The sequence below is a fragment of the Podarcis vaucheri genome (assembly GCF_965113315.1).
Source record: "Podarcis vaucheri genome assembly, chromosome: 17".
In the NCBI taxonomy this organism is placed as follows: domain Eukaryota; kingdom Metazoa; phylum Chordata; class Lepidosauria; order Squamata; family Lacertidae; genus Podarcis; species Podarcis vaucheri.
Window position 1 is genome coordinate 8813219 of NC_138755.1, and position 123156 is coordinate 8936374.

General features: G+C 46.5%; 2 protein-coding genes across 2 annotated transcripts; both read right to left on the reverse strand.

Annotated features, from left to right (window-relative positions):
• Positions 1-19751: 19751 nt before the first annotated feature.
• TNFSF14 (TNF superfamily member 14) lies at positions 19752-36876 on the reverse strand. Its single transcript, XM_082205563.1, has 4 exons — positions 36614-36876; positions 34304-34340; positions 24058-24102; positions 19752-22972 (listed from the first exon to the last, which is right to left on the reverse strand). The coding sequence occupies exons 1-4, from the start codon at positions 36824-36826 to the stop codon at positions 22551-22553; spliced, it is 717 nt and encodes a 238-aa protein (XP_082061689.1). The 5' UTR covers positions 36827-36876; the 3' UTR covers positions 19752-22550.
• An 8485-nt stretch (positions 36877-45361) lies between these two features.
• LOC309522327 (venom factor-like) lies at positions 45362-114415 on the reverse strand. The gene is made up of 40 exons (XM_082205591.1): positions 114269-114415; positions 109840-110032; positions 106760-106922; positions 105940-106010; positions 104829-104914; positions 102510-102592; positions 102036-102126; positions 100055-100157; positions 99847-99967; positions 98795-98910; positions 98466-98612; positions 96370-96582; positions 94905-95099; positions 91133-91294; positions 90884-91013; positions 89735-89806; positions 87166-87366; positions 86052-86163; positions 83464-83549; positions 83179-83318; positions 75376-75588; positions 73096-73159; positions 71754-71840; positions 70959-71162; positions 69674-69749; positions 67854-68016; positions 67250-67345; positions 64785-64935; positions 63700-63863; positions 61952-62110; positions 61610-61760; positions 60034-60088; positions 58146-58233; positions 56535-56624; positions 55474-55579; positions 53889-53978; positions 52144-52230; positions 50804-50887; positions 47973-48108; positions 45362-45660 (listed from the first exon to the last, which is right to left on the reverse strand). Exons 1-40 carry the CDS (start codon positions 114337-114339, stop codon positions 45519-45521), a joined length of 4962 nt encoding a protein of 1653 aa, XP_082061717.1. The 5' UTR covers positions 114340-114415; the 3' UTR covers positions 45362-45518.
• Positions 114416-123156: the final 8741 nt, after the last annotated feature.

A 123156-nucleotide genomic window follows, 5' to 3' on the forward strand; every position in this document is an offset into this window, starting at 1 on the left:
ATATCCTTGAGACAGGATTTGTGAGACAATGGGGAGGCTTTTCCAGTTTAACCTTGCAGAGAAAGGATTTGGTCAGTTTAGGAATCAAAATGGTTCCAGGTTTGTCTTCCTGTGTTGATCTATGTATGTGCGGTTATGAACATTACCATATATCTAAAACCATAAAATTCCTATCACACACCCCATACCCGAGGTCTCAGGGCGGTTCACAGAAAAGATCACAATATACAAAATCAAAACAGTAACGCAACAACACAACAACAACAGCTTTTGTGTTCATCATTTGGCAGTGTGTATGTGTATCAGACTGGTCTGACTTGCCGCTTCTTTCTGCTGCTCTGGTTTCCACCAGCAGGCAATATACTTAGTCTCTGGTCGTGTCAAAGAATAGAAAGAGGATGTGGAGAGGCCAGCGACTTTCAGCCAGTCCCTTCTTACCATTAGACACCCACTGAGTTTAGGAAAAGAAAAAGCACTGAGGTTTTTCTTTCCCAGCACGTGGTGTGGTGCAAAAATATTATTATTGCATCACAGGTCCACAGACTGGGGGAAAGAAAAAACGCCTACTGTAATAATTATAAAGTTGTTTGGGAGGAGGGGAGAACAATAGTCTCTGAGAGAGATGAATTATTCTCCCGTAAAATTTCCTTAGCATTCAGTGACAAAGAGAACAATATGGATATCAAACATTTGGGCATTTGAAGACCCTCATATATATTTTACAGAGTGCTAGCCATGCCAGTCTCTTAAATAAGCATGCATACCAGTGATGGCCAAACTTGGCCCTCCAGCTGTTTTGGGATTATAACTCCCATCATCCCTAGCTAACAGGACCAGTGGTCAGGGATGATAGGAATTGTAGTCCCAAAACAGCTGGAGGGCCAAGTTTGGCCGTCACTGTGCATACACTCACAAAGACAAGCATATTTATTGTAGCATGCGCTTTTGCGAACTAGTACCCACTTCATCGGGTGCATGAACTGCTCTCCCCAGGTAGCAGACGTGTGTGTGTGTGTGTGTGTGTGTGTGTGTGTCTTTGAAACACCACAAGATTCTTTTATGAATATTTGTATTTCAGCATTCAGGAGGAGTGATTTGTGAAATGAAAATTTCCTGTTTTTGTAGGAATTCTAAGATCTTGTATATAAAAAATAAATGTTCATAAATGTACAAGGCAAACACATACGTAAGTATATAAACCACGTGTCTGAAACAGTACAGGAGAACAATCCTGAAGCCATTTAGACTCTCTCAAATCAACCTCAAATATTTCTCTGCAAGAAGGAAGTAAATGGGAAAAGCTTTCCAGTTGTCTTTGGACTGTAGGGGCTTACACTTCTCTGTAAATACAGTCTGGCAAGTATCTGTTAAGCTGGGCACACTATCAATATGCACAAGAGATTCAGGAGCTATTTACCATCTCAAAGGAATGGCCAGGCTACCCAGAAAAGGCAATCAAATATGGCATTATCAGGTATCCTGGCAGACAGGAGAGAACTCAAATTTCTGCTGGGGACCACCTCTTTCTGTGATGTATGTATGATGTTTTGGGGGGTGGTCTTGAGCTACAGGGTAGGCAATTTCAAAAGTCTATATAGGAGCTTGCACACCAATGTTCTGGGCTCCTTTCCTCCTTCCCTGCGTGGGGGGAGTGGGAGCCTTGTTGCAACAGTTTAATAAAGATCAGGCTTTTGCGTGTTCAGACCCTGAAATCTCCCCCCTAAATAAATTGACACATGACTCAAAATTTTGGTTTGGTTTTTGGCAGAATTTAGGCCACAACTTTATTGATTACAGAAAGTGACTGGTTGCATAGGTTCTGGTTCAACTAGTTTCCTGCCATGCAGATAGCGCTGACCCAGGGTTCCAGCATAGGTCAGCCAAGGGTGAACACCTGGATAAGAAGAAAGCCGGGAACGGGCTAACTCCGCCAACCAAATGTCCCCCGGGACTCAGGCACGGGCACAACCCCCTCTCACGGGTTGACCAAACCATTGAGTCCCTGGATTCCTTTAACGGAATACCCTTCACATAGGGATGGCGAGAGCGTTCTCCCATCCCTATCACCTGAACCAGAGTCTATCCGCAACCTTACAAGTTGTGATGATTTGCTACGTTGCAGGCGAAACCCAAATGGCAGCAGCCAATCAGCCAGTTGGGGAAAATTCCTGCCATGCCCCTGTCCCAATGACAGCAAGGTCAAGAGCAAAGCCCTAAAAGTAGGGAGAGGTGGGTGGGTGTTCTGAATGCAAGCGCCGAAAGAGGAAGCTCTGGGTCACGTGCGTGGGCATAAATAGGTCCCTTGAACCATTTGGACTGCGTCCCATTGGCCAGATTGTACCCAGCTTCGAGGGACCTACCAATCGGGTGTTGTGGCTGACCAATCGTACCCACCCACAACACAGGGTGTCGGTTTGCCAGGTCTCACCGCAATATGTGCCCTCTTTAAGGGATTTGTTGTTTAGCTGTTTAGTCATGTCCGACTCTTTGTGACCCCATGGACCAGAGCACGCCAGGCACTCCTGTCTTCCACTGCCTCCCGCAGTTTGGTCAAACCCATGTTAGTAGCTTCGAGAACACTGTCCAACCATCTCGTCCTCTGTCGTCCCCTTCTCCTTGTGCCCTCAATCTTTCCCAACATCAGGGTCTTTTCCAGGGAGCCTTCTCTTCTCATGAGGTGGCCAAAGATTAGGCTTGCTAGCTGCTTTGCTTCTCAATATTTTCTGGTTGGCCTCTGTTGTTTCCTCCTACCGATAGCAAACCTACATAAAGAATCTATGAGGGCTCTTGGATACCTCATAAGGGATAAAGGAGCAGTTTTTTTTTTCTTATAACACTGTTCTCCCATAACTGTTTAGATAGGGTTTTGGACCCAGTAAATGCAATTGCAGCCCAAGGGGAGATCTGTTTGCACTGGAAGGGGGGCGGGGGAACATACCACCCCCAGCTGCCCCCCCCCCGTGCTGGGTGCCACGCCCCGGGACACGCGCCAGCCATGCCCCCGCCTGCTCTCTCCCCCCCCCCCCGGTGCCAGAGCATGAAGCTCCAGCCCTGTCCATTTGGAGTGGATTTCTTAGTGCCAAACTCCTATGGCTGCTGTGCAGTTAAGAGCCCCTCTAGTGTCTCGTTGCAGAATTGCACTTAAAATAAACTGCTGGTTTCATATGAATCCTACCACAAACTATCAGTGTGCACGTTGTACTTACCTCTTATGATTTAGCACTTGGGCAAGGCATGTTAGCCACAAGGAAAGGAGGAATTGGTCCCAATAGTGTTGCTCACAATACATTGCACTAAACCTGCAAACACATCCGTGCCACAATGTAAAAGTGAATCACTTTATGGCGGCTGTGCTACTTTTGTTTTGCAAATTCAATACAGTGGTACCTTGGTTCTCAAACGCCTTGGTACTCAAATGCCTTGGTTTTCAAACGCCAAAAACCTAGAAGTAAGTGTTCTGGTTTTCGAATGTTTTTCAGAAGCCGAATGTCCGATGCGGCTGTCATCGATTGTTTCCGGGGCGCCTGCACCAATCAGAAGCTGCGCCTTGGTTTTCAAACATTTCAGAAGTCAAAAGGACTTCTGGAATGGATTAAGTTTGGCACTTTTGTTTTTGCTATTTATTTTACTTTTCTGTTTTTGAGGCTTTTTCGGTTCATTCGTTTTTGTGACTGTGTGGAGCCCAGTTCAGCTACTGATTGATTGACTGTGTGACTGTGGAAATGGATAAAAGCCCCCCAATCAAACATTGACTATCATCAGCGCTGGTAAGGAAAAATAATAATTTTCATTTTTATCATCTACAATACTGTCTTATTTATTTTATAGTACAGTAAATTGATTATTGCTTTCATTTTATCAATCAGTTGTCTTGTTAGATAGTAAAATTCATGTTAAATTGCTGTTTTAAGGGTTGTTTTTAAAAGTCTGGAATAGATTAATCTGTTTTGTACTTTCTATGGGAAAGCATGCCTTGGTTTTGGAATGCTTTGGTTTTGGAACGGACTTCTGGAACAGATTAAATTTGAGAGCCAAGGTACCACTGTATTTAGCTTCGAGTTGGAGAAAACCCAAACCCACCTGGCTCATTTTGTGGAGACCACAGTATACCAAGCTACCACCTAAAGGGTTAAAACCACCTAACTGCCACTTTGCCCCACCCATTTCAGGGACTGAGTTGTTGTTGTTTTTAATGGTTTTGGGGCTCCAGCACCCGTGAACCTCTGGCATCTTTTGCTTCAGAAAACCCTAGCCTTGAATTTGGTGGAATAAGTGGCATGTCTCAGACTGGCCCTATGTGAGGGGTGGTATAATGGGGACAGGGTGGGTTAGCTGACCCCACCTGCCCCAAATGCTGATGTTGACCATGGCATGCCTGAGGACACAGCCTTTGGTCATAATGTGTTAAACGTGGGGCTGCCTTTAAAAAGTGACCAGGAACTCCAGCAGACCCTCCAAATGTCCTGATTTTCCAGGGATAGTCTCAGATTTACAGAAGCAGCCCCAGTTTCTGACTTGATCCCAGAATGCCCCGCTTTTCCTTAGGTAAAGGTAAAGGGACCCCTGACCATTAGGTCCAGTTGTGACTGACTCTGGGGTTGCGGTGCTCATCTCGCTCTATAGGCTGAGGGAGCCGGTGTTTGTCCGCAGACAGCTTCCGGATCATGTGGCCAGCATGACTAAGCCACTTCTGGCAAACCAGAGCAGCACACGGAAACGCCGTTTACCTTCCCGCTGGAGCGGTACCTATTAATCTACTTGCACTTTGATGAGCTTTCGAACTGCTAGGTTGGCAGGAGCTGGGACTGAGCAACGGGAGCTCACCCCGTCGTGAGGATTCGAACCGCCGACCTTTTAATCAGCAAGCCCAAGGCTCAGTGGTTTAGACCACAGTGCCACCAGCGTCCCTATTTTTATCAGAGAAATGTTGGAGGGTATGGAGTTATCCAACCCTCATGCCATCTGAAGGCAGCCCTGTATAGGGAAGTTTTCTAATGTTTAATGTTTTATTATTTTCTTTATAATATGTTGAGATCCACCCAGAGTGGCTGGGGCAACCCAGTTAGATGAGCAGGGTATAAATAGTAAAATAATAATAATAATAATAATAATAATAATAATAATAATAATAATAACAACAACAACAACAACAACAACAACAACAACTTTTGAATAGGACACCCCTATTTTCATCAGAGAAATGTTGGAGGGTATGCTCCAGTACGTTCAAAATGCAGTGGCCAGACTGCTAAGCAATAAGGTAAAAGGTTAAAAAAAAAAAAAAGTAAAAGCAATAAAACTTCTGGGTCAATTCCATGTTGTTCAGCCTCCTCTTGTCCACAGTTCCCAAGCGGATGCTTCCAATAAGTCCTCAAATAGAGCATTAAGGCAATATAGCAGCCACCCGCAGTTACTTCTCCCCAACAGATGTTATTTAGTGGCTTACTGCCATTGATGCTGGAGATTTCATATAGCCCTCGTGACACTTAGCCATGAGTCATGGATCCACAAATCTGTCTAATCAGCTTGTAAAGGCATCTAAGCTGATGACCATCACTATATCATGCAGGAGTGAACACCACAAGTTATCTGCTATTCGAAGAAACACTTTTGTTTGTCTGTGGTGAGTCAGTTGCCTGTCACTGATGTCGATGGCCATGTGTTCTGCTCTCAGTACTGAAGACCTTTTTGGGGGGTTGTTGTTCCAGGAGACATTTCAATCAAATACAGTCGTACCTTGGAAGTCGAACGTATGCAACGACAGCAACAAAAATGTTGTATGCCCAGGGATGGAAAGAAGAAAGAACCCCATCAAAAGAAGAATGGGTATTGAAACTGATGGATTATGCTGAAATGGCAAAATTGACCGGGAAGATTAAATGCCAAGAGGACAATAAATTTAAAAAAGAATGGATTAACTTTATAGAATATATGAAGGAGCACTACAAACATCTAAAAACGTTAGCAGGATTGGACTGGCACTTGTAATATAATATGACAAAGGATATTCAAAAGGAAATTTAATAAACTGGGGAGACAGGTGGGGGGAAGTCCGGGGGTTGGAAGAACCCCCATAAAGATACAGTGGTACCTCGGGTTGCAGACACTTCCGGTTACAGACTCCGCAAACCCAGAATTAGTACCTCGGGTTAAGAACTTTGCTTCAGGATGAGAACAGAAATCGTGTGGTGGCAGCGCAGCGGGAGGCCCCATTAGCTAAAGTGGTACCTCAGGTTAAGAACAGTTTCAGGTTAAGAACGGACCTCCAGAATGAATTAAGTTCTTAACCCAATGTACCATTGTACTGACATTGTTTGTGGACTAATGCAAATAATAATGTATGTAAAAACTTTTAAAATAAAATTTATATAAAAAAGAACAGAATCCCATCTAGCCTACTGCTGCCACAGGGTCTGCACTAGTAACAGTAATACTGATCATTGCTCTCATTATAATACTTAATATAGCTTTCTCATTGTAATACTTAATATAGCTTTTTTTCCAAGCCGGAATTAAGATCGCCGGAAGAAATATCAACAACCTCAAATATGCTGATGACACAACCTTGATGGCAGAAAGTGAGGAAGAATTAAAGAACCTTTTAATGAGGGTGAAAGAGGAGCGTGCAAAATATGGTCTGAAGCTCAACATCAAAAAAACGAAGATCATGGCCACTGGGCCCATCACCTCCTGGCAAATAGAAGGGGAAGAAATGGAGGCAGTGAGAAATTTTACTTTCTTGGGCTCCATGATCACTGCAGATGGTGACAGCAGCCATGAAATTAAAAGACGCCTGCTTCTTGGGAGAAAGGCGATGGCAAACCTAGACAGCATCTTAAAAAGCAGAGACATCACCTTACCAACAAAGGTCCGTATAGTAAAAGCCATGGTTTCCCCAGTAGTGATGTATGGAAGTGAGAGCTGGACCATAAAGAAGGCTGATCGCCGAAGAATTGATGCTTTTGAATTATGGTGCTGGAGGAGACTCTTGAGAGTCCCATGGACTGCAAGAAGATCAAACCTATCCATTCTGAAGGAAATCAGCCCTGAGTGCTCACTGGAAGGACAGATCGTGAAGCTGAGGCTCCAATACTTTGGCCACCTCATGAGAAGAGAAGACTCCCTGGAAAAGACCCTGATGTTGGGAAAGATTGAGGGCACAAGAAGAAGGGGACGACAGAGGACGAGATGGTTGGACAGTGTTCTCGAAGCTACAAACATGAGTCTGACCAAACTGCGGGAGGCAGTGGAGTGCCTGGCGTGCTCTGGTCCATGGGGTCACAAAGTGTCGGACATGACTAAAAGACTAAACAACAACATAGCTTTCATGAATGCAAGTAAAACATTAATGTGCACACAGGGATAAGCTCACCACCACTGCCGTTAGCCTGATGGAGCCCCTCAAGGCTGCTTCCTAGTATTTTAAACTTTTCTTTACTGGAGGACTTTCAAAAGTCAATCTCAAGACCAGAATCACCATCGTGGCAACTGTAGATCTCTGGCTTACCTGCTCAGGATTAGTTCCATAATTTCTATACTATCCACACCTGCCCTGCTGGGAGACAACAGGCCCAGCTTTGTGACAGGACCATACCACTTCAGATTGCCGGCGGAAGCTCACATGAGGAAATGTTCCTCCCGAGAAAAGAAGTTCACTGCAAGTAGAAAACCAGCTTGTCAAGAAAAGGCTTAGGCTAAAACTGCACTGTCTCTGATATGCACATTCTTTTGCAAGGGGGGTGGCGGCAGGGATATTACTTATTTTTTATTTGGAAGGAACATTTAGTTATATGAACCTGCACCTGTAGCATCAAACAATATAGCCCAGATTTAACTTTATCATCTCATTTGTTTTATTTTATTTGGTCACGGGAATTATTGGCAGGAATATTCTGGTGACCCCCCCAAAAAAAAAAACAACCTCATGAGGAACGTGACTGACCCATCTTTGCTTAGTGGAACTTCCCAGCTGCTCTAAATCAAGAAAAGAATCCGTCTTTAGTAAATCCCATGACAAAGAAGAGGAACAAAGTTTTCTGTGCTCAAACCGCACCGTTTTCTTTTTCTTTCCTAAACTTAGTGGGTGTATGATGGTGAAAGGAGACGGGCTGAAAGTTAGTGGCTTTCCCCACATCCTCTTGCTCTTCTTTGCTGCGACCACTAATCTATCACCTGCTGGTGGAAACTGGAGCGGCAGCCCCCAAATTCGGAGAGGGAAACTTGTCTCGCATTGCAAAGGATTCCAGGATGCAGTCTTGGTTTTGGTGACTAGTTTCTGCCCTGGCTTGCTGCCCGCTGCAAACTATGAGCTGTGATGGCTGAAGAGATCTTTCATGATGATTTGTTCTGCTCAGCCCAGCAGGGATGTGAACCCTAGGACCTACTGGTGGCTTTTATACCCTTGTTCATCCTCCTCCAGTCTAAGCTCCAGGTGAAGAACGGACCCTTAGCATTGTGATGCCCATTGTTTGGACCATAATAATAATAATAATAATAATAATAATAATAATAATAATAATTTATTATTTATACCCCACCCATCTGGCTGGGTTTCCCCAACCACCCTGGGTGGCTTCCAACAGAACACTAAAATACAATAACCTATTAAACATTAAAATAAAAAAAATTCCTTCCAGTAGCACCTTAAAGACCAACTAAGTTAGTTCTTGGTATGAGCTTTCGTGTGCATGCACACTTCTTCAGATACACTGAAACAGAAGTTGCCAGATCCTTCTATATAGTGAGAAGGTGGGGAGGGGTATTACTCAGAAGGGTGGTGGGAATGTCAGACCAACACGGCAGACCAACATGGCTACCTATCTGTAACTATTAAACATTAAAAGCTTCCCTAAACAGGGCTGCCTTCAGATGTCTTCTAAAAGTTTGGTAGTTATTTTTCTCTTTGACATCTGGTGGGAGGGCGTTCCACAGGGCGGGTGCCACTACCGAGAAGGCCCTCTGCCTGGTTCCCTGTAACCTCACTTCTTGCAGTGAGGGAACCACCAGAAGGCCCTCAGCGCTGGACCTCAGTGTCCAGGCTGAATGATGGGGATGGAGAGGCTCCTTCAGGTACAGTGGGCCGAGGCCATTTAGGGCTTTAAAGGTCAGCACTGTGCACTAAAAACAAGACTACCGAGAAGGCCCTCTGCCTGGTTCCCTGTAACTTGGCTTCTCGTAGCAAGGGAACTACCAGAAGGCCCTCGGCGCTGGACCTCAGTGTCCGGGCAGAACGATGGAGGTGGAGACTTTCCTCCAGCTCCAAATCCTTGGACTCAGCTGTCTCTGTCGGGAGAAGCAGTTCAGCAGCAATAGCAGAAATGTCCTCCACCTCTGCTTTCTAAGTAGAATCCATATTGGAAAGATCTATCTTTCTCTAACAGTGAACTCAGTTGCTGTGTGCTGGCAGGACTGTAACCAAACAGGAGCCTGTGAAACAAGAAGTTGTTGTTAGTAGGTTCAGAAGAAGCTTAGTGTTTACAGGAGTACAGTGGTACCTCGGGTTATGAACTTAATTCGTTCTGGAGGTGCGCTTTTAACCCGAAACCGTTCTAAACCTGAGGCGCGCTTTCGCTAATGAGGGCTCCGACTGCCGCTGCGCCACCGGCACGCGATTTTCGTTCTCATCCTGGGGCAAAGTTTGTAACCCAAGGTACTACTTCCGGGTTAGCGGAGATGTAACCTGAAGCGTTTGTAACCTGAGGTGTTTGTAACCCAAGGTACCGTTGTGGGTTAAACCACAGAGCCTAGGACTTGCCGATCAGAAGGTCGGCGGTTCGAATCTCCGCGACAGGGTGAGCTCCTGTTGTTCGGTCCCAGTTCCTGCCAACCTAGCAGTTCGAAAGCACATCAAAGTGCAAGTAGATAAATAGGTACCGCTCCGGCGGGAAGGTAAACGGCGTTTCTGTGTGCTGCTCTGGTTCGCCAGAAGCGGCTTAGTCATGCTGGCCACATGACCTGGAAGCTGTACGCCGGCTCCCTCCGCCAATAAAGCAAGATGAGCGCCGCAACGCCAGAGTCGGTCACGATTGGACCTAATGGTCAGGGGTCCCTTTACCTTTACCTACCACTGTACCAAGAAATGGTTAGAAGAGGAAGAAAAACTAAGGGGGAAAACCTTGCTTAGGGAAGACTGAGGGTTTATCCACATTTCCTCTTGTGCCTCTGCTTTCCCCCAGAGAAAAGAGCGCTTTAGCACTCAATCGGAGCAAACAGTGATCAGTTTTTCCACAGACTATATTACTGTGCTACCACTGCAGCTCTTGCACAGCCATCCCAGTACTTGTGGATGCCAAGACAGCTTTCCTTTTCTTGCTAATTTTTCAAAGGACGCCTCAGGAGCACAGTCTGAGAATCACTGATATAGAGACTTCTTCTGTATCTTCTACCCTCCTAATCTTTGCTGGGAATTAACTTCCTTTTGGGACGCGGGTGACACTGTGGGTTAAACCACAGAGCCTAGGGCTTGCCAATCAGAAGGTCGGCGGTTCAAATCCCCGCGACGGGGTGAGCTCCCGTTGCTCAGTCCCTGCTTCTGCCAACCTAGCAGTTCAAAAGCACATCAAGTGCAAGTAGATAAATAGGTACCGCTCCATCGGGAAGGTAAATGGCGTTTCCATGCACTGCTCTGGTTCACCAGAAGCGGCTTAGTCATGCTGACCACATGACCCGGAAGCTGTACGCCGGCTCCCTCGGCCAATAAAACGAGATGAGCGCCACAACCCCAGAGTCATCCATGACTAGACCTAATGGTCAGGGGTCCCTTTACCTTTACCTTACAAGAATTTTTGAGTTTTGGAGCTTTTTTACAGCACAATTTAGCCCCAGTTTTTGCCATTTCCGCCATTTCCAGATCCCTTCCAACTCTATGATACTAATATTTTTAGGCCATAAGCAATCCTGTGCATGTCTAGTCAGAAGTTGGTCCTGCTGAATTCAGTCGGACTTGCTCTCATGTGTACAGGTAAGTGTGTTTAGGATTGCGGCCTTAACTTATAACTCCTAAGCAAATTTCCTTGGAAGTGGGTCCCATGGAGTTAAAGGAGGTTTGCCCCAGATAAGGATTACATCCCTGGTCACTTACCAGGATGACTGAAAATGCACATGAATAGCACCCCTTGTTTGGCTCAGCCCTGGTTGTCACTCTGAGTTAAGTTGGCCTCAGGCACTCTAATGGTTTGTGGCTGTTCCTACTGCATGCGACTCTGAGCAAACTTCATGCAAACCCTGACCTACATTGAGGTTTGCTGGTAGCACCGTTTGCAGTGGGCAATGATAAAAACACACTCCTCTCTGAACTGCTCAGGTTCCCAAACTTCCAAAAGAAACAAGTGTAAACCTTTTTTGACCTTTAAAGCCCTATGCCTTAGAACCCTCGTACCTACGGGACTGCCTCTCCTGGTATGCCCCACAGAGGACCTTAAGGTCCATAAATAAAAATACTTTGGAGGTCCCAAGCCTCAAGGAGGTTAGATTGGTTTCAACTAGGGCCAGGGCCTTTTCAGCACTGGCCCCGACGTGGTGGAATGCTCTGTCACAAGAGACTAGGGCCCTGCGGGATTTGATATCTTTCCGCAGGGCCTGCAAGACAGAGCTGTTCCGCCTGGCCTTTGGCTTAGACTCACTCTGACCCCTTATATGGGATTTCGTATATAAATTTTCCCTTGGCTTTTTTTTGCTGGTCCATGTAGGACTAGTATGGATAGCTGGCTCGGGTGAATATCTGATGTTAGCCGCCCTGAGCCCAGCCCTGGCCAGGTATAAACATATAAACAATATAAACATATTATTATTATTATTATTATTATTATTATTATTATTATTATTATTGTAATTCATGCAGTAAAGGGCAGTAAAGTCTCGGAGAAAACTTAATTTTGACCCAGCATAAGGGCAAATTCCATGCTAGGAACCACGCTCTATTCTGCCTTGGTCAGACCCCATCTGGAATACTGTGTCCTGCTCTGTGCAGCATAGTTTAAGAAGGAGATTGACAAGCTCAAATGTGTTCAGAGGAGGACCAAGATGACTAAGGGCCTGGAAACCAAGCCTTATGAGGAATAGTTGAAGGAGCTGGGTATGTTTAGTCTGAAAAAGAGGAGATATTGTTACAAAAGTTGGGCACCCCTTCCCACAATCTGTCATACTGAGGCCAGATTCCAGGGGGTTCTAGGTGCTTATCCAAGATCTGTGTTCCTTTGAGAATCAAGACACAGTGGAGATTGTTGTAGCTTTAAGAAATCTGAATTATTCACATAATTACACCTGAGTTTGGATTTTTTTTTTAAAAAAAATATGATTTTCAATTTTATACATTTCAATAATTTTACAATCATCTTAACATTGCCTTCCTTTCCCCCTCTTTCTGCAGTTCCTTAAATTAATTTTTTTTTATATTTTCTGCATATTCCAAATTAACTTAACTTAAACATTCATTCATCTACTTTAAATGTATACTCTTATAAAACTCTTGGTCATTACAGTAATCCTGCCAATGTTCTTATCTGTTTACAGTTTGCTTGTAAATATTCAACAGACCCTATCCATTCTTTTATAAAAAGTCTTTTATCTTGATTTCATATTTTTCTGGTAAGTTTCGCCATTACGGCGTATTCCACTGGGTTGTGTATCCATTCTTCTTTTGCTGGGACTTCTTCTTTCCATTTTGGGGCAAATAACATTCTTTCCACTGTAGTCGCATACATGAATAAATTCCTCTACAGTTTAGGTAGTTCTGTCCCTATAATTCCCAAAATGAAAGCTTCTGGTTTTTTTTTTTTTTACAAATGTTATTTTAAACATCTTTTTCAATTCATTATATATCATTTCCCCGTAAACTCTGAGTTTAGATTAAGGGAATTGTGGCATGGTCATCTCAAGGGGTTTATTCCCCACAGCAGTACAGTGTTGGAGTCCAAGGTGTTATGTACTGAAGTTCTCACACTGGGCCAGCAGGGGGATACTGTAGATAGTTTTCCCTCAGGTCCGCATATGCAAATAAGGAATTGAAAGTGATGTTCTGTGATTGGATAGTTACAGAAAGTTGTTACTGTTGCTTTGTAGTTGAGCTCTATATAAGCAGGTTGGCTGAACCCTTCAGTTCAGTTCTGTTCTGGCCTGTGAATAAACAAGAGCTGTCTGAAGAATTGCTGTGTCATCTGATATGTTCACCCACAACTTAACACAAGGCATCTTTCCCAACCTGTTTTCAGCCAGCCTGTCTTCCCCCTATTTTCTTGCCACCTCACACCCAGTAACCCTGTGTCAGGGATTATGCTCAGGAGAGCTGCACTGAGGAGGAATGGTGGGAGCCATCCCCTCCCCCAATCCTGAATCTTCCCAGGAGCAGGAGGACAGTATAGATTTGGAACAGTGGTTTGCAGAGGGGCATAGTTCAGAGGCAGAAGCTGGGAAATACTGGATGGGGAATAGCTAGCAGAAGAAACACTGGAAGAGAGAGAGTTTACAGATTCACAGCCTCTTGATAGTATTCACACACACACACACACACACACACACACCCAAATTCTCTGGATAGTCTTCAGCCCCGTTCTCCACTCTGGGTGGCTTCCAACATATATAAAAACATAATAAAACATTAAACATTTTTTAAAAAACCTTCCCTATACAGGATTGCCTTTAGACAGCTCAGGGGTCAGGTAACTCCATACCTTCCAACATTTCTCCGATGAAAATAGGGATACTTAAGGAAAAGCAAGACATTTTGGGGTCAAATCAGAAACCGGGACGGCTTCTCTAAATCAGGGACATTCCTGGAAAATAGGGACACTTGGAGGATCTGTGAACTATCTAGTCTGTAGGACTATCTAATTTTGACTCAAAAGAGACAAGGTTTTGTGGGAAGTTTTCTTGGGGGGAAGGTTGTCCCCTTGCCCTTAATATGAAAAAAGATGATATGCAGCTGTTAGCGCTTCAAGAGAGCAGGCAGAGCAGCTGCTGTATATAGATTTGGTAGGATCGGAAAGTAAGAATAAATGAGCATAGAGGACTTATTGGGACTTTTCTCTCTAAATTACGCAAAGATTAGAAAGTTGCTTTAGAAACCTCTTTCCCCAACACATGTATGCACATGGTAGTCATTAGTGTTTCATTGCCCTAAAATACACATATTCTCATCAGGCTGATGATGTGGGGATTACTTGGCCCCCTGAGTAAACTTTGTGGGTTTTCTCAGAGCTCTTGGATGAGGCCTCTGACTCTGATATGATGAGGGGAGGTTGCCATTGACAAAAGGGAGTGAAAACAGCCTGTGATATGGAAGAGAATCGGACTTTTCCAAATATGTAAAATATATACAAAAGTGAGAAAAGCAGCTCTGTTACCACTGGAAACAAAAGTTGAGAATTAAACAACCTAGATCTCAGACATTTCTCAGATGGCAAATGAGGCCCTAAATCAGGGCTGTCTTAAGTATATCCAGCACCGTGGTGCAAAGATCCTTCCGGCGCCCCAACCCCCATTTCCCAAGAGTTGTCGACCTTTTCCCAAGCTTCTGCGGGGATCGCTCTCCTACTGTGGGGGCTTGGGAGGCAAGCTGCACGCCCGCCAGCCATATGGTTGATGGGGCGCAGCTGGCGGGGGTGCAGGAGGGAAAGGGGAGGCCGCCGGCAAAGCCACACAGCACTCCCACTCGCTGGGGCACCCTTGAGAGGCCGGCACCCTGGCGCAACGTGCCAGTAAGCCCAATGGGAAAGGCGGCTCTGCCCAAGTGATCAGTCAGAGAGACAACTCCTGCAAATGGCAGCTGATGATCTGGAACTGAAATGGGAAGAGTTTTCTGAGAATTTCCATTTGAGAAGCCTTCTGGAGAAAGTAGAGGGAAGGGCCAGTGTGGTGTAGTGGTTAAGAGCGGTAGACTTGTAATGACTAAACCCCTTCTGGCGCAATAGAACACTGTGACGGAAACCAGAGTGCATGGAAACACCAGTTACCTTCCCGATGCAGTGGTACCTATTTATCTACTTGCACTGGTGTGCTTTTCAACTGCTAGGTTGGCAGGAGCTGGGACAGAGCAATGGGAGCTCACTCACTGAGAGCCAGTGTGGTGTAGTGGTTAAGAGCGGTGGACTTGTAATCTGGTGAACCGGGTTCGCTTCCCCGCTCCTCCACTTGCAGCTGCTGGGTGACCTTGGGCTAGTCACACTTCTGTGAAGTCTCCCAGCCCCACTCACCTCACAGAGTGTTTGTTGTGGGGGAGGGAGGGAAAGGAGAATGTTAGCCGCTTTGAGACTCCTTAGGGTAGTGATAAAGCGGGATATCAAGTCCAAACACTTCTTCTTCTATGTCCCAATTCATTGCAGATTGGTTAGCCACTTTGGATATAGGCATTGAGATGGGATGATGAGCTGCTTGTGCGTAAAAGCCAAGTCCCTCAGAGTTTGTTCAAGTCCACAAACCTCTGTCTGTAACGGAGCCCCTTAAACATGGCTCCGTCAGTCGCTGGCAGATTCCGACAGTGGTTGCTTTCGGAATCTCTTCCAACATAAAAGCTCCTTAACGGAAACACGTCTCCTGGACTCTCGGCGTGACAGTTTCCGGCGAGGAGTAGGTGTCCCTACAGGAGGTCTTGAGACCTCCCCACTGTTTTTGCTGGATGTGTCTCTGAGCCATCCCTCCTGCTCACTTTCCCTCAGAGCTCCTCCTCTCCCCCTGCTGGTACCCTCTTCAGCTGCTGAGTCTCTCCTAACCTCTGTGAGCCCTTCCACCTCCTGTCCCTCCGATGGCAGTTCCCTGACAGGCATCCCCTCACCACTGTAGAGCTCATAGGGTCTTGGGTCCAAGAGGCAACATAGAAGATGCTCTCAGGGCTATAGTGCTTAAGTCTGAATGCTACCAACAAAAAGAGCTGATTTTTAAGGCACCACACAACCGGCAGGAGCTAAAATATGGCAAAACTGCTCTGGATGTTTTCCAAGATATTTGTCCAGAGACTCTGGGTAAAAGGTGTGCTTTATGCCTATACAGCAGCAATGGAGGCAGTTGGATTCCCTTACCAGTGGGAATTTAAATGAATAGGACAGGATAACGGCAAATCTGAGACAGCAGGTGACAACAGGCAGCCAGATCAGCTGCCCCCGTGGATCATGCTGCGCAAGGTGGTCGTTTTACCTTGCCTCACCCGGACCTGCTTGGGAACCAGCACCAATATTGACTACTAAGAACTGTCAGTCTCTTCTTCCAGGGATCTGTGCAGCTTCACAGGAAGTCATGCTCCAGCTGAGGTTGCCTTCTACCACATGTCTCCATGCGTCGGATGGTGCTGCTTCAGTGCTACAGGATGCCTAATTTCGGCACAGCTTCCAAGAATGCAAGCAGCTCTTCACCTACCCGGCAGCCCCTGCTTGAAGCATCTCCAGCCAAGTGTTGCTTACAGGCCACAGGAAATCCTCTTCGTGATGCTAACAAGCCCCCTCCAGTGCGGTTTGGCTGAGAGGAAGCCTGCACGAGGCACAGCAGAAGCGACATGAGCTGGGCTGTTTAGCACCCAAGGTATCTAGAGCTTTCTGTGCCGCAGAGTTTGGTACGACTCCTCAAGTGACCCAAATGTTCCTTTCTGCTTTCTATACAACCCGTAGCTGTACAGATGCCCCACAAAGCCCTTACTGTTTATGGAGTGTCCATAACAATGTAATACAGAAAGCAGTAAGCCACACAAACCCCTCGCCCTCCTTTGCTGACTCAACTAGTACAGCATGTAAGCTTCCTTTCGGCATTGAGTCTGGGCAAGTGAGGGCAAAAAGTGTTTAGCTAGCCATGCCCCCACTGCGGTGGCAAATTGTGAGGATGCAGAATTAATGCTGATAAAATGTAGTAGTGAACCTCTTATTGGCATCATATACAACATCCAAAACAAATCAAGACAGAATCACCACTTCCCCAGTGGCACAAAACATTTACTAAACGAAAGGAGGCAGAGCAGTCTATCGTCACATCTCTTGGTCTCCAGGGCGATCAGACGTCTGCAGTGTATTTTGATGACAAAAAACCAAATAGAGATATTTGGCCACTAACATGGTGAGCTCCTGATCATTCCCCAGTAATAGAAAATATATGACCTCTGACTCTGGTTTCCATTTGGGGATACAGAGTTGATCTAGAAATTGCTGGCGGAGATCAGCATATAATTTACAATTGAGAACCATATGTGTAAGGGTTTCCACCAGGTGGTCTTCACATGGGCAAGTTCTTTCTCCTTCCACCCTGCCTAAGAACCTTCCCCAAAGGAGGTTGGATGGATTTGAATTAAACCTGGCCAGCGAAAATGCCCTTCTTTCTTGAGGGTTAAACAGAAATGATAAAATGGAAATATTGGATGAAAATTAATGTTGTTGTTCTTGTTGTTAATTGAATTTATATACCACCCTATACCCGGGGGGTCTCAGGGCGGTTCACAGAAAAGATCACAATATATAGGAACAATAACCCAATAGCACCCCCACCCCAAAAGAGCCACATTTTAAAAGGGTATAGGTTGTGAATCAGACCAACCAAAGGCCTGGTTAAAAAGGAACGTTTTTGCCTGGCGCCTAAAGGTGTATAATGAAGGCACCAGGCGAACTTCACTGGGGAGAGCATTCCACAGACGGGGAGCCACTGCAGAGAAGGCCCTGTTCTCGTGTTGCCACCCTCCACACCTCTTGAGTAATGCAAGCAATGGAAGCCGCTGTCTGAACAGTTTGCTCTTTCTCTTGGAACATGAGTCATTCGGGCAGCTCTCTGCTCACCTGTAGCTGCTACAAGCATCATGGCTAGGCGTCAATCACCTCGTATGGCACGGCAAGTGTGGTGCTGCCCTCTGGCAACTGTGCCGAACAGACTCAGAAGTGGGCAGAGCTCCCCCGCATATTTGCATGGTGGTCCGACCCTGCCACCTCCCTAATTTCCCAGATCCGAGAAGGTTGGGGGTTATCTAGCAACTGTGCAGCTGAGGTGCCCAGAGAAAACGGCCATGCAGGGCTGAAATGACAATTCCCCCCCCCCACACACACACCTGCTTGCTTTTTCTAGAGCAGAAAAGGCAAGAGGAGTGTGTGTGCTTTATGGCACTGCTTGTAAATAATAATAATAATAATAATAATAATAATAATAATAATAATAATAATAATTTATTTGTATCCCACCTGCCCCGGCCGAGGCCAGGCTCAGAGCAGCTAACATCATAAAAACAACATAATATGCACAAAAACAGACATCAATTAATTAAAATACATCTTAAAATTGATTCAAACAAGTTAAAATCTCGGCAGGTGGCAATTATCAGGTTGGGATTGAGAGTGGTTAATACTTGCCAGGGCCAACTGTTTCCACTGATCATACAAGGACCTGTGAGCGGGTTGGGGGCCTCCTTTGGGCTCGTTTTATACAAAGGAAAGTAAGTCAAACTGCATCCTGTCCAAAGTCCTGGCAGAACGACTCTGTCTTGCAGGCCCTGGGGAAAGATGTCAAATCCCGCACTCAGGGTGACCCAATGCAGGGAATCCTCTCCCTGCCCACCTTTCTCTTGGGAAAATCCAGTGTGGTCTGGGTGGAGACAGGCTCAAAGGGAAAGAGGGTGGGGCAAAAGCAACTACATCTGGGGAGCTTTGCCAGCAATGAAGACACGCTAAAAAAAACATCAGGGCTTGGACTATGCAGCTCCACCGCAGGAACTCATTTTGCCAGCAGTTCTTCAGACTTCTACCCATAAGATTCAGCAGAAGCAGTTCCCCTAACCTGCTTTGCTACAGAAGTCAGGCAAGGTCTCTTTCATTAAGGAGGCCTCTCCCCAGGGCTGAACTGAGGTTTGATGTGGCCCTAAGCTACCGAAGGTAATGGGGCCCTTTATATGTCCAGCTCTCCTTTGTCAACAACAAATTGCTGCTGTTTTTTGTGTTTAATATATGCTATATGGTCATTAATAGGTATCTAAAGCCATTTGCACATAACAAAATATGTATTTTACCAAAGTAATTGTTGAACTGAAATACAATTTATTTGTTTTTTATCTTATATTTTGGAAATGTACATTTTTTCCCCTTTGAACTTTTTGGGGGCCCCAAGAGAGTGGGGCCCTAAGCTATACAGTGGTACCTCGGGTTAATAACTTAATTCGTTCTGGAGGTCTGTTCTTAACCTGAAACTGTTCTTAACCTGAGGTACCACTTTAGCCAATGGGGCCTCCCGCTGCCGGCACACAGTCGCAGCGCAATTTCTGTTCTCATCCTGAAGCAAAGTTCTTAACCCAAGGTACTATTTCTGGGTTAGTGGAGTCTGTAACCTGAAGCGTCTGTAACCTGAAGCGCCTGTAACCCGAGGTACCACTGTAGGTTATTTAGCTTATACATAAATCCGGCACTGCCTCTCCCAGTTGGAGACAAAGCAGCCACCCAGACCAAGCTGCAGTTGGGTGTGGTACAACATTCAAAATGTGCTCCATCGTCCACCCTGGACCTGCCTTTCCATGCAACGTGTTCTCCCTGACCTTGCCTATCTTTTCTTCAACTGACAGGGCTTGTAAATCCTCTTGTTTTGGACCAGAACCCTTGTTCTACCTTCCTACCCCAGGAGCCACCTACCACTCGCTGCCTTGTGGGAAGATTTCCAGGAGAGAGAGAGGAAGGCAGGTGGGGGGGGTCAATGCTGAGAACCTGTTCCTATTCCAGCTGGACCGCTTCTCCTCTCACACGGCCATTTACCACCAATGGTCCCTGTGGGAACTGTTAAGTTGTGGGTGAACATATCAGACGACACAGCGATTCTTCAAACAGCTCTTGTTTATTCACAGGCCAGGACAGAACTGAACTGAAGGGTTCAGTCAGCCTGCTTATATAGAGCTCCAGTACAATGTAAGTGTAACAATTTTCTAAAACTATCCAATCACTGAACGTCACTTTCGATCCCTTATTTGCATAACTATCTACAGTATCCCCCTGCTGGCCCAGGGTGAGAACTTCAGTACATAACAGGAACGATTCCAAGAGAGGGGGGGAAGGCAGGCAAAGAAGATATTGGGTTCTCTGTGTCGGCTTAAATGTCCCCCTCTGACAAAACCTGTCCTGTAGGAAGGATCCCAATGGCTTGCTATGTTTTTGATATTGTTTGTTGCTACATTATTATGGCATTTAAGCTGTGTTGGAAGCATTTGCATCTGGAGAGGTGGAACATAATGTGTAAAATTGTAGGTACCCGACTGTCGTTGTTGTTGCTGTTACCGTATATCATAGCTATTCTGATTAGGCAGAAACTTCCACACCAGAGTAGTGATCCTGCGAGGCAAGGCTTTTGTACCCACACATAGAGACCTAGCTCTCAAATGCAAATGGCAGTGGAACATGTGGCAGGTATGTTCAGAGGTGGGTGAGATAACAGTACCAGGCAGACTATAATGAGGTACCCTTACTGGGAAATCCATTGTGGTTAGCGTGGATCACAGGTTCAAATCTCTACTCCAGGCATGGGCAAACTCGGCCCTCCAGATGTTTGGGGACTACAACTCCCATCATCCCTAGCTAACCAGTGGTCAGGGATGATGGGGATTGTAGTCTCAAAACATCTGGAAGGCCAAGTTTGCCCATGCCTACTCTACTCAATCAGGAATCTCACCGGGTGACTTTGAGTCAGTCACTATACAGTGGTACCTCGGGTTACATACGCTTCAGGTTACATATGCTTCAGGTTACAGACTCCGCTAACCCAGAAATAGTGCTTCAGGTTAAGAACTTTGCTTCAGGATAAGAATAGAAATCATTATCCGGCGGCACCAGGAGGCCCCATTAGCTAAAGTGGTGCTTCAGGTTAAGAACAGTTTCAGGTTAAGTACGGACCTCCGGAACGAATTAAGTACTTAACCCAAGGTACCACTGTATCTCAGCCTAACTTTATGAGAATAAAACTTTATGAGGTCTCTGGAGGAAAAACAAGATATAAAACGTTGTTGAAAATGAAGTCTTCATTGAAGTCAGTGGGAGATACCGTATCTTCTGAGTTAACATGCAAAGTAACCCCATTAAAATTGTTTGTGAGTTGTCCGAGGCTTATGCTTAATCTGGCTCAGAAATTCTCCAGTATCAACGTAATGACTTTTCCTCAGAAAAGAAAAACATTCTCTCCCAGTATAGCAAAGGGCATTTCCTATGTCAATTCCCTTCCTATCCCAAACACATGGGCAAACAGACCATTTGTTGGCAGATATTTTAATTTCATTTCATATGTTCTATTAGTAGGGCAGTTTTAAATGAGTATTTTTAGCCATGACACACTGCCTCCGTTTCACTAGGATTTTTCAGCACTTCCTACGAAAACGGTGACCCATTCATGAATGTTGCCTTCTCTTGCCCTCAGTGACTTCACACAGACAAATCTTGTTGTTTACTTTGTACTGTCTTGTGAGATTGCTCTTCTCACTGCTTGATTGATCCCTGATTGGCAGGAATAATTAATCTTGGAAGCAATGGCCAAAGCCTCAGTTGCCCTTACTGACACCATCCCATTGTCAAATCTCATTCTACAGTTGTATCTTATATGAAAAGCAGATACTTGCACATGGAGGAGAGTTCATAAAGTGATGTTTTTTTAAAATAATAGTAGTAATATGCACAATCCCTTCTGGGATACTTGGAGAAGGAGGTTGGTTGCGGGAGGAGACGCTGAAAATAAACAAGGTATAAAGGCGCAAAGCACAGAAGGGTCAGATTGTTTTTTGGTTCTCCAAGAGATCACAATGCGGTGTCTTGATAGCTGACTACGGGTCTCACGTCTTAGCAAGAAGGCTTCACATTTTACCTCAGAGGTCAAATATGGTCTCCAGCACAGGATCTTTCTTAGCTGAGCTTTCTTAGCTGAGCAACAAGCTGAAATTGCAAAGCAGCGTTCTGGAATCCCATTTAAGACATATGCGTTCAGTGGCAAGCAAACAAAATAAAAATAAAACCATCCTATTCTGTCGCCAGTGCTGAGGCTATGTACAAAGATGTCCAATTTGTAGAGACTCTGAGGTGGCACCTTATATTTTCATATTCTGTGTCCCACCATAGTTCCTGGTCAAAGTGGATTTTTGTAGAATTTTAATGTGTAACCAGGAAAAGGCAAAACTAGCCCTGGAAAAACAACCAGCACTGCTCCAACATATTTGTGGTATGGCAGTCGTGGGCACCTGTTGGCTAGTGCCTATGGTGACAAATAACACTCTTGTTTTTCTTCTTATCTTTTGGCAGTCTGGGGAAGTATGAGGGCTTATCCACAAAGCTACCCTCCCTCTCACAGCAGTGTCCCAGCAACCCCCCTGCCCACCACCAAAATGTTTTCAAACGTTTGGTCAGTGTGCTGTTATCCAGCACAAGGGACCATCTTTTTCTATCCAAAAGGAGTGAAGAGGCCTCTTCCCTTCAGCAAGGTGGACCCAGCTCCCCAGTAAGGCTCCCCTTCACCTTCATAATATTTGAGAAGTTATCGAGCTATTGAAGCAGGATTGAGGCTAATTCTGCCACAGCAGTATAAGAAGGAAGCCATCTGGTTGTTCCACCGATTCAATTGTCTGTACACAGCTCTAACAGCTCTCAGATCATGAAGGCTCCAAAATATGATCTTGAATCATCCTTGACCCACACCAGCTGCTGCTGAGACACCTTGATGAACACCTCATCCTTCTCCTCCAGCTGCACCATTCCAGCGAGGAAGCTATTATGCCTCCAGTCTTTGCTGTTCTTCCAGTTGCAGTAAGGAATGCTGTTGGTTAACAGCACCATGTGATCAGGATACTGAGAAGTCCTCTTGTAAACGGAATGAGTGACAAACTGGCTGTTCTGCTGCGTGTCTGGGCAGTTTGAATGCCCCAAGTAGAGCTTGGAATAGATGTAATAGTGTCCAGGCTTGCTGCAAATCAGGGAACCACCACTGTAGTTCATGTCCTGTAGGAAGGCCAAGCCATTTGTGGGTTCCCACTGCAGAGATCCATTCGGAGCCACAGTGACAGAGGAACCTGCGAAACACAAAACCCTGTATCTTCATTTGTGGTGGAGGTCAGGGTAAACAAACAGATCCTGTCCCTTTCAACAGTGAAATGATAATGAGATCAAACTAGGCCTGGGGAAGAACTTCATTTGGTTCATGTTTTAATGCAAACCTGTCAAGTCCACACTTTCCAAGCAAAGAAGCGAAGCAAACACAGCTCTCCTTCAAAATTTACCCAGATTTTGCAATGCAGCTCTCCAGAGTAAACACAAGATGCATATATTTGTGAAGAGGGCGCCCAAGAATGCACATATTGTTGAAAATAATATACAACAGTGCATTCTCCAGGGAGCGGGTGGGGGGTGTTATTTGCAAAAATGCATATACTAGACAAAATTTCATGGAAAAATGCATACATGAAGAGAAATGCACATGAGGATGTAACAAATTCACATGGGGACATTTATTTTAAAATTGCAGAAATTTTCTGCTATGGGGCAGACCAAATGTAAGACTAGACAAATGCAAAACCGAGAGAAACTGAAAGAGGCAGTCTCATCCACCCCTAAATCAAACCTAAAAATTATGGTTTGAATACTCATCCACCCCGCCTTCCTGGATACCTTCTAGCTGGGGGGCCAAGGTTTAAGAAAGAGTAGGACCATGATACAGCCCAGGTTCCCTTCTCCTGGCTGCCTTGCAGGCCATGAAGTCCTGAGCTGCCTTGGAATCAGGATCAATGGCATTGACACGGAAATCTCCAGGAGAATCTCAATGCCACGTCTGCCAGCTCGGGCAGGAAGACTGCTGGGCAGCGAGGTGGGCAGTACATCAACAGGATCCCTAATCTGCCCCGCTTGCCCAAAGCCAGTGTCTACTCTCCCACTGCCCTGCTGGCCATTGGTTCTGATCCACCATCTTATATATCCATCTTATATACCTCACAAGCCTGACTATAGGCTCCAGGTGGCCTGGCTGCAAGGTTAGCTACTCTAAACCTTTACACCCTGCACCCCTTTAGTCAACTGGTTCTGGATCGCGCCCACAGCACTCAGCCTCTTGGAAAAGCTTGGCAAATGGTATAATTGTAATTCACTTAGAGAGTTTTCTTACCTAGTGTCAGATGAGCAGCTGGCTTTTCAACGGTAGGCTTGTGACCTGTGGAAATAATAAGGCAAAAATGAGTTTTGCTGGTTCCTTGTGTCTGCAGGCAGCTGTGCGCAGCAGAGGGACTTGTGAAGCAACTTCTCTGAGCAGCAGGTAACCGTGATCAGGGATTTGTAAGTGCTGCAGTTCTGTGGGAGTGAGGAACAAGTATAGAAATGTACTGCTGAGTGCAAAGAATCTCAGATGATCCTTTGGTGGGGATTTATCTGGCTGTGCTTCCCCAGCCACTCTGGGCGGCTTCCAAACAAGTATTAAAATACAATAGTCTGTCAAACATTAAAAGCTTCCCTAAACAGGGCTGCCTTCAGATGTCTTCTAAAAGTCTGAGAGTTGTTTTTCTCTTTGACATCTGTTGGGAGGGCGTTCCACAGGATGGACGCCACTACTGAGAAGGCCCTCTGCCTGGTTCCCTGTAACTTGGCTTCTCACAGCAAGGGAACCACCAGAAGGCCCTCAGCGCTGGACTTCAGTGTCCAGGCAGAATGATGGGGGTGGAGACGCTCCTTCAGGTATACTGGGCTGAGGCCGTTTAGGGCTTTAAAGGTCAGCACCAACACTTTGAATTGCGCTCGGAAATGTACTCGGAACCAACGTAGGTCTTTCAAGACCGGTGTTAGGTGGTCTTGGCGGCTGCCCCCAGTCACCAGTCTAGCTGCCGCATTCTGAATTAGTTGTAGTTTCCGGGTCACCTTCAAAGGTAGCCCCACATAGAGCGCTTAGGGATGCAAAGAAATGTTGGAAAGTGTGTGGGCAGCGCTGGCTAAAATCTCTGGCTAAAATCTTGCATGACTTTTTGTTCTTCTCTATAACAAAGCCAGAATAAATAACACAAAAGAGTGAACATAGCAGAATAGATTCTGCGACACAAGAAAAACTATGCACATTTGCCCAGTTTACGTAACTGATACAGGCACCAGGACCCTACTTTTCTCATCACAGAAATTGGATACGTGCGGCACAAAAAAATTAAAAGATTATCACATCATTAAAAAGGTAACATTTTATTTAATTATTGTCACCATCTCAAGCTCTTGGGCTTCCCTGTAGCCCACAATGAACCAGGGGTGCGTAGTGTGAGAGCAAGAACATATTTGACCTCCCTGAGAAGAAAGAGAAGGAGGAGAAGAAGAGTTTGGATGTTGTTAGCCGCTCTGAGCTCGGCTTTGGCTGGGGAGGGCGGGAGATAAATAAATAAATTATTATTATTATTATTATTTGATATCCCTCTTTCTGCAGCCACTCCCTTGCTGCTCACCATTTCACTTGCCCGCTTAGTCTCTCCCTCCCTCCAGTCCAGACCCAGTTCTGCCAGCAAGGACATGGGAGTTTGGAGAGGGTTCTCTGCCCCTTGTGCCATGTGACATGCCCTGGGTGGCCAAATGGCAGAAAAACAAAGGCATGGTAGCTTCCGGGCATGGAGAGTCTGGAGGGGAAAGTGCTTCCCATTATATAGCAGACAAGCCTTAACTTCTATTGCCTCTTAGATGCTTGGTGAAGACGTTCCTCTTTCAACAAGCCTTTGAAGTAGAGATTGTTACCCCAATTGGTATCTGCAGGGCCGGCCCTATGATGAGGCCGTTGCCTCAGGTGGCACATGCCAAGGTGCAGGGAGGGGCCAAACTGTGAGTGCCATGTGGCCGGCCCAGTACTCTAGCCCTCAAGTGTTGTGAAGGATGCTATCCTTACACAAGTATTGGACTAAGATTCAACTACCAGTCCAGTTGGCTTCTGTATGTGCCAGGGAAACATTCTTCGCCTCAGGCAGCAAAATGCTTTGCGTCAACCCTGGGTATCTGAATTGGCTATTGGCTTTGAAACTGTTTTTATATTTGGAATTCCCTTTCGTTCTTTTTAATTGTTTTATGTGTGATTGTTTTATATGTGCAATTGTTGTGTGTGTGTGGGGAGAGAGAGAGAGAGAGAGAGAGAGAGAGAGAGAAATTATTTGTAGAACTTCAGTGGGACATGTGCAGAAAATTTCCCAGTGGCTTGCGTTTCTTGGAATCAGACCTTGTCTGTCACATCCATTCTGCTGCTCTTAAGGGAAGTAACACACCATCTGTCATCCGAAAAGGTTCCCTCACATAGCCACATCTCAGGCATGATCACGCTGTGAAAAAGATGGATACTCAGCACAGCTCTGTGCTATTTACAGTTGAGATTAATTGTGTGCTTTCTTGGTCTAAAGTATTAGCTAGTGCGGTTTTCATTCTAAAAGACATTTCCTGGTTTCCATTTGATATATAGACATCCACACGCACCTAGAGCCACTGACCCACAAGATTCCTCTGTGCCTATAGGCGATGGCGATTAATTCTACTAATGCATTGTGCAATATTTCCTTACCACACGGAAGGGTTGATGCAGCATGTAACCAGAGGAAATGATGTGTAGTCTGAGGGGGTGGGGAATGGAGGGTGGTGTAGGCGTCATTAAAAGGAACAGTCCAAGGTTTTGGGGGTTTTTTTCTTAGAGGAACAAAACGTTGCTACTCCCTTGTGTCTAATCATAGAATCGTAGAATTGCACGGGACCCATCCAACCCATCTAGTCCAACCCCCGGCAATGCAGAAATCTCAGCTAAAGCATCTATGACAGATGGTCATCCAACCTCTGCTTAAAAACCTCTGAGGAAGGAGAGCCCACCATCTTCTGAGGGAGTGAGAAGCATTGTAATAGCACGTTACATCATCCAGAATTGACTAGGGCTTCTGTTATGTACTGAGAACAATAGGATTCAGAATGCAGCAGTCTGATTGGTCCTAGAACAATAGGACCCAGAACATAGCAGTCTGATTGGTCCACAGGAACCACCCAATCCAGCTCCAGGTGGAAGCGAATCTGCAACCTGATTGGCCTGCAGGAGAATCCTGGAATTAGCCAATCACTTAGGGCCCATTGTGTAAATAATGTATATAAAGCAGACATTCTGTGGGAACTTCCATTCCTCCTCACCACTCTGAGCTGAATAAAGAGCATGAAATCCACTCTCGACTCTGAGTCTATTTCAACGTCATACACGCACCGTACATTTAAAGCACACTTAATGCATTGCCCGCCCGCCCCCCCTGCAATGAATCCTGTGGTTTGTTAGGAGTGCTGGGAACGGTAAACTTCAGCTCCCAGGAGTCTTTAAATGTATGTATGGTGTGTGCACAGCCAAATATACTATTTTCTTATTTTCACTTGTTTACGTTCTTCCCTTGCGCAGCTGGGGCAATGGTGTAGGCAGCAGGTGGATACCGGAAGGTTCTCAGTGGAACACGTGAGGAGATGCTAAGCTAAGCTTCTCCTATGCACCTCCTCCAAAAGTGAGCCCCATGGAATTTGGAAGTCGCCCACTTTGCCCCAGTTGGCTCTGGTCACCAGATGTCTTCACTCTCAAGAAGAGTTCTATATAGCCCCCTACCCAGTGGGGCTTCTGTACTCGGGGCTAACCCAAGTCATCTTCCTGCTTGAGGCAAACAACAAGATGGCACCTGCTCCGTTCCACAGACAGAGTGGCGGTTGAATCTTTCTTCTACACTTGTGATAATATAGCATCTTCCTCCACACCTTGGAGTGTCTAGAAGAGACTGTGTAGCATTTACAGTTCTATCCTCCAACACCTCGATGGATGTTGCCACACCTGCAAAGGAAGAAATGACTCTTTCCTTTGAAGTTGAGTTACCTGGCATTAAGGTGACATCAGGTGATGGATACATCAGTGGCCCCACCCATAAACTGTCCCTACGGTGGTGGTGGGAGTTCAGGATCCAGCCCACCAGTCAGATCCTGTTCCTCAGCCTGTGCTTGCCTCTGGCTTCAGACAGGCCAGGCAAGGCCATCAACCTTTCCTTTGGACTCAAGCCAGGCAGTAAAGAGAGAGGCCTGCTGAAAGTGGGGCTTCCATCAGTGCTGACTAAAAGTTTCACATTCGGGAGGGAAAGGCTATACAGTACAGTGGTACCTCGGGTTACATACGCTTCAGGTTACAGACTCCGCTAACCCAGAAATATTACCTCAGGTTAAGAACTTTGCTTCAGGATGAGAACAGAAATCATGCTCCAGCGGCGTGGCAGCAGCAGGAGGCCCCATTAGCTAAAGTGGTCTTCAGGTTAAGAACAGTTTCAGGTTAAGAACAGACCTCCAGAACGAATTAAGTTCTTAACCCGAGGTACCACTGTACTCAAAACTCCCAAATGCAGCTGAACCGAGCAGATGGCAGAAGATATTGGTTCCACTTGAGAACTCCCAAAGTGTAGGACAGGTGTAGGGCAGATGTCTTGGGGTTTTTGACCTCACGGGCCAGTCAGAATCCTTGTTGAGCTTTGCTTGGCCCATGGGATGAAGGATTGCCCTGCTTAAGAGGACTGCTCACCTTTTGTGGTGGGTGGTGTTGCGGCCAGGCCTTTGGCCCTGGCCATGATCCAACTCAGGGGCGGGCGATTGATGCCCCGTTGCACCAACTCCAGCTGCGTCACCCCTACCCAGCCAATCTATGCCAGCGGGGGGCGTGGCCGCAGGTGTTTTAAACCGTGGGCAGCCAGGGGCTTCCAATCGCTCACCTCTTTGTCAGACCTCCCAACCCACCCACCCTCTTTTTAAGCTTTGGTTTGACATGACCTCGCTATGGACAAATGTCGGCCGCCTTATTGTTGGGGCTGGGTAGGAAATTTTTCCACTTGGCGAATTGGCACCTGCCATTTGGTTTTCGCCTACCTTGCAGCAATCCTCACAACTTTGTAAGGTTAGGCATTGGGTTAAGTCTTTGTTTAATGGAAGGGAGGTCAGTGGCGTAGCGTGGGGGGTGCCAGGGGTGCCGGCCGCACCGGGCGCAACATTTTGGGGGGGGCGCGTTTGGCCGGCCCCCCTCGAGGAAGCGGGAACCTCTCCAAGGCGCAGCGCGCCGTCGGTGGAGGAAAAGAGCCGCGCAGCAGCAGCAGCAGCAGCAAAGCCGGGAGGAGGAGGAGGAGGAGCGAGCCTGCTAATTGCTTGCTGGGAATTACCGTAATTTTCGCTCCAAAACACACACTTTTTTGCTCCTAGAAAGGAAGGGAAAATGCCTGTGCGTGTTACAGAGCGAATGCACTCACTGGATCCATGGCTGCCGTCAGTCAAGCAAAGCGGGAGCTGCTTGCAGGGCTTTGCACGGCTCTAGCTTTGCTTGCTTTACAGCCAGGAGGAGGGGGTGGAGCTGAGGAGGAGGGAGGGAAGGAGAGCCATGCCAGCAAAGCGGGCAGCAGCCGCTTACACGCGAGGAGGGACAGATGGGAGCCATAGCGAGCCGGAAAAAGCGCCGCGTAGCTAGCAACAGCTGCTGCAGCCTCAGCTAGCAAAGGTTCGTGCGCTCTCTAAACGGAGCAATGAGGCTGCAGAGGGACGGCAGGGCACAGGAGGGCTCTGAGCCACGAGCGCAGTGAAAACCAGTAAAAAAGTTTTTTAAAAGGCTGCTGGGGACAGGAGGGCACGGGATGAGGGAGAGGGGGAAATTACAATTCTCCCAGCGTCTCAGCTGATCCGCTGAGCAGGACTTGGGTTGCAGGGGATTCACCATTAGCTGTGTAAAGCAGCAAAGAGGGAGAGAAGGAGCAAAGCGGGAGAGGAAAGGAGCTGCTTACACTGCTGTAAGTGGCTGCTGTCCGGTTGGCTCCTTTAAAGCAACAGTGCTCTTTCCCTCCCCCCTCCCCGCTCAGCTCTCCAAAAAGCTCCTTCTCCACCCACCCCATGCGAGCTCCTTTTCCCCTTAGACCCCTCTCCTTCATCATTAGCAGCATCCTTCTCCACCCACCCCACGCGTGTTCCTTGTCCCCTTAGACCCCTCTCCTGCATTATTAGCCACATCCTTCTCCACCCACCCCACGCGTGTTCCTTCTCCCTTTAATACTTTTCCTTCCCTCCCCACTTAAAATGTGGTTACAAAGCACGGATCCACATGGATCCTCAGGATTTTTGCACTGGGTCACCCCAAGTTCACCATCAGATCATATAGCATATGCATGGCTACAGCCTGCACCAAAACACACACACACACCCACTGTTTCATGGGGCTGCAATGGCGCAAAAACGTGGTTACAAAGCATGGATCCACATGGATCCTCAGGATTTTTGCATTGGGCTACCCCAAACTCACCGTCAGATCACGTCTGTGGCCACAGCATGAACCACAAAAATCATACATCCACTGTTTCGTTTAGAATATTTTTTTCTTGTTTTCCTCCTCTAAAAACTACGTGCGTGTTATGGTCAGGTGCGTGTTATAGAGCGAAAAATACGGTAAGCGAAAGGCTGCTCCGAAGCCTGGCGGCGGGAGGAGGTCTCTCCGCCCCACCGCCAGCCTTCGGAAGGCTCCTCCGAAGCCTGGCGGTGGGGTGCAGAGACCTCCTCCCGCCGCCAGCCTTCGTAAGGCTGCTCAGAAGGCTGGCGGTGGGGCAGAGAGACCTCCTCCCGCCGCCAGGCTTCTCTCCGCCCCACTGCCAGCCTTCGGAAGGCTGCTCCGAAGGCTGGCGGTGGGGCGGAGAGACCTTCTCCCCGCGCCAGCCTTCGGATGGCTGTCCTGAAGACTTGTGGTGGGAGCAGTGGCGTAGCGTGGGGGGTGCAGGGGGGGCCTGCCGCACCTGGCGCAACATCGGGGGGGGGGCGGAAGAGACTCGAGTGCTAAAATCCACGGGTTAGGGGGCGCAAATTACTTGCCTTGCCCCGGGTGCTGAGAACCCACGCTACGCCACTGAGGGAGGTTGTAGCCTCCGCCTGCCCCTCCTCGAAAAGGGTATCCTGTTAAAGGGATCTGGGGGTGTGGATCCTGTCCACAATGCCAATGGGGATCCCTGGGGTGCCCCTATTTGATGTAGGTCATAGGGCTCCCCCTTCTGGTGATTTACCCTTAGTTCCACTCCCTACAGGAGTCAAGATGTTGCCTGGTTTCACCCAATGCCTAAGCTAAACCAAGTGCATCTGTAACCAATAAAGTTGTGGCCTGTTTTAGCCCATAATCCTAAATACTGGTGTCTCTGTGTTATTAATGAATGGAGAACTGCTTGGCACGGGGCCTTGTCACGCAAGAGGTTTGCAAAGCCAAACATCCATCTCAGGTGCAAAACAGTCAAGGGGAAAGACCCCCACAAAGACCCCAGGTGCTTTATCGAAGGGCCCACAACCTATCACTAAGGAAGCTACCTCACACTTTTAATTTATTCAGGTTATTTATTGTTTTATTTAGGTTTGTGTACATTTTATTTATTTTAACATATGTTAGGGTCCAGATTTTTAAAGGGGAAGGTTGTGATTTGCCAGGGAAATTCAATGTTTGACATTTGTTTAAAGGTAAAGGGACCCCTGACCGTTAGGTCCAGTCGTGACCGACTCTGGGGTTGCAGTGCTCATCTCGCTTTATTGGCCGAGGGAGCCGGCGTACAGCTTCCGGGTCATGTGGCCAGCATGACCAAGCCGCTTCTGGCAAACCAGAGCAGCGCATGGAAACGCTGTTTACCTTCCCGCCGGAGCGGTACCTATTTATCTACTTGCACTTTGACGCGCTTTCGAACTGCTAGGTTGGCAGGAGCAGGGACCGAGCAACAGGAGCTCACCCCGTCGCAGGGATTCGAACCACTGACCTTCTGATCGGCAAGCCCTAGGCTCTGTGGTTTAGACCACAGCGCCACCCGCGTCCATGACATTTGTTTAGGTCAGTGTTTCCCAACCGGTGTTCCGCGGCACACTAGTGTGCCGCGAGACGTTGCCTGGTGTGCCGTGGGAGGGAGGCGGGCGAGTCGGGCGGCGAGAGGCGGGGCGGCGGCGGCGAGGAGAGGCCACCCAGCGCGGGGCTCTCGCCGTCTGGCTGCCTGCGTGGCGCTGACGTCACGGGGCTGTAACGTGCCCCACATAGGCACACGCGGGGCGGCGAGCGAGCTCCCTCCCACATCCCATCGCCGCTCGCTTCGGCTGGCCTATTGGGCTGTCGCAGGCGGAAGGCCTGCGCATGCGCGAGGTTTTCGCGCCTTCGGGATTGCCTTCACGCCTTCCTCCTCCCGGGTCTTTGAGAGCGCGGGAAGCGGCAGCGCGAGACCGGCGTTGAGCCTGGTAGGTATTGCGCTTGCCAAGGCGATCATTTGGGAAATGAAAACTTGCAAAGCAAGCAACCAGTTCAATCTGAAGTACGTGTATGCTTAATATCCTGTATCTGAAACCTGTTCTGCCCCCTCCCCCACACTTGGTGCCATTTTCATCTACACATGCAGCAGAGTAAGTTGACCCAGAATAGTACCAATTCAGATGGCAGATGGGAGAATGACAATGCTGAATGCTTTCCCATGTAGAACAGTCCCTGCAAATAAAAACCTAGCATATTTGGAAGAGGGATGCTAGCCTAACCATTACCTTCTATGCTGTTACTATTTTTTATTTTTTTTTTTACATAAGTAAAAAGTGACCTTTCCCCATCTGGCATGGTGGTGTGCCTCGAGATTTTTTTCATGAAACAAGTGTGCCTTTGCCCAAAAAAGGTTAGGAAACACTGGTTTAGGTTGTATGTAATTTCATTTGGACTTGTGGCCCTCTAATGTGAGCTGGAACACTGTCAAAGTCTTACTTTATGATAGTCTGATGATCAGGTTCAAATAAACAAATCTGAATCTTACATTTCTTCATGTGAGAGAAACCTCTGCATGACCACACAAGAGTTTTAAAATCCAATGCTATTTATAGCTGGGATTAAATGTGTATTGTGGTTTCAGTTAGTCGAAAGCAGGGAATGAGGTACCTGCAGACACTTCCAAGTTTCAATGTTTCCTTCATCTTTGATTTACAGACCTTGATACACACACCAACACTACATTTATCTGTGGCTATAATTAAGCTATTGTAATTAATTCCACAAATGGGTTATGCAACATTCCCTTGTAGTATGGAAGGGGTAAAATCAAGGCTGGATTTAGGCTGGATGAGGCCCTAAGCTACTGAAGGTAATGGGGCCCTTTATATGTCCAGCTGTTCTTTGTCAACAACAAATTGCCGCTGTTTCTTGTGTTGAATATATGCTATATGGTCATTTATGAACCAAATAGGTACCTAAAGCCATTTGCACATAACAAAATATGTATTTTATCAAAGTAATTGTTGAACTGAAATTCAATTAAGAAGAAGTATATTAATAGTGAAACACAATTAAGAAGAAGGATATGGGGGGGGGCAAGAGAGTGGGGCCCTAAGCTATAACTTGCTTAGCTTATATGTAAATCGGGCACTGGGTGAAATAGCATATTATCAAAGAAAGTACAGTAGTGACTGAGGGGAGAGGGAATGTTAGTAGGTACCCACAGGTTGTTGTTGTTTTGCTACCTAGTGAACTGCTGGTGAACAAGGTCAGTTGGATCTTATTTAGTTTCTTTTTGTTGCAAAATCACACTAAAAGAGAAAGGAAGGAAGGAAATAATGGAAAGAAACTGGTAATCTGAATCTGAATCGCACACACTGCAAATCTGAATCTGAACAAAATCAGATAAGGGACAATTCAGCATTCTTTTCTCTGCCTCACTAAGCAGAGATACAATAAAATGGGTTACACTCGCAAATTAGCATTGGAAATTAATTTTGTTGCATGGAAATTACTTGTGAGCAGGGATGAGGGGGGAGCGTATTTGGCCCACTTTTCACAGCACACCATCCTGACTCAATAATGTTGCCTGTGGAATGCAACTCCCAGTTGAATTAAAGACTTCCTCAGATTTTGCAATGTGGTTTCAGTTTGGAAAAGCACAAACAAGATACATGTTTTATATTTAAGTTGCATATTTTGTGCACGAGTGCTTTGCAAAGCATTTAGAAGAACACATTTTGAGAGGTGTATATCTTAATTTTGAGAACTGCATGTTTTATGTTTGAGAAGTAGTGTTTTGTGTAAAAAGTGTATCGAAAAAGTGTACAATATAATTGCACACTTATTGTGCATTTTTAAAAAATCAGTTCAAAATGAGATAGAATAGACATATGTTTGAGTGCCAGTTTGACTGAAATGGGACAGAATTAGTTGCTGATCTCATATCTACTAGTGAGAAGACACTATTGTATCATTATGACCACGGGGAAGGGATTTGCTGGATAATATGCCGCTACGTTAATATACTGTGTGAAACTTTTAATTCCACTTCTAGCTAACTGCAGAAAAGCAATGCCTCAGGAGACCAAAAGGCTCTAGATAAAGGGCAAGACAAACTTACCTTGTACAAATTTCTCAAAAGTTGCATCTGCAGATCCCTTTAAAAAAGGAAAAAATAAAATCCAGAAGTCAATTTCCAGTCAAGCTGTCTGAAAAAGCATCCCACTCACGTCTGAACAACTATAGTGCTGACAGAGGTCCCATCTCTGAAATATTTCTCACAGAATTATTTGTTTTTCATCAGTATATGGGAAACCAATGCTAGATAGACATAGTAAGCGGATGAATCACAGTCTGGACCTCACATCTTCCTACCTTCTCCCCCTGCTTCTCTAACATACACCTGGAATCTATTAAAAAATAATAATTCGGGAATGGCTGTTCTTCAGTTTCTGTGAAAAGTCTGTAATATCAACATATATGAATGTAGGGCAACTTCAGATATTGCAGACATCCTTCCTGGAAAACATATTTGGCATGAAAAAGAGCAGAAACCACAGATGGATCATCTTGAAGAAATTACGCTGCCTGAGGCCAACGCCAAGATGGCGTCAGCCCACCATTAAAGAGCTGTCATACCTCTTTGGACAGTTATGGCTTCCCTCAAATAATTCTGGGAGCTGTGACGTGTGAAGGGTGCTAAGAGTTGCTAGGAAACCCCTATTCTCTCCTGCGGCTAGAATTCCCAGAGTTCCCTGTGAAGAGGGATTGAGGGTTAAAATCACAGTGGGAATTGTAGCTCTGTGATGGCAATGTGGGTCTCCTAAGAAGTCTCCACACCCCTAACAAACTACAGCTCCCTGAATTCTTGGGAGTAGCCATGACTGCTCAAAGTGGTGTCACAGTGCTTTAAATGTATGGTGTGAATGTGGCCTAGCTTAGGGGGTCATACAAAGCTCTGCTCATTCCCTGCGCCTCAGTATCTACCGCCTGAGGCAGCAACCTCATTCTGCCTCGTGGCAGGGACGGCCCCAGCTGCACCTATGGGAAGTTTGCTTCATGTGCATCCAGTCTATATGCACTTAGAAGCTAGGGGCAAGTTGCAGCTTTCTGGGAGGGAAATAATGCTTTCTAGGATGGAAATAATGAATTAACAACATTGTTAGTATATTTATTTTAGTGGATACAATACAGTCCAGTCTCACTCACCCAAGGGGAAGAGAGAATTCTTGCAGTGCTCAGAGTTTTGCACCCGAGGTCTCCATGTGGGGAGCACTCTTAAAGCTCAATTTACAACATCCCTCCTTATTGCCATAGGTATTAGTTGCTTCCCTGTTTCCAGAGAATTTAGTATACCAAAATAAGCACAATAAAATATGTGCCATTCTCTCTTGGCACAGAGCATCCAAGCACATCGGATGAAGTGTGAGAGAATTATTAGTTTCCACACTCCATGTACATCCCCACGCCTTCTAAGTTAGGAGATCCCTTTGTCTTTCTGCATAAGGTATCGTTAAAGGAAGGACGGTCCATATGCTATTTAGTCCGGTAAGTTGGAAGAAAGTGAAATTCATTTTTAAGAGCAGCTGCATGTTCTTGAATGAAACCACAATCAACTTTCAACTCTAAATCCTTCAGATGAACTGGTCTGAGGTTCAGCTGGTTATTTATACTGTATCTATAGCTACCTGACGTTCTGTGCAATGCGAAGCATTTCAGATCTTAAAAGCTAACTTTTGCATTGTTTCATAGAAATTGTTCCTGAAAAACCTAATTGCACCCATAGTACCTGAGCATGCATCCTCTCTCTCTCTCTCTCTCTCTCCCCTTCTCTCTCTTACACACACACACACACACACTGCACTGAACTCTAAGTACATAATTCACACAAACAAAAGAGCATAGGAATAGCAATACTGGATCACACCAAAGGATAATCTTGTCCCACATCCTGATTCCTAACCCTACATAAAACCTGGGCTGACTCTACATACACAAAATCCTCACAGGAGATCTTTACATTACTCTGCTCTGTGTCAATTTTTGCCATGTGTTTATTCATAAGCCTGTTCCATCTCATTTCTGGATTAAATGGCATATCTTTTAAAGATGGAATCTGAGATCCATATCACAAAACTCAGAGAAGAGAAAAATCCAAAGCATAATTTACATTCTGATTCATATATTTCTCCAGGAGGTGGTGAATTAGGTCAGTGCTTAAAATGTCACCCAGACAAAATTCTCTAGCATCTCAACCAATGAGAAACAAACAAACAAACAAACAAAGTGCATCTAACCCCTCAACGCACAAGTCCTGGCATCCTTGCAGCTTCTATTCGTTCTTACTATTCAACATCCACACCCAGAGCCACCCTCCATGTTCTTCTTCCCACTCCCCATCGCCCCTTGCTCTCTGTGCACTTGATATGACCTGTGATGTGGCTTTGTCCAGTTCCTTGCGGAAGCAGAGAAGGAAATAAGCTTCTATGGCTAGACCAGCCAACGCCAGCAGCACCAGGATTCCCAGCAGCAGCTGGCCATATGGCCGTTTCTTCTGGGTCTTCCGCACGGGTGGCACAAAGGGGACATCCCTCTGTGGTACGTCCACGACAAAAACAGATGGGCAGCCCACTCTGTCCTCCATAACTCTTGTCTCTCAGTAGATTGGCAGCAGGATGGTTGTGGCACGAGGGGGATGTGTTGCTGAGCAGATAGGCTTGTTGCTTCTCTGTGGCCCGAGTTATGTACATGAGAGAGTGCAACGCCCACATCCCTGGAGAGGAAACCACAATCTTACCCAACTGGCCTCTACACACTAGGTTTCTACGCTTGCTTTGGTGGGCTGGGACTTCCTCGAGGGAAGCCACTCCCCTCCTGGTCCTTTCCTGAGTGGGTGTACACAACTTTATGTTTGATCACCCACCCATATTGCCATGGAGGAGGAAGGGGAAGGGTGCAGGGAGGCCGGCCCCAATTCTTCCCCCAGTCAGGAGCTTTACCTGTTCATACTGCCAGCCGTCAGTGGGAACTGAGTTCATGACCATGGACAGAGAAGCATTTTTGACTTGCAGGTAAGTGGAAGGTGGGGTTCCTATCAGACATTTTAGGGAACAAAAATCGCTCATTTTTCAAATACAGTGGTACCTCAGGTTAAGTACTTAATTCGTTCTGGAGGTCCATTCTTATCCTGAAACTGTTCTTAACCTGAAGCACCACTTTAGCTAATGGGGCCTCCTGCTGCCGCCGCGCCGCCAGAGCACGATTTCCGTTCTCATCCTGAAGCAAAGTTCTTAACCCGAGGTACTATTTCTGGGTTAGCGGAGTCTGCAACCTGAAGCGTGTGTAACCTGAAGCGTATGTAACCCGAGGTACCACTGTACTCCTTTTGCCCCGGAAACACTTTTGGGGTATCTGCCAACTGTGATTTTGGTTTCTGCAGAAATTATAAATATCTAGAGACTTCCTGGAAGTGGCCCTTTCTGCCTACAGTGACATTTATGTATGTGCATCCAACTTCCCTGTCTCTCCTTATGGTTTCTCGTGGAAGAGGAAGGTCAGGTTAGCTTTCAAAAATAATAATCTGGTTTTGGCTTCAGATTGAAAGACTCACTCTGTACGGGTGTGGGAGATTCCCTCTGTCCTTTTTGTGTGCTTCAGTGGGAGGTATGGCATATCCCCTTGTCCTTTTCCAGACTTCTGCATTTTTAAAAAACAAAAAACAAACAAAAAACAAACCGAAACACTGGTTCAGAAGAGCAGAATTGTGCTTGAGTGGAAAAGCACTTTTGCTCGCTTGTTTGTTTGTTTAAAGGAAAAGAATAAGAAATCTGGCCAGAATAACTCTGAGAGGGATAGGAAAGGGTGGATGAAGAAGAAGGGCGTCAAGACATTTTGAAAGCATAATTTGGGTTCTTTTTTAAACAAAAAAACCTATGGCATGTACATTCCCTGCATCCTCTCTCACTGGCTTTCTTATTCTTATTCATGAGAGGAACTTCCCTCACTTTCAAGAGAGCCACTCCACCCTTCAGAAATTCTAGAACAGCAAACCATTGTTCAAGTCTTGTTATAGTGCACAGTGCTGACCTTTAAAGCCCTAAACGGCCTCGGTCCTGTATACCTGAAGGAGCATCTCCACCCCCATCGTTCAGCCCAGACACTGAGGTCCAGCGCTGAGGGCCTTCTGGCGGTTCCCTCATTGCAAGAAGTGAGGTTACAGGGAACCAGACAGAGGGCCTTCTTGGTAGTGGCACCCGCCCTGTGGAACGCCTTCCCATCAGATGTCAAGGAAATAAGCAGCTATCCTATCTTTAAAAGACATCTGAAGGCATCCCTGTTTAGGGAAGTTTTTAATATTTAATGCTGTATTGTTTTTAACACTCGATTGGGAGCCGCCCAGAGTGGCTGGGGAAACTCAGCCAGATGGGCAGGGTATTAATAAATAAATTTATTATTATTATACATCTTCCTGCATAAAATAAATATGTGGGAAGTCCTGATCAGTATTAATGTGATTGGTATTCCTTTCATGGTTACGACTAGAAACATGAGGGGAACCGACTGCATTCATGTGTGTCTAGAATCCTCTTCAGATACTGAAATCACTTGAATGGAGCCAGCAAGGGTAAACAGGCTAGGTCTGCTCCTCTCAATCTTCATTTTGTTGCCCGCAACTGGTGGTGTGAGAGAAACAGAGCATCTCTTGTATCTGTGGAGGCTCCCCATGTTCTAAAACCTAGAAACCAGGAAAGAGGGGTATGAGGGTTTGGGGGGGTTGCCCCCCCTTACATGGTCGCCCTCTGCAATTTGAGGGTGGCAGAAATAAAGGTTGGTGGCAGAAAGCCCTGAAACAAAAAGGGGGGGCCCTCCCAGACATGGAGCTTTAAATTGCAGACCAGACTGTGCCTGGAAAGAGCAGAGGAAAGTTACCGTATTTTTCACTCTATAAGACGCAATTTTCCCCACCTAAAAAGTAAGGGGAAATGTGTGTGCATCTTATGGAACGAATGCAGGTGGGAGGCTCTGGTCAGTGCTCCCTTTAAAGAGCCGCGAGGAGCGTGTGTGCGGCTCTTGGGGGCTTTTCCCTGAGGAGGGAGAAGCAGTGGCGTAGTGTGGGGGGTGCAGGGGGGGCCGGACGCACCAGGCGCAACATCTGGGGGAGGCGTGCTCCCACTCGCAGCTCTAAAACCCACGGGTTAGGGGGCGCAAATTACTTGCCTTGCCCCGGGTGCTGACAACCCACGCTACGCCACTGGGGAGAAGGGCTGCCCTTTTTTCGGGGAAAAGCCCCCAAGAGCTGCACACATGCTCCGTGCGCTCTTTAAAGGGAGCACGGCTCTTGGGGGAGCCTTAGCCATGCGCAGCCCCTCCCGGGCAGGGGGATGAAGGCTCCCCCTGCCCGGGAAAGGCTGTGCGCGGCTATCCCATAAGCCAGGACAGCAAGTGGGATCACTGCGCAGTGATCCCTCTTGCTGTCCTGGCTTCTGGGATTCAGAATTTTTTTCTTCTTGTTTTCCTCCTCCAAAAACTAGGTGTGTCTTATGGTCTGGTGCGTCTTATAGAGCGAAAAATACAGTAACTGTTGATAAGCTCAAAGAGGGGCCATAGCATGGAGAAAGTGAATAGAGAGAAGTTGTTATCCCTCACTCTTGAAGCAAGAATCCAATGAAGTTTAAGGTTGGAAGAAAGTACTTCTTCAGACAGGAGCACATGATTTAACTATGGAATTTGCTTCCACCAGGTGTAGCCCATGGCATGGCTTTAAAAGGGTTTAGATATATTCATGGAGGATCAGTGTCAGGAGTCCAGGCTCCCAGCTTGATAACACAGTAAGTGTGGGTAATTAAAAAGGAGGATTTGTTGCAAAAACAAACAGAAAGCTTCGGACGGTTCTAACAAAGCCTCTGGCATCATCACTCAAGATGACCCTTCTGAAGGTTTCTTCCTGTGTCTGCAGACACAGTATATTGAACGTTCACACCTTACGCCTCTTGTTTTGATTCCTGTCTAACAGCCCTCCCATTTGCCGATTGTGTGGACTTATTGGATCAGCTCCTACCTCTTTCTAGTGTGGTGTAGTGGTTAAGAGCGGTGGACTCGTAATCTGGTGAACCGGGTTCGATTCCCCGCTCCTCCACATGCAGCTGCTGGGTGACCTTGGGCCAGTCACACTTCTCTGAAGTCTCTCAGCCCCACTCACCTCACAGAGTGTTTGTTGTGGGGGAGGAAGGGAAAGGAGAATGTTAGCCGCTCTGAGACTCCTTAAAGGGAGTGAAAGGCGGGATATCAAATCCAAACTCTTCTTCTCTTCTTCTTTCTGTTCTGAGAGACTGTCTCTGAGTCTGTTCGCTCGTGTTTGTGCTTCCGGCCAGCTTTGGCTGTGTTCTAGCCCGCTCCCAGTTACTTATCAGCTTGCGCATCAAGGTCAGAAAGAGCCAAAGGCTGCAGCTGCCGGCTCTTCCCTGTCTGACTAACATCTAAGCCTCTCTGTTCCTGGTTGCTTTCTGCTGCTGGCTGCAAACTTTTGCTTGGAGCTGGCTCATTCCTGACAATCAATGGCCCACTAGCCACAATGGCTGTGTATTACTTCCAGTCTCAGAGGTGGAGTAGAAGGCATTTGGTCTGATCCAGAGAGAGAGAGAGAGAGAGAGAGAGAGAGAGAGAGAGAGAGAGAGAGAATCAGAACATAATCAAGCTCCAAAGACTGAAGGGACTCCACATGTGACATTAACAATCAATGAGCAGATGGGACCTTGTGGCAGAAGCAGACCCTCCAAGTGTCCCTGTTTTCCAGGGACAGTCCCAGTTACAAAGTAGGCAAGCTTGCAGTTAAAAATGCATGAAATGAACCGCTACTAAAGTCCATAAGCTTCAGAATTAATGCTGCAATAGAGTGATGGGTCAGCACAGCAAGTAAATTTGGACCTGTGGGTTACCATCCCAAAAACGTTTGGCAACCATTGATATGTAGTACAGTGGTACCTCGGGTTAAGTACTTAATTTGTTCTGGAGGTCCATTCCTAACCTGAAACTGTTCTTAACCTGAAGCACGACTTTAGCTAATGGGGCCTCCTGCTGCCGCCGCGCCACCAGAGCACGATTTCTGTTCTTATCCTGAAGCAAAGTTCTTAACCTGAAACACTATTTCTGGGTTAGCGGAGTCTGTAACCTGAAGCGTATGTAACCTGAAGCGTATGTAACCCGAGGTACCACTGTATATTACAGTCCCCAAAGGACTGATAGGACATAGACATTCACTGTTTTTTTAAAAAAATACAATCTTTATTAAACATATTTCACAAAATTATACAGCAATATACTATATACTATACAGTCGTACTTTGTTTTGCAACCAGGATCTATTCTGGAGCCCTGGCCGCTAGCCAAAAAGGACACAGGGCAAAGCGCCGCATCTGCGCATGTGCGCGGAGCGGTTTGCGCTTCTGTGCATGCGCGAGTGCCAGACCCAGAAGTAACCTGTTCCGGTACTTCCGGGTTTTATGCAGATGTTCGCCGGAATGGATGCTAGACAAGGCGGACGTTCGTGGAGGTATTACGGTATTACAATTTGTATCCCATCCCATACAGCAAAAAAAAAAAAAAAAAAAAATACAAGAAATTTAAAAAGACCTAAAATAGACTTCTGATTGTTCTAAAAAAACACACCCTAAATTACATTTGTTATATTTTACACAGTATCATATTATTATATTATTTTCTTAAGTCTTTTGGAAAAAGAAAAGAAAAAGAAAAAAGAGAAATTAAATAGAAGCATTCAATTTACATATATTATCTATACATTGCAAGACTCTTTCAAGATCTGCCAGGAGCTTTTTGCCGTCACAGTAATTTTTCAGATATTCCTTGAATATAATCCATTCTTGATTTACTTTTTGTGTCGAATACCCTCTTACCCCCCCCTGCTGTTTTTGCCATTTGCAGATATTCTAACAGTTTAACTTGCCATTCTGATTTTGTAGGTGTAATTTCATTGTTCCAATACATTGCAATTAAAATTCTGGCTGAGGACATAGACATTCACTGTTAGGTGGTTGGTGCACAGAGGACGTTAAGTTCCGGAAGGTGGGGAGAGCTATTGATTGCAGTTTCCTGGAAGGAAATTTTCCATTTTATAATTAGTATTTGCTCAAATATCTCCACTGATCAACTGTTGCTTTCAGCTGGTCTTGAGGTCTGGTGGGTGAGACTTGATTCATACTGGTAGCCACAATGTGGGGGCTTTTTGAAACGGAATAACATGTGAAGCCGAGGTGTGGGTGTGGGTGAGAGGGCCCAACGCCCTCAGGGATCTTCCAGACAGCTTCCCACACCCCCACACCCCGTTATTTAGAGAGGAGGAGTGAAAAAAGCTTATTCTTATGCATTGATGTTTTTAAACATCTTAAAAGCCACTCCAGAAGGACGATCTGTCCAAAAAAGAAGTAAAAACAAATAAACTTCAGATTTAAAGTATTGTTATTGTTTAGTCGTGTCCGACTCTTCATGACCCCATGGACCAGAGCACACCAGGCACTCCTGTATTCCACTGCCTCCCGCAGTTTGGTCAAACTCATGCTGGTAGCTTTGAGAACACTGTCCAACCATCTCGTCCTCTGTCGTCCCCTTCTCATTGTGCCCTCCATCTTTCCCAACATCAGGGTCTTTTCCAGGGAGTCTTCTCTTCTCACGAGGTGGCCAAAGTATTGGAGCCTCAGCTTCACGATCTGTCCTTCCAGTGAGCACTCAGGGCTGATTTCCTTCAGAATGGAGAGGTTTGATCTTCTTGCAGTCCATGGGACTCTCGCGAGTCTCCTCCAGCACCATAATTCAGAAGCATCAATTCTTCGGCGATCAGCCTTCTTTATGGTCCAGCTCTCACTTCCATACATCACTACTGGGAAAACCATGGCTTTAACTATATGGACCTTTGTTGGCAAGGTCCCCTTCATGGAGGGGAAGGGGCTTGAATAACTCAGAGAAGCTATGAGCTATGCCGTGCAGGGCCACCCAAGATGGACAGGTCATCGTGGAGAGTTTTGACCAAATGTGATCCACCTGGAGCAGGAACCGGCAAGCCATTCCAGTATCCCTGCCAAGAAAACTCCATGGACAAAGATGCAGGCAGAAGAGCCAGTATAAGTTTGTCCCAACCTCAATCCCAACCTACTCCAAAAACCTACTCCCACTGTTTCTCCAAATTGGGCATAGGCAAACTTGGCCCTCCAGATGTTTTGAGACTACAGTTCCCATCATCCCTGACCACTGGTCCTGCTAGCTAGGGATGATGGGAATTGTAGTCCCAAAACATCTGGAGGTCCGAGTTTGCCTATGCCTGCTCCAAATCCTCTCCTTTTCAACTCCCGCTCCTGGAACCCCGGCCAATCATAAGCTGCTGTTCATTAACCATTTGCTGGCAGGGAAAAAAATAAAAGAACACACTTGGTGAACCAACCTGCCCAGCTTCAACAGGTAAGGAGCACTGCCGAGACACAACCCACAGTGGCTCCTGCCTGCTCTGAAAACTTCTGCAGTGTATCCCACACAGGATCCCTTTCCTCCCTGCAGAGGAAATGAATATTGGTACTTATTGTGATTAATTTACTTCTCTGTAGGGAGGAAAGGTGGGTATCTGCCTGGATTTTGTGGTTTACTTAGCAGCTGGTACTACTTTTTAGTTCTGAACGCGTTTTAAGGTTTGGCTTGAATATGTATTGAATCTGGGAGGGGGTTGCCCAGCCCACTTGGATAACCCTCTCAAAGGTTTTCAAGTGGAAAAGTGGGAAGGAGAGAACAACTCCAAGCCTCCGCTTTCAAGATCAGTGGCTGTCTCTCTTTCAGAAAGCCAGGGCCCTTTCCTTACAGATTGGATGAGGTCCTGCAAACTGAGAGGACTAAGCCCGTAAGCTCCAAATCAAGCATTTCCACTTCAAGAAAACGTTGTTTGTTTGCCCCCAAGGGCTGCGAACCTCTTGGGGGTTCATTTGGCAGATGCTGTAGTTTTTCAGACTGTAATCCAAAGATAAAGGGACGAGGTTTTGAAACATCCAGATGATGAGGAATAGGACTTGTCAATTCCAAGTTGCCTTGTTTGTTGATCATTCATTCTGATTCGTGGCGCAGGGAGATTACATGACATTGTGTCAAGCAAGTGCTCTCCCACTCTTCCAGTGCAGTTCTCCATAACCCTTATTGCAAGAAGTCTGATATTTCGAGAAACAGGTTAGATGTGCAAGAACTCCATATCAGCTTTAACTGGGCAACCTGAATTTGCCAGCATGGGATTGAATCTCATATGAAAAGGAGGATTGAAGTCCCGCCCCCCGCAAAAGGAGGGCCTCTCTTCCTTTCCCCTCTCCAACAAATCAGGGACTAGTGCAACAACCTGCAATGCTCTTCCTATATATACGTGCCTCTCACCCCTGAGTCCGCAAATATACAAACCAGAATAATGGTGCTTCCAGACCATTCACTGGTCCTTTTAAGTAGTAATAAGCTGTAACCAAGCCTAAGGATACTGAGACCATGCCATATATTCTTTCCGAGCACAATTCAAAGTGTTGGTGCTGACCTTTAAAGCCCTAAACTGCCTTGGTCCAGTATATCTGAAGGAGCGCCTCCACCCCCATTGTTCTGCCCGGACACTGGGGTCCAGCGCCGAGGGCCTTCTGGCGGTTCCCTCCCTGCGAGAAGCCAAGTTACAGGGAACCAGGCAGAGGGCCTTCTCGGTAGTGGCGCCCGCCCTGTGGAACGCCCTCCCACCAGATGTCAAAGGGAAGAACAATGCCAGATGGGCAGGGTATGTATGTATGTATGTATGTATGTATGTATGTATGTATGTATGTATAAATAAATAATCTAATAATTCCTTATGCCCTGTTTTGGACCATTTGATTGCCAGATATGCATCTAGAGTCAGTATCTTTATGTCATGCTTATGGACGTATCCTGTATATTTGTATTGTTAAAACGTATCTCTCAGTTTGATTGTTTTCATTTTTGATTACCCATGGGTTTTAGCAAATAACGTTTGACTGATAGATGGATTGACTCCCCTGTGCTAAATCTTAGACTCCTCTTCCCCTGTAAAGGGTCACTCACACTGATGGCACTATAGAAACAAACACCGCAACAGCCTTAACAACCTGAGGTTTGAATGAAAATAATTAACTTGACCCAGCAGTAAGAAATCGGTTCTTTATTTTCAATATAAACAATTTGAAGAGGAACTTGGAGAGCAAAAAGAATAGGAAGCAGAACTTCAGGAGGGAAGGTGTCTTTGAAGTTCTGACTCAAACCCATCTCACGGGAATCATTCGCTGCCGCCGATGCCTCTGCCATTAGACCTGGCAGCCCAAAATGATCAGTGAGTTGGAAAACTCAGTGAAGTCATTGCACAAGTCCTGGAATTCTTCATCCTGGCATTCGTCCTCATTTGGCCATCTCTCGATCCAGGTGTCCTTGCTAATGAGGTAGTTGACTCTGGAAAGGGGAGAAGGAAAGCTTTGAATCTTTGCTCCACAGGAAAACCGGCTGGCCAAAGTGCTGCATGTGAATCTAGATACATCGTAGATCAGCAGGTAAAGGTAAAGGGATCCCTGAACATTAGGTCCAATCGTGGCCGACTCTGGGGTTGCGGCGTTCATCTCGCTTTATTGGCTGAGGGAGCTGGCGTACAGCTTCGGCTCATGTGGCCAGCATGACTAAGGCGCTTCTGGCGAAACAGAGCAGCGCACGGAAACACTGTTTACTTTCCTGGCGGAGTGGTACCTATTTATCTACTTGCACTTTGATTTGCTTTTGAACTGCTAGGTTGGCAGGAGCTCACCCCGTCGTGGGGATTCGAACCGCCAACCTTCCTAGGCTTTGTGGTTTAACCCACAGCGCCACCCGCTTCTCTAGATCAGCAGGTAGACGCGGAGAAATAGGAAGGGACTGCCTGCCCATGAAGGGCTTACCTGGGTCATGCAGCTTCAGCTTCCAGGAAGATCTCACAAGAGCCCCACAAGATTACAAGGAGGCCTCCAGAGGCCTTGCACGACCTTCCCGAGACCCCAGTAAGCAAGGAGCTCTCGACGTGATCTTGAGGGACTCTCATAAGATCTCACTGGAACCCAGAAGCTGCAGCAGCTGCTTCTCCTTGCTGCCCCTTATATTCTGCTGTCTGAAGCGGCTGCCTCGGTCTGCCTTGTGGATGGGCCGGCCCTGTCAGAAGGCATGCTCCATGGCCTTAACACCTCTTGCGATCTTACAAAGGTACAACACAAAAGGAAAAAAGGCCCCTCTCATGGAATCATAGCCAAGATGGGCCTTGTTAGTCATGGGGACCAAATTTCAGGCTTGTTCCAACTAAGGCAACTGTAGCTTCCAACCAATAAACATTTCCATTTCCATTAGAGGGCTGAAACCCAGGAACAGTCTCCAGGAAGATGCAGGTTGAGAGAGGAAATTTTAGAATACAAACAGCTTTACGCTTGAATTTTGTATATGAAGTGGTGCTACATTGGTGCAATGTAGTCGATCAAGTCTACCTGGTATGTAATGTTAAGGTAAGGTAAAGGTAAAGGTACCCCTGCCCGAACGGGCCAGTCTTGCCAGACTCTGGGGTTTGTGCGCCCATCTCACATCTATTGGCCGGGGGCCAGCGCTGTCCGGAGACACTTCCGGGTCACGTGGCCAGCGTGACAACGCTGCTCTGGCGAGCCAGAGCCGCACACGGAACGCCGTTTACCTTCCCGCTGGTAAGCGGTACCTATTTATCTACTTGCCCCCGGGGGTGCTTTCGAACTGCTAGGTGGGCAGGCGCTGGGACCGAGCAGCGGGAGCGCACCCCGCCGCGGGGATTCGAACCGCCGACCTTTCGATCGGCAAGCCCTAGGCGCTGAGGCTTTAGCCCACAGCGCCACCCGCGTCCCTAAGGTAGGAACAACTATTTGCAATTCACACTTCATGCTTTTGCTGTGGGAGCAAAGGTGTAAATAATAATTTAGGAGATAGGGATAAGGTAAAAGGTAAAGAACCCCTGGACGAATTTGACTATGGGGTGCAACTCTCATCTCTGCTTTCAGAGACAGCTTTCTGGGTCATGTGGCCAGCATGACTAAACTGCTTCTGGCGCAACGGAACAGCGTGACAAAAACCAGAGCACACGGAAACACCATTTACCTTCCTGCCGCAGTGGTTCCTATTTATCTACTTGCACTGGGGTGCTTTTGAACTGCTAGGTTGGCAGGAGCTGGGACAGAGCAACGGGAGCTCACCCAGTCGCGGGGATTCGAACTGCCGACCTTCTGATCAGCAAGCCTAAGAGGCTCAGTGGTTTAGACCACAGCACCACCCACGTCCTTACTAGGAGATAAGGATATGGAACCTGAGGCCCCTGGGAACCTGAGGCCCCAACTCCTGAGTTTCATATAAGTTCTGCAATGCGGGAGCACATGGGTGAAAGCTTTCTGTATTTCCAGATATCTAGTGAGAAAGTGTGGAAGCGACCATGATGAGGATGTGAATACAAGTCTGGTATATATAAAGGGTTCTTAGCAGCAGCATGGTTAATGTGACTTTAACAATCCCATCTATGTACCAAGAAAATGTCAGTTGTGATCACAAAAAGTTCTCTATGGAAGTGCCCCCCCAACTTTTTTTCTTTTTTCTTGCTTGTTTCATTGGCTGATTGCTGTTTTTAAAAGCTGCAGCGTAACTGTTACTGAATCTTCAGTTCTTAGGCACTCTGTGGACCTGATGGTGGAGAAGCAGGCTATGCATATAATGAATAAATGAAATTAAAAACATACTCAGTTTTGGTTTGCCACATGTCAGTGCTGAGACCCCAGATCAGATACTCATTGTTCACCCCCAGATGCAGAGATTCCTGGCATCTCTTGTGGCTGATAAACTTGCGGGGCTGGACTTGTGGACTTGCATCACTCCCTGGAGGAACCAGACAGAACATGGAGAAATATTTGAATCAGGTCCATGAGCAGAAATTGGATCCAATACACATTTAAAGATGAATGCATCAAATCTGCATAATTATTATTATTTATACCCCGCTCATCTGGCTAGGTTTCTCCAGCCACTCTGGGCGGCTTCCAGCAGAATATAAAAACATAATAAAACGTCAAACATTAAAAGCTTCCCAATGAAGTTAAAAACTTCAGATGTCTTCCAAAAATTGTGTAGTTCTTAATCTCCTTGACATCTGATGGGAGGGTGTTTCACAGAGACGGTGCTATCACTGAGAAGGCCCTCTGCCTGGTTCCCTGTGAGGGAACTACCAGAAGACCCTCAGAGGTGGACCTCAGTGTCTGGGCTTATTGATGGCGGTGGAGACACTTCTACTCAGTAGGTCATTAGCATTACTATTCTCATATGCATAGGATCAAGGCTCAAGGAGTGGCTTGTCTAAGAGGCCTCCCATATCTCCTTTTAATTTTGGGTTCAAGATTAGTCAGAAACAATATGCAAACCACTATCCTTCAGATTCTCACATATCTGGCTTTGGGGGCAAGATCCACTGGATCTCGATCAGCATGAAATCCCCGACCCTGGCTCAGCCAAAGATAATGTAACTTGCTATTGTTGGCTCAAGTGGGGCTCGGTCAGCTGAGCTAAAGTTGACTGAGCTGACACAGGTAGGTGTAAGTCCAAAAAGGGGGCATTCTGGAGATGTGCCAAAGGTGGGACCAGAGAGGCTGGATCTCAAGTCTGTTCAGCTCAGCCACGTGACCTGGCAACCTGGTGCAGAATACAGTGGTACCTCGGGTTACAGACACTTCAGGTTACAGACTCTGCTAACCCAGAAATAGTACCTCGGGTTAAGAACTTTGCTTCAGAATGAGAACAGAAATCACGTGGCGGCAGCAGCAGGAGGCCCCATTAGGTAAAGTGGTACCTCAGGTTAAGAACAGTTTCAGGTTAAGAACGGACCTCCAGAACAAATTAAGTTCTTAACCCGAGATAAAAGGTAAAGGGACCCCTGACCATTAGGTCCAGTTGTGACCGACTCTGGGGTTGCGGCGCTAATCTCGCTTTATTGGCCGAGGGAGCCGGCGTACAGCTTCTGGGTCATGTGGCCAGCATGACTAAGCCACTTCTGGCGAACCAGAGCAGCGCACAGAAACGCCGTTTACCTTCCCGCTGGAGCAGTACCTATTTATCTACTTGCACTTTGATGGGCTTTCAAACTGCTAGGTTGGCAGGAGCAGGGACTGAGCAACAGGAGCTCACCCCGTCGCAGGGATTCAAACCGCCGACGTTCTGATCGGCAAGTCCTAGGCTCTGTGATTTAACCCACAGCGCCACCCGCATCCCTTAACCCGAGGTACCACTGTACTATTTTAAAGTTTAAAGTTTTCCCTCTGCTGGGCTTACGCAGAGCAACTTCAACAGCCTCCCTGCTGAACAGAATTTGGATCTGGTGTAACTTTACTCCAGCTTAACTTATAGTAGCTTGCTTTATACTAGTTTCTTATGCATAGAATTTCTCCCTTAATCCTTTATCAAATTATCAGGGAAGAAAATATATGAAAATATATTTAAGTTGCACAAGTGGTGTTACATTGGTCACAGTAAATGTTGCATGTAAAACACATTTCAGCTAATAGCTCGCCACATTTTCTTAATGCTAAGAACTTCAAAGAAGGGAATAAAATTAAATATGCCTACCTACTTTTCTTTTCATTTGTTGAGGAGGAAAAAAGGGTGTGTGTTTTTGTAACTAATGTAACATGCTTAAGCAATGTAAGTTTTCCCAACCTAAGCGCCTCTAATTTTGTTCCTAAAATTTATTGTTATCTCACCAAATGAAAAAAAAAAAGCATCAGAACAATAAAGGGTCATTAATCTGTTCTCCAATTTGTCACTTGTAGAGCAAAGTGTTTAAAAATATTTATTTTTTAAAATCATTTATGGAACAGCAAAGAAGAGTAAATCTGGTCCCCTACTTTCCTCTTCAAAATAGAGGACCAGTGTTATTGGCAATGCCAATGATCTGATCTGAGCTACGTATGCCTAGGTTTATTTTCTGGATTGGACCTCTTTGCATCTTCAGCCTTTCATCCAGTAAGAGACATAAACAGAAACACATTTCCATCAACATTTGCTCCTAGGTGAATCAAGGTGAGCATTGCTAAAAAGCGTGGTATTCATTTAATATAAAGAATAGTTGTTAGTAAGTTAGGCTCATGGTTTTCAGAGTTTCTAGGTACCAAAAACCCTTTCCTTGTGGTTTGCATGATGCAGAACGCGTACATTCTGAAACAACCTCTGGTGGGAAGAAAAGACAAGCAGTGATGCAGTGATGCAGAAGATACTTAGTCCAATCTAGGTAGATCTGGGAGAGACACTCCCCCACCTAAAACCTGGCAGAGGTGCTGCCAGTCAGTGTCGACAATATTGAACTAGATGGGCCAATGGTCTCATTGGCTACTAGAAGTTTGCTTTGTTCCTAGTGCTGGGCATGGCATCTTTCAGGGAAGCTTCTGAGGAGACTCAGGGTTGCCTGTCGGACTGACTGAAAATCAATGGCCTAGAGACTTAACGTGAGATTTTTAACAGTTATTTGAAGTAAATGTTGCTACTTTTGGATCCACAGCAAGTTTCCCTTCAGGGTGCAAATTCTTACCTGCTTTAATGATTTCCAGAACTTCCATGATATAGTTGTTATAATCGCCTTCCTCTTCTATTAGAATCAGCTTGGTCTTGTACACTTAAAAATGAAGACAGAGAAAAATTTTAATTAAGATGGCTGCATGTTTTCCTCATATATGCCTTAACCTTGCTAGTGAACTTGCATGATTCTGCATGATTTGTATGATTCCCCATCAAACCCCCCCTTAACTCCAAATAATAATAATAATAATAATAATAATAATAATAATAATAATAATAATAATAATTTGTTTATTTATTGTTTATATCCCGCTCATCTGGCTGGGATTCCCAAACCACTCTGGGCGGCTCCCAGCAGAATATTAAAACATGATAAAACATCAGACATTAAAAACTTCCCAAACAGGGCTGCCTTCAGGTGTCTTCTAAAAGTCAGATAGTTGTTTATTTCCTTGACATCTGATGGGAGAGCATTCCACAGGGCCAGCCTGGGCAGTGTGCATGGAAGTCCTGGACTGCCCAGACGATAACCCCCCTTCTGGCCTCACTGATGTGGTCCAAAGGAAAGTAGAGCAATATGTTTGGCACCAGTTTGGCTGCAGGAGTTGCCAGAAGGAGGCTTACAAGGCACCATCCAACCGTCTTAGGGACCCCACTCTGGATTTGTGTAGGATTTACTCCTTAGCTTTTCTTCTCCTGAAGAGATCCCGCAAGGTAGGTTTAGGATCAGAGTTTTCCTTCTCTGAGATGGGTTACCTTCCCAGGTTGAAGGTAACTTGCCCCTCAGTTCCCTCTACAGCACGTGCAAAAACCATCTTCTTGACTACTCTCTCTACTCTGACTACATTGCCTACTCTGAAGTAATCCCACTGAGTTCAGTAGGTGTTACTCCCAGGTAAGTGGGTACAGATTTGAAGGAGAAATTCTTGAATTTAATCTTCTCCCTTTGCTGCGCAACTCTCTATACATGGCTACACAGAAGTAATCCCTATTGAGTTCACCAAGACGAAGACTCTTACAAGTGGGTATAGGATCTGAATCTCCTTATAGTCTTTAAAAATATTAAATAATAGGATATGATGCAGTCATAATTTCAGCACCCTTAAAGCCCACATGTTTCAATAAGAAAAACAGGTATGCTTTTAATTCTTCAACTGAAACCTGTGAGGACTTTGAAGCAGAAGGGGCTGACCTCCAGACCTCCTGAACTACAACTCCCATCATTCATGGGAGTGATAGCTCAGCCACTTCCTTAGCCACATCACTGCACAATGTCCAGGGTTGACCAGATGCAGCTGCTATTAACACCAAAGCACAGCCATTGCCTCATCTAGCAGAGTAAACTTTAGTTACCATAATCCACTCCTGGCTTGCAGGCTTCTGCAATTCGTAGCTGCAGATCCACAGGCTTCGTTGCAGTGTTGTAAATGGTGCAAGTTTCTTTGGGAGAAGAGCAGAGAGAGAAAATGAATGAAGAGATGGAAGATCTCCCTAGAAGTCCCCGATTGTTTCTGGGAGTATTATTAAACCGATGTGATAATTGCGGCTGCCGGGTTTTCAAATTAGGGCTGGGTTCCAGCAGCAGCCCTAGCAATTATTCACCATTGCCATAATCTTTGCATAGTCATGAGTCTACCCCAGGAGGTTTTAAGACACTGCAGAGAGAATTCAGTGAGGAGACATCACCTCTTCGATTGCAAATGGTGGCTCTGCTCACCTACCCACCAACCCTGTTTCCAGTGCCACGAATGCCAGATTTACGTATAAGCGAAACAAGCTATAGCTTAGGGCCCCACTTCTTGGGGACCCCCCCCCAAAAAAGGAAAAAAGAACTGGATGTACATTTCCAAAATATAAGATAAAAAAATAAATAAAACAAAACCTACATACAGCAACAGTGTTTTATGTTGTGTAGGCTCCTATGGGCCCCCAATCATTTTAAGTTAGAGCTTAATAATTATTTCACTATTAATATACTTCTTAATTGTATTTCACTATTAATATATTTCTTCTTAATTGTATTTCAGTTCAACAATTACTTTGATAAAATATGTACTTTGTTATGTGCAAATGGCTTTAGATACCTATTAGATCCATAAATTACCGTATAGCATATATTCAACACAAAAAACAGCGACAATTTGTTGTTGACAAAGGACAGCTGGACATATAAAGGGCCTCATTACCTTCAGTAGCTTAGGGCCTCATCAAACCTAAATCCAGCCCTGAGTCCAAACCTAAGGCCCACCTCACCCACCTCTCCCTGCAGTGGCAGACTTTGGTCTCCCAAATTTCAGCGGAGTCCTGTGCACCGCTAAAATCTGGCACCCCCTGAGTCACCAGCCACCCATGCTTCCCACTCGCCTGACTGCCATCATACTGGAGTTGGAGCAGCTGCCTGTTCTCATCCACTCAAACTGCACCCTGATGACAGCCCTACAATTTTATGTATATATATAACTGTGAGGCTAGTGACGTCTTTGCCTGTTAAAAAGAATTTTCAGCTTTGAAAAATCCCTCTTTTACATTTATCAAACAAAAGTTTAAAATGGAACTATTTGACACCTTCTTGACACTGAAGTAAAATTGTTGGGAGGGTTGTCATATTTTAGGAGATGGTATGTAGAGACTTGAAGTTAATTATAACTTCAAGAAAAAAGAATATATTCAATATTACTGTGGCATCTGACTGTATTTTAGATTATTTTTATTGTGCATTACCCGTTAGTATTATAAAGATACTATACACTGAAATATATATTTGGTAAATGTAAAAGAAAGGAACCTGCCGCTCCCTCCAGCTGAAAATTTTGCTATTTTTCATCAGATAATATAAAGTGCTAGAGCTCAAACCAAGTCCAAACCCATCAGTAGAGATTTTACAAAACCTTGTAAAGACCAGGTTCTTTTAATAGCAACCCCATCCCTTGCTATGGCACCTTAGATCATGGATACACCCTAGATTAATTCCTGTAATTCAGAAATCACAAATGTCTGTCTACAGGACCTTTGTTTCCATGCTGACCAACCCTCCCCGCATCCCCAGAGCTGTGTTTGGGTGACTGGAATCAGTATCTCTGCTTTACCCCCTGCCTTACCTTCAGCACACCGGCAAACATCACCATGGCATATCTTATCGAGGAGGCCACTCCCTTTGGAGGGATGGTAGAACTTGGTGCATTGCTCATCTGAAAGGAGGAATGAAAAGAGAGGTCCTTACTTCCACACTGACACGCCTGTGTGCCTCACCAATTTGATTTTCTGATGGGGGGTTGATTGCATAAGATAAGCCTTAGGAAATGACCCATTTCTCCCAAGCGGAATATTAGTGATACATCACCCTGACTTAATGCAGGGAAACCCATGAAGAAGGTTTCTTTAAATGGTCACATGGAAAGGAGAGAGTAGTACCCCAGCATTCTCTTCAAGTTCTGTACTCTATTCTTCAGGTAACGGTCTGAGGCTGGAAGTGTATTTTGCTGCACAAATTGACCAAGCACAAATGTCAGTGCTGCCACGAAGGACCCCGGAGTTCCTGGGCTTAAGCATGGCTAAGGAACCGCAGATATAATTCAGAAGTCACTTGGAAAATGTGGTTTATTGTTCTTTCTGACAATTGCATTACAGGGGAGACTGTGGGCAAATATTTTCAGCAGATGTCGATCTGAGTTTGGTGGAGCCACCAGTGCTCGGTTAAAAGGGCTTGGCAGCCCAGGTTGAGCCTGTCAGTGGCCAGCTCACCCTCCCTGGCCCTATAACACCGAAAGAGACCTTAAAGAGCGAGCAGGTATCCCATCAAGCAGGTGAGCTCTTTGGCAAAATACCTTGGCATGGGCCCATCCTGCCCAAGAAGCCACCAAAAACTCCACTCTTGCATGCTGCAGCAAAGCTGATTAGGACAATTACTCACGTTTCTATAGTATTCTGTCTTTCCTATGTGCCCACACACCCTGGGTGGGTTAGTGCTAGAGGAGGAAAACAGGAGCCAAGCCACCCTGGTTTTGTTCACTGCCCTTGGAAGGAAATTACCGTATTTTTCAGTCTATAAGACACCCCTAGTTTTTGACATGATTTATGAGGGGGGGGGACCTAGTCTTATACAGAGAAAAATACGGTATACATTGGTACCTCTGGTTACGTACTTAATTCATTCTGGAGGTCCGTTCTCAACTTGAAACCGTTCTTAACCTGAGGTACCACTTTAGCTAATGGGGCCTCCCGCTGCTGCCGCGCCACCACCGTGCAATTTCTGTTCTCATCCTAAGGTAAAATTCTTAACCCGAGAGACTACTTCCAGGTTAGCAGAGTCTGTAACCCGAAGTGTTTGTAACATGAGGTACCACTGTATCTGGCTGCTTAGAGCAGGGATGTCTTAGGGCTGGATGTTGCTGAGCTGCACTACTTGTGGGTCTCTGCTCTCATGTCATTACCTTTTGATGTTTTTATGTGATATATTGCTCAATTCTGCATTCATAAAAGTTATGTGCATGCTATTTGGTCAATACACCTATCTGGCTGGGTCCACAGGAAGAGCTGTATGTAATGTTAAGAGAATCCAGCTTGTATTTTATGTCCTCAAGTTCACCAGAGCCCAAAGTCCCAGTTTTACACAAAGCTGTAGGGATCAGGCCCTAAGATACACAACTGAGGGCAGCTTTCAACTTATCCTGACGTTGCCATTACCTAGATTATAATAGCTGTACACCTTGACAGATCCAGGCTGAATGAGACCAGCTTCAAAATACTTGTAAGCTTTAAATTGAAAACATTCATCTTCTTCATGAGAAACCTAGGATGGGAAGAGAAAAGAAAGAACAAGTCTTTGGGTGCCAGTCTTCCACCAGAGAAGAAAATCCATACAAGCTCCATACGTTCATGATTTCTAAACCCTAAGACTGTGCACCTAAACTGAACCTGAAAGTGTTCCTATAATTTTAAGAGTTGTGCGTAGAAAAGAAAAAAAAAACTACCAACTCTAGCTTCCTCCTACACTACACAGCTCTAAGATAGAATTTCACTATGTGGCTTTTCCTAAGTCCTAGGTAAAGGTAAAGGGACCCCTGACCATTAGGTCCAGTTGCGGACGACTCTGAGGTTGCGGTGCTCATCTCGCTTTATTGGCTGAGGGAGCCAGCGTACAGCTTCCAGGTCATGTGGCCAGAATGACTAAGCCACTTCTGGCGAACCAGAGAAGCACATGGAAACACGGTCTACCTTCCCGCCGGAGCGGTACCTATTTATCTACTTGCACTTTGACGTGCTTTTGAACTGCTAGGTTGGCAGGAGCTGGGACCGAGCAACGGGAGCTTACCCTGTTGTGGGGATTCAAACCGCCGACCTTCCAATCAGCAAGCCCAAGAGGCTCAGTGGTTTAGACCACAGTGCCACCCGTGTCTAAGTCCTATGCTATTCTTAAAAGATACACAACAGCCTTTACTTTGGGCTGGGAAGACCTGTGTTTAAGGCCTGCCTGACCCAGGAAGCTTATTAGGCACCCTGAAGCAAATAATTTACCTCATGATTCAAAATACAGAATGATAACACCTTCTCAAATTACACGGGGACTAGTGTGTATGCCCATGAAGACAAAATGCTTCTTGTGCCAGCTCAAGAAAATAAAAAAACCCTGTAAAATGTATACGCATAACCCACCCTCTAACTCACAGATGCACACCAGTGTTAGTCTAGCACAGTTACATTTAGTTATGCCAGTTATTCCCAGAACCTCTCCAGCAAGTATTTACCTTGTCCAGATAGATGATGAGGTTCCCTTTTTCAGACATGGCGTCGTTGATGTCAAACTTGGAGATGTATCTGTCGACTCCCTCAGAAAGCTGAACACAGAATGAGAACAATTGACATCATTGGCACCAAGGGTTGGAGTTAACCCACGCATGCAACCCCTCAGGGGTAGAGCATTTCATCTAGAGGAAATCTGGAGGCTCAATATACCGTAATTTTCTGTCTATTAGATTCCTCCATATATACCGTATTTTTCGCCCCATAGGACGCACTGGCCCATAGGACGCACCAAGTTTTTTGGGGGGGAAATAAAGGGGGGGTTATTTTTTCCCCCCAGGCGCTTGTGGGGCCAGCAGCAGGGAGAAGCGCTCTTCTCCCCGCCGCCCGCCTGCAGACCAGGTCCGGGGACAGCGGGAAGACGCGCTGCGCCTCCCAGCTGTCCCCGGAGCTTGCGGGGCAGGCAGTGGAGAGAAGCGCTCTTCTCCCCGCCGCCCGCCTGCATACCAGGTCCGGGGACAGCGGGAAGACGCGTTCCGCCTCCCCGCTGTCCCCCGACCTTGTGGGGCTGGCGCTGCGGCTCTCCTGAAGCCTGGAGAGCGAGAGGGGTCGGTGCGCAGTGACCCCTCTCGCTTTCCAGGCTTCAGCGAAAGCCTGCATTCGCCCCATAGGACGCACCCACATTTCCCCTTCATTTTTGGAGGGGAAAAAGTGTGTCCTATAGGGCGAAAAATACGGTAAGACTCCCCCCTATTTTGGGGGACTCAATTTTAAGAAAATGAGGGGAGATGGCCCAAAGTTGTTGAGCCTCTCCCCCCACGCAGCTGCAGGCGGGAAACACTCCCTAGATCATTTCCTGTGCACAACCACATCAAGGGAAGTTGCGCTCCAGCCAGCCTGTTGGGTGGAGGGCACCTTCCCCCACGCTGCTGCGCGCGGGAAACGATCCAGGGAGTGCTTCCCATGTGCAGCGGCGTCGGGGGACGCTGTGCACTGCCAGCCAGTGCCCCCAGATCGCTCCCCACACACAGCAGCATCTCCTCCCCCCATGCCACTATCCGTGTATTGGACGACCCCAGTTTTTTTCCCTTTTTGTGTCGAAAAACCTCATCCAGTACGCGGAAAAATATGGTATGTATCTGAGGAATTTCAAGAGAGGTAGGATGAATTTTCATACGGTTAGAGAAGTTTCTTAGGGAAATTCCACAGAACCCTCAGTCATTTCTCCCAAGGCAGGAGGAATGTTGAAATTCCTGCATGGAACAGACTCCCAGGAGAGGTGGTGGACTCTCCTTCCTTGGGGGTTTTTAAGCAGAGGTTGGATGGCCACCTGTCATGGATGCTCTAGCTGAGATTCCTGCCTTGCAGGGGGTTGGACTAGATGGCCTTTGGAACCCCTTCCAACTCTATAATTCTATGATCCTCTGTTGCACCCAGTCTAGTAAGCTGCTGCCTCATAGCAGGAGAACTGGTGGCACATTTATGACAAACCCTAATCCATTCTTCCTGTGGATGTAATTCCAAGTTTTTTTGCTGACCGCAGTGAATTTTCTAGTGCAATATTCTCAAAGAACAACTGAAGCAGTCATCTCCAGCGCCAAGGAAAGCTTGCCTACCCTCTTAAGATCTCCAGTGTCAGGTGAAAAGCCAGTAAGCATGGAGACATCAATGATTGACATTGCAGCATCAACCTTTCCAAGATACCTAGAATGAGGGACAGGGAAAATGACGCCAGAATGGATTTCATTGCCATTAACATCAGAATTACCAATAACAATTTAAAACAATATGTCAACCAGCATGCTAAAGTCAATTGCAATTGCAGAACAGGCAGCAGAAGTGAAAATATAGCATCGCTGTCCATTTCATCGGGACAAAAAAGTGTGCCTCTCCCTCCCATCTAAATGAAAATAATGCAAAGGCAAGGTGTGCCTGGCAAGGCCATTCTGTGGGTCACTGTATGCGAACCTCACTCCACCAAGCAGATCTTAACAAACAGGCAGGCTGGCGTGGGAGGAGGTGTTCTTTCTGTTATTTGGGGGGGGGGAGTCATTGAACACTTCGTATTTGTGCTCTTTTTTTCCTTTAAAAAAATTTGGACAGCTTCAGAGCCGTCTTTCCCATTGGTGTTAGTGGTTCATTGTGCCAGGGGTGCCCTAGCGAGTGGGGGAGCTGCGCAGCTTTGCCGTCAGCCTCCCCTTTCCCTGCACGTCTGCCAGCTGTGCCCCGCCAACTATATGCCTGGCGGGCATGCAGCTTCCTTCCCAAGCCTCCGCAAGAGGAGAGCGATCCCCACAGAGGCTTAGCCTCTGCACCTGCTGAAGACAGCCCTGCTCCTGGTCATTGTCCTCCTCCTGCTTCCTGGTGAAAGGCGGCGCACAGCCTTCCCAGGCTGCCTTCTCTGGCGCCCTGGCGCTGGAGAGCATGTCCGCCAGCACATTTTCCTGCTCAATCGCCACCACCACGCTGGAGATCAGGGCAGTGGGGGAGGCAGAGGACATTTTCTACCGCCCCCTCCCTTGTTTTGGAGTTGTCGGGGAGTGGGGCGTCGGAGGGATCTTTGCACCACAGTGCCGGATATGCTTAAGACGGCCCTGGGCAGCTTGCTTGATGCACAGTGGTTATGTAGGTGTGCAATACAAACTGCAAAACCACAATTGAACCTACCGTGGCTTAAAATCTCGATGGTTTAGCTATTTCAGTAGACTCTCTGGTGTTCAGAATTGGAATCATTCCTTTACAGTGGTGCCTTGCAAGATGTAAAGAATCCGTTCTGTGATTCTCTTCGTCTAGCGGTTTTTTCGTCTTGCAAAGCAAGCCCATTGACAGATTAGCGGATTAGCGCTATTAGCGGCTTTTAGCGGCTTATCTGCTGATCGGGTCAGCTGATAAGCGGCTTAGCGGCTTAGAAAAAGGGGGGAGGGGGAAAAACCCCGCAAGAACTCGCAAGACATTGTCGTCTTACGAAGCAAGCCCATAGGAGATTCGTTTTGCGAAGCACCTCCAAAACGGAATACTCTTTCGTCTAGCGAGTTTTCCGTCTTGCGAGGCATTCATCTTGCGGGGCACCACTGTATCTTGTGTTCCTTTTGCAGGCTGAGGGTTTATCCATGCTTTCCTTTTGCCCCACACTTTCCAGGCACAGGCCAACGCTTCAAAGCTCCGTGTCCAAGTGTTCCCTGGAGCTTTGTGGTTTTGCTCCAATTCAGTGGTAAAAGTGGGTTTTCGCGGGGAAATCTCCGGGGGTGGGGTGGGGGAGAGTACTTGGATATGAAGCTATAAAGTTCAAGCCATGCCTGGAAAGCATGAAGGAAAGGTAACTGCAGATAAGCCCAGAGAGTATGGTACAGTCAACCGCCCTACAAATCCAAATCCAAATATCTCAAACTCCTGAAACCAGAGAAGCCTATGGTTGTTAAGCAACGATTTCTGCTTCTCCCAGTCGTTGCTTTGAATGTTCAGTGATGGTGACCCAGGTCTATCTTGAAAGCCCCAAATGCTCACCTGGTGCAGATGTTGATCTTGACTGCTCCTTTGGCTCCCTTTTCCTGACCTTTAACTTGTAATTGGGGGGGAAGCACAAAGAATTAGTCACTTTGTGGAAATTCCTTGCAGTGTGACTCAAAAAAGAGTAACACAGGCTTGATTGTCCAACTAAGATCCATACTTGCCATTGCTGGCCTATCCAACTAATAGGCCCCTTCCCAAAGAATGTCGTGGCCATGACTGGGGATGTGTGGCTCTCCAGATGTTGTTGGACCACAACCCTTCATCCCTGCCATGGAATGGGACCACTTGCCATGCTGTCTGCGGCTGATGAGACTTGGAGTCCAACAACTTCTCTGGTCTCAAGCTTGCTTCCAGTATCACAACTGGACTGGGGTCGGGGAGAAGGAGTTGGGGCAAATGAGTGCAAAGAGGGGAGGGGAGGGGGAGGAGGGGGTCTATGCAGCTTTACCCACATGTCCCTACTTATTTTAACACCAGACCCACCCATCCCAGACACACAATTAGACAAACATTTGCTGCTGTCACATCTAGCTTGGCCCTTGCAATTGCTGTTCAATTTGGACATTTTAACATCTGAAGTCTGCAGTGCTCTCTTCCCTGGAGGTGCTTTTTGATGTTGTTTGGAGGACTTGTTCAAAGTTCATTTTCTGGGACCATTAGAGTGAGTGGTATTGAACAAGCCAAGCAGTGTCTCAGTTCAGACTGGCAGATTATACAGGGCACACTGTCTAAATTCTTTTTTTGTTTGTTTTGTTCTACCTAATATTTTTAAAAGATACAACTATTTATAGGATTGTTTTTGGGTAAATCTTGCACTATCCCTCCTTCTGTCATTGTCTCACCTTCCTTTTCCAAGATCTTTTGCCTTTTTCTTCTCTCTGTACTCTGACCTAGTTTTCAAATGGGGTTTGTTTGTTTTTTGCACCATTCTACCCATATTCACCTGGTTAATTTTTACGAATTTCTTTAAGCAGTAGATAAACAAGCAAGACCACTCTTTGTACAGGTACACCTGGAGTACCGTGCCCAGTTCAGGGTCCCGTTGTTTAAGAAGGATATTGACAAGATAGAATGTGTGCAGAGAAGAGCAAATAAGATGATCAGGGGTCTGGAAACCATGCCTTATGAGGAATGGTTGAAGGAGCTGGGTATGTTTAGTCTGAAGAAAAGAAGACTGAGGGATGATCTGATAGCCATCTTCAAGTATCTGAAGTGCAGCCACATGGAAGACGAAGCAAGCTTGTTTCCTCCTCTTCCAGAGGGTTTCAAATTACAATAAAGGGAATTCTAAAAATTATGAAAAACTTCCTGATGGTGATAGCTGTTTGACAGCGTAATAGACTACCTCAGAAGGTGATGGATTCTCCTGCATTTGAGGTTTCTAAAGAGAGGTTGGTATCTGTCACAGATTCTTTAGCTGTGATTCCTGCATTGCTGAATGACCCTTGTTGTACCTTCCAACTCTACAATTCTATTATTCTACTGATTTCAGAAAACAATCCCCTAGCCCATCAGTCTTCTGGGAAGCACATGTAGTTCTAGAAAATCTAAACCCACCACTCAAACTTACACAGTGGGACATCTTCAACAGAAACTCGCAGAGAAAAATTCTTGCACTGCTCTGCCTCCTCCCGTATCTTTGCATTATATACCGTCACAACTGTCATAGTTGCTTTTCCTGTGCCAGTTGCTTTCACGGTGAAATCTTGATTGAGCTTGGTCTAAAGAAACAAAGAGGGTTAGTATGCTTTTGGATTGTGTTCTTTACTGACTGATGTCATTGTACTGATTATTGTCACTGTTGTTTTCCCCCCTGTTGTAGCGTGGCTTGAACTAGAGGTGGGATACAAATAAATAAACATTTAATGTGTATGTGTCTTAGGAGACAATGGAAGTAAAAACAATGCTGTACCTCTGTTGACCGGGTAATGAGGGCATTCGCATACTCAATCCTGACAGTAAATGGATTTTGACGTTCTGGCAGTTTAATAGAAACATCCAAGTTCAGGTCCTTATGGGTAGGGACGTCGATCTCATACTGGGCAAGAGCTTGGAATACCATGATGGTTGCCTGAAATGGGAGGAAGAAGATGGGAGTTCAGTGAGTTCAGCTTGTGGTGCCCACCTAGACATAGAGGAAATGACAGTTTGCTAATGGAGGTTACCAGGAAACTGGAGCACACGCAGGGACAAATCTGTCAATTTGGGTCTCTCTCAAGTTTCTCATTTCCCCAAACTTAAATTCAGTTCTGCAAATTTCCACAACAACTTGTAAGTTGGTGAAAATTTCTCCTAACTGACATTTTTTTGTGTTCTGAAACATTTTTACAAATAGGTTCTCCTAATATAGTGTGCTTTTGTGTATTATTTTTACTAATATATGCATTCCTGTTAACTTTCCCCTAATACAGTGGTGCCCCGCAAGATGAATGCCTCGCAAGATGGAAAACTCGCTAGACGAAAGAGTTTTCCGTTTTGGAGGTGCTTCGCAAAACGAATTTCCTATGGGCTTGCTTCGCAAGACGACAATGTCTTGCGAGTTCCTGCTGTTTTTTTTTCCTCTCCCCTTTTTCTAAGCCGCTGAGCCGCTTATCAGCTGATCCGATCAGCAGATAAGCCGCTAAAAGCCGCAGATAGCGCTAATAGCGCTAATCCACTAATCCTTCAATGGGCTTGCTTTGCAAGACGAAAAAACCGCTAGACGAAGAGAATCACAGAACGGATTCTTTTCATCTTGCGAGGCACCACTGTATATGAATTTCTGTACACAGGGTAGAATTCAATGAAGCTCTAAGTGACTACACAGAACCATTTGTACTGGTATAATGGGACTCCCCCTCACCTGTTCCCCCTAAACCTGTTCTGTGAGTTCCCCGAATCCTCTAGAAAAGCCCCACTGCACAAACAAACCTTGTTACACACATGCAGCATCTTAGATGAGTCCAGGCCATACTGTTTGGCTGGAGAGCCAAAATTAATAGGCATGTCTAATTTAGGGCTCCTCCACACTTTCTTATGTCCTTGTTCCTAGAAAGCATGGGTCTGAGCAATCTTTCCCTTGCCCCAGTCCTTTCCCAGGGAAAAAATGTTCTTTAGTGCTAAATCAGAGCAAATAGCCAGGGAATTGTTTTGTATTCTGCAGGTAAAGGTAAAAAGGTAAAGGACCCCTGGACGGTTAAGTCTTTGGGGTATGGTGCTCATCTTGCTTTCAGGTGTTTGTCCACAGACAGCTTTCCAGGTCGTGTGGCCAGCATGACTAAACAGCTTCTGGCGCAACAGAACACCTTGACAAGTGCCAGAGCGCACGGAAATGCTGTTTACGTTCCTGCCGCACTGGTACCTATTTATCTACTCACATTGCTGGGTTGCCAGGAGCTGGGACAGAGCAATGGGAGCTCACCCTGTTGTGTGGATTCGAACTGCTGACCTTCTGATCAGCAAGCCCAAGAGGGTCAGTGGTTTAGACCACAGCTCCATCTGCATCCCTTTTATTCTGCAGGTAAAGCATTCTATCATAAGAGCCTCCACCAGCAAACTAAAGTGGTATAGCCTAGACCAGGCTGAGCACTAAGAACTAGGTCAAATACAGGCTACAGTTCAGTTTTTAAGCAGTCCAACTGCTGTTGGCAGCAGCAGAAGGAGAATAAAGCAAACAATCACCTGGGTTTGTCCATATGTCCCTCCATAATACTTCTGCTCCGTCAGCCACTTGACTATGGGACCAACACCATCAAATTTTCTCATTTTCAGCAAGGCCAGCAGAGCATAGGATGTGCCTTCGATGTTGTAGGTGCGAGCATTATATTCCTCCCAGCGATTCTTATCTATATACCAGCAATGAAACAGATCCTCATTAAACAAATCCCGGTGGGTGGATGAGCTCAGTGTCCAAAGGATCCACCCAATTCCCACCAGTTTCCATTCAGAGATTATCAATGTACTATACAATACATTATAAACTAAAAACTGCCTCTCACTTGCCTGCAAGCCTCCTACCTCCCCCAGCCATTGGCCAAGCTGCTGTGATGCTATGGTATGTTTATGAACAAATTTACAACAGCTATGGAAGAGAATTAATGAAGTCACAGAATTTTGAAAACCAGTGCAAGAAACAAAACATTCATTTGTCATAGAATGGTAGAATTGGAAGGGATCCCAAGTGTCATCTAGACCATCCCCCTTGTTTAAAGGAAGAAGCCAGCAACCATTAAAAGACAGCCCTGAGGCTCATCCACACAAGCACAACCACCCACAACCACGCAGCATTTCATCCACTCTTTTTCAGGCTTCACACACTGATTCCATAAACTTAGCGTCTGGGACTCAAACATTGCTTCTTCTCCTCGTCGGCCCATGCATCCCCTTCCAACAAATAAAGCAAAAGCAAAAAGTCCCTTTCCCCTCCACTGTTGTATTTGGCTTCATTTGGCACCCACAACCACCACGGGGCCCTTTCCTTCTCTTGCTGCTCTGCAGACACAACCTTTCCATTTCTCCCCAACAGCAGAAGGAACAAGGCAGCCAGGAGGGAGAGGGAAGGGTGCATGGAGTCAGGATATACTCTCTTGGTACTCTGGAAAGCATTCCCAGTTCCCACAGGGCAGCCACTTACAGGCTGCTTTTGGCCTGGCTGCTGCCACTGTCCTCCTTCCTAGAAGTCTTCCAAGCATCTCCTTACATGAGCAGCTCATCTTCAAAACCTGACCATGTTTTTTCTTGCATTGAGTGTGCTGCCGCAAACGTACCTCTTGATGCTTCCATGAGTACCTTGTCATCATTAAGCCTTCCTGCCAGGGCTAAAGCATAAGCTGTGAGGGCCACGGTGTAAGGTCTTTGCAATGTCCCATATTGCTTTAATAAATACTCAGAAGCTTTGGTGATGCTGCTCTCTAGAATCTGGATAAAGAGAAGACAAGAGAAGTAGATATGTTAGGAGTGTCTGGGGGAGGAAACACATTGTTATGTGCTCCAGCGCTTCTGAGCAGTGAGAAGTTCCAGGGGAAGCACTACTGAGATCAGTCTCCTTTGGTTTAGAAATATACAAACAATATACAAGCAAACAGTGGCGTAGCGTGGGGGTGCAGGGGGGGTCGGCTGCACCGGGCGCAACATCTGGGGGTTAGGGTTAGGGGGCGCAAATCCACGGGTTAGGGGGCGCAAATTACTTGCCTTGCCCCGGGTGCTGACAACCCACGCTACGCCACTGCAAGCAAAGCATAATGGGAACAAACGGGCACTCCTACGGCAGGCAGCAGATCCTCAGAGACCAGCTTATGCAGCTATCTCAGCCATAATCTTCCTCGTTTATAGATTAATACCCCAACTTTCCAATTTCAAAACCTATAGAAATGCCCAAGACAACTTCCATAAGCAAAAGCCAATTAAGTCACATCTAACCAGATGTAAAACACACAAATATCTGCAGCTATCATAATTGTATGGTGCTTTGGGCTTGAAGAAAGGTGAGGCCAAAATGCCCTCTCCTCTCTCACAACCCCATTTGTGGCTGGTGAAATATGGGGTGGCCCATTGGGGAGAGAGGAGTGGCGCTTCCAATGCCTCCCAGAGACAGTGTCGGCCCCAGGCAAAGGAGGGTGAGGGGATTCATTTCTGCTGCAAAAGTGGTCATCAATGGAGATAACTATTCTTATCTGGAATGATGCTAAATTCTGAAGGGAAATGAGGAGTTCCATCACCAAAACTAAACAGAAAACCATGCTGCCACCCGTCAGTAAGAAACACACATATACACTGAACCTTTTTGGTGATTTTCACCACCACCATCGGGAAGCAGCAGCCTGTGTCACTGTCACTGCAACTTACCTGGATAGAGTTCAAGTAGGGAGGTGACAGCATCTGGGCTGCCACCAGCTCACTGGTGGAAGCACAGGATTGGCTCAAGTGGCATGCCTGAGCAACCTCAACCTCGCTGCTGCCCTGACTAACCCCATCCAGCTAAACTGCAGTGATACTGGAATTGGAAAGACGGTTCTACCTCACCATAAAAGTAAAGGTAAAGGGACCCCTGACCATTAGGTCCAGTCGGGGCCGACTCTGGGGTTGTGGTGCTCATCTCGTTTTATTGGCCAAGGGAGCCGGCGTACAGCTTCCGGGTCATGTGGCCAGCATGACTAAGCCACTTCTGGCGAACCAGAGCAGTGCACAAAAACGCAGTTTACCTTTCCGCTGGAGTGGTACCTATTTATCTACTTGCACTTTGACATGCTTTCGAACTGCTAGGTTGGCAGGAGCAGGGACCGAGCAACGGGAGCTCACCCCGTCGCGGGGATTCGAACCGCCAACCTTCTGACCGGCAAGCCCTAGGCTCTGGGGTTTAACCCACAGTGCCACCTCACCATATTGGCTGCTTATTGACCACTACATCACTGCAAGTGGTCTCCAATTTCTGCTCTCCTTTCAGCTCCCCATCCCCTAAACTGTGAGCTAGTGCTACATGGGGGGAAAGAGCGATTATGCAACTCACTAAAAGGCACCCAAAGCCTTACTGAAATGAAGGCATGATGCAGCACAGGCGTGCTAGTTTAGTCGCTCCCTTGGGTCCCAAAGGCTTTTAAGGTTATGGTTCTGCTTATGACTAGGTTAACAGGGAGGAAGTAGCAAAAAGTGGACAACGTGAGAAAGAACTGAGCATGTGATTATGTTGTAAAAGAGTATTGGGAAATGATATATAATAAATTGGGAAAAAATGTTTTAAAGTACCTTTCCAAAAAAAACCAGAGTCCTTTGTGTTGGGGATAGTTCAGAGGGAAATTTCCATGTGTCAAAAAAGACTATTTCTGTATGCTACTACTGTGGCCTGTGTTTTGTTAGCCCCAAAATGGAAAACAAGCGAGGTCCCAACGAAAGAAGAATGGCAACTTAAACTGATGGAATACGCGCAGCTTGCAGATTTAATTTATAGATTAAGAGAACAAGAAGAATGTACGTTTAAAGAAGACTGGGAAATGTTTATTCAATATATGAGTGAAAATTGTGTTGATTTAAAAACGCTGGTAGCATTAAGATAAATTCAACAGTGTAAATCAGTTTTGATGGGTGTAACAATGGATTACCAAATTGGTTTAGTTCATGTGAAATATGCAGGGATGTATGGTATGCAAAATGAACCATGGAAAGAGAAGAAGGGAAGTCATTGATTTTCAAGGTGACCATACCTTATAATGTCTCTTGCCACTTCAAGGATACTTACATTGACTTGCTCCTTGCAGATGTATTTGGACTCCAGCAATGCAATCAGGACGAAAGCAGTTAATGATGCATCTGTTTCAGCACCCTTATAACCTCCCTAGAAAGAAGCAAAAGGGGGGGGGAGGCAAGAACAATTGAAAGTGTTTGGTTCACACAAACAGATCTCCCACCAAAAACATAGCTCAGAAGTACAGGCAGTTGGGGGTGGTGTGGAGGCAGTGGAAGCAAGCCTGAACGTACCAGAAATTTGACCACCTTAGAAAATTAAGAACCCAACATATTTTAAAAGATGTCTTCCGCTTTCTCCCATCTTTTGCAGATTGCATATCCCCTGAGAAGCTATTTGCCTTGGTGGTTTGCACAACAATAGCACTGCAGAAAAGTAACACAGCAGCCACAGTGGTAGGTAGGGGTGTGTCTCACCACCATGTCCTCTTTGTGAACCCCTCCATAAAGAACCTGGCCTGCAGGAAACTGTCAGTGGAGAAAAGGCTTGAAGGACCACCTGCCTGCAAGACAGTCTATCAACTGATTCTTCTGAATTAGGAACCAGAAAATACATGGATTTATTATCAGAAAGGACAAGCGGCAGAAAGAAAGCGTACCACCATCTCTCCGTGGATCACAGGGGCATCTTCATGAAAAATTCCATCTGGCTTTTGCCTCTCCAGAATTAGCCACTTCACACCTCCACAGACCACCTCGTTGTTAATAGTGTTTACTATTTTGTTAGCCATGGCAAAGACCTTTACGACGTAAGCTGTTAGCCTGCAAAGAATAAGATGCTTCAGCTCAGCCATCTGATCATGAACAGAATAGAGCCTTTTAGCACTGTAAAGACTAGCAAATGTATTGTGGCACAAGCTTTTGTGAATTAGAGTCTACTTCGTCAGATGCAGGGTGTCCTATCCTGCAGTGCAGGTTTAAATACACATGGTATGTGGGGTATTGTAAACAGCGAGGTCAAAAGGAAAGGAAACGCATAAAATCCAGACTGTAATAACTACATTACTATTTTAGTTTTAAAAGGGTTGTTGATAACACAGAGATCCAATCTGCTCTAGGAAAATAGGAATACAGTCATACCTCGGGTTACAGCCGCTTCAGGTTGCATTTTTTCGGGTTGCAGACAGCTGAAACCCGGAAGTACTGGAACGGGTTACTTCCAGGTTTCGGCGGTCATGCATGTGCAGAAGCGCCAAATTGCAACCCGAATGTGCGCAGATGCGGGTTGCGAGCATGCATCCTGCATGGATCACGTTCGCAACCCAAGCGACCACTGTAGTTATTTCTTAAAACATTTCTAGACCACCTTCCAGATGACATCTTAACATAATATAGAATTATAATCTATCATTCATAATATAGAATAACCATCCAACATTCAAATCCGCGGCACAGAATAAAATGCAGCTGACCCAGAACAGAATTAAAAATATAAATATATAACAACATTATGGAATTACCGATAAGCAAAGGCCTGGGAGCACAGGTGTGGTTTTAATAGACACTGAAAGGCCGTTCCATTCATGTGAGGGCTTGCCAAAACTCAGAGGAAAAGTGGTTCCGGAATTAGCAGACCACCACAGAGAGAGCCCTGCCCTTGGTTCCTGTTAACTGAGGTTTCATGGGTGACAGTAAGGAGAGAGATGCCTTCAGGTATCCTAATCCCAAGTTGCGTAGCCCTTTGTAGGTCAAGACCAAAACTCTCAACATGACCCAGAATCTTATTGACAGCCAATGCTAAGAGTAAGGTCCATATTGTAAAGTCCATAAAATAAGACCATACTTCTGAGTAGCATAGATGCTGCGTTTTTCACTAGCTGCAGCTCTGGACCAGAATTAAGGGCAGCCCCATACAGAGTGCATTATAGCAGTCCAACCTTGAAGTTACCTATCCTTGAGTCACAGTGGCAAGGCTGTCCCTGCACAAGTATAGATGTAGCTGTTGTGCTAGCCAAAGTTGGTAAAATAATAATAATAATAATAATAATAATAATAATAATAATAATAATAATAATAATTTGTGTTTCAATGCATACTGGAATGGGAAGTGAAAATTTGGTAGGTTCACATTAAAATTCAAAGTGGACAAATATGTCCCCCACCTCTACCATTGGGGTAGAGCTTTGGAACACTGAGTAGCTGGAAATATGGATGCTGTATTAGGTATTTTTGCCTGAAATATCTGATTGTTCCAATGGTAGGGAGCAGCGAGACAAAAAATGGCACTGCTGGGGGAAAGGGAATTGGCATTTTGGACAAAGCATGCCAAAAGGAGTGAAGAGAAGGAAAAGGTGAAGAGTTAGCTAGCGAGAGCAAGAGAATGAAAATATTAGATGGTCAATAGTATACAAGGGGGAAAAGCTGTTGCAAAGTCTACTGGAGATCTGAAAGTATACAGCCATACGAATACTGCCCTTACCAAGTGCTAGCCTTGCGGTCTTTAAAAGCAGCATAGGAGTGGTCTGCTTTCTTGTACACCATCTGCTGGGCGTAACCTAGAAAGAGAGGAGGAGAAACAGAACTCTGTAATGCTGCTCCAGCTGCTTAGAGGGGTCAGCAAACTTTTTCAGCAGGGGGCCGGTCCACTGTCCCTCAGACCTTGTAGCGGGCAGGACTATACTTTGGGGGTAAAATATATGAACGAATTCCTATGCCCCACAAATAACCCAGAGATGCATTTTAAATAAAAGGACACATTCTACTCATGTAAAAACACGCCGATTCCCAGACCGTCCGCGGGCTGGATTGAGAAGGCGATTGGGCCAGATCCGGCCCCCGGGCCTTAGGTTGCCTATCCATGGTTAGACCAGTTGTGTCCAAACTTTTTTCAAAGAGAGCCAAATTTGATGAAGTGAAAGGCTGACCAAAGGGCCGACCAACGTTGTTGACCTTTTTTTTTAGGATTGCAGTTGTTGAGCTTTTTCATGATCTTACCTCCAAACTTGTTGAGATTTTTTTAGGACTGAAGTTGTTGAGGTTTTTACCCCAGGACATAAACTGCCACAGGGGCCGGATTAAACTGACTGGCGGGCTGGATTAGGCCCCCGAAATGGACTTTGGACATGCCTGGCTTAGACAAATGTATCCAGACAGGCAACTGGCACTCACCCTGAACAGAAATAAACTTTGCTCCATCCCCCTTTTACAGTGGTACCTCAGGTTAAGAACTTAATTTGTTCTGGAGGTCCATTCTTAACCTGAAACTGTTCTTAAACTGAGGTACCACTTTAGCTAATGGTGCCTTCCACTGCCGCCGTGCCGCCACTGCACAATTTCTGTTCTTATCCTGAAGCAAAGTTCTTAACCCGAGGTACTATTTCTGGGTTAGCGGAGTCTGTAACTTGAAGCGTCTGTAACTGAAGTGTCTGTAACCTGAGGTACCACTGTATTTAATTGCTGCACTGCCTCATCTGCTCTTCCTTTGCATATGCCTTTTTCCTTGTGTCCTTTTCAGCTTTCCCTTCTGGTCTCTTTGTAGCTTTGGCAGAACACCAGCTGAGGAACAGGGTTGCTTTGCCCCATCAAGATCTTAACACAGAGCAGAACAGGCACCGCCACTATGAGGCATAGGCAGTTCTGTGGCATTCTTAATCTAGGAGGATTCTGAACTCAATGTTTCTATGGTTGAACAACTCAAGAAGCCATGGACAGACCTTTGCAAGAGCCAGAGGAGGAACAGCTCTGGAGACACCCGATTGTCTTACCTTGCATGATCTGATTGACTGCAACGGAGCGGCGATCCACCCCAAGCTTCTCCCACTGCCCTGTGGTGTCGAGGTAGTGGGTTGCAATAACCGATGGCGTCATGGTGATCATGTTCTGCTCCCCACAGCCAGAGGGCGTTACAATGAGGTGGTTCAGTTTGGTCCCATCAATTGAGTCTTCAATAATCTGAGCCACGGGGTCTCCTGACCACAAAAAGAACAACAGCAGCAAATATGTGAACCCAAGCAGGCAGAAAGCCAGTAGAGACCTTGTAGGGGTTGCAATCTTAGCCTAGCTGGATCCTAAGCACAGACAGCTCTTGCCTCCTTCTTCCAGCTAGTTTTCTTCTCTGTCACCCTTGTCCCTTTGCACCAGGAGCTTGGTATAATTACCATATTTTTTGCACCATAACACTCACTTTTTTCCTCCTAAAAAGTAAGGGGAAATGTCTGTGCGTGTTATGGAGGGAATGCCTACGGGTGGCATGCCTACGGATTTTCCTCCTCTAAAAACTACATGCGTGTTATGGTCGGGTGCGTGTTATAGAGCGAAAAATACGGTAGCTTCCAAGCCTAATTCAAGGTTTATTCCCTTGAAAGCCTTTAAACTTTTGTCCACCTGCCACACTCACTGAGATCAGCAGAGGAGGCCCTGCCTGCTGTATGGATCAATTCAGGCACCGAGGGTATTCCTCGTGCCGGTGGGCTGCTCGCAAAGGTAGAGCAGGGTAGGGTTCTGATCATTCTCATTTCTACAAGCCTAGTCTTCTGCATGTTAAAATAACTGGTTCTTGCCTTGGAGAGAAATTTTGGTCTCAGGCTCTGTGCCGGGAACGATATCACTTAAATCTTTGGCTTGGACCTGTTCTTCCTGGACTCCATCTGAAGAAAGGGAGGAAAAGAAGGAAAATTACGAGACAGAAACATTACAATCATACCTCTTGTTATGCGTTTCAGGTTGCGTCCTGCGGCAACCCAGAAGTAACGGAATGGGTTACTACCGGGTTTCGCCACTCGCACATGTGCATACACTCAGAATGACGTCACGCGCATACGAAGACGCAGCGAATCATGACCTGCAGACGCGTGTTGCGTTCTGCTCATGTTGTGAATGGGGCTCCGGAATGGATTCCGTTCGCAACCAGAGGTACCATTGTATCTGTGGAGGATACCCAAAGGATCAGGAATCCTCACCTTCCCATGTTCCCTCTTATTTTTTCCAAGAATTAGATTGATTAATTGATCTGCTTGTGCATGTGCAGTTATTAACACTCAATGGTTCTACGGAGATTGACACCCTCAAAGAGCATTCCTTCACCCAGAGGAATATGGGACCAGATACTGTAACTCCTAGGTTGCTATGACAGAATTCAAGCTTTTTCATTAACAAACAGCAGATATAAGGAATCTTTGGATCTAGAGTCAATTCTGTTTTCTTGTTTTAATAAATTGGGCAATTGCCCATCATAGTAATACTCATTCTGGGTCACACAGAAATAAGTCCCAGGGTGTTCAGTGTGGCTTGTATACCCTTTGGAAAAGTTACCGGTACTAGTTTTGGTTAAAGGTAAAGGGACCCCGGACCATTAGGTCCAGTCGTGACCGACTCTGGGGTTGCGGCTCATCTCACTTTATTGGCTTCCGGTCATGTGGCCAGGATGACTAAGCTGCTTCTGGCCAACCAGAGCAGTGCACGGAAACGCCGTTCACCTTCCCGCCAGAGCAGTACCTATTTATCTACTTGTACTTTGACATGCTTTCGAACTGCTAGGTTGGCATGAACTAGTTTTGGTTAAGCTATTACAAATATAAGTAGTCTAACTAAAAAGAAACATTTTTTTTTACTTTCATTTTAAAAGTAGTTAGACTACTTGTCTAACTATGTATAAATATTTAAGTTTTTAAAATACATTGGCACTAACTTGAAACTTTAAGAGTTGGGTTAAAATGAAAGTTTAAAAAAAATGTTTAGAAATGTTAATGAATAAATATTTAAGAAGGGGGAAACAGGGGAGGAAGCAGCAGCAGAAAAATATACAATTTAAAGTAAGTCTAGGATTGACTTGGGTTCCAGTCAATCCAGTTTTCCAAGGGTGAAGAAAAAGAAGGAAAAGGGAAGCTGAAGAATGAGTGTTACCGCTGTTCGCTTTAGCTGGATCCAGCACAATGGTAGTCACAAGTTTTCTCTGCATCCCTTCAGGCTGGGGCAAGAAGAAAGAACAGAACAAGTCTCACTGCAAATATTACTTAACATGGCATCAAAGAGCAATTCAAAAAGGCAGCAGGACAGGGCAAACATATGCATCAGATCTAGCTTCTGTTGCAAATGCAGTATGACTCAATCACATGTTTGTGCCTGGATATAACACAGGAATAGGTTCAGGTCAGCCGCATAAATGCCCAGTAGCTAAGGCACTGTAGCAATCCTGGGTTGGGGTCCATAGTCCCTCATCCATAGGCAGCACCAACCTGTCCTTAATGGTGCTTTGCCACCACAGCTGGATAGTCACAGATTCCATTCCGTCAACTCTTAGGTCAGCCCTGATGCCCTAGGAAGCCCACCTGTGTCCTAGCAAGCTGACAGAGCCCACCAGGAGGAGAGAGAGCTCTTTTCAGACCTTGAGGTACTTGTGAAAAGCATCCTCCTCTACAGCAGTAATCTAAATTTGGGAAATCCAAATGGCACGCCGTGCAAAACACCCAGCCACCCACCAATTAACAGTGCATTCAGTGCAGCAGAATTTCATCCTGAGCAAACCCCACAGAAAGTCATGGGATCTGCATTGTTTTGCAAACATTTCCCCACCCCTAGCTATTCAAGTGGAGGTTGCAGTTATCATTAAATACCCTGAATAGCTAAAGTTGTTCCCATTTATGTTCTTAATTAAGTTTATATACCACCCCAAAGGCTCAGTTTTTAGGGTATGAACCATACTCAGTGCTATTCTTCTAGAAAAAGAGGTGCCGGAACTCGCCATGACCACCTCCCTTGTTCTCTTAAAATGGCAATGGTGCCCACCTGAGAGAACTGTGTTTCAGTGAGTTATGGATGATAAAAAAAGCCCCACATACAATGTTTACACTTTCCTACTGAAATTTCGGTTTTCCTAGAGCTAAGGCCTGCCGCCGATAGCAGTGCAAAAATGTTTTCTAAAACAATTACATTCCACTGCGCCATGCAGTGTGCATTTGGCATATCCTAGTTTTCGGATTATATCAGGTTTCCGGGCTTTCATGCCCCCACCTCCTTGTGCCCACCACGATTCTACATAGTGCTTGTCCCATCCCATTTCATTTTTATTGTTGCTCCTTTTTATTCCCAGATGGAACTCACTCTCCTCTCTCGGTAGATGTACCTGGAAGGAAGCTCCTTTGCACTTAGTGATGCCTACTTCTGAGCTATACATGGAAACAACGTTTAGTCAAAGTGCAGCAGTAATCAAATTATGCCAGGGAAATGTGTGGGGGGGAAGAGAAGCAAGCGGATCACATGTTTTTCTTATTTTTGCTGGAAGCAGAGTGTCCCCAGGTTTATGGGCTGATGACAAAGGTTCCATGGGCAGTGAGGTAAGTGTGTTAAATTAGCGGCATGGCACTGAAAAAAGCTAATAACAGAACGTGACAACGCTGAGGAAGAACCATTGATATGGAATTACGTAGGGCTACAAAGAACAAAAACAGGATTTCTCTCCAAAATATCCAGTTAAACTTAAACTGCCCTAGCCAGCCGTACTTCCTTGGATTAAAAAAGAAAAATGCAAATATGCCCTCGTGTGGTCAACTGACAGACGACAGGCATTGGAAAATAGGCGATGGCTTGAATGTACTGCCTAGAACTGAAGAAGCTCATAGCTCATGCACTATGGTGCAAACCAGAGTTCTACTGAATTTCCATGGTGTTCAGATACTATTGTAAAGGTGCAAAAAAGTCTGTAATCACCAACTAGGTAAAGGTAAAGGGACCCCTGACCATTGGGTCCAGTCGTGGCCGACTCTGGGGTTGCGGCGCTCATCTTGTTTTATTGGCCGAGGGAGCCGGCGTACAGCTTCTGGGTCATGTGGCCAGCATGACTAAGCCGCTTCTAGCGAACCAGAGCAGCGCACGGAAACGCTGTTTACCTTCCCGCTGGAGCGGTACCTATTTATCTACTTGCACTTTGACGTGCTTTCGAACTGCTAGGTTGGCAGGAGTATGTTTCCCCAATTATTTTCTCATGTTTAAAGCCATTGTTTCCCATCCTACTGCCTCCCTAAGGTGATCCCTGTTGGCTCAGTCCACAGGCCCATCTAGTCCCAGTAGCCAAACAGATGCATATGAAAGTCTACAAGGAGGACATGAACACAACAGCACTCTCCCCACTTGTGATTCTCAGCAGCTGGTATTCAGAAGCTCTTTTTCACTGGACATATTACATACCACAACTTTCAGCTTCTTCTTCACACCATCAGACACAAACTGTCCCCTGACAGCTGCTTTGACCTCGATGTCATGCAGTCCCAGATGCAGCGGAACAACCACAAATGGCACCGCCCTGGAGGACTGGCCTTTAACAGTGACCTGATGTCGGTATCTTTCCTTGGCAGTGGAGGCGCTGCAGAAGGCTGGGTTGTGTATCAGCTCCACCCGCACCTAGGGAGAAAGAGAAAGGGTGGTGATCCATTACTAGGTCCATTGCCAAGGCAGTGTTCCCTCTTGGATCGGTTCTGTGTCTCCTTTGCTTTCCCCTTGGTGAACCACATTGTTTTCATTATAGGTTCTTTTGTTGCATCATGAATCACCACATTTGTAAAAGGTAAAGGTAAAAGACCCCGGGTGGTTAAGTCCCCTGGGTGATTAAGTCCAGTCAAAGGCAACTATGGGGTTGCCATGCTGATCTCGCTTTCAGGCCAAGGGAGCCGGCGTTTGTCCACAGACAGCTTTCCGGGTATTGTGGCCAGCATGACTAAACCGCTTCTGGCGCAAGAAACACCATGACGGAAGCCAGAGCACACGGAAACACCATTTACCTTCCCGCTGCAGCGGTGCCTGTTTATCTACTTGCACTGGGATGCTTTTGAACTGCTAGTCTGGCAGGATCTGGGGCAGAGCAATGAGAGCCCCTGTTATGGGGATTCGAACCGCCAACCTTCTGATCATCAAGCCCAAGAGGCTCCGTGGTTTAGACCACAGCGCCACCCGCATCTGCTCTACCGTGTTTGTACCACCACTTCACAGCTGGTGCTACAAACACACTTGCCACCAAACTGAATGCTGGATCAGTAAGTGAGTCAGTCCTCCGAGGTCTTGCCAGGAGCGCTGCCTGATGTACAGACATACCACATAAGTGTGATTTTGCATAAGCGCTTGTCAGGGCTGCCACCCAGTCCCAGCTCACATAGGACCACGCTAGCCAGCGTTCACGTTATAAGAGTCTTTATTGGGTTACAGGTTCCATTTCCGAACTGCAATGTGCAGCCCTACGTCTTCTATGTCAGACCGGCGAAGACCCGTCTGAGTCTCCGCCTCTTGCACACCAGCTTAATACCCTAGCCTTGCTCCACCTCCTGCGCCTTTCCCTCCGTCTCTGGGTCCTTCTGCCCCCCGGGGTCTCTTCTTTCCTACTCTCTTCTGACGCGGACCCCCCGGACCCTTCCGCCTCCTTGCGGCGGGCTTTGGGACCTGGCTCACTCTCCGGGCTGCTCACTGCGCCAGCTTCCGCTGCATTTGAACTTGGCGCGCGCGCCCAACTTTCTACCTTCCTCTTGACCGTTTCGTCGCTCCCTGAGGTGGGCGTGACTACTCCTGACTCATGCCCTCCCTCCTGCTGAAAGCCTCCGGAACCCGATGTCTGGTCCCCTTTCTCCCCGCTGCTCCCAGCTGGGCACGTGGGGCCTGATCTCCAGCTGCTGCTCTCTGATCCCTCTCTGCCCCCTTCTTCCTGGGGTGTCCCCCTGCTTTCCCCCCTTGCTCTGACCGCTGGCGCTCCCTTCTGGGAATCCTCGGATTCACTGGACAGGCTCAGTGATCTCGGGTCGTCATCCCCACTCATCCTTCCTTCGTATTCCTCCCCCTCGCTCTCTGTCTCCTCCCTTCTCTGCGTCTCTGCTCCTGAACCCCTGACATCCATCCCCCCGTCGAAGCCCCCCCCTCCCCCCTCCCCGGTTTCAGGTGTGGGTGCTGGGTGCTCCCTCATCACGGGAGTGAATGCCGGATACAGTTCGCTCCCCTTCGCTGGCCGCCAACTGAAGACCTCCGAGTCTTCCTCCTCGCGTTCGTCAACGTTGATCTGCTCCGCTTCCATTTCAGTGCCGCCGTGCTCGAACCCAAGATCCTCTCCGAACACGTCCATGTCAGTCTCTGCGTCGGTCGCTCGACCTGGCATCTCCAGCCACCTCCGGTGCCACTGCTCCTCTGGTCGATCGTCCCACCAATACGAGGTGTCTGATGCCGAACCCTCCGGTGACCCCTCTGGGGAACGGGTGCCCGGTGCGGGTTCCCCGTCCGAGTCGAATCCATGGAACGTGCTGGATGACAGTGTGGGCGTGAACAACCAGTCGTCGAAGAAGCCTGCTGGCATGGGTCTGTGTGGGAAAAGGGCATGAAACTCATCCTTGAGCAGGGGTTCCTCCAAGGCGTAGTCTTTCACCCAGCTATTAGCACTGGCCCGGGTGCCCTCTCTGGCTAGGAGGTATTCTACTCCCTCTTCCCCCCATCTGGAGTCCAAAATCTCAGTGACTTCGTTGATGGGGTCCTGCTGTGGCAATCCCCCCGTCTCCGTCCTCTCCCGGAACGGACTCGGTGCCGTTCCTGGCTCCTGGAATCTGTGAGGTGCCTTGTAGGGAGCGAGCACCGACCTGTGGAACACCGGATGCATTCTGGAACCCTCCGGCAGCACCAGCCGGAAAGCTACCAGATTGATCTGTGCTTCGACTTGGTATGGACCTAGTTGCTTGTGCCCCAACTTCTTCTTGGCTAACGATCTGGTCGGCACTGCGTGGGCTGCCAACCAGACCCAGTCTCCCACTCGGATCTCTTCGCCAACCCGCCTGTGCTTGTCAGCTTGCACCTTGTATGTGTGCTTAGCTAGCTCCAGCTGCCGTTGGAGTTGATCGTGGACCTCCTGCAACTCTGACGCGAAAGCGTCCGCCGTCTGCGGCTCCCCTTCCCCCACTCTCTCCAGTCCCGGGAAGGTTCTGGGATTCCTCCCATTGTTGGCGAAGAACGGCGTCACCCCTGTGGACACGTGCTTCGTGTTGTTGTAGGCGAACTCGGCGAGCGGCAGGTAATCCACCCACGTCGCAGGCTGTTGATTGGCATAGCATCTCAGGTACTGCTGCATGATGGCATTGACCCTCTCCGCTTGCCCGTTGGTCTGCGGGTGTCTTGCTGATGCCAGGTTGATCTTGACGTTCAGAAAACCCATCAGCTTCTGCCAGAAATTCGAGATGAACTGGCGTCCGCGGTCGGACAGTATAGACCGCGGCAGACCGTGCACTTTGAACACGTGATCTATGAACAGTTTGGCAGTTTGTTCCGCCGTGGCCACCTTCGCACACGGGATGAAATGTGCCATCTTGGTGAACAAGTCCACCACCACTAGTACAGCAGTCTTGCCTCTCGAGCTGGGTAGATCCGTGACAAAGTCCAGGGCCACCCTCTCCCACGGTTCAAACGGCGTTTGCAGCGGTTCCAGCAGTCCCGCCGGCGGTTTGTGCACCGCCTTGGCCCTCTGGCAGGTGTCGCACCTCGCAACGTAGTCCGCGACCTCCCCTCTCAGTCTGGGCCACCAGAAATCCCTTGCGACCAACTCCACGGTTTTTTCTGTGCCAAAGTGTCCAGCCGTGGGTGCGTCATGCAACTGTTGCAGTACCTTGGCACGAAGTTCGTCTCCCGGCACGTAGATGGCCCCTTTACGTATGAGCAAGCCGTCTCGTATCTGGAACTCGTCGCTCTTCGCTGTGCCCCTGTGCACCTCGGCCATCTTCGCTTGTGCGAATGAGTCGTCCTGCAACGCCCGCCGCACCGCATCCAGGTCCACTGTAGCCGAAGCGCACGCCCACGCTGTTGGTGCGAAGATGTGCATGGCCGCCGCTGGCGTCACCTCTTCGAGGTATTGTGGTTTTCGGGACAGCGCATCCGCCATGACGTTGGTTTCGCCTGGGACGTACTCTATTCGGAAATCGAAGTCCGCAAAGAACTCTGCCCAACGTATCTGCCTCTGGTTCAGGAACTGCGCCGTGCGCCAGTGCTCCAGATTCTTGTGGTCCGTGCAGACTTGCACTGTGTGCTTGGCGCCGATCAGGAAGTGCCTCCACGCCTTGAACGCAGCATGAATGGCTAGCAACTCTCTGTCCCAGATGGTGTAGTTCTGCTCCGACTTGCTGAGCTTTCTGGAGTAGAACGCTCCCGGCCTCCAGACCCCCTGCAGGTCACGCTGCAGCAGGACAGCTCCCACGGCTCTATCGGACGCGTCCGTCTCTACCCGCATCGGTCTGCTGGGGTCGATATGCAGCAGTTGCTCTTCCGACGCGAAGAGACGCTTGAGCGCTTGAAAGGACTGCTCCGCCTGCTCCGTCCAGATGAACTTCTTTTTCTTGGAGCTGAGCGTGTCCGTAATGGCCGCCGTCTGCATCGCGAACCCCTTGATAAATTTGCGATAGAAGTTGGCAAAGCCCACAAACCGCTGGACCTCCTTCCGGTTGCGCGGGCTCTTCCAATCCAACACCGCGTGAACCTTGGCGCTGTCCATGGCTAGCCCCTTGTCCGACAACTTGTATCCCAGGAAATCCACCTCCGTCGTGTCGAACTGGCACTTCTCCAGCTTGGCGTACAGTCTATGCTGCTGCAGCCTCTTCAGCACCTCCCGAACGTCTTGGTCGTGTGCTTGCTGCGATTCAGAGAAGATCAGGATGTCATCCAAGAAGCAGACGCACTTCTTGTAGAGGAGCCCCGCCAACACGTGATGCATGAAAGCTTGAAAACAGTGGGAACCATTTTGCAATCCAAACGGCATAACTCTGTATTCGTAGGTGCCCAGAGGCGTGAACATGGCTGTCTTCCACTCATCGCCCTCCCTTATGCGGATGAGGTTGTACGCCCCTCTCAGGTCCAACTTGGTGAACACGCGTCCCTTGCGCACCGTCGCTAGGAGGTCGTCAATCCTGGGCATGGGGAAATCAGAGGGCTTGGTCATCTTGTTCAAGAGGCGGAAATCAACTACCAGTCTTTTTTGGGGCGTGTCTTTCTTCTTCATGAAGAAAACAGGGCTGCCCCCCACTGCCTTGGACTCCCGGATGAAACCGCGCTCCAAATTGTGATCTATGAACTGTTTGAGTTCCTGTAGTTCGTCCTCAGACATGGAATACAGCTTCCCTTTCGGCAGCGTCGCCCCTGGTAGGAGGTCAATCTTGCAGTCATACTGCCTGTGAGGGGGTAGCTTGTCCGCCTCCTTCTCGCAGAAGACCTCCAGAAAGTCTGCGTATTTGTGGGGGACCGCTTGCAACGTTCCCCACTGCAGTTGTGATTCCTCCTCCTCTCCCTCCTGTCTGGGCAGGATGCAGTGCTCGGCACAATAAGAAGAGCCGAAGATCAGCTGTCGCTGGTACCAAGCCAGCGTCGGACTGTGCCTGTCCAGCCAACTCATGCCCAAAACAATGGGCGTGTCCGACAGTCGGGTGACATTAAAACTGATGACTTCCCTGTGGTTACCAAGTCGCATCACCATTGGCGGCGTCTGCTTCACCACCTGCCCCCCCAGCAACTCTCTGCCATCCACTGTGACGACTTGCAGGGGCAGAGTGGCAGGCAGTAGCTGTATAGCGTGCTGCTCCACAAAATCCTGCGCTATAAAGTCTGCATTACTTCCAGAGTCCACAGAAAGTGGCACGTCTATAGTGATGCCATTGGGTAGCTGGAGTGATGCGGTGAGCTGCACTACTGGTTTGGGTGGGAGGGGGTCTGTGGGTTGCAAGATCTCTGGGGACTGCTTCACTGATTCGTCTGGCTGGGCCCCAGTGCCTCTGCCTCCAGCCAGACATCTGGGGTTCGCTGTGCTGCGTAGCTGCTTTCACCGTTGCGGAGGCTGCAGTGTGCTTGGAGTTCCTCTGGGGACACTCTCTCGCCATGTGTTGAGGGCTGTCGCAGATGTAACACTTCCGGTTCCCTCTAGGAGGCTTAGTCTTGACTGCTCCCAGTGCTGGGGCTCTGGTAGCCGACTGAGCCCTGGCGCCTCCCACCTCCATAGGTTCCACCCCCCCTCCTGGCGGAGGTGTGGATTGCGCACGCGCTGCCTCCCTGGGAACGAAGGAGAAACTTCTCGCTGCTTCGCGCCCTCCGCGTCCTTCGTCTCTGCACCATGGGCGTTCTTCCAGTCTCACCCCCACAGTCAGCGCCCTCTGGACCACCTCCTGCGTGCTCCGGGGCCTCTCCCCCCTCGCAATTTCGTCTTTAACAGCACTGCTCAGACCCTCCCAGAACAGGTCTCTGACTGGAGGTGAATCTCGGTCCCATTCCAAGGCACTGACCAGCGCAAAAAAGCGGGCGTGATACTGCCGTACGCTCGCCCTCCCTTGTCTCAGTCCATGTATCTCCCGTCGAGCAAGATCCACGTCAATGGTAGATAAAAAGCACGCATCCATCGCTTTGATAAAGGCATCTGCACTCTGAAGCGCCGGATCTTTATCCCTCCACAAATTGCGCAGCCACGCTTTAGCATCCCCATGCAAATGGGATAGTATAAACCCCACTTTCTCTTCCTCATCTCTAAAGTCTTTTGCTAGCAGTTGCAGTGCGCACATTACGTCTGCTCGAAAATTGGGGTACTGTTGTAAATTCCCATCAAAGTGAGCCACAAGCCCTCCTGCTCTCCGTGCCAACCCAACCCCCTCCGGTCTGGGTCCCGGTTGCCCTTGCTTAACCAACGCTTCAAACCTGGCGTGGAGATCTCTGTAGGCGGCCGCAGCATCCTGTTCCCTTTTCTTGGATGCCAGTACCTCTGCGTTCAACTGGGTCACTGCCTGTTGCAGCGCTGAAATTTTCTCGGCTTCCGTCATCTCTGCCAACCTTTGTGAGCTTGCTCCCAAACACCAATTTCCTCCTCTCACTGCTTCTGCCTCCGCTGCGAGGTTTCAGATGTCCGAAGCTTTTCGGAGACGGGTCTTACTGTCAGGGCTGCCACCCAGTCCCAGCTCACATAGGACCACGCTAGCCAGCGTTCACGTTATAAGAGTCTTTATTGGGTTACAGGTTCCATTTCCGAACTGCAATGTGCAGCCCTACGTCTTCTATGTCAGACCGGCGAAGACCCGTCTGAGTCTCCGCCTCTTGCACACCAGCTTAATACCCTAGCCTTGCTCCACCTCCTGCGCCTTTCCCTCCGTCTCTGGGTCCTTCTGCCCCCCGGGGTCTCTTCTTTCCTACTCTCTTCTGACGCGGACCCCCCGGACCCTTCCGCCTCCTTGCGGCGGGCTTTGGGACCTGGCTCACTCTCCGGGCTGCTCACTGTGCCAGCTTCCGCTGCATTTGAACTTGGCGCGCGCGCCCAACTTTCTACCTTCCTCTTGACCGTTTCGTCGCTCCCTGAGGTGGGCGTGACTACTCCTGACTCATGCCCTCCCTCCTGCTGAAAGCCTCCGGAACCCGATGTCTGGTCCCCTTTCTCCCCGCTGCTCCCAGCTGGGCACGTGGGGCCCGATCTCCAGCTGCTGCTCTCTGATCCCTCTCTGGCCCCTTCTTCCTGGGGTGTCCCCCTGCTTTCCCCCCTTGCTCTGACCGCTGGCGCTCCCTTCTGGGAATCCTCGGATTCACTGGACAGGCTCGGTGATCTCGGGTCGTCATCCCCACTCATCCTTCCTTCGTATTCCTCCCCCTCGCTCTCTGTCTCCTCCCTTCTCTGCGTCTCTGCTCCTGAACCCCTGACAGCGCTCATCTTACTTTTTGCGTTTTTAACCTTCTTTAGGGATTGGCAGGAAGTGGGATAGTGTATGTACTATTAACATCCTCACCACTGGTGGAGGAAAAATGGGCTTTTCCACATTTTGTGCTTAAAGCTAGCAAGATCATTTACTTCAGTTCATATTCTATAGGATCTTAACTGAATTCCTCAAATGCTTGCGGTATATCTAAGCCATTTTTCATTAAGAACCCAACAGTGTAAAAATAAACACAATACACCACAAAACAAACTGCACAAAACATAAAATCATCACTATCAAATAACCCTGTTGAAAGGTAATCACTTACTACGATATCTTCATGCCTATAGTTGTAGAGAACAGCACGGATCTCCACCTGTTCATTCCTCACTACTGAATAAGGTAGCCGTAGATCCATGAAGAAGTCCTTCATGACAGTTATCTCGTAAGGGTCAGCCGCACAGATCCCTGCAAGGAGAGCCAATGGGAAAGGAAGGAGGTTGAGAATCAAAAGAAGCTGAACAACACCTACCTAAGGTGTTTACTGAGGTGGACATAGCCTGCTTTCATCTCCCCAGCCCCTGCCTTCCACCTGCTGTCAAGAATTCCTCACCTTTTGTGTTTGAAACGCTCACAGCCACCACCTCCCAAGTCGTGATGGAATCCTTCAGGAAAAGAGACACTGTCTTGGATGAGACCCTGGATTCAGAGAGAAAGGTGCCATGTTATATTTGTGTGTAGCTGAAGACTAAGATGGAACAAGAACACAGGAGCTGCCTGGGCAGGGGCGCACACCACGTTGTGGGACAGGGGGCGACTGCATCCTTCTCAGGTGCCCTTCAGCTGGAAGGGGCATGGTCACTCAGGTGCCCTGTGATCCCAGGGTCTTTTAACCAGCAAGTAGAAGCTAGGGATGGGCAAATCGACCAGTTTCAGTATCTCTCAGTTGCCCACATTTCCACACCATCCTTTATTGTTGTTGCTTTTAAGTCACCAGATAATTTATTACAGTCAAAGACCAGCTCGCATAACACAATAAAAACAGCGTACATAAAGATAAAATATACAGTCAGAGCAGATTGCAGCAATAGCTCATGAGTTAAAATTCAGGTATATACATACACCCGTACAACTGAGATTTGGGCTACCATAAAATTTGACCCTGAGGCACCCCAAAGGGCGACTTCAGCATTTCCCTAGTAAGCTATTTTATTCTAGAGGATGATCTGTGCCTACAAATCTGGGCGCAGAATCTGGCTACCAGCCAGGTGGTCTTGTGATCTTTGCCTAAGAGGAGAGAATTAAGTTTAGACTTGTCTGAAAGATCGGCAAGCCTCTTCAGCAAAGGATCAATGGTGTCTCTATGAATCTCAACATAAAAAGGACATCTAAAAATATATATGTTCGGGGGTTCCTATTTCCCCGAACGGGCAGGCATAAAGTCACTGTGCGTACGGGACTCTTCTATAGGAGCCTTCCAGAACCGGTGAGGGCAAGGCCGAGCTTCTAGCAAGAGTGAAAGCCCTTCTTGCGTTTCTGGATGTGAGGAAATAGAGATATGTTGCTGGAGTGGCTACATATTTCCCATTTTCTATGATTTCATAATTGGGGACCCTTGTACAGTCCTGTTGTTAAGTCACCATAAAAACTCATCAGTATTTTAACGCAAACTTCTCCTAATATACACATTTTTGCAACCATTTTTCCCTCGTAAAGGGATTTTTATGCATACTTCACCTAGCATGTGCATCGTGTACACATTACTTGTTTAGAGAACTGCAAGCACAATTTGGAGAAGTGTGAATCGCTAAGGAAGGCTGTTCTTTGTTTTCCATATTGTTTCAGGAAGTGTGAATTAGGGAGAGTTGTCATATACCTGGGAATTCCCAGACATGTCCGCTTGGTGGGGGGTCCTACATTCCCATTTGGGGGGAATTTTAAAGGAAATGTCCTGGTTTCAATTTCTTACATGTGGTTCTGGTGTGGTTCTTTTTGTGTCTGGATTATTACCTCTTGAAATATGGCAGGTAGGTTTTAATTTGAAACTGAACCAAATTTCTTCCTCACACCTAACTGAAATCCACCCTTTCCGAAGCTTGGTGTTCAAACTAGTAGGCAAGAGCTCAGGTGCAATACTTTTGGCAACTTCCCTTCCCTTTCACGTAGTCAGGGAGGAGGATCTTTCCTTTCCATTCCATTTCTAGGATGAGGAACCTGGAAGCAGAGCCATCTCTAGAGACAAGACTGATTTCCCATCCATGCTTGCATTGTGTGAGACAGGCAAATTTGCCTCAAAAGCAGAGCAATTAAGTTTTGCATCATCCTTGCTTTTGCTCTTTGATAAACTGAAAGCTAAATTTACATGATGCGTTTACATAAGCTTTATCCCATTTTAGCCCTTATGTTGTTGTTGTTGTTTAGTCGTTTAGTCATGTCCGATTCTTTGTGACCCCATGGACCAGAGCACGCCAGGCACTCCTGTCTTCCACTGCCTCCCGCAGTTTGGTCAAACTCATGCTGGTAGCTTCGAGAACACTATCCAGTCATCTCGTCCTCTGTCGTCCTCTTCTCATTGTGCCCTCCATCTTTCCCAACATCAGGGTCTTTTCTAGGGAGTCTTCTCTTCTCATGAGGTGGCCAAAGTATTGGAGTCTCAGCTTCACGATCTGTCCTTCCAGTGAGCACTCAGGGCTGATTTCCTTCAGAATGGATAGGTTTGATCTTCTTGCATTCCACGGGACTCTCAAGAGTCTCCTCCAGCACCATAATTCAAAAGCATCAATTCTTTGGTGATCAGCCTTCTTTATGGTCCAGCTCTCACTTCCATACATCTACTGGGAAAACCATAGCTACTGGGAAAACCATAGCTTTAACTATACGGACCTTTGTTGGCAAGGTAATGTCTCTGCTCTTTAAGATGCTGTCTAGGTTCTTAGCCCTTATAGCATTCTCTAAAGGATCCTGGGAATTGTAGTTTGGTGAAGGCACTGATGATTACTCCTTTCAAGATTCCTAGTCTTTGGGAAGAAGGAATTATTTTCAAACTAGATATACAGCACAATCCTGTACATGTCTACCCAGAAGCAATTCCCATTGTGCTAATGGAATTTACTTCCTGTAAGGGAGTATAGGAATGCTGCCTAAGTCTATAGAGCAGACAGTGTTCTCCAAAGAAGAATTCAGCCATAAAAAACTTTATACCCATGATCGTTAGGAGGTGCAGTCAGAATTTCTGTTTGCCACAACCAGCTCTCTGGGAACTCAGTCCTAGAGACAATCTCTTCATCCGATAAGAACTCATCGTCAATGTCACCTGGGGAAAAAGGAGACACAGATTTATCAATGGTAAAGGTAAAGGTAAAGGGAAGACGTGGGTGGCACTGTGGTCTAAACTACTGAGCCTAGGGCTTGCCGATCAGAAGGTCAGCAGTTCGAATCCCCACAACAGCGTGAGCTCTCGTTGCTCGGTCCCTGCTCCTGCCAACCTAGCAGTTCGAAAGCACACCAGTGCAAATAGATAAATAGGTACCGCTCCAGCGGGAAGGTAAACAGTGTTTGGTTAGCCTTAGTCATGCTGGCCACATGACCTGGAAAAACTGTGTGCGGACAAACGCTGGCTCCCTCAGCCAGTAAAGTGAGATGAGCTCTGCAACCCCAGAGTCATTCGCAACTGGACTTAACTGTCAGGGGTCCTTTACCTTTTTAAAGGTAAAGGGCCCCTGGACGGTTAAGCCCAGTCAAAGGCGATGATGAGGTTGCAGCGCTCATCTCGCTTTCAGGCCGAGGGAGCCGGCGTTTGTCCACAGACAGCTTTCCAGGTCATGTGGCCAGCATGACTAAACCACTTCTGGCGCAACAGAACACCGTGATAGAAACCAGAGCGCATGGAAATGCTGTTTACCTTCCTGCTGAAGCCTATTTATCTACTTGCACTGGCATGCTTTTGAACTGCTAGGTTGGGAGGAGCAGGGACAGAGCAACGGGAGCTCACTCCGCTGCGGGGATTCGAACCACTGACCTTCCAATTGGCAAGCCCAAGAGGCTCAGTGGTTTAGACCACAGAGCCACCCGTGTCCCTATGTAACCAAGCTATGACTACTTGAACAAGCTATGTCTCTTGAAGAGGTGACAAATATGGACCCAGAACTTGAATTCTGGTGGGCGCAGGTGGGTCAGCTCAACACTGCCCAGGTCTCAGTACTGCAAGCCAGATTGGCACCCTCGTAGGAAAGGATTTTGCAGCTCGCTAACCAAGTTGTCCATCTCCCCAATATTGCGCCCCTGAATTTTTATTAGTCACAAAAATTCTACTTGCTTCTTGCCAACTGCAGTTCATCTTCCCGTCTGTTTGCATCCTTTATGGTTCTGATGTAGCGGCAACATTCCAGGAAGACATTCTGGCACTCAGTCTGATCCACAATGTATTGTGCCCGCTTCTCACAGCTGTGGCCCATGGGGTTGTCGTGCATTCCATCTTCACAGCACTTTCTTAGCACCCGATCCTGATATTGGCCGGCTGCAACATGCAAACATCATGAAATATCAAAGAATGTCTGTTCCCCACACCAGTGTTGTTCTACTGCTCATAACAGGAGTCAGAAGAAAGCTAAAATACAGATAAATGTTATGAATAAGCTACTAATTACCACGTCCTATTCTGGTCTGCTTCCAGGGAGATATGAAATGTGCTTTGAATTTTTGCTAGTTTTTATAGATTACCATTTTATGATACTGCTTTATTGTTTACATCAGGGTCCTTGGCAGGCTAATTCCCTTCCCTTCTTTTCCACAACCTCTTTCTCTCAACTCCAACAGCCTCCCAATTTCCATAAGTCCTGAATGTTACTACATATATGTCCTTAATAGGCCATCTTGCAGGTAGGAATTAAAACTTCCATTTCCTTTTCAAATGCCAACTATTATACTCCTACATACCTAGGGAGTCCCCCGAGTAAGCAGAAATTACTACCATTGAGGGGTGTGTGTGTTGCCCAATTCACTTCCAAACCGATAGGCAGTGGATTGCTTAGTGTGATATTAGAGAGAATGAGAGTCAGGCCACTGGTACAGCACTGTCAACTCTGACTGGCAGCTCCTCTTCAAGGTCTTTCCCAGCCTTACTGAGATATTTTTAAACTGGGGTTACTGGGGATTGAGCCTGATTCCTTCTGCATGCAGTGTGCGTGCTCCTTCACTACACCAGTGTTTCCCACCACTGTTCCGCGGCACACTAGTTTTCGATTGGGGCGCCGTCACTAGATGACCTCTGGGGTTCCCTCCCTCCCTCCCGCTCTGCGCCTCCCTCCTCCTCCTCCGGGGAGGCCCTTCCTGGCTCTCGGCCAAGGCTTGGCGGCTGCCACTCACTCGCTCGCCCACCCGTCCCTCCATCCCTGCAGCCAGCCTCTCCCCCTCCGTCCCCGGCGCGGGGGCCGCTGGGATCCGTAGTCCCCTCGCCCTTGGGCTCCGCGCCCGCGCGGGGTGCGCGAACTATGTTTCCCAGCATGGCCTGGCGGGCCGGGCGTTTTGTTTGAAGCGCTCTTCTCCCGGCCATGGAATGAGCGCGGCGGCGGCGGCCGGGCGGGCAGGGGCTCTTCCGCGCAGACCCCACGCAGCCTGCCTGCACCCCCGCGGAGATCGGGCGGCAGGATGGAGCCCGGGGATCCCCGCGGAGGCGGAGGCTGCCCCCCAGGTAGGGCTGCGTCGGGGGGGGGGGTTTATTTTTGCAATGCTGCATCCGCGCCGGAGGGGACGCATCGGACCGCGGGGAGACCCCTTGGCGGGCGTGCAAGGCAATACATGCATGCAGGCGTTGCATGGAGTGCAGTGCAATGCAATGGCAACACGGCGCCCTGCATGCATGCATGCAACTTCCACCGGTGCTCCGGACTTGGCAGGTGAGGGGGGTCCCCAGTGGGCGGCAGAGAGAGCCGGGAGGGCGAAGGGGAGCCAGGGGGAGCAGCGCTGCTCCCCGAGCCGAGCCCGGGGGGAAACTTCGGCGTCGTTGCGCCGGGTGTTGGAAGCAGAGGCTGGCGGGGGCCCCTCACCTGCAAAACCTGGTCGCCTCTCATATATTTCGTGCATTGCATTCATCGCCCGCTTTCTCCTCCAAGGAGCTCCCGGGGGCGCGCGTGGTTCTCCCCGTGTTATCCTCGCAACAACAGCCCTGCGAGGTGGGTCAGGCGAGTGGCCCAAGGGAGCACCCAGGGATTCTCCTGGCCAGGTGGGGTGATTTGAACCCTGCTCTCTGCCCGGTCTTCGTCCTCATTTAGCCTCCACAAGTGCATGACTGTGCATGACTGAGGTTTTCCCCTCTCGTCTTGGCTATGGTGTGAGTCTGTGCTGTTAATTAATGGGGTTCTGCCTTCGGAGAAGATGAGCCAGCCCTCAAGGAGGTGATTATGTAATTTGCTAGCAATTCATGTCCCTCCCGGCGTGACGCTGCGCGCTGACGTCACAGGGCTGTAATGGTGGTGTGCCTCGAGATTTTTTTCATGAAACAAGTGTGCCTTTGCCCAAAAAAGGTTGGGAAACACTGCACTACACAATGAGGTCCTCCACAATAATTTCTACAGGAGTTCTTGGCTTTTCCTCTTGTTGTTGATACTGAGGTACAATGAGATACTTGCTTGATGGACAGTGATCTTTCTCTGTCAGACACTAGCCTGTTCCCTGAGAGAGCAGGAACTGGAAGCCACCTCAAAGGGAGAAGAAAATCCATCCACAGTGGGGACCATGCATGAGTATCAACAATCAATCCCCAGTGCTAAAGCTGAACAGGCACAATTTTCTTCCACTCTTGTGGCCATTAGATGTTACCTTTTCAATCTGGCTCAAATTATTTTGATTTCCCGTGGCAAATGGAGCCTTTGCCGTGCATCACATACCTTTGCTTGCTTTGGATTCAATGAGCTGTACAGAGCGGCGTCGGCGTCTTGCAGGCTGAGGGCACTTTGAATCTGGAGTAGAAAAGGGAGGAACAGGAAGTAATTGTTTGGAACTGAAATAAGCGCCACTGTATTCTAATTCTTGTGGAGACTGACTTTATGCGTGTAGACATAAAAGTGGTTCCCACCGAGTCCAATTATGTAAGGCTTAACTACATCTTACACATGTGACAATGAACTCCTGATAGCTGCCATTTCTCATTAAGACATCTTACAGGGGGTGCAATGTGGAGTATTGCTGATTGCCCTGGTTGTTGAAGCTCTTTCTTAGAAATAGCAGTCTTCTGAGATTTTTCATGTGTATTGACATATCACACAGTGGGGGGTAGTGGGACAGTTCAGTCCAAGAACCTGCACCCCCACCCCACCCCCTGTCTGGCATCCTGGGGCATCATGCTAGGGCTTGAGCCAGAAAAGAGTCTAGGCCCTGATAATAATAATAAAATAATAATAATAATAATAATAATAATAATAATAATAATAATAATAATTTATTTATTTATACCCCGCCCTTCCTGGTTCAAAAACCAGGCTCAGGGCGGCTAACAACAAATTTAAAACACTTAATTATAAAAGTAGCATAAACACAGTATAAAAACATGAATAACAATATTCAATATTGACATCCCACCAGATGTCAAAGAGAAAAATAACTACCAAACTTTTAGAAGACATCTAAAGGCAGCCCTGTTTAGGGAAGCTTTTAATGTTTAATAGGTTATTGTATTTTAGTGTTTTGTTGGAAGACGCCCAGAGTGGCTGGGGGGACCCAGCTAGATGGACGGGGTATAAATTATTATTATTATTGTTATTGTTATTATTTTCAAAATTCAAAAATCAATTTAGGGGAAATAAGCTTTAGGTAATCCCCAGGGCTAGCTGGCTGAATTGGTCCTACTTGGGCCGGCGAGGAGGCCAGGGGAGAATTAGCTGTGGGGTTTCAGAGTGGGTGATCTTCATAAAAGGGGAGGGGGAGGGAAGAGAAAGGAAATAAAAGATCAGGCTGAATTCAAATTAAAGGTGAAAGGTCTTTCTCACACTGGAACTCCTTTGCCATCTCACCGGCACCAACACCCTCCCCAATAATACCTGCTCTCTGTTGCGTGGAAAGCTTATTGCTGGTCACCAGAGCAAGTCCAGCATCTTCAAACACCCCCAGATTGTTCCTGCCACTGCCGGCTGTACATCCAATGTCACTCTTTTCCACTGAGTCCCATATCTGGTACGGAGGAGGCACAAGGTGATAGAAAAAATAAATGTATATGCCCAGCATGTTTCCAGTTGTAGTGGGAGGATCAAAATCCCACTGCTCCCACCCCAAGGAATTTCTCGCCTCACCTTCGTTTGGGTAAGCTTGTGTTTCTTGTTTAGCACATAGACGCCTTTGTCCACGGCCACAAGACCAACCCGAGCATTTGGATCGCCTTCCAGTTTGATTTTCATTTGAGTTCCTGGCTGGTGAATCCGGTTGTCTGCCTCAGTTGCACCTTTCACAACCAGCTGTTTGGACAAAGGAAACCAAGTGGTTTAGTTTCATACATATCCATTCAGATATTCATTCCCATTTCCATCTGGGATAGAATAGAATCATAGAATCATAGAGTTGGAAGAGACCACAAGGGCCATCGAGTCCAACCCCCTGCCAAGCAGGAAACACCATCAGAGCACTCCTGACATCTGGTTGTCAAGCCTCTGCTTAAAGACCTCCAAAGTAGGAGACTCCACCACACTCCTTGGCAGCAAATTCCACTGTCGAACAGCTCTTACTGTCAGGAAGTTCTTCCTAATGTTTAGGTGGAATCTTCTTTCTTGTAGTTTGGTTCCATTGCTCCGTGTCCGCTTCTCTGGAGGAGCAGCAAACAACCTTTCGGCCTCCTCTATGTGACATCCTTTTATATATTTGAACATGGCTATCATATCACCCCTTAACCTCCTCTTCTCCAAGCTAAACATGCCCAGCTCCCTTAGCCGTTCCTCATAAGGCATCGTTTCCAGGCCTTTGACCATTTTGGTTGCCCTCCTCTGGACACGTTCCAGTTTGTCAGTGTCCTTCTTGAACTGTGGTGCCCAGAACTGGACACAGTACTCCAGGTGAGGTCTGACCAGAGCAGAATACAGTGGCACTATTACTTCCCTTGATCTAGATGCTATACTCCTATTGATGCAGCCCAGAATTGCATTGGCTTTTTTAGCTGCCGCGTCACACTGTTGGCTCATGTCAAGTTTGTGATCAACCAAGACTCCTAGATCCTTTTCACATGTACTGCTCTCAAGCCAGGTGTCACCCATCTTGTATTTGTGCCTCTCATTTTTTTTGCCCAAGTGCAATACTTTACATTTCTCCCTGTTAAAATTCATCTTGTTTGTTTTTGCCCAGTTCTCTAACCTGTCAAGGTCGTTTTGAAGGGTGATCCTGTCCTCTGGGGTGTTAGCCACCCCTCCCAGTTTGGTGTCATCTGCAAATTTGATCAGGATGCCCTTGAGTCCATCATCCAAGTCGTTGATAAAGATGTTGAATAAGACCGGGCCCAAGACAGAACCCTGTGGCACCCCACTAGTCACTCTTCTCCAGGATGAAGAGGAACCATTGATGAGAACCCTTTGGGTTCGGTCAGTCAACCAGTTACAAATCCACTGAGTGGTAGCATAGTCATTTTCCGCTCAGCTGCAATTAGTATATTTTTTGTATTCTGTTTTGTATTCTGCTGATGTGGAAATATACATACTTTGAACCGTTTCATATGTAGCACACAATAAACATGCATATCTCAGTCATCAACAGTTATTTACAAATCAGTTACTTTCCCTGCACATCTCCAAATAAATGAATTCCCAAAGGAATAGCCCTTTTAGTATTTTCCAACAACAAGAGCCTTGCACACCACAGACAAAGATAATTTAGTGGCTATGGGCCCAATCGCAAAGCCATATATGGCGGCAAACCTAACAATGTCTACTTGGAAGTCCTACTGCATTTAGCAAGACTTACTCCAACTTAAGTGAGGCTAGGTTTGCAGCCACTCTTGCTACCTGGATTCCACAGTTCAATATAAACTTGTCATTCTACCTCATTTCCCTTACCCAGGCATTGGGGAGGGACAGTTAAGTAATATGTCAAGAAAACTTGGGATGCTTCTTTGCTACTTCTGCCCCCGGGTCAGGCCTGACTCGGGAGTGGAACTGAGGCCGGCTGGCAGCGTTGGGCTGCCACATGAGGAAGCTGCTTCTGCAGCTCCCCTGTGTGCCAGATATTAGGATACTGATGTTCCGTTTCACCTAAACAGATGTGTGGAGCTGTTGTATGCAGTGGCGTAGCGTGGGGGGTGCCAGGGGTGCCAGCCGCACCGGGCGCAACATCTGGGGGGCGCGAGTCCAGAGGGAAGGGACAAGTTCCTTCCTCCGCCGGGCTCCCCGCCGCCACCGCCAGCCTTGAGCCCTAGCGCGCACACGCCACCACCACCCCCCGCGGCCGCTGCGGCTGCGCTCCACTCACTGCTCGCAGGAGGAGCAGCCGCTGCAGCAGCGCCGACGCCGCCACCAACGCCTGGTCAGGCACGGGCAGCCTCCACACCCCGACGCCGCCGGCATCCCCTCGGCCCAGCCACAGGCGGCGGCTGCTTCTGCCGACTGGGAGGGAGGAGAGCTCCGAGGGGCCTCGCCGCGCCCTGCGCTCCCCAAGACCCTCCGAGAGGAAGCCGGCGGGCGGGCGAGGGTCTCCCGGCAGAAGGGGGCGCCGCTGGCTCCGGCTCTCAGCCGCGGGGGGGGGGGCGAGGACGGAGCACGGCTGGAAGCCCCCGGACCCGGCCGGGAGGAGGAGAGGCGCTCGCCAAGCTGGGATCTGGAGGTCCACCCAAGGAGAGGAGGGGGCGGGGAGGCGCCCGAGGGGAGGGGGCTTCGGCTGCCTCGGCCCGCGGGGGCTCCGCAAATAATAAATTTAATAAATTCCTGCTGAGCCTTTGGGGGGGTCCTTGGCTCCTTCGCTCGCCCCCAGCCCCAGTGGCGTAGCGTGGGGGTGCAGGGGGGCCGGGCGCAACATCGGGGGGGGCGCTCGCACTCCAGTGTTAGGGGGCGCAAATTACTTGCCTTGCCCCGGGTGCTGACAACCCACGCTACGCCACTGGTTGTATGTCACGTGTCTGTTTACATTCCATCACAGCTTGCTGGGAACTTCCGTTGTGTACAGCTTTTCCTTATGCTTTTTGCTCTTAGACATGAAGGAGAGCAGATATGTTTTCTTTGTCTTGGTGTATGCTGAATAAACTGCTCGTAAATATGTTTTACACATGCGTCTGTCCGCCCTTCTGTTGCAAAGAGTTAATTACTCTGCTGATTAGAGCGTGCTCCAGCTTCTGAAGAGTTTTGAAGCTGCAGGTTGCTGTTTGATGCTGTTTCAAGGACCGGAGTTCGCCCGGCTACTGGCCAGTGGGCTGGAGCCAGCTAGGGGCCTGCCAAATGCCCCCGTTCCCTTGGATAAATCCCAACACCAGAGACAGGCCCTGAAGGCCTGACTTGGGCACAGCTTCCCTCCCCACAGCTCTGGCCTTGATGAAGGAGCCTCATTGCGCCCCCTCAAAAAAATGTGCCCGGGGCCACAGCCCCTCCAACCACCCACGCTACGCCACTGCTTCCTCTGTCTCTCTTGTCTTTTTGCCCCTGGATTAATGTTTTAGTTTGGACCCAAAAAAGATATTTGACAATAATCTTTGTAGTTTTCTTTATAAACTCTGATAAAATTTATGTTTCTAAAAAGAAAACTCCCTCACAAAATTCAGAGAAATGTGCATTTCCAAGGATAGCTGCATTTTGGTTCTCGTATCGTGTTAGGAAGTGCAAATTCAGTAAGTTTGCATTAAAATAAGAACTGAATTCATCTCCCTTCCCTAGTGTTGGGTTATTTACAAGTTATTAAAGGTGAATATATTTGCATGCATGTTGTTAGGTTCTACTCATTTTCCAACTAGAAACCGAACAGTTTTGTGGGGGAAACTCTCAAGTCATATGCTCTGAAAAGCTTTGAGTAGGGGAAGAGTTACTTTACACCTTTGATATGGCTGTAGGAAGAAGAAGGCTTGCGCTGATGTTGTAGGAATCCATGAGAAGAGCAACTTACCGTTCCCATGCAGGTATCCTTTACATCCACCCAGACGGAGTCGGCCACAATCTCATTGTTCGCCACTTGGTAGTAAGCCACAATCCGGAAGGAAGGGATGAGATCCGGGGTGATGGGCAAGGAAATGGTCACCAGATTTTGTCCTGGTGCTTTGGGCTGCCTTCCAACCCTGAACACCTTCCCCTTAGTCAAGATCTGATGGTTGAAGAAGCCATTATTGTTTAACATGAAGGGAGCTAAGAAGCACTGATTTGTTTAAAGACTATTTATTCAAATATGCTAAGATAAATTAAATAGAAATACTTGCGAAATAGGCTAAGGATTTAAATATGTAAAATTATAAAACAATATGTTTAAAGTTAAGATGAAAATAGATAAAGATGTTAAGAGGATTAAGTAAATTTTATGAGATAGTATTTTGGAAAACGGTTACAATCATATACAATGAAATTCAGTCAAGGGAATTTGAGGAAGTCATTTAATTATGATATTAACATTGGACCAATTTTGGTTATGATGTGTGTTGGTTTGTTTGTTTAAAAATGTGGGAAATTAATTTAAAAAATTGAGGGGGAAAAAGAAGCACTGATTTGTTTGAACAATGTGATGCTGCCATGGAGAAGCTCTATTCAACAATATGTGTCATACAAATGTTTTTCTCCACCTCATGCAGAACTGTGACATGGAAGAGTTTACTTATTTTTGTGGGCTCCGTATAAGTGCCAAAATCACATGAAACTGTCCTCAACCCACAAAGGGCCATTGCTGTAGGAAAGATTGCTGAACCCTACTTATCCTTTAATTTTTTAAAATATTTTTTTTTCTGGTACAGATTTTCCACATTCATACATTAACCAATACAACAATACATTGATCATTGACTTCCCTTCACCCCTTCAACATGGTTCATTTTAGTTATCAATTACTACTGAATATTCTAATTACTCCCATTCACCCCCCTCATTATTTCTCTACTTGATTTATACTGCTGAATTTACTCTAATCCTGTTAATGCCTTAACCTGTTTACAATGATTCTTCAGATATGCTACAAACACTTTCCAATCTTCCTTAAAAGTCTTTTCTTCCTGGTCTCTTCTTAGTTAAAGCTTGCTAATTCTACATACTCCACAAATTTCAGCTGCCTCTTCTCCCTTGTTGGTACTGTTCCCTTTCTCCATTTCTGAGCATATATCATTCAGGCTGCCATAGTTGCATAGAGAAACAAGTTCTTTTGATCACTGGGTACATCTGACCCTATTATTCCTAAAAGAAAGGCTTCCAGTCTTTTTACAAAATACCTTTTAAATATCTCCCCTCATTTCATTATATAACACCTCCCTGCTTCTCCATGAGGACTAGGCGCATGGCTGAAGACTTCCCTCTTCCCTCTCTCACCAAGACCTTCAATATTAACAGGTGTATGGAGACTTGGCCCTCAGGCTTCCATTCTGCCCAGTACTTACCATATAGGTGAAATATTGGATTTGATTCAGTACTTGTTGGTTGTTGCCCTTCACGTTGAAATTGATAGGCAAGTTGTCTCCAGCCTTGAGCTCCGTAGCTGTGACTGCCAAATGGAGAAAGTTTCCAGATCCTCCTTGGGTCTGGTACGCTGTAGCTATCATGGTCTTGGTTGCCTGACGTTCATTTAAAAGTTGGGGATCTCTGGTTTTTACCTACAGAAAATTGAACGTGTTGATCAGATCTCAGACATGAATCCATTAGTCCTTTTACATCCAACATTGTGAGAGAGGGTCCACACGGAGCACAGTTGAGTGTTTATTTATTATTATATTCATATTTATATCCTGCCCAGGGTGGCAATGTCCTAGTGGGGGAAAATTGGATAGAATCTTGGACCTATGAAGATCTATGAAACACCTCTGTTACGTAACCTGTATCTTCAGAAATAACTCCACTTTAATATGAATATTTGAAGTAACTGAAATTCAGAACACCCTTCCTCAAATATAGGATGTAGCAGTTATGGAGAAATTATATATATACAGTATATATATCACTGCGTTCCCAGCTACCAGGCCCCACACAAGCTCAGGTCGGGTCCTGCACTGTGCCTGGAATCAATGGGTCAGAATGGTGGGTCTTTTCAGTACCTCAGGATAAAAAGAGAACAGTGTGGTCTCTCAACCCTATTCAGACCAATGAAGATTCACATTATAGACTCCTTTAAAGCACAAGTTATCGTGGCTCTTGGGGGAAAGCCATCTTAAGTAACTTGTGAACTCCAGTCTGCAGTGTGAATGATGGCTGAACAACGCGCCAAAGTGCAGGTGAGATGGAATTGGTGAACTGCCATCAAAAGAAAGAAGAAAATTAGAATATAGTTTATTGGGATCTAAAGGTTATGGCGGAAATGACTGGCAGAATCCGAGACCAGGGGAAAGAGACGGCGGATGAAGATTGGAAGAAATTTAAAATTTATCTTAAGAAACATTGTAATATTAATGAATGCTAAAATGTTGAGGTTTTAGAAAAAGGGGACTACAGCTGTAAAAGATTAAGTAAAAGAAAAGAATAAGGGAAAATCTGATAAAACCAAGGGGTAGGATTTGCTGAAACAAATTTGGAAATTGGGATGCAGAAAGGGGAGGTATGGGGAAGTCGGTGAAGTAAGGTTTAAGAAAAAGGATTCGAAATTATACATGTTTGTTTATGTGTTTGTTTGTTTGTTTGTATTGTGTAATGTTTGTGTTTATAAAAATTTCAAAAACCAATAAAAAATTTTATAAAAAAAACCTAAAGGTTAAAGAGTAAACACTGCGACTGAAGTCCCAATAAACCACATGAAGCAAGTCAGACTGTTGCTCTCAAGGGGAAGATAAGAGCCTGCTGAATCAAGTCCACCATTTAATCCACAATCCTGTTCACACAGTGGCCAATCAGATGCCTCTGGGAAGTTCACAAGCAGGTAAAGGTAAAGGACCCCTGGACAGTTAAGTCCAGTCAAAGGCAACTATGGGGTTGCGGCCCTCATCTCTTTTTCAGGCTGAGGGAGCCAGCATTTGTCCACAGACAGCTTTCCAGGTCATGTGGCCACTTCTGGCACAACAGAACACCGTGACAGAAACCAGAGCACACAGAAACATCGTTTACCGTCCCACCACAGCAGTACCTATTTATCTACTTGCACTGGCATGCTTTCAAACTGCTAGGATGGCAGGAACTGGGCCAGAGGAACAGGAGCTCACTCTGTTGCGGGGATTCGAACCGCCAACCTTCTGATCGGTGGTTTAGACCAGAGTGCCACCCACGTAAGACTCAAACACAAGAGCACTCTCCTCTCCTGCAGTTTCCAGCAACTGGTATTCAGAAGCATATAGCATTTGACCATGGAAGCAGAGTATATCCATCAAAAATAGACTGAAACTGGGACCTCTATGCAAAGCATGTTCTCTCCCAGTGAGCTACAGATCCCCACTCCCTAAAAAAATCATAATTCAGTTGCTTTGGTTCTGTGTGCAGAAGAAACACACAGGAACTGCCAATAGCACAATTCATGCATTTGAAGGGAACCTGGCACGGCCTCGGGGAGACTCACTGTGATTCTGAGCTCTTGGCTGTTTGCTGGCGTGTTCAGGATCAGCTTGGCCGTCCCATCATCCTGGGTGGTTCCATCAGCTGCAATTGGCTCTGTCACCACAGGTACACGGGAAGCTGGGGAGCCATCAGGATTGGTGACAAACACCTAAGCAATTGAGAAGAGGTGAATGAACGTGAGATGCAGCCATCTCTGCAGAGCCAACACCACTTTCCCCAAGACATCCATGGATTTAAGAGATTTCCCACAGCTCCTTATGTTCGCCACTGTGGATTTCCAAGAGCCTGGGACTGGGCCACAAGAGGAAGAAAGATTCAGGTGAACATTACCATGAGTTCAAAGGGCATCCCCGGCTTGAAGTACTTGGGGGTTTTCGTGAAGTGGATCTGATAGGGCGATGTCACAAGGCTGATGCCAGATCGTTCAGTCACCACCATGTCGCTGCCTGCAGGAAGGAGAAGAGGGGACTCAGAGAAGGAATGAAGCCAAGCGAGGAGAGAGAAATCTTCACAGTGTTTCAGAGCCAGGCTCTCAGCATTTGCTCCAAATGGAATAGCTCCAGTACACAAATGTCCTGCCCTCCAGGTGATCCTTTACACACCTGCTTGACTGCCGAAGAATCCCTGTGCATCAGATTGGCTATTGGATCCTTGCCAAAGAACAGGTCAGCCCCTCCATACACAATGCTCTATGTACTGGCAGTAGAATTGCCCCCTGTCCCGTGTAATACAGGATCATCCAGAATTTCAATGCAGAATGCAATGTCCTGCGTTGATTCAATACAGGACACAGTTTGTCCTGTATTTCTACTCTGCTGCATGCTCTCTCTCTGTTTCATTCTTCTTTGCGATTCTCTCCAAATACCTGCCCCTGCTCCTACAGGGAAGGGATTGCTAACTTGGCTGGAGAAACTGTCTCACTTCTTTCTTTTCCTTTTTCCTTGCTCTCTTTCCTTTATTTTACATATAAGCTAAACAAGCTATAGCTTGGGCCCCCCAAAAAATGTAAAGGAAAAAAAACCAGGATGTACATTTCCAAAATATAAGATAAAAAACAAATAAAATAAAACCTACATACAGCAACAGTGTTTTGTGTTGTGTAGGCTCCTGTGATCCTAGCCTGCTCTCTAAAATATCACTGGTTTGCTCATTTCTATATATAGGGTGCCTACATTCTGCATGGACTGGTTGCGTGACAACATGTGCAAATGACTTTAGACACCTATTAGCTCCATAAATTACCATATAGCATATATTCAACACAAAAAACAGCGACAATTGTTGTTGACAAAGGACAGCTGGACATATAAAGGGCCCCATTGCCTTCAGTAGCTTAGGGCCTCATCCAACCTAAATCTGGCCCTGTTTGTATCATAGCTCACCTGAGTCAGTCATCACTGTCACAGAGACATAGAGGGAGTGCCCAACCAGCTCGTTGAGGTTCTGAAATCGCTTCTGCAGCATTGCTCTTGTCAGCACAGCTTCCCCTTCCCCTTCTGTAATCTGGAAAGAAAGGAAAGCAAGAGTGTAAGCAGTGTGGCACATATGCGTGTGGGCAAAACAGAACACACCCACAGGCACCTATCTTACTTCAATTCTCTTGAGTGAATCTGGAATACTATGTTTGACATCATCTGTTTTCACTCCAAAGAGGACAAAGGCCACACCCTCCACATTCTTCCCATAGAGAAACCTAAAAGAACAAAAATGAATTGCAGGGGTCAATTTACAGAGGACATGGCTCTCAATTTACAGAGGACATGGCTCTCAACAGCTACTAGCCATGAAAGCTGTGTTCTGGGGAGGTCGCTCTTGGGTGATTCTGTAGTGACCAAAGTAACTCTTGTAAGCTTTCTGTAATGTGTTTTGTGTTTTAGCTGATATTATTTAACTTCAATTAACATTACAGTCGTACCTTGGATCCCAAACGCCTTGGATCCCAAAAGCCTCGGTACTCGGACATATTGGCTCCCGAACACAGCAAACCCGGAAGTGAGTGCTCTGGTTTGCAACATTCTTTGGAACCTGAACATCCGAAGGGCTTCCACGGCTTCCAATTGGCTGCAGGAGTTTCCTGCAGCCAATCAGAAGTTGCGCTTTGGTTTCCGAACGTTTTGGAAGTCGGACAGACTTCCAGAATGGATTCCATTTGACTTCCAGGTACAACTGTATACAGTGGTACCTCGGGTTAAGTACTTAATTCGTTCTGGAGGTCCATTCTTAACCTGAAACTGTTCTTAACCTGAGGTACCACTTTAGCTAATGGGGCCTCCCGCTGCTGCTGTGCCGCCACCACACAATTTGTGTTCTCATCCTGAAGCAAAGTTCTTAACCCAAGGTACTATACCTGGGTTAGTGGAGTCTGTAGCCTGAAGCATATGTAACCCGAGGTACCACTGTACTGTTTTGTTAACTGCCCTGATCTTCCCTTCAAAAAAAAAAAAATCACTGACAGTTTAGATGCTTTCCTGTACAGCGGTACTTCCAGTTGCGGACGGGATCCGTTCCAGAGCTCCGGTCAGATCCTGAGGTTTCCACAACCGGACGTGCTGCTTCTGCGCATGTACGAGCGGCGAAAACCAGAAGAATACTTCCAGGTTTGCTATGTTCGCAGCCCGAAGTTTACGTATCCAGAGGGATAGGTAAGCAGAGGTACGACTGTACTGTACTTAGAATGTTGTTGTTTTTTGTACGTACCACTTTGAATACAGATTTACCTGTGGAAAACGTAGTCTATTTATAACAGCAATGACAAGAATGACAATGAGATCAACTTGAAGGGGAAGGGTTCAATTACCTTACCTATCTGCCTCTTACGATGTTTTAATATAATTTCCTACTTCTTCCCTTTATAAAAGAATGGGATAGATTTGTGCACAAACAAATGTGTCTGTCCCTCTCACATCTATTTTTGCCCTAAGAGCCAAACTACATGCGGCACTACACACATCACTTGTAGCTGTGACCCCGTGAATATTTTAAAAATTGTAAATAGCAGTTCCTGGGCAGCCTGATCAGGACAGGCACCATGGAGGGTGTTGATAAGGTTTTTACTCTTAGCCTTTGTCCTGTGATCCCAGGAGATCTTTCCTCTCCCCTCTCCAGCTGTTCTAAACTCTAAGAGGGAAGTTCCTAGTGAGGTAAAAACAACTGGATGGGGCCCCCCAGTGGCTGCTATTTACAGTTTTTAAAAGGTTCACATAGCAACCCAACTACAAGTGCCATGTATTCTAGCAGCCAAAGCAGGAAAATTATAGGTTCCTTTTAGCCAAGCAAATCTACTGAAATATAGCTATTGATTGTTACAATCTGGAATAATAAGTTTCAGGATAGTATAAAATCGTATATTTTCTTTTCTGTAATATAATGAAAACATGATCTTATTCTCTCCCCCTTTACAATATCTTCTCTTTTGCTTTGTATTTTGCATTCTAATATTTCTAAACATTCAAAATGTTCCAAATAAACGTGTTTAAAATCATACTGTGAATTCTTGTTTTTTTGGACGTGATAATTTCATGTTATGCAGGCAATACCTCGTCTTTACCTTCCCATAGTTGCAGACACCCACCTTGCAGTGATATCCACTCTGAAATCCTTGTCGCTGTCAATGTAATAAAACTTATCTGATGGCTCCACTATTACTTCAAAGCTTGGCAGGACTAGAGGGAAAAACAGGGGAAGAACATATAACATTCATGGAAAGATGAGAATATATAATTGTAGTGAGCTTTCAGGTCAGTGCCAGCAATTTCAATAGTATGAGCAATTCCAAGTGTCATGGTGGAAGACCAATGGGAGTATTCCCTGGGAAACAGTCAAGGGAAGCAATTCAACAATTCCTCTCAGTGCACTGTTCTGGGGGTTCTCGCGACCCCTTCACAAGCCAACTTCAGGAGCAGGGAGAGGGGGGAAGCCCAGTTGCACAAGTGGGCAGGACTTTCACTGGCAAGATTCATCTGTTGAATCCAACCCAAGGGATTAAAGAGGAAACAATGCCTGTGATGGACCAGGGGAAATGCTAAGCAGAGGTGGTCCTCCTTACCATATTCCTTGACGTCAAATTGCGTGGTGAAGGTCTCCTGTGGGGAGTCTTGATACTTGGCCACAATCTTCCAGGTCCCCAAACTGGAGAAGGAAAAGGAAGGAATCTTCACTGCTTCTGCTTTGTCAACTCATGAAATTAAAGGTGAGATCAGAATGGGCTGCAGGACCTCTTCTCCCCATGGGTGAGGTTAGGATGTAGTCTATGTCCCTTAATGCTCATTCCCCCCAATGGTGGTCGGAAGTAAAATGGTGCTTAGGGTCCTCTCTGGAGAACAGCAGAGAAAAGCACCATGGCTGAAAGAGGGGGATGATTATTATACAGTAGAAGGCTCAGCCTTGCCGAAGTGCCAATTTGCTCTACGTGGGGCTACCTTTGAAGGTGACCTGGAAACTACAACTAATCCAGAATGTGGCAGCTAGACTGGTGCCACGGAGCAGCCGCCGAGACCACATAACACCAGTCTTGAAAGACCTACATTGGCTCCCATTATGTTTCCAAGCACAATTCAAAGTTTTGGTGCTGACCTTTAAAGCCCTAACAGCCTTGGCCCAGTATACCTGAAGGAGCGTCTCTACCCCCATCATTCAGCCCAGACACTGAGGTCCAGCTCCAAGGGCCTTCTGGCGGTTCCCTCACTACGAGAAGTGAGGTTACAGGGAACCAGGCAGAGGGCGCCCGCCCTCTGGAACGCCCTCCCATCAGATGTCACTGATATAAACAACGATCTGACTTTTAGAAGACAACTGAAGGCAGCCCTGTTTAGGGAAGTGTTTAATGTTTGATGTTTTATTGTGTTTTTAATATTCTGTTGGGACCCACCCAGAGTGGCTGGGGAAACCCAGCCAGATGGGCAGGGTATAAATAATAAATTTGTTGTTGTTGTTGTTGTTGTTGTTGTTGTTGTTGTTATTGAATTGACTTCCCCCTTCTTGTTCCCAATGTAGAGCTTTCCTCCCATTCTTGTTCCAGCCAGATAGGTGGGGTAGAAATAATAAATTATTATTATTACTGTATTATTAAAGCTGGCAGCAAAATCCCATCAGCAACTCTCTTTGCTGGCAGTACTCTGTGAAGAACTCCAAAGCGCCATTTTGAGGCACGGTGGAGCACTGGTGACTTCGGGCCTATTGGACCCAGAGCCCCAAGGACCACCCAAGGGGTCCTATCCTCAAGTCTCTCAGCTTGAGAGCCAGTGTGGTGTAGTGGTTAAGAGCGATAGACTCGAAATCTGGTGAACCGGGTTCGCTTCCCAGCTCCTCCGCATGCAGCTGCTGGGTGACCTTGGGCCAGTCATGCTTCTTTGAAGTCTCTCAGCCCCACTCACCTCACAGAGTGTTTGTTGTGGGGGAGGAAGGGAAAGGAGAATGTTAGCCGCTTTGAGACTCCTTCGGGTAGTCATAAAGCGGAATATCAAATCCAAACTCTTCTTCTTCTTCTTCTGCGCCAGTCTAGAGCTGGCTCAGCAAAATATGTGTAAAAACCCACTCCCCATCCTCCGCCCTGGCCAGGGTGAGTGACAGGCCTTTGGGTGCAGTGTTGGATCTGCCACATGACTGCTTCCTGATCAAGGTGGGCATACTCTGCCCAGCCACATTCCTAGTCATACACACCTGAGATAAACCATATTGGGCTCATTGGGGCATACATGCAAAGGACTGTGCTGTTTAGCTTGGAGCAGAATGCCTGCCCCAAAAATCTTAAGATGTGGATATGTGGAGTATGAGATCACACTCTCACACCCCATCTATGTGTCTGTCACAGGGTGGTTGTGGGTGGTAAAGGTAAAGGGACCCCTGACCATTAGGTCCAGTTGTGACCGACTCTGGGGTTACGGCACTCATCTCGCTTTATTGGCCGAGGGAGCCGGCGTACAGCTTCCGGGTCATGTGGCCAGCATGACTAAGCCACTTCTGGCAAACCAAAGCAGTGCACGGAAATGCTGTTTACCTTCCTGCCGGAGCGGCACCTATTTATCTACTTGCACTTTGACGTGCTTTCGAACTGCTAGGTTGGCAGGAGCAGGGACCGAGCAACGGGAGCTCACCCTGTCGTGGTTATTCGAACTGCCGACCTTCTAATCAGCAAGCCCTAGGCTCTGTGGTTTAACCCACAGCACCACCCACGTCCCCTGGTTGTGGGAGGTAAATATATACTAATATTGATGAGAGCTCGGATTCGTGTTTTTTTTGTTTCATATGCAACCCCCAAAAGAAGGATAAAGGGATCTTTGCACATTGATGAGCTTTCTTCTCCGGCTGCTGTTTCAGCTCACTTTCTGTACAAATATGCTGCATGGTAGTATTCATGGTCAAATACCTGACAATTTCAGGTAAGTTGTAAGGCCGGATGTTTGTTGAAGTGGGGCTGATGGAACTCTGGCTGACAATAATGCCATCTGGTGTCTGTGAAGGAGAAAAACATGTTTCAATGGTTGCTGAAGGAATGAAAAATGATTGCACTCAGTTTTCATAATGTGGAAAAACAAATTCTCTAGATAGGTAGAGCTTTAGTTCTAGACTACCACATCCTTGACCTCGGCTTAGCCACAAAGCTTCCAGAATGGCTCTGGCCTAAACCGTTGTGATGATAGTTAATTTAATTAATTGGTTTAGGAGATTCACACACTGTTTTTTAGGAACTCCTCCACAAAGTGGCTTTCCGTATTTAAAAATACCAATATTTGAAAACACAAAACCAGTAACAATAAGCAAAAGTACGTTTAAGAATCTCCAGCCTTGCTTCAATTAGCTATCCTTGTAGTACAAGAGATGGGGCCAACGTAATCTCTACAGCAATTATATTCCAGCACGGCTGAAAAACAATACAGGGCCGGCCCATGAGACAAGGTGAGGTGATTGCCTCAGGAGGCAGGATCTATAGGACCAGCAGATCCAGTCTCCAAGGAATGTATTCCCTGCTGCCACAGAGGCAGCTACAGCTGTGGGATGCTCCTTGGAGGCCAGATCTACCCCTGTACAGTGATCTCTTGGCAAATAGGACTTCACCCTTATTCCCGTTGTAAGATACAGGCAGGAGGACATAAGAGGATAACCCCCATCTTGCCACTTTGGGCTCCTTAAAGGAGGAGCAGGAGAAATAAAAGGTTGTGTGACTGAGAGGAAAAAAGTAAACAGCCTGATTCCCCTCTCCCACCTCATCCCAGTATAGTCCTTTCCCCAAGGTCTTGGGGTGAGATAGTTTCCCATAATACCACTGCTGGGATGAGCCAGCACTGCCAAGGTCTGAAATGGCATTTAAGGAGTTATGAAAAATGCCCACGCAATATGCTTCCTAAGAAAAGCTACACTGAATGGCCATTACTCTTTCTGCGAAATCGCCGCAGAACGTTTAGTGAAGCACCAACCATCACTGCAATTTCAGGCGGCCAATGCTGTACTCAACACACACCCAAATATATGCCTCTCACCTCAAACTCAACAATCACAGGCTTATCCAAAAGCTCCATGTTGTGGCCCACAGAAAAGACACGGTAGCGCACTGAGAAATAAAAGAGAGGTATTCGAGTTTGAAAAGAAATAGGGAAAAAAAACATCAACTACATCCACCCTACACATTTTGTTTGAGTGTGTGTGCGCGCGCACTAGCGCTCACATCCCTATTTTGAGATGTACAAATCTTGCAGGTTTTTCCTTCTTATTGTTTAAAGATAAAAAAATACCAGAAAATAAATCCATTTCTGATAGCGGACTATGGCATGGTGAAGGTGCACTGCTCACCTGACCTCCCTCTGGCTGAGTCACTGCCGTATAGCAGCAGAGAGAGGAAGGTGCAAAGCCAATCCAGTACTCCTTCTGGTAGTCTGCACTGTGTCAGCCTCTCCTCTCCTCCTCTTTGGGGCAGTATGCAGCTACAACTCAACTGGAGTCTGGTCAGGTGAGTGCCACGGTCCCAACAAGCTGTCTGCTACTCTCACATCCCATGGTGTGCACATCCATTTGCTTTGTCCCACGGTTGCCTCTTGCAGGGGAGAGGCTGCTGGTTCTTTAAAGAATACAAAAACCTACAATACCTGAGTGATGATACACAGAACTTTTTCAGAACAACTTGAGTTGTCAGGTGTGTGTAGTGGGGGTGTTAATATTTGTCTAGCTCTAGTTGTACCTAGGGATGTATCTAATAATAGTAAAGTTCTGAAAGATAAATCAAAGGCTGGTCCCAAGCTGGTTATCCACTCTATACCCCCTTACTGTGGTCCCAGATAAGGTGGGGCTAGCAGAAGGCATCACCTGCAGATCCAGGGGTGTAGATGGTTTTATCTGTCTGGATGAAGAGATATCCACTGTGGAAGGAGACCAGAACCGTCTTCTCCAGTGTGAACTGAGGACAGCTGGCCTGGACAACCACATACTGGTTTTGCTTGGAATCCTTTTTCATGTCTTTGGCAGGAACCTGCGTGAGGGAATCAGGAAAACTTGTTTAGGTTAAAGGGCTGGAGGGGGGCAGAATAGAATGCCCTGACCTCCTTGCCCTACAGCTAAACTCATTCAGATGTTTAACTCTACTGTTTGCTTGACACTTTGTCATCTGGGATGTAATCCATTGGTACGGTCAAATGCAACATTCCTTATTTCCTTAAAGTGGGCACATGCAGGGGGACATCCAGTCAGTGTAAATGCCTGTTCCACTGGTCTGGAGCTTCCTCTCCCTGCATGTGACCCGGGAGATGGGCATCGCTCTGGCTGACTCCACAAGAGCCCAACCATGCAGCCACTTTCTCAGTTCGTCTTGTCTCTTATTGCTCTCTTGCTGATCTTTTGCTACCATGCTGCTCTCCTGCAGCCATTTTGTTATCCAAATGTAATGTTGCTGTCTGCTGGCTCTCAGCCAGCAGCACATGAGTTCAGTCTCCATAAGAGATGAATTCACAGTTTCTTTGTATAACTACCAAGTAAAGTCTGCCTTTCAGGGATCAAATCGTGAACTGAAATGTGAGTAAACTTTTTGTTACTTTACTCAGAAAGACTCGTGCCTTTATTGTTTTAAGAGGGATTAAAGGGGACACCAGGAAATAATCTTAACTAAGAGATTCAAATGAATCTGCAAACTAACTTTCAGCTATATTGAGGGGAATTTGCTCTGCTACATCACTTACTAGCGTGAGTGAAGGAAGGATAATACTTATTCAATCTATCCTTCCCTACAATCCTTAACATTCCCACATGTCACTGGGTCAGAGACACCCTGTCAGCTGCAGCTTCCTCTACCTTGTACTTACATAAGTAATTTCAATGCATTTCAGGGGAAGGGACATGCCAAAAAAACAACATAGTTATTTACAAAATGTTTACGCACTAAAAAAACACACCACAATAGTGAATACTACTCGTATGATTGCATGATATTCATTCCTGACCTCGGACAAACGTGAATATAGTGGGAATTTCTGCTCCCATTTCTGTGTCTGACAGAATTCTATAACATCCCTAAGCTCAGCCCAATTGAAGTGTAACTCCATTCTCTGACAAGGTAAATGCAAATCATTCAGCAAACAGTTGGCACAGCATCAAATATAGCTGCTGACTGGCAAGTAAAACTGAAGTGTGCAAGAGATATAACTAAGGAGCGCATAAGTAAGCTGGATGATCTTAAGAAAATAAGTTGTTACTATAATTTATTATTCAGATGATTCCCAGAGCATTTGGAAGATGGCAGCTCAGAGTGGTTCTTGCATGACAGGCTCACTGAACACTTCAAATAAATGCCGTGGACGTGCTGACAACAGAGTTTGTCCATAGTCTGACATTCTTTTCTGCTCTTAATGCAAACAAGCCAAGAGACATGACCGCACACTACATTAACTCCAGACTAAAGAGACAATACATAAACTTGCCAAAGGCACTTTAAAAATAGAATTCAGATATTTCAGGTTCCCTCAGCTGAAACCATAAGGCAGAGCCAAACTGTGACTAATCATAGAAGAAGGCCTGAAATATGTATTCATAAAAGACCAAGATACATGCTGCTCACCATGCCAACCACGGCCGGATTCAGGTTTGATGAGGGCCTAAGGCTAAGCCATTGAAGGTAATGGGGCCCTTTATATGTCCAGCTGTCCTTTGTCAACAACAAATTGTCACTGTTTTTTGTGTTGAATATATGCTATATGGTAATTTATGGACCTAATAGGTATCTAAAGCCATTTGCCACTGTTGCTGTATGTAGGCTTAATTTTATTTGTTTTTTATCTTATATTTAGGAAATGTACATCCAGTTTTCCCCCCCTTTAATTTTTGGGGGGCCAATCCCCTGGCTCTGAGCCTTCTTACCTTGGGGGTTCCCCAGCTGGTGCTTCCCCCCACTCCTCTGCATCCAGCCACTAGCAAAGTCAAATCCATTAAGATGAAACATCAAAATGGTAAACCACTATTCTTAGAATCCTTCCTTAAGTATTAGGAATAACACCCTATAAAAGTGTTTCTCAAACTTGACTCTCCAGCTGCTGTTGGACTACAAATCCCATCATTCCTGGTCCTGCCAGCTAGAGATGATAGTAGTTGTAGTCCAACAACAACTGGAGACTCAAGTTTGAGAAACACTGCCCTACAATCGGCTATAGGGCAACCCTATACAGTGCAGTCATTCAAAAGAATCTTGCAGTTCTGACTTTTAACAGCAGTTTGATCACCTGCAATGGGCAAATTATGTTTAGACCTTGTGCGAAGAATGAGTTTCATGGGTGAGTATCTGCAGATCAAGGCACAAAGGTGGGCGAGACTGGTATTTATATGGGTTGTCAACCTTGATATTTTTCAGGCCAAATTTACTGCTGACCCTGCCAGAAAGCAGATACTGAAATATGACCATTGCATACGATCACACAAATCCTCACAAATATATTTTACTAACCTCTAAAGCTGGTCTGGGAACTAACAATCTGGATCTTCTGATGTGTTATATCAGGCTTCCTCAACCTCAGCCCTCCAGAAGTTTTCAGACTACAATTCCCATCATCCCTGACCACTGGTCCTGCTAGCTAGGGATCATGGGAGTTGTAGGCCAAAAACACCTGGAGGGCCAAGGTTGAGGAAGCCTATGTTATATTCAGGTCTGATCAGACAGCATTGTACTTTAAATTTCCCATCATCGGGCTTGATAGCACAGATGATTTGCCCTTCCCTTACCCCTCCCCGAGTTTCTCTTTTTATATGCTAACCCGCCCACCCCAAACATAATGGACAAACTGCGCAATTGTATGCATGCCCTACTGTGTTCAATGGGACTTGCTCCTAGGTTGAGTGTGCACAGGTCTGGAGCTTGATTTTTGCATACATTATGGCACCGTCCCTAACCATCGCTCTGCACTCACCTTTATGGCTGGCGTCACCATCATGCCATTTGCTGGGTTCATGGGAACTTTGACCATATACAAGGTGTTTTTCTTCTGTGGGAAGTCATGGACAGAGACGGTGACCTCGGTGTCAAAGTTGCTTCCATGAGCCTCCACCACAATCGTCTCATCGGTCTCTACCCGCAGGACACTTGGGGTGATGAGGGAGTGGCTACAGAGGAGAAAAAGTTCATTGCAGTGAGTCTGTTTGTTGCATCTAAATACCTTACCGCAGCTCCTTCATGCTGCATTTGCCGCCTCCTCTTGCTCGGGGAAATTCAAGAAACAAATGGGGCTCTCACTTTTAGGTAAAGGGGGGCATCACCCTGTCAAGATTCTGAATCCCCCCCCCAAACCCCCACAGCCATAGTCCAGTCTTTGTCCTATCACCTAGAATAATATCAATACATTTCCAGTGACAGAGAGGCTTCCATCCATCTTCTCTGCTTAGTCAGTCATAAAAACCACTAGCAGAAGATCCCTCCTCTGTCCCCATCAAGAGAAAACAGTTCCAGAAAGAATGAGGAGGAAGGATTTTTGTCCAGACACATTTCTTGATGGAGGTAAGAATGAGGAAAAGGGTTTTTTCTTCTTCCGTTGTTTTTGCTTTTGTTGTAAAATTAGGGTGAGAAAACTGCATAATGGAAGTTCATACAGCAGCCCAGTTTTTCTTCCTTTGCTTAGGTGGTTGTGAGAAGCGGTGGCATGTGGGGGAGATGAGAGAATTCTGGAGGCTTCTGTTGAAATGGTAAACTGTCCTATGTGCAGGTCTAGAGATAAGATTGTTGGGCTAGCGCCTGGGAGTCCAGTCCTGCCTTCAAAACCTCACGCAGCCATGAAGCTCATATTACACTGGGGTAATTGCTGTAGTTTTATATTGGTGAATGATATATGTTGCCTGCAATCCTCTGTCCACTTGCATTGAATCAGAAAACAAGCCTGGTTGAATTAGTATTACAGCAAAATTACTCACAACAGAAAAGGATGGAGACTTAGGTAGATGCTGTACATGTGACCTCTTAGGAAATGTATACAATGTGTTTTAAAGATTCCAAGGAATCGGGGTGCCAACTTGAATAAAATACTTGGGGGGGTAAGCCCCACCCCACATAATCGATCACATACCATTTGAATGGCAATGCCCAACAACTTGGGTGGTGGGTGAAGTGACCTTGGCCTTTAAGAGTTGGCTCCTATGCAAGGAAGACTGTAGGGCCTTCGTCGATCATTACTTTCTAACCTCAGCCATAATGTGAAGTGAACATCTTACTTCCTCCTATGAGATCACACCACAATTTGTTCCTGAATCGCACAACAGTAATCTGGATGTGAACACCAGCTGCCATTCGATGCATAAGTCTTGACATTAGATATTGCACTTTTTCCTCTTATGTTTGAAATTTGTAAGCACCAATAGGGAACTGGTTACTACTTACTAGCACTCTAGATAATGCTGATGTTTTAGCTGATTGTATATGATGCATATTTTATTGTTTTATGTTTTGTAAATTGCTTTGAGAAGGTTTGGCCTCTAAGCACGGTATAAAAACATAAGGTTGGGGTCCCTTCATGAAATCCCTGACTCCTTCCAATGTTAGCCAAACATAAGAAGGTCAGCAAAAAAAGGGGGGAAAGGGTCTGGCTCCCTAATATGTGTGCTCTCTTGTACCTTTTTTTTTAGAATTAGAGGTTGGGTTCCTATTCAGTCTAAGGCAACAAAAAGATTTTAGGTTTGGATTCAATTCTACTTCACTTTCAAGAAACCCTCTCTAAACCAATAAATTTGAGTTCATGTTAAGTTCAGCGACTTTTTGATTGTAACTTTTTCAGTTTTGGATGTACTAACTTTTGATTTATGCCTGATGAGGACATTTCCACCTTTACTCCATACCCTCCCCACATCCCATCACAACAGACACAGAGTGGTGGCATCTGACAAAAGTCACCTCAAGGCTCCTCTAGCCCAAGGCCCCTGCAACGTAGCAATGAAGGAATCTTTTTGCCCAACGAAAGGATTGAAGCCCCAACCGTGAGATTAAGAGTCTCATGTTCTATCCTAGGGTGTCAGTGTGCCAAGGACACTTCTCTGTTTGAAGGGCTGTTGGAGGACAACCCTCTATTATTTGAATGAGTTCTCTATACAAAGAGCTATCTGTTCAAAGTTTGACTTAATGATAATGAACCTAACAAGGGAGAGCAAGGACCTTGCAAAGATCGCCCATTAACAGCATAGTAAACAGGCACACAAGGGAAACGGGTGGCGCTGTGGGTTAAACCACAGAGCCTAGGACTTGCCGATCAGAAGGTCACGGTTTGAATCACCGCGAAGGGGTGAGTTCCCGTTGCTCGGTCCCTGCTCCTGTCAACCTAGCAGTTCGAAAGCATGAAGTGCAAGTAGATAAATAGGTACCGCTCTGGCAGGAAGGTAAACAGTGTTTCCGTGCACTGCTCTGGTACACCAGAAGCGGCTTAGTCCTTCTAGCCACATGACCCAGAAGCTGTATGCCGGCTCCCTTGGCCAATAAAGCGAGATGAGCGCTGCAACCCCAGAGTGGCCACAACTGAACATAATGGTCAGGGGTCCCTTTCCCTTTAAACAGGCACGCAGTTCACCTGGTCACACTTTCCTCTCCCACCTTATGGTGAGAGGTATTTCATTCCTATATAAATTGTAGTAATCACTGCTAAAGATGCATCTCTATATAGACAGCAGCATATGCAGATTTTATGAAAAACCTGTGTCCTCTTTTAAGGTGATGCGTTTCCTCTTTTTTGATTGTGCGTAAATGCAGGACTGGTCATTAGGCAGAGGGAAGTGGCCATCTCTGGAGACAGATGGCAGGGGGCGAGTGCCAATGGCAAAATGTTGGAAGATGGAGCTGTTTGTAACCCCTGAACTAGCCTGCTGTCCTTCGGCACAATGGAGGTCCAGTCACTAGTGTAAAAATAAGATTAACCCTGGCAATTTGGCAAGCTTCTCTACACAGAACTAGAGGGGATGTCTCCTTGCCCTTTGCCTCATCTAGAATTATTATTATTACAGTGGTACCTCAGGTTAAGAACTTACTTCATTCTGGAGGTCCGTTCTTAGCCAGAAACTGTTCTTAACCTGAGGTGCCACTTTAGCTAATGGGGCCTCCAGCTGCGACTGCACGATTTCTGTTCTCATCCTGAAGCAAAGTTCTTAACCCGAGGTACTTTCTTCTGGGTTAGCGGAGTCTGTAACCTGAAGCGTCTTTAACCCGAGGTACCACTGCATTATTATATTTATACCCTGTCCACTATGGATGGCTTCCAGCACATATAAAAACATAATAAAGATCTTGGTAAATAAAATGTCTTGGTAATTAGTCATTTTACACCACAACTGACTAGCATTCCAACACATGTACACGCAGCAGAACAAACACACATGTAATTGTCAGACATACCATGAAGCCTAAATCAGGATGACTGAATGCAAACTTCATGCTCAGAGGTGATCAGAAACTGGAGACAAGTAACAGGGCAGGGCTGTTGCCTTCATGCCCCGATGGAGAGCTTTCCAAAGGTGGGCCACTCCAGGGAGGCAAAATGCGAGATCAGATGGACCCAGAGACACAGTTTGCTAAAGCAGGATTCTTCTAAATAAAAAAAAATTCCTTCCAGTAGCACCTTAAAGACCAACTAAGTTAGTTCTTGGTATGAGCTTTCGTGTGCATGCACACTTCTTCAGATACACTGAAACAGAAGTTGCCAGATCCTTCTATATAGTGAGAAGGTGGGGAGGGGTATTACTCAGAAGGGTGGTGGGAATGGGAGATTGGCAGGTAGCTGAGATGAGCCTGTTGACGACTCTTAACGACTGCAATAGGTCTTACAGGAAAAGGCAAGGGGTGAGAGGGTGAGAAATGGCTTAGTCATGTATAATGGGATAAGAATCCAATGTCTTTGTTCAAACCAGGTCTCTCCGTGGTTTTAAGTTTGGTAATGAGTTGCAATTCAGCAGCTTTCTCTTTCCAGGATTCTTCTGTCCTTCCATGGCTTCTACACTTCTTGTACAAAGAACATTTCTGCATATCAGAAATTCAGAGCCGGCCCTGCCAGTAGGCAGTGAAGTGGCTTGCTTCAGGCAGCAGACTTAGGGGTATGGTTGGAAGCAGCCAGTTTGTGATTATTTTAAATGATATTTCCATCACTATGGTGGTGAGGGGCCAGGGGGAGAGTGATATTTGGATTTTCTGCTGCAGGCAATCCCCCCCCCTCACAAAAAAACTCTTCACACTACATCTGAAGCAATTTTAAATCACCCCTAAAAGGACCAGATTCCTGAATTTGATGGATCTGCTCAGCTTCCCTGTACAGAAAACTCCCCTTGCTTAAGAAATGCGGTGCTGCTGTGAACTGCTGACATCTGACATGTACTTACAGTTGGCTGTGAGAAGAAGTCGGGAAAGAAACCAAGAGGGCAGCCACCAGGTAGAGAGCAGTCCCCTCCATGGTGATCTGGAGGAACAAGAGAGGCAGGTTACCGTCTCAGTATTTATCCTCTGAGCCCCTGTCCAAGCCCTTTTGCAATCTCTCTGTGTTTAATCAGTAAATGGGGAGGAGTTTGAGCAACCTGGGAATTTCAAAATAAATTAGCAAGCCTGTCAAAAATGACAACGATTTGTCTTTTTCCTCCCCCTTTTTTTTACAGCAACAGCTAAACAGTATGTTTGTGCAACCTGCTCTTGATAATCCTGGTGGGGGTTGGCATACTATGCAAACATGATCTGGGCCAATCCTTGGTTCAAAAGGCCGACTGAAAACTTTCTCTTTCAGACGCACACACACACACACACACACACACACACAAACATGAACACACACACCACTGAAGAGTCCAGTCCTGGGGCGCAGCTTCCCAACCAGTATCTATCCCCTAAGAAGGAAGTCTTGCGTGGTCAATAGCAACAAGAGGTCTTTCCAATTGCTTTGAACTTCTTGGCATCTTGGCATCTTGGCATCTTGGCTTGAGACACTTGTATCACAAGAGCCCTATGCAAATGTTTTTTGTTTTTTTTTTACTTATTACACACAATTATTTATTTACCTGGGAGAGACTGCGTGTGGGTCTTGGGCTCACCCATTGCCTCCCCTTTCCTCCCCCACTTATCTCACTACTGGTAACGAGAAAAGTTAAAGTGTGTGGAAGGGACAACAGGTCTACCAGATGATACAAACATCATCATCCTCATCACTGGATTGCTCCAGCCTCTCTGGGTGCATACCCTCCAACATTTCTCCGATGAAAATAGAGACATCCTATTCCATAATGATAATTTTACTATTTATACCCCACACATCTTTCTGGGTTGTCCAGCCACACTGGCCGGCTTCCAACATATATAAAAACATAAGAAAACATTTTTTAAAAAACCTTAAAAAAAACCCTTCCCTATACAGGAGTGCCTTCTGATGGCTTGGAGATCAAATAACTCCATACCCTCTAACATTTCTCCAATGAAAATAAGGACATCTTAAGGAAAAGCGGGACATTCCAGGATCAAATCAGAAACAGGGATGGCTTCTCTAAATGAGGGTTTGTGGGTGGCTTCCAACAAATATAAAAGCATAATGAAACATCAAGCATTTAAAACTTCCCTACCCAGGGCTGCTTTCAGATGTCTCCTGAAAGTCATATAGTTGTTTATCTCCTTGACATTTGACAGGTGGGTGTTCCACAGGGTGCGCACCACTACCAAGAAGGCCCTCTGTCTGGTGACTTCACTTCTCGCTGTGAGGGAACTGCCAGGAGGTCCTCGGAGCTAGAATACATTAAACCATACAAAAATATGATTAAAGATTATGCCATTTCAGTAACTTACCTAGGGATATCAACATATAATAACATGGTAAGCAACTTCTGTTTCCCTAAAGTCAGTCCTATATGACACAGAACAATCTTTCCCAGCCAATATGAACAAAACGTTTGCTTAAAGGAGAGTTGTCACTAATCCCAGCAACAAGGGGCTCAAGATATCAGGTCCTCAGATGTTCATGTGGAGAGCATTCCAACAAAAACTATACCAGGTCCTCTACCTTGAGGACAATGTCTAGTCACCACAATGGCATTTTTTGAGAGACAATGTTACACACAGCTGTGGAGATGGCAATATCCACATGGCCAGGGAATATTCTGCTTTTATTATTTTTAAAAAAATATAATGGTGAGCATGGAAACTCTAGGGAGTTGGAGGTGCAGAATGTAAAGTTATTAAATAAATAACCTGGAAGGGAGTGCACAAATGTCCTGCAAGTCCAAAGCGAGTCCCCAAATTGGCCCTAAATGCAATATCATATGGAAAATCATGTCTGCAAAGAGCCATGGCTAGGGAACAATTTGGGTGGTGGGAGCTCCAAAAATCCCATGTACATCCATTTCCTTAAAAGTGCAAATGGGAACTGCATAATCACAATTTGTGAATGGTCAGGTGTGTTTTTCAAACACATTTTGGCCCTTCTGCTGAAGTTCGCCAGTGGAAGACTTGCAGCTAGCTCTTTGCAAGTTACAAAGACCAGCATCTCCTGGCATGCTCTAACTGCTTCTTTATGCCTTTCTTTAAGAAAGTTTGGAGGCCAAAGGAATAAATGGAATGGGTTATGATGACTCTTTGCAGATAAAAGTTCCTAGATAAAAAAGATGTCAAACAAACAGCAATTTACCAATTATCCATGCAAATCAATCAAGAGTTAATCAGGAAATTCTAGTCATCAGCTGGATTCCAGTAACAGGTTTATTTTCTTGGCAACGGTATTTGGACAGAAATGGAGCTTGGACAATCTCCAAAGACATTCTGTCGCAACAAGTCTGCGTGTTTACTTCAGCCAAACATTCAGTACAGCTTGCTCAAAAGCAAGTGTCCTAACACGGGGAGTGAGAAGTGATCTATGGCTCTAGGTGCTGCAGGTGAGAGGCAGGAGGCCCCAAGGGCATTTCAAGAGGTCTCTAATTCCTCAAAGGACGTGCAGCATTCAATGAATTCAGATCCAGCTCCATCACTTTACTGCATTGTGGTTTTTTAATTGGTGGAGACAGCAATGTAAAAATACCTTTATCAAGATCCGTCATTTTTCACAGAGGAGGATGAGTGTTTTCAGGTTGCACAAATGCTGGACTCCTACTCCAGATGAGCCAAAAACATTTAAAGGGAAATATGTATGCAATGTGAATCCCCATCAATTTTGTTATAATGAACCGACACAGAAGGGTGTGACAAAATTATATTTTAGTGTGCTTTTACACAGGGCTTTTTTTTGCCCCAGCCAGAACTCTCTGGGAACTCAGTTTCAGCACCTCTTTTTCTAGAAAAATAGCACTGCTTTTACATGTGCCAGTGTCATTAGAGTTTTAAATTCCTTCTGTATAGGTACTTCTCTTGAGGAGCTGTAGTTGAAGGCATCTTATGGAGCTAACCAAGGGTTTATCCACCTTACCTTTTGCACTGTATTTCTAAGCACAGGTCCAAGTGTTTTGGGCTCTTTGCACGGGACAAGCGGGAGTGTGGATGAGACCTGAGTAAAAGAGATTCTGTGGCAAAAGTCTGGAAGAGACAGAACCTTAAGAGCACAAAAAGTATTTGTATATGGCTATATCATTAAAAAAACAACAACAAAGCAGATTGCAGCAATAAAGCCACACAATAAAACTATAAAAAGTTAAAAACAGACATCTTTGATTGTTTTATTACATTGCATTTATGTAAAATCCACATAAAGGTAAAGGGACCCCTGACCATTAGGTCCAGTAATGACCAACTCTGGAGTTGCAGCGCTCATCTCACTTTATTGGCCGAGGGAGCCGGCGTACAGCTTCCGGGTCATGTGGCCAGCATGACTAAGCCGCTTCTGGCGAACCAGAGCAGCGCACGGAAACGCTGTTTACCTTCCCGCTGGAGCGGTACCTATTTATCTACTTGCACTTTGACGTGCTTTCGAACTGCTAGGTTGGCAGGAGCAGGGACCGAGCAACAGGAGCTCACCCCGTTGTGGGGATTCGAACTGCCAACCTTCTGATCGGCAAGTCCTAGGCTCTGTAGTTTAACCCAGAGCACCACCCACGTCCCTTAAAATCCACATACATTTGTATAATCAAGGCAGGTTATTGACTGATCATAGAACCACTAAATTGCAGAGTTGGAAGGGACCCTTTGGGTCATCTAGTCCAACCCCCTGCAATGCAGGAATATGCAGCTGTCCCACATAGGGATCAAACCTGCAACCAGGGCATTATCAGCAGGACTCTCTAACCAGCCGAGCAATCCAGGTTGTGTGATTGTTACATGCTATTCGCGTTTGCACCAGTTCTTGGCTGCGAGTTCCACTGGAGGCCCTGACTTAAACAAAAACCAGCACCTCAACTGAACATGTATAAAAGCATACAACATAAAATGTTGTAACAGGTTACACCATAGCACTCAGGGTTGGATTCACCTGTTAGCAGAGGCCCACACAAGGATTTCTGATAGCCCAGGGGGTTTTCCCCATCCCCATCCCTCCCCTGGCACCCTCCAACAGGCTGGGCGAAGGCAGGTTTGGGAGAAGAGGACAGTTGTTCTGTCTGGGAAGCTGAAATGTTTGCACTGATGGAACAATTGCCATAAGGCTACACTGAATTCCCTGCAAAGACACTGTTTGTTGAAATGAGGTGGCCCTGGAGTTGTTTATGCAGCTTGCACAATATTGCAGTGGGTATCCTAGCTTCAAGATTCCCGGAACCGGGTCATGGACTGGGAGCATTAACCCGTCCTTTGGTAGCCTTCCCACTATGGGACGGGGAAAGAGATATTTCTAAAGCAGATGCAGATCAGAGTGTCATAGCAAATAATGCGCTGACATCGTGATAAAGTCACGGGCAAGTGACCTTTGATTGCTAAAAGGGGATGGCTGTGCTTTTGATTAGAGCTAGAGAAAGGAGAGGGGACATCAGAGAACAGCTTGTTGCATTTTGCAAAAAAAAAAAAAAAATTAGCTGGGGAACCTGAACCTTTTAGAAAAAGAGAAGCAGTCCAGGTCAGCACCCTTCATGTGACTGGTGTTGGCATATCTATATTTACGGGACCGCCTCCCCTGGTATGCCCCGCAGAGGACCTTAAGGTCCACGAATAACCATAGTTTAGAGGTCCCAGGCCCTAAGGAAGTCAGACTATCCTCTACCAGGGCCAGGGCCTTTTCAGTGATGGCTCTGACCTGGTGGAATGCTCTGTCCCATGAGACTAGGGCCCTGCAGGATTTAACCTCCTTCCGTCGGGCCTGTAAGACAGAGCTATTCTGCCTGGCCTTTAATTTGAATTCAGCCTTTTATTTCCCTTCCCTTCCCTCCCCCTCCCCCTCCCCTTTTATGAAGATTACCTGCTCTGAGACCCCACAGCTAATTCTCCCCTGGCCTCCTCGCTGGCCCAAGTAGGACTACCGTAATTCAGCCAGCTAGCCCTGGTGACTATCTAACGCTTATTAGATGGATTTCCCCCAAATTGATTTCTGAACTTTGAATCTTATTGTTATTCGTGTTTTTATACTGTATTTTATGCTGCTTCTACAATTAAGTGTTTTGAATTTGTTGTTAGCCGCCCTGAGCCTGGTTTTCTGAAATTTATTATTATTATTAATTTATTATATCTGCATGTTTATGAACTGCGTGTAGACCAGGGGTCAGCAATCCTTTTCAGCACAGGACCAGTTCACTGTCCCTCAGACCTTGTGGAGGGCCAGACTATATTTTTTTTTGGGGGGGAATGTACGAATTCCTATGCCCCACAAATAACCCAGAGGTGCATTTTAAATAAAAACACACATTCTGCTCAAGTAAAAACACCAGGCAAGCCCCACAAATAACCAAGAGATGCATTTTAAATAAAAGGACACATTCTACTCGTGCAAAAACACACTGAATCCCCGACCGTCTGCAGTCTGGATTTAGACGGCAATTGGGCTGGATCCGGCCCCCGGGCCTTAGTTTGCCTACCCATGGTGTATCTGCTGCAGGTTAGTTTATTCATACATGGATTTCTCTACATTTACCACCATGCCTAGCTATCGCTTCACATGCCCTCTGCATCTCCTCTGGTCATTTGCAAACTAGGTCCCTCATTTGCATATGGAGTTGGTCACTTTTCCTTCTCATTTAAGAAAAATGTTTTTTCTTATCCCTCCATCACAGGGAAGGGAAATGCCAGCTTCTGAAATTCCAGAGAACAAGGCCAAGAGTGTTTCCAGAGAAAAACTAAACAAACAGTTCTAATCAACAGCAGGGGGTGGGCGGGAACGGTGAGCCTTTTCAGATTACAGGGAAATCCCCTCATAAATTACCAAACTGGGGGAAAACACAACATTTCCTTCTCACATAAGTACTCATGCTCTGAAACCTTTTGGACTTGAGCCTTCGTTGACAGCAGCGTCCATTCTTGCAAACCCCGTGACACAGATTAGTCACTATGAAAAGACACTGTACTCAGTTGTGCAGTTATGTATTTTCAAACTCTGGGTGTAAGAGTCTTATTGTGGGGGCTGGTTTGGCTCTCTTGAGGTGATAAGGCATTCCTTCCTTTTATTTGCCCTTTTCTACCACAGCAGCAAAAAAGATCTCAGCCAAAGTAGCTTCCGACAAAGGAAACAGGAACGCATTTCAAAACCAAACAGTGCAAAATCCATTTCAGAAAAACATAGCGAAACAACACAGCAGCAAATATAATAACAAAAAAAACACATTCCAGTTTTATAAATATAGCAGTTTTCTAAACAACATCCGACAGCAAAAATACCGGTAACAAGGGAGCTCTACAGTTTCACCTCGTTCCTAGAAAAATCCCTCGCAATCCCACTCCTGCGCCATTTTATAAGCCTTCTCAGGGTGGGGTGAAGGGGGGTGTTGTACCAGAAAATATCCCGCCCCCATGATGTTGCTCTCTTCTGGAGTTATATTACAGACCTATACTTAAAAAGGCTTTGTAAACTTCCTGAAGGATCAGCCTGGGTATGTGTATCACTTTACAAAAGGCCCCTCTGATCTTGTCAGTAGACTAACCCATTCATGTCAGAACAACCTGGATGCGTTTTATGGCATTAATATACACAAAGCCCATGTGTTGTCTTTGTTAAGAACTTAACAGGGAAGAGGAGGAGAAAACTGGCTGCCCATGTCATTGCTTTGGGCTCCATCGGAAGGTCGGCAGTTCAAATCCCCGCGACGGGGTGAGCTCCCGTTGCTCGGTCCCTGCTCCTGCCAACCTAGCATTTCGAAAGCACGTCAAAAGTACAAGTAGATAAATAGGTACCGCTCTGGTGGGAAAGTAAATGGCGTTTCCGTGATCTGCTCTGGTTCGCCAGAAGTGGCTTAGTCATGCTGGCCACATGACCCAGAAGCTGTACGCCGCCTCCCTTGGCCAATAAAGCGAGATGAGCACCGCAACCCCAGAGTCGGTCACGACTGAACCTAATGGTCAGGGGTCCCTTTATCTTTACCTTTTATACCAGTCCAACCCTGTTGACATCATTGCTCTCTATCACACACCCCCGCCCCACAATCTTTCCCACAGGCATTTTATGACATGATTGACACCTCTGAATCAGTTTTCTTCTTCTTCCTTTTCCTGGTATGCCCAGCCAAGTTCCTTGCATAGCTCAAAGTCTCTAAGCTGAGGCCGCCACCACCTTTTATTTCAATTTATATGGCCCCAAAGGATTAGGTTCTCTTTGCGGTTTAGAAACATCAAATGTATACAAACACATCTAGAACTCTACACAACGAAACAGCAAAACCAGTTATAAAAATCAAAGTAGCAAGAACCATCTAAAATCAGTGTAAGTACTCAGATAGCTCAGTGGGTAGAGCATGAGGCTCTTAATTTCAGAGTCATGGGTTCAAGCATTTCAGGGGTTGGGCTAGATGACCCTCAAGATCCCTTCCAACTCTACAATTCTGTGGTTCCAAGGTACAACAATTGAAAACCAATGTAAAAGTAGCAAAGGGAAAACTGGTTCTGTTTAGACATAACACCACAAACCATAGCATACCCTCCAACATTTCTCCAATGAAAATAGAGACATCCCTTTCCATAATGATAATTTTGATATTTATATCCCACACATCTTACTGAGTTGCCCCAGCCACTGTGGGCAGCTTCCAACATATATAAAAACATTTAAAAAACAACAACCCTTCCCTATACAGGATTGCCTTCAGACAGCTCGGGGTTCAGATAACTTCATACCCTTCCACCTTTCTCCAATGAAAATAGGGACATCCTAAGGAAAAGTGGAACATTCTGGGATCAAATCAGAAACCAGGACGGCTTCTCTAAATCAGGGACGTCCCTGGAAAATAAGGACACTTGGAGGGTCTGCCATAGTGAATCTTTGGCCTGCATACTCACTTTTCCTCTAGTACAACCATAAGGAGGAGACTGAAAATCTTTGCTTCCACTTTGAATTGACAAAACAGTTGCTGATATGTCACACACACAAACAAACTGTGGTTAGTCTTACCTGTGGTTTAGAAAAACAAACCAACTTTTGCTTATGATTCTTGCTGGTTTCTCTAAACCTTACGTAACAAAAAGCACATTTCTCGGTTTGGGCAAAACTGGTATCTGTGGTTAGCTGAAAACAGAAGATGAAACTCCAGTCTTCTGCATGCAGCAGAAGGAACCCAGAAGCCCACAAGTCCCAGCCTTTATACACATAATCGAAACCATCGCTTTACATGACATACAAGTCAGGTCAGGGTAAACTCTAACTGCAACATGCCGTATATTGTCAAACATTGACTCCACTTGTATGTCACACTGCCCATTAGTACATACCAGATGCAAATCAGATACTGTCAAAATATATTATTTTCAAATGGTCTATAAATATCAGAGTCACCAGCTTCTGTAGAGCATTAACACCTGCAGTCGGATTTTGCAGATTTTGGGGAGCAATCTGGTTGCAGCTCTAATTTGGGTGAAGAGAATATTACAATCCTAGAACTGTAGAGTGTGGGGGTCATCAGTCCAACCCTTGCAATGCAGGGATCTCAATGAAAACATCCAAGACAGATGGCCAAAAGTCTGCATTTTTTAGCAACGCAGTTGTTGAACCTTTCCCTTCCAAATTATTTGTGCAAAAACTGCTTGCTTAGCTTAGAGTCATAAATTCACATTCTTATCTCTCCACTGGTCCTGGGCCATTTAATTGAGCAAGCTCCCGTGTTTTCCTCAAGAAAACATTCTTAATAAAGAGGCACCTTCTTCCACACCTTGACTGCTGCCTGCTCCCAGCCTAAAGGTTGTTCAG

What these genes read in the sequence shown, in the direction of transcription:
- TNFSF14 (XM_082205563.1), bottom strand. Translation starts at nt 36,826, where the DNA reads ATGGAGGACAGAGTGGGCTGCCCATCTGTTTTTGTCGTGGACGTACCA. An exon ending in TTTTGAGAAATTTGTACAAG is followed by an intron (nt 24,103 to 34,303) that starts GTAAGTTTGTCT and finishes TTATTTCCACAG; the next exon opens with GTCACAAGCCTACCGTTGAA. An exon ending in AGCTGCTCATCTGACACTAG is followed by an intron (nt 22,973 to 24,057) that starts GTAAGAAAACTC and finishes TGTGTTTCGCAG; the next exon opens with GTTCCTCTGTCACTGTGGCT.
- LOC309522327 (XM_082205591.1), bottom strand. Translation starts at nt 114,339, where the DNA reads ATGGAGGGGACTGCTCTCTACCTGGTGGCTGCCCTCTTGGTTTCTTTC. An exon ending in CTGTGATTGTTGAGTTTGAG is followed by an intron (nt 104,915 to 105,939) that starts GTGAGAGGCATA and finishes TCTCCTTCACAG; the next exon opens with ACACCAGATGGCATTATTGT. An exon ending in TCCAATATTTCACCTATATG is followed by an intron (nt 95,100 to 96,369) that starts GTAAGTACTGGG and finishes TTCAACCATCAG; the next exon opens with ATCTTGACTAAGGGGAAGGT.